This window comes from Vitis riparia, chromosome 5 (genome assembly GCF_004353265.1).
Source record: "Vitis riparia cultivar Riparia Gloire de Montpellier isolate 1030 chromosome 5, EGFV_Vit.rip_1.0, whole genome shotgun sequence".
Classification (NCBI taxonomy): Eukaryota; Viridiplantae; Streptophyta; class Magnoliopsida; order Vitales; family Vitaceae; genus Vitis; species Vitis riparia.
Window position 1 is genome coordinate 15251936 of NC_048435.1, and position 144179 is coordinate 15396114.

General features: G+C 33.2%; 4 protein-coding genes across 4 annotated transcripts; 3 read left to right on the forward strand and 1 right to left on the reverse strand.

Moving 5' to 3' along the window:
* Positions 1-2076: 2076 nt before the first annotated feature.
* Positions 2077-3795, reverse strand: LOC117913836 (chaperone protein dnaJ 20, chloroplastic-like). The gene is made up of 2 exons (XM_034828895.1): positions 3267-3795; positions 2077-2487 (listed from the first exon to the last, which is right to left on the reverse strand). Exons 1-2 carry the CDS (start codon positions 3750-3752, stop codon positions 2323-2325), a joined length of 651 nt encoding a protein of 216 aa, XP_034684786.1. The 5' UTR covers positions 3753-3795; the 3' UTR covers positions 2077-2322.
* Positions 3796-40847: 37052 nt separating this feature from the next.
* On the forward strand, positions 40848-106503 carry LOC117914738 (small subunit processome component 20 homolog). The gene is made up of 31 exons (XM_034830194.1): positions 40848-41039; positions 41442-41564; positions 42960-43117; positions 44038-44082; positions 51078-51156; positions 51253-51326; positions 63130-63236; positions 66000-66182; positions 75726-75929; positions 76053-76269; positions 76361-76435; positions 76559-76908; positions 77221-77413; positions 77607-77853; positions 78196-78535; positions 79334-79514; positions 79639-79779; positions 80634-80895; positions 81034-81495; positions 82053-82516; positions 86442-86578; positions 86667-86848; positions 86988-87383; positions 88140-88265; positions 88657-88722; positions 88813-90632; positions 90707-90986; positions 92549-92782; positions 103190-103717; positions 103941-104073; positions 105752-106503. Exons 1-31 carry the CDS (start codon positions 40971-40973, stop codon positions 106006-106008), a joined length of 8133 nt encoding a protein of 2710 aa, XP_034686085.1. The 5' UTR covers positions 40848-40970; the 3' UTR covers positions 106009-106503.
* Positions 106504-107789: 1286 nt separating this feature from the next.
* LOC117915194 (ER lumen protein-retaining receptor erd-2.2-like) lies at positions 107790-110721 on the forward strand. Its single transcript, XM_034830760.1, has 6 exons — positions 107790-107961; positions 109737-109936; positions 110011-110151; positions 110236-110316; positions 110390-110520; positions 110649-110721. The coding sequence occupies exons 1-6, from the start codon at positions 107790-107792 to the stop codon at positions 110719-110721; spliced, it is 798 nt and encodes a 265-aa protein (XP_034686651.1).
* Positions 110722-135989: 25268 nt separating this feature from the next.
* On the forward strand, positions 135990-137583 carry LOC117915195 (D-galacturonate reductase-like). The gene is made up of 4 exons (XM_034830761.1): positions 135990-136285; positions 136432-136675; positions 137024-137203; positions 137371-137583. Exons 1-4 carry the CDS (start codon positions 135990-135992, stop codon positions 137581-137583), a joined length of 933 nt encoding a protein of 310 aa, XP_034686652.1.
* Positions 137584-144179: the final 6596 nt, after the last annotated feature.

A 144179-nucleotide genomic window follows, 5' to 3' on the forward strand; every position in this document is an offset into this window, starting at 1 on the left:
ACAACACTAACAAATATCACTTTATTTGAGAAGTGGTGGAAAAAGGAACTGTGAATATGCAAAAAAATCCAAACAAAGGACAATATAGTAGATGCCTGAACAAAACCAATTAAAAATGATAAATTTAGTTGGTGTAGATCCTCTTATGTCTTGGCAATAACGTAAGCACCATGTGATAGTGCAAGACATAGAAAAATGACTTTAAGTAGGATAATGTTAAGGTTAAAGTCATGCCACATTAGAATAACACAAAAAATGGGGCTTCCTTGTCCTATAAAGCTCCACCCCCTATATTATTCATTCCTAAAAAGGTTTTCATTCTCTTATAGGCTTTTATGTTCTCCTTCCTAATTAAGAGAGATGTTGTAATCTTGTCTGCATATAATGGATATTTTTCAATCTTGTCTCGTAGAGGTTTTTCTCTTAATTAAGAGGGTTTTCCCCTGTAAGTACTTTTGCCCATTATTTTATTTATTGCTTTTTTTTTAATTCTATTTTCAAATTATCGTTATGGGTACCATTTCATAACAATATTTTCCTCCCATCATTTTCTTTAAAATGTATCAATAGCATAATTCTTTCTTACAAGATCCATATAAAATTATAGGTTAATTTTATTAACCACCCTTAAGGTTTTGGTTAATAAATTTATTTTATTGATTGAAAATTTCATCAAATATCTCTTTTATCATTTTTATTTATTATTTTTACTCACCTCCTTTCTAACTCAAAATAAGAAATATATTTGATGAAATTTCAAATCAATGGGGTTTAAATGTATTTAAGTAAAACTTTGGAAAAGGCAGGCGAAACTAAGGTGGTGTTTGTTTTTTTACTTAATTCGAAATAGAGCCTTAATGCTTAATAGTGTTAAATATTAGGTTGTTTGTTTTTGTAGTATTTTATTTCTATTAAGTATTAAAAAGTAAAAAAAAAAAACAATATGTTATTTTTTCTATTTAGAAAAAACTACATATTTTTGTTTTTTCTATTTAGTAAAAAGTTTATAATAAGTCATGAAAAAGTAGAAAAACAAACAACCTAAATTTTAAAACTAAATTGCTTTCAGCAAAAAGCTAAAAAAAACAAATACCACCTAACTCTAAAATCATTACTGGCTTTGAATAAATTAAGATAATCATAATATGTGATACCTTAAGTAAAATAGGTATACTTATAAAAGTTTCATGGTTATAATTATCTATATTTCAACAAATTTTATTAAGCTATATTATCTTTCACGTTAAAAACTAAATATAAAAACAATTAATATAAATAAATTTAAATATTTTAAATAGAAACGGATAAGAATATACCATAAAAAAATTGTTTAATAAAATATCACGTACAAAATTATAATAAAAATAATTTTATTAGAAATATTATATTAAAATAAAAATTCAACATGCCTAAAATTCATTTTCCAAAATTACCAAGGCGATGAGATTTTTTTTTTTTTTTTTTGTGGGAGTGGGGAAGGGTTGTAAAAGCAAATTGTTTTGCATAAAAGGAAACTTGGAGATATGAAAATGAAACTTAAATGCATTTTGTGGCTCCAAATCATAAAAGACGAAGAGCAAGCAATTAGACAAAAGAGAATCGACTGGAAGCCATAGATGGCGACAGGAGCATGATGTTTGGAGAATGACCAGAGGCCGCCTCCAACTAGAAGATGAGACTATTAAAGCCTTCTCTTTTCCCATCCTTATAAAATCATCCGCCTTTTTCTGTTCCACATTTATTTTCATTTTTAGAATTGATTTTGATGGATACATAAATAGCCCCATGATTTTGGTACTTGGTATCATCATATGGGGCTATAAAAATATCGTACAATTTCTTTAAATTAATTAAAAATAATAATCAAATAATTCTAAAAAAAAATTAAATAATAAAAATAATCAAATTTTAACATTGAAAAATGAAAAAAAAAGAAGAAAAGAAGCAATTCGTCCCTTCTAGATATAAACATTTTTAACATAACATAAATTGCAAAAAGGAAAAAATGTGTGTCCGTCTCCCCTGCTACTTCTAAAGCCCTTCAATGAAATTGCATCAAAGTTTCAAACCCAACCAAAAGGAAGAACACCAAAGGAAAGCCATCTACAATTTGAAGCAGGAGAGGAAGAAACACAAATCTCAAACCTGAAGATCATATGTACAAAGTATCCATTCTGCCTGAACTCAAGAGTTTTTACCCGACACTGGACACATCATTTGATCCTTTTTCTAGACCCACCAGCCTAAAAGCTGTGACAATATATGGAGAGAGAGGGAGAGAGAGAAAGAGAGATGTGTATTTACAAACAAGAAGGAAGCTATTTATAGATCAGCAGATGCCGCTTGGTTCCTCTGCATGCGCATTCGGGCTCCCCATGACATGTTTGCTCCAGCGGCTGCTGCAGCATCTTTGTTCATGCTTCTTCTCTTCAGCTCTGATAGCTGACCCTCCCACCGATTCCTCCACTCTTTTTGTGCCACCATGCCCTGATTGGAGACCAACCAAATCAATTGAATGAGATGGGGATGATCTAAAATAATATCAAATGTATGTACATGATGAGGGGAAACCACAAACATTCAGAAGCAACCAAACAATTTGGCCAACAAACCAGAAGGTTGTTTTCACTGTGAAAAAACCCAGAAGTATACAAAGCCTACTGTTTAATGTTTTCCTTCCTTTTCTTCACCTTACTCAACAGCTAAGCAGAGGATTAGAATCAAAATTTTACGTTCTTCTGTTTTATTTCCCAAAACAAAACCCTAAATTTCCTGGAAGCCCTAAATCAACCAGCCATGAAAAACAAGGAAATTAAGACAAAATCCCCATACCCACATCAATTAGAAATCACCATAACCATAAAGAGCCCAAAAACAAACCCTAAATTGCTCTAAAACCCCAAATCAACGCATGGCGAAAGAAACCAAGAATAAATAAATAAAAATAGCAATAATAACAAAACCCCCATACCCAGATTAAAACCCCCAAGAACAGCACTTGATTAATCCCAATAAGAAAATACAAATAATTTTTCCTGATTAGCGTTTCCCCCGGTGTAGTCTTTTTTCCTACATTTTCTGGGCAACATCGAACCCCTGATTCCCCAAAATCCTAATCCCCGCACACATCAATCCCAAAAACACCAATTCAATAATAAAACCCCCAAATCCCTAAAAACCCAGATGAATTCCTCATCAACAGCAACAAATCAAACAAAAAATTTCTCACCCCCGCATCAAAGAACACCAAATAATTCGAGAAATACCTCATCTCGGTGGTAAGTTTTACGGGCGGAGAAAGCCAAGTGGAGACCCATAGCCAAGTCCCGATCATACAAAGCTCTCCTCTGGGGATCAGAGAGCGTCTCGTAGGCCTCCTGCACCCAAATAAACCTCCTGGTGTACTCCTTGACCCGACCCGGAGGCGAGACGTCCGGATGGTACTTCCGGGCCAAGCTTTTGTACGCCTGCTTGATTTCGAGCAAGGTTCCGGACTCAGGGATGCCCAGAAGCTCATAAAAGCTCATAGCGGCAGCCTCAGGCTCAGTGAGGAATCCATCGTTGATGGTGGCCTTAGTCTTGAGGGAGGCGTACCGAGCTCGGACGGGGGAGACGGTGATGGGGGCGAAAGGCCTGAAGGAGAGGCGAGAACAAGAATCAGGTAGGATAGGGGTGGTGGGAAGGCTGTGGTTTGCGGGGAAAGAGAAGCGAGCTTCGCTTCCAATTCCAGAGATCAATCCATAACAACGCATCTCTCCCTACTTTTTCAAGTGTCGAGTGTGTGGTGTGGTTTGGTAAATGGGAGGTGGAAGCCCTTTTATAGTCATGACTGAGTCATAAAAGAATCCATCGTATTGAAAACCCACTTGCTATTTGTGATGGCCCTATGGGCCATGCCACCGGACTATGAATCCATGTAGGTTTCTTGTGCCCCTTTTCCGTATTTTTTTTATTATTTATAGCATTTATCTTTAACTCCAAAAAAAAAAAAAAAAAAAAAAAACAAAAAAGAAAAAGCGTGTTTTTTTAAAAGGTCTTGGCCACGTCATCTGTGATCCATTGATCACCAATCCCACTTCCTCATTCAATTTTTCTACTTCCTTTTTCCTTTTTTCCCCCTAAATTTCTAGACGATCAAAACTAAGAATCTCGAAGTTCATAAATTTCATCTGTTGACGTGGTACGAGAATGATTAAAAGAAGCTTCTTGCTAGTTAAGACTGCGTTTGAATTCAAATACGTATAGTCGTATACGCAAAAAGTTGGATTTTCTTTTTTTTTTTTTAATATGTACAAAAATAGATGTATATATTCCATGTAATCCGCCATGCTAAAAAAAAGGATAGAAACGTCAAGCTCCAGCTCATCCAAAAAAATTAACATCACCTCCTAGAAAAAGGAAAAAAATATACCCATATAATCATCTTCATGTAAAAAAACGTTATTTCCATTTGTACATCCACCTGTACAACTATATATACATCCACCTGTACGAGTAGATGTATATCCACTTGTACAAGGGAGATTACATCCACCTGTACAACTATATATACATCCACTTGTACGAGCAGATGTATATCCACTTGTACAAGGGAGATTAGACTATTTAAAAAAAAAAAAAAAACTAATTATTTTGGTGCAAAGTAATTCAAATTTAAAAAGTATGGATGAATTTGCACATTTGATAAAAGGGAGAATTGTATTTTAGACCCAAAAATTAATATTTTGTTTATATATTATGCATATTTAAGCTCAAGATTCAAACAAAGTATGAAAATTAAGATATAAAGGATATTGTCTTTCATTAATCCCTAAAATACCACATAGGCACAAGTGATTGTAAATTTTAATTTTTTTATGTTTTTTTTACTTTTCTATTCCCTATTAAGTATTACTCATTTCTAAGCAATAATGTTTTCTTGTTTTTCATTTTTAAAGATATTGAATCTTTTTGCTCTTATTATAAGCAATGATAAAAATTTTGGGATTTTTCATCCAAATATTTTTTTATCTTTTTGTATTTATCTTTTAGTTTAATTTTCATTTTTTATTTTAAATTTATATTACCCTTTCATTTATATTTTTCTCTTATTTTTAATTATTTTTTATATTTTCTACATTAACCGTATTTTAAAAAAATCTAAAAATTGACTATCACTTCACTTTATTATATATATATATCCTTTTAGCTTTCTAATTTTTAATGTTTTTATTTTAAAATTTTTAAAAAGATAAATATATCAAAAAAAATAACTAAGATATGAAGTTCTAATATTATATTAATAATTTTTATTATCTAGATAGATTAATGCAAAGTATTTTGACTCACAATAAGAAAATTGTCAATACAATTTTTTAGTTAAACTTTAGAAATTAAATTTCAAATAAAATATATTATATAAAATTTTATCTAAAAATGATTGAAAGTAGTATTTAATTTTTTTTTTATTGACTTTCAAACTTATCTAATTTTTTACTTGAAAGGTAATAGAATATGTTTACAAAAAAAAAAAATTAGTTTTTCATTTTTTAAATAAATGAGTATAAATATATTAAAATAATTAAAGATAATCTTAGTAAAAAAAATTATAATATGATTATAATTTTAAATATAGATTCATTTTGATAAAATTTCACCAAAAAAAAAATAGTGGAAAGAAAGAACATTGCTAAAATTACAAAAACAAATTATACAATTACAAAATTTTAATGATGAAATTTAAAAATAAAATTCAAAACAATTCTTGAGTGACAGAATTTGAGTGGGGAAAAAAATCTTTGAATGAAAAAAAATGGAAAGTTTTTCAAAATCACTTGAAATCCTTAACAAAAAGTAGTATTATACACCCTTATGCAATTAGTAAATTTATCTTTTACAGTTAGTGTAATACCCTTGTACAATAACTCAAATTTCATACATCATCTCATGAATATTTGACAATAGGTCGGTTAACCATGTTTGCATTGGTTTGGTTTAAAAAAAAAAATGTTGTATAATTTTGTTTTTCAATCATCATAAGTAAGGTACCTATTCAAATGACCATATACAAGTTAAATAAAGTTCATGAAATGAATGTATGCTTAACCAATGTGGGTAAGGAATGTCATTTATCTTCGGTTAGGGGAAATAAACAAACAAATTTTTCAGAATCATTTAAAATCCTTCACAAATAATAGTCTTGTACATCCTTGTACAGTTAGTATATTTGTCATGCACACTTAGTGTAAATACCTTGTACAGTGACTCAAATTCCATATACCCCCTACTCAATGTGTAACCATAGGTAGGTTAACCATGTTTTCATTGGTTTATTTCAAAAAATAGTGGAAGATGGAAAAACAAAATTTTCTCTCAAACATCATTAGTGAGATAAGTATTTGAATTATCATGTGCAAGTTAAATAAAGTGCATAAGATGAGTGTGTAATAGAGGAATGTGTACTTTAAGAGTGTGAAATCCTTAAATGACAAGACAAAAAAAAAAGTTGTCCAAAATTGATTAAAATCTTTCACAAAAGATAGTCTTGTATACCCCTTGTATAGTTAGAACATTTATCTTATACGGTTAGAACATTTGCCTTGTCCAATTGAACATTTACCTTGTACAATTAGTATAACACCCTTGTACAATTATGCAAATTTCATCCATATGTATACATTATGTGCCACATATGATGTGTGAACCATGTTTCCAATGGTTTGAATTAAAAAATGGTATAAAACGTAAAAACAAAATTTTTCTCTAAACATCATTATTAAGATAAGTATTTGAATTGTTATATGCGAGTTAAATAAAGTACATGAAATAAAAGAATTTGTGGTAGGAGAACGTATAATCCTTAGAAGACAAGAAAAAAAAAAAGTTATTCAAAATGTACAGTTTTGTACACCCCTTGTACAATTAGTGTAATAACCCTGTATAATGGTATAAATTTCATATATATGTATAAATTATATCCACGTGAGTATGTAAACTATGTTCCCAATAGTTTGACATTTAAAATAATTAAAACAAAAAAAACGTTATTTTATTTTATTTTCAATGTAAAATGTAATTAAAAATAAGACAAAGAAATTACTTAAAAACTATTATTTCAACCAAGTTTATTTATTTATTTCCTTTTATTTTTGGAAATAAAGAAAAAAGAATTAAAAAAATTATTTAACCATAAGAAATATGAATATAAGATCAGTTAGAAAATACTAAATTTATTTATTTATTTCATTTTATTTTTGGAATTAAAGAAAAAAATAAAAAATTTATTTAACCATAAAAAATATTGATATAAGATATGTTAAAAAATAGAAATAACCTCAAATTTATTTACTTATTTCATTTTATTTATTTAAATTAGAAAGCAATTTATTTTAATAGATTAAAATGTGCACAATTGATTTATTACTTTGTTAATTATGGATATATTAAAATTTTCTATTAGACAAAAAAAAATAAAGAAAATAAAATTAAAAAGAGTAATAAATATATATAATTTAGTTATTTAATTATTTTTCATGTAAAAGATAGTCCCACAAAAAACACATAATTGATCAATTTCTTTGTTTAATTGTAAACATATTGTATTTTTTTATTTTTTTATTAAAATAACTAATGGAAAAAAAAAATAAAAATAGATAATCAATTAATGAAATTTAATTCTTTTTATTATTTTCATATAAAAAATAGTACTAAACAAGGTTTTCAATTTTTATTTTTAAAAATAGTTTTCATTTTTTAATTAAATGTTTTTTCAAAAAGAAAATATAAAAAATATAAATCATATTATCATTTTTTTAGAAAGTATTTTTTAAAATAGTTTTTGAAGATAATTTTTCTTTATAATTTAAAATAGAAAATAATGTTGATTTTCAATTATTTATAAATAAAAAAAATTAAAAACAATGAAAAATCAAAATTGTTAAAATATAATTATTATGGTTGCATGAATAGTGGTGTAATAAAGACAAAAAAAAGCTTATGTGAAAGGTCATTGGGTATTTTATTCCATCACTATTTTATATCCTTAAAAGGTAATATATAAAAATTTGAAGGATATATTGGTCTTTTAACATCTTATATCCATCAATTATGGAAGTTATATGGACTAAACTGGGCCCAAAAACATAATTTTCCCTTGATAAAACCACGTCCCACGTCATCAAATGAATATTTTTTTGAAAAAATAATATTATTTAAGTAAAAAATTCCTTTTATTTTCATTTGAAGGTATTATGTGTATACATACGGAAATCATATTTATATCAAAACCTATTTTAGAAAATACACTTTTTTTTAATCATTTTTTTCTAATAATATATAATATTATAATGAATAAACAACTTATCATATATAATCGTCTTTAAAAATTTGTAGAATATTATAAAAGTTATATTTCCAAATACCTATATATAATTTGTTTTTTTTTTTTTTTTGTCTAAAAAGAAACATGAAATAAGTTTACCAACCCCAAGTTTATCCTGTATGGTGGACCTATGGGTCAATCTAAATAAAATATTTCAAGAATCTTTTGTAGTAAACCAAAGAAAGTCCACCATTTTTTAAACCAAACAAGAAATTTGGCATTACATCTTCTTGAAATTTGAATAAACCATGAATGCTAGTAACTTTGTAAATAAAACATATTATACCAACTGTACGCACAAATTTCGTAAAATTTTATCCTGCAAAAATTAGCAAAAATAAAATAGGAAAAATAACGCGAACAAATGATTTATTAAATTTAAGAATATTGCGGGTACAATCTCAAAAATAATATTCTTTCCAAAAGAATATTTTCCCTCTGATTCGTTTGCCTTGATCGCACTTTGGAAGACGACGATGACGTTTTCTTGATTTCAAAGATCAATCGAGGGCCACAAGAGGCTTATTCCCGAATGATCTTGTTGAATGACAAAGAACGAGTGCATTAGTTCTTTTGCCGCTTACTGAACTTGTAGGAAGATTTAATGAAGCTCTTTCTTTTGTTGTGAAGCCCCTTTTCTCGTACGAAGTTTCTGGAGTTTTTCTCTAATTTCTGAATTTTCTTCCTCCTCCCTCCTTGATGGAAGACATCTCTATTTATAGGTGAAGATAGGGAATTTGAATTTCAAATTCCCCAGTTTTAGTTGCTTAATTCAAGGGATTTAGTTCCTTAATTATAGCAAATTTTCTTTTTTCGGGAGGTTTTACCAACAAGATAATAATAATAATAATAATTTTCTTATTATTATTATTATCCTTTTTATAGTTGGAGATGAGAGAGACTTATCCATAAGATGATTTTTTTTTTTAGAAGACTAAATTAGTGGTAATTTAATCCACTAATTTTTTTTATGTCTACAAATGCCCCCACTTCAAGACACATCACGTACATGCATTGTCATGCGGATGGGATGAGTCTTGAAGTAATAATATATATATATATATATATATTATGCTCTTAACTTTTGCCAAGACTAAAAGAAAGATTTAATCTTGCGAGCATATGTCCTAACTTTTGCCTAAGTTGCCTTTTCAGGTTTTCAACTTAGTAGACTTTTTTTTTTTTTTTTGGTGCGTCATACACATTTTATGCTCATGCAAGCCAAGAGCATCACTTGTCTTGAGTTTGATCGAAGGATGATAAATTCACGTCTTTGGAACAAAGTTTAATTGAGGGTCAAATATGACTTATTCTCAACCAAACTAGTAAAACCTTTCTTAAGCATTTTGGAGGACAAAAGAAGTCATTTGTTTTGATTTTCTTCAGTCTTAAAAGTGGATGAATGACACTTTTGTATTGTGTTTGATATTCTTCCACGAGCTTGTTGAAGAATGTGTCAAGCTTGGACTTGATTTTAATCCAAGAGTGGTAAAAAAAACGTGTTCTTGAAGCAAAATTTAATTGAGGGTCAATGATGACTTGCTCTCAAGTAAACTTATCAACAATTTCCTCAAGTGTTTTGAAGAACCCATCCTTGTCTTCTTTAGCTTTGAAGGTGGATGAATGACACTTTTGTTTGTGTTTGATATTCTTCCACAAGCTTGTTGAAGAATGTTTGGAGTTTGATTTTGACTTTTGAAGCTTCATTTTTGGATTTAGCTTCTAGGTTGCATCGCCCTTTTGAGAACGCGTCATGCTGAAAGAAAAGAACACTTGTATGTAGAGAAGTTAGAGATTTTCGTTTGGAATCTCCGAATTTAACTTCTTTAATACAAAGAGTTTGTTCCTCGGTTTAAGAAGTTTGCCAAGAATGATTTTTTTTAAATACAATTTAAGCTCTTGTAGGATAGGAGCAATATGCAATTTAGGCTCATGCTTTAAGGAGCATCACTAGAATGTCGAGGTTTGAAAACAATTGTGGTAAAATTTGATGTCACACCATTTTCATTGTTGCTAGTGTAGGTGATGTTTGCACAACATGTTGCACAATCGTGGCCTTTGTCTTCAAATCGTTTTGCCCCCTTTATTTTTGTGGCATAAAATGATGGATTCTTATGTATCTCATCATTTTTCTTGGTTTTGCTTGGCTTTGCATTGAAAGCGTTTTCTTCATCTTTACCTAACTCATCTTCTTTCGAAATCTCATGATAAGAGACCATATGAGTTGATGTCACCATCCTTCTATTGAAGAACTCCTGAGGGAAGTATTCTTCTAAGGTGATAGGGGTGATGAGCTTTTGTACCAAGAGATCATCAACTTGTACAATCGCTTGTTTTCTTTTAGGTTTCTTTTCTTCTTTCTTCTTCGCATATCGATGAATATTTTGCATACGTTGTTCCTTCCTAGAAAGATTTGGGTAGGGATGAGATTCTTGCTTCTTGTGAGGTCTTATTCGTGTCACCAATGTCCAACCTTCTTCATTATACGACATTGATTCATTATCAAAATAGAAGTGACGAATGGTGTCTTGACATGACACTTGCGTTTGCTTTGGTTTCGGTGACTCGCATTGGATAGTATCGACGCATGCCTCCAATGTCTTAAGTGGAACATGTAACAAAACAGGATCGATGGACCCAAATGTGACTGTAGCATGATTTGACTCTACTACTTCATCTAGATCCAAATGAATTCTTCCTTGTTTTGAAAGTTTCATTATAAGATCTTTTAAGATGAAACATTTCTCCATCGGGTGACTGACAATTCGATGGTAATGACAATAGTTCAGATCATTAAGATGACCCATTTCTTCTGGACGCTTGCACTCAGGTAGCTTGATAACTTTTTTCTGGAGCAGGTCTTCCAACATGCTAGGCACATCAGAGTCAAGAAAATGATACCTCTTCTCATTTAATTCCTTAAAGGTGAACCGACACATCTCATTTTCTTGGGTTGGTCTAACCTCTTTTACTTCTTTCTTTTTATCTCGCGCAAGAGTCACATTTACCATCATTGACTCCTGGATGGGTTTTATTGAAATCTTATCACTTGCTTTCCCATTATGTCTTTCTCTTTGCTGGTCAATGATAAGGTCATTTTTAGCATCATGTTTGGCGATGCTGAGCTCCATGTCATGTGCTCGAGTAGCTAATTCTTCAAAGGTACGGGGTCGTATCCCTTGGAGAATGTATAGGAGACCCCAATGCATTCCTTGTATGCACATCTCCACCGCTGATACCTCCGATAATCTATCTTTGCAGTCGAGGCTTAAGAAATGCCAACGGTTGATATAGTCTACAACCGGTTCATCTTTCCATTGCTTAGTGTTAGTAAGTTCCATCATACTTACAGTTTGTCGGGTGCTATAGAAACGGTTGAGGAATTCACGTTCCATTTGGTCCCAACTATCAATACACTCTAATGCAAGGTCTATGTACCAATCGAAAGCATTCCCTTGAAGAGAACGGACGAATTGTTTAACTAATAAGTCACCATCTATACTTGCATTGTTACAAGTTTCAACGAAATGGGCAACATGTTGTTTTGGATTGTCTTTTCCGTCAAATGATTGAAATTTTGGAGGTTAATAACCCATAGGCATACGTAGGTTATCAATCCTCTTAGTGTAAGGTTTAGAGTATATGAGTGTACTCTGTGATGGTCCACTGTACTGCACCCTAATGGTGTTAGTTATCATGTCCTGAAGTAGTTGGACAGATAATGACGCCACTGAGGCAGATTCCGTCATTTGTTTTTCACTTTGCATTGTCCTATAGGTATGTGGTGCATCATCAAGAGGAGATGCAACATTCGAAGGGTGGTTAAGTCCGTGACTTGACTCACCCGTATTTTGTACTTGTGTCTCAACCTTGTTTATGAGAGAGGCTATCTGCATATCCTTCTCCTCAACCGTCTTGGTGAGTTTGGCGATGACGCTAGCCATCTCTGCTAATTGTTCCTCTACGGATGTAGTTCCGGTTGCCATTACCGACATGGTCATCGAGAAGGGAGAAGTAAAAGAGTCAGAATGATTGGAGTAGTTTTCCTCCTTTGACATTCTAGTTGGCGATCCAGAGTATGAGTCAGTGTTGGAGTTGGCGTCGGTAATAGAGCAAGAAGATTTATCCCCAAAGTCCCTTAGTGTTGAAGAGAGTTTTCCCCTACTATGAGGACTATGGCTCTTTACCCCTAAAGAGACCAAGGTGATGAGCGGTTGATGCTCATCATGTGTCTTTACCGGTTTTAGCAAACAAGCAGACTCACTTGTTTGTTTTGTTAAGAGTGAAGATGTTGATTTTGCTTTGCTACGAGTCATGGGGCCCGTAGCGGTGTCATGTGTCGATTATGCTATGACGATCTTGTCATTGCCCTTATTGACATGCACAACTTGAGTTCTTTTGGGTGTCATCGACATGGTAAAGATCAATTTACTAACAAAAGAAATGAGAGGCAGAGAGGTCCCACCGGGCGTGCCAGAAATTTATACGCACAAATTTCGTAAAATTTTATCCTGCAAAAAATTAGCAAAAATAAAATAGGAAAAATAACACGAACAAGTGATTTATTAAATTTAAGAATATTGCGGGTACAATCTCAGAAATAATATTCTTTCCAAAAGAATATTTTCCCTCTGATTCTTTTGCCTTGATCGCACTTTGGAAGACGACGATGACGTTTTCTTGATTTCAAAGGTCAATCGAGGGCCACAAGTGGCTTATTCCCGAATGACCTTGTTGAATGACAACGAACGAGTGTATTAGTTCTTTTGTCGCTTACTGAACTTGTAGGGAGATTTGATGAAGCTCTTTCTTTTGTTGTGAAGCCTTTTTTCCCGTACGAAGTTTTTGGAGTTTTTCTTTGATTTCTGAATTTTCTTCCTCCTTCCTCCTTGATGGAAGACATCTCTATTTATAGGTGAAGATAGGGAATTTGAATTTCAAATTCCCCAGTTTTAGTTGCTTAATTCAAGGGATTTAGTCCTTAATTATAGCAAATTTTCTTTTTCAGGAGGTTTTACCAACAATAATAATAATAATAATAATAATTTTCTTCTTATTATTATTATCCTTTTTATAGTTGGAGATGAGAGAGACTTATCCATAAGATGATTTTTTTTTTTTTAGAAGACTAAATTAGTGGTAATTTAATCCACTAATTTTTTTATGTCTACAAATGCCCCCACTTCAATACACATCACGTACATGCATTGTCATGTGGATGGGATGAGTCTTGAAGTAATAATAATAATAATAATAATAATAATAATAATATATATATATATATATATATATATATATATATATATATATTATGCTCTTAACTTTTGCTAAAACTAAAAGAAAGATTTAATCTTGCTAGCATATGTCCTAACTTTTGCCTAAGTCGCATTTTCAGGTTTTCAACTTAGCAAACTTTTTTTTTTCTTTTTTTGTGCGTCGTACGCATTTTATGCTCATGCAAGCCAGGAGCATCACTTGTCTTGAGTTTGATCGAAGGATGATAAATTCACGTCTTTGGAACAAAGTTTAATTGAGGGTCAAAGATGACTTATTCTCAACCAAACTCGTAAAACCTTTCTTAAGCATTTTGGAGGACAAAAGAAGTCATTTGTCTTGATTTTCTTCAGTCTTAAAAGTGGATGAATGACATTTTTGTATTGTGTTTGATATTTTTCCACGAGCTTGTTGAAGAATGTGTCAAGCTTGGACAAGATAATAATAATAATAATAATTTTCTTATTATTATTATTATTATCCTTTTTATAGTTGGAGATGAGAGAGACTTATCCATAAGATGATTTTTTTTTTTAGAAGACTAAATTAGTGGTAATTTAATCCACTAATTTTTTTATGTCTACACCAACCATTCATATAGTCTATGTAGTTGTAACTCATGGGATGGAAAGGTTGACTAAATGCCTTGCAAGTGAAAGGTTTTTTATTCCAATCAGCAATGGTCATGACTTTAAGAATTTGAAATTTGGAAAAGGCAATCCTTTAAGGATTGTTTTTATCAGTATTTTGAATAATTTCAACTGAATCAGCGTCAACTAAGATGAACTCATAAAATTGACAAGTTTTCAAAGGATCATTAGAATTGAAGTTGACTCCTTGAATAAAGACATAAGGAAGAATTCTATGGATTTGTTCATAATTGCACTCTGGCTCACTGAAAACAATTTCTAACGTTTTGAGTTTTTTGACATATTGACTAGTTGAAAAACAAGAATGAGAAGGTAGTGTTGAAATAATGTTAGGGCTGGATTGACTCTGAACAGAAATACTTTTAAAGGTTGATTTAGAAGCTTGAATAAAACTTTTTGAAGGTTTAAGAGGAGGAAAGTTTGGACCCAAGACTTGAAAAAAATTTGATGTTTGTATTGGAAAAGTAGGATGAATATTTGGAACATTTGAAATCATCGCATATGAAATTTTGGTTTTCTTAGATGATGAAGGAAGTTAGGGCCTAATAGGAGTACCCATTAGGATAGAGAAGGATCCTTACCCTGCAAAAACTCCTGAGTAAGGAAGTCAGGAAAGGAATTCAACTCTCCTTTAATAAATTCAATTTCAAAATCAAAATTTGAAAGTAAAGCTTGTCATCTTACAAAAATTTGTTTTGAAATTAAATTTTTAACATTCTTTTGTAAAATGTCTTTTGCACCTTTACAATCAATTTTTAAAAGAATTTTTTTTTTTTTATCAAAACACTTTGAAATTTTGAAATACATAAAACCATTGATAAAACTTCTTTTGATAGTAAAATAGTTTATTTGAGCGCCCAACCAGATCCTTGAATGATATCAAACTATATGCACTTGATTGTTATATTCTTGCTTTAATATGTCTCCATAGCCTAAATTAGATGCATCTAATTCTACAATAAGCAATACATTCGGATGAGGGAAGTTAATGCATGGTAGATGTTGACTATTTTATTTAATTTCTTTGACTAAATTAGTATGATTCTCAGTCCATGCAGGTGCATTTTTCCTAAGTCTTTTATATAAAAGTTCACAAATGATTCTCAAATATTTGAAATAATAAAAAACATAATTTAAACATCCTAGAAATCTTTACAATTGTTTTTTTATATTTTATTTCATCAAGAAATATGTCAGCAAATTCTATTGACCTTTGAATCAGTTTTGTTTTACCTTAATAAATTTCATGTCCTAAAAATCCAATCTATGTTTGAAATAGTTTCATTTTTGGAGCAAAACATGCCATTCCATTTGCTTTTATTACTTTGAAAAACTTTTTTAAATGAACAAAATGTTTTTCTAATAAATCGGAAAATACTAGAACATCATCAATGTATACGATAATGAATTGAAAATGAGGGTTAAAAATGTCATTCATAATATTTTGAAATTCAAAAAGGACATTTTTAAGACCGAAAGGCATGACATTTCATTCATAATGACTAAAATGGACTGTCAAAGCAATTTTGTATCTATCTTCTTCTTTAATTTGAACTTGCCAAAATTCTAACTTCATATCAAATTTTGAATAAACTACAGACTATGAAGTTTTTTGAGTAGATCTTGCTTATTAGGAATAGTGTATCTTATCCATTGTAGTACTTTATTTAAAGGTTTATAATTAATGACTAATCTAGGTGCACCTCTTTCTAGTTCAACAACAATTTGAACATAAAAAGCAACACAACTCTAAGGAGATTTTGAGGGTCTAATTAATTTTTTTTTTTACTAATGAATTAATTTTTTGTTTACAGTATTCTAAAAGTTTTTCATTTATTTGAATAGGTCTAACTTCAGTGAGAATTTTAGACTCATTGAAATTTTGAATATAAGGTAAACTTGTTTCATGTTTCTTTCTAGACCAAAAAGCATTTAGAGGATTATAACAAATTTCGTTTTAAAAAAGATCTTGAATTTCTTTTATTCTCTTTTGAACTTTATCTTCTAGAAGTTGTTCTTCTACTTTCTTATATTGAATTTATTTTGATAGAAAATTTATATGAGCTTGTTTTCTTTGAATTAAATTTATCATTTTATTTATTGAATCACTTTAGACTTGATGTATTTCCTTTTTAGTTAATGGATATATAAAAGGGAAAAATATGGTGTCTCCTAATATTGTAGTTTTGACACCTTCATCACTTACTTGAAATGGGTAAAGCAATGTAATAAAAGGAGTTCTTAAGATTAAAGGTTCGGTCATGTTTTGTACTAGCACAAATTGAATTTGAAAACAATAATTTTCTTGACATATATGAACATTTTGAAGTTTGTATTCTATGTCTAATTTTCCTTTGTTTATAGCTAAAAGTTCTTGTCTTGTTTTTTCATAATATTGAATAGGGGTTAATCTTTCTTGAATACAATTCATATTAGCTTCACAGTCTATTAATGCTATCATTTCTATTTCAAAATCTTCAATTATGACTTTTACATTTGTATACCATATTTGAAAATCTATTTTTGATATTGTATTTATAAATAATTCTTTAGGAGTTTGTTTATCAAGTATTATTATTCCTAGATCTTGATTATCAGATGTTTCGGCAAAATTTTCTTGTTTGTATTGTATTATATTTCTTATTTGTTCATTTTCTTGTTTTGTTTGTTCGTTCTCTTATTTTAATTGATCTATTTGCTTTTTTATTTCTTGTATTTCTTCTTTCAAATCTTCAATAATTATATACTTTTGAATCTTTTTTAATCTATTAAAAATGTCATCAATTGAGTATTATGTAGGTCTGATTTCTTGATTTTTATTTGAATTTTTGGTGAGAATTAATTTTTTTAAGTTTTGTAAATAATTTCTTTGTGTTTCTTCATCATTTAATTTATCTACGACATCAAAAAATACTTACCTACTTTTGAAGATATTACATTTATTGTTTTAATTTTTTGTACTTCATTAATTTCACTTGTTGTTTTATCTATCTTCAATGTTGATGTTTCCTCCACCTCTCCCGGGGCATAAAAAAACAAAATTTGATCAAATTTTGTTTCACTTGACTCTTATCTTGATTCTTCTCGGTTTAAGTTTTGTTGATCTAATAATTTTTTATTATGTGGAGAATTTTCTATTTATTTTATTGAGATTAATGTTGCAATTCTTTTAAGGGGTTTCCTAAATTTGAAAAACCAATGGAAAAAAGAAATTGTCATCCTAACTTGTTGCATATATTTTTCATATTGTTTTCTTAAAGCATTTGTAACTTGACGAGGAAGTTGTTTAAAATAATTTCTTTTAGCATTATTATAAAGAGAAAAATAATCTAATTTAATCCATTCTACGTCATAAACAAAAGGATTTCTTTTAATATATCTTCTTCTAATGATATTTCTGTTTAAAGGAAGTTTATTAGGATGAGAGAAAATAGTTGACTTAGACTCTTCTTCAAAAAGATGAATTTTTTAAACAAAACTTGACATATTTGATAACTTTTTTAGTTGATTTTCAATTTGAACCATTTCTTATCTAATTTTGAATTATTAAATTTTATGTGATTATTATATAATGATGCAGCTAATGAATTTGTAGATTTGTTTAACTTGTATAAAGAACTGACTAAATTGTATGCAGAATTATCTAATGAAGATGCAAAACTATTATGGGCCTAAGAGATCTGGAGTAACTAGCTCTACTTAATCCTTTTATAATATTACTCATTATCATAGAAAATAATCATAATTTTGTCTTTAATCAATTCAAATAATTTCCTAAACAGGGACCACCATAAACGGATCAACACGAGACTTACACTTCTTCTGCCCTTAAACACCGCTATATAGGCTCAACAAGCGGTTCATAGGAAATTTAATTCAAACTAACTCAGAACTAAATTAGTGATTAAAGGCTGTTGCAACTCATAATACCACTTGGTTCTTAAGCAGAACGTGGCTTTGATACCATTTCACACCCAGGACATATAACAGTTCATGCACACAAAAGATTAATTATGTCTATGAACTCCAAGCATAAAAACAAAAATATTTAATGTCTAATTTTGTCTAATTTATTGCAAAAAATTGAACATAAGAACAAAGAAATTGATTCAAAATAAAACTTTTGTATTGAAAATTATACCTTGATTATAGAGTTGAACTTGAGTACAAAGTGGTTGACAATAGGGAGATAAATACAAAGAAATAGATTTTTGAAAGGAAAGGAGATTATAACAGCTAAGAGAAATTTTTAGGAACACTCTTGAAAGCTCTAATCTACGCTTTGTTTGTTATGCCTTGTGATGAAGGTTGCATATCTATTTATAGAAAAAGTGGGTGGATGTGAGTTTTGATGAAATCCATGGATTGAATCTGAAAATAATTCCAGAAGACAACTAGCTTCTTTTTTCCCATCTTCAAACAAAAGCTTTAAATCTCTGCAGCGTTGTTGAAGGTAAAAAGGTCATGTATCCGCACATTTTCCTTTTGAAATCAAAGTTGCCAAATGAAAGACAACTTTTGCTATTTGAACACTATTTGGATACTATTTAACATTATTCACTCCTTGTTGTCAACCACTTTGTACTCAAGTTCAACTTTGTAATCAAGGTATAATGTTCAATACAAAAGTTTTATTTTGAATCAATTTCTTTGTTCTTTTGTTCAATTTTCTGTAATAAATTTAATAGAATTAGACATTAAATATTTCTGTTTTTACGCTTGGAGTTCATAAATATAATTAATCTTTTGTGTGCATAAACTGTTGTATGTCCTCGGTGTGAAATCATACAGATGGTACTATTCAAATAGAATTTAGTCAAACTTCAAAATATTCATTTAATCAATATTTTATTTCTATAAGATCTTCTACTTCAAATACAAGTTTAAATAGTGTCTATTTTACTCCAAAAATTCATATTTCTATATATCAACAACAAGAATTTCTTCTTGTGTCATCCACTCATTCTGACATTTTGATGTTCCTCCTATCTTCCCTCCTAGGGCAAAAGAAAACAAAAATTGAGAAATTTTTTGTTGTTTGTTGAGTTAAATGTTGAAAAGAGTGATTTGTGTAATTTAATTGTTGTTGAACTTGTCTAATATCTTTGTAAATTATGGAACTTTGTTCATCTTTGGTTCTTGGAATTTTGAAGGGTGAAACAGAAATTGAATTATTATCAAAGTTAAATTGATGATTATTTAGGGGTGGTTGAGAACTTAATTCTGAGGTTATTGTTGAAATTCTTTTTTGAACATTTTCTGAGTGTTTAAGTGCTAATTGATGTCCTTCTTCATTTCTTAAAGTTATGAATTGTTTTCTTTGTTTTCTAAGTTTAAAAAACCAATAGAAAAAAGGAATAGTCGTTTTCTTTTGATTCATGTATTTTTTATATTGTTTTCTTAATGCATTTCTAGTTTGAGAAGGAAGTGTTTGAATATAAGCTATTTTATGACTATTGTCAGAGGAAAAATAATCTAATTTTATCGATCCATTCTACATTGGGAGTAAAATGAGTATTTTTATAATTTTTTTTTATGAATAATATTGACTTGATTAGGATAGATGTTAGAATAAGTAGGTAACGTAGGAGGAGATTCTTGTTGTTGATATATAGGAATATGAATTTTTGGAGTAAAATCGACACTATTTAAATTTGTATTTGAAGTAGAAGATCTTGTCGAAATAAAATCTTGGTTAAATGAATATTTTGAAGTTAGACTAAATTCTATTTGAACAGTACCATCTGTATGCTGTAAAATTTTTTAAGGAGTTGTTAAAGGTTTAATTGGTTTTGGATTTGTTAAATCTTTTAATTCCCATTGTCCTCCTTGAGTAATTTCATTCCATTTTAGTTTTTTAGGAACAAAGGTTTTAGTATTATTAGGATTATATTGTAATGATAATGTTTCCTCTTTGACAGATTGACATACAACACTAAGATTTAATTGAATAGTCATGATTTTATAATATATTCTATAAATTATAGCTATAGTTTGGGCTTCTACAAAATTCATATTTTTGGTTGTAATGTTTAAAGTTAAGCTTGAGAGAATACTTGGATCATTTATGTTCATGGAAAATTTTGGAAAATAATTAAAATAAACGGGACCATTTGCAAGGTTTGAATCAATGATGTTGAGAACAGAATTAGTAAATTTTGTTGACCTAGCGTCTCTTTAGCAAACAAACACATCTAAACCTAAGCAAAATAAGGGTTTTATTGCAACTCGAACTAATCCTATATGAATATAATTAAATTTCTTTCTATGATGATTAATAGTGTTTTGACTTAATAATTGAAGACTTTCTAAATTTTAATTAAGAGAAAAAGTTTTTTCTTCAATTTTAATTGGATAATTCTGACTAAATTTGAAATTTCTTTGTTGATATATTGTATTAATTTTCATGTGTGGAATTGACTGATTATGTAATTGATTTTCTATTTGTGTTATATTTATTTCTTGACTATTAAAAATATTTTTAGTAAGTAATGTGTGTGCAGAATTATCAAATGAAGATGCAAAACTATCATTGGACCTAAGAAATATGGAAGAACTAGATCTACTTAATCTCTTTATAATATTACTCATCGTTATAGAAAATAATCACAATCTTATCCTTAATTGATTCAAATAATTTCTTGAACAGGAACCACCACAAGCGGATCAACACGAGACTTACGCTCCTTCTACCCTTAAATACCGCTATCTAGGCTCACCAAGCCGTTCACAGGAAATTCAATTCGAACTAACTCGGAACTAAATTAGTGATTAAAGATTGTTCCAACTCATAATACCACTCAATTCTTAAGTAGAACATGACTCTGATACCATTTCACACCTAGGACATACAACAATTCATGTACACAAAAAATTAATTTTGTCTATGAACTCCAAGCATAAAAATAGAAATATTTAATGTCTAATTATATCTAATTTATTGTAGAAAATTGAACATTAAAACAAAAAAAAAAAATGATTCAAAATAAAACTTTTGTATTGAAAATTATACCTTGATTACAGAGTTGAGCTTAGAGTACAAAGTGATTGACAACAGGGAGATGAATACAAAGGAATAGATTTTTGAAATGAGAGAGAGATTACAAAAGCTAAGAGAAATTTTTGGGAACACTCTTAAAGGCTCTGATCTCCGTTTTGCTCACTCTATCTTGTAATGAAGGATGTCTCTCTATTTATAGAGGAAGTGGACGGACTTGAGTCTTGATGAAATTCGCATGTTTGAAAGTTTTTGAAATCCAATCCATCTTCACCATGTAGAAAATTTTTTTGTTAATTAAAAAAAATGGGGGAGATAAAATTCACGATTGAGTCATGTCAAAAATGAAAAAAAAAAAAAACCTTTATTCATGTAACCATCCACATGTATAAGAGGGATTATATTGATACAATGAGTTTTTCTATATATAATAATAATAATTATTATTATTATTATTATTTTAATAAAAAAAAATTGTTAAGATAACCAAAAATCAAGAATATTTGCCCCTATTAGATGAAGTCGTAAGATTGGGTTATCCATTTATTTTGATATAAGTATAAACCTTAGGATTGGGTGATAGACAAATCCAAAGTTTGTAATTTTTTTTTATCTTTTAAAAAAATTATTAAAAAAATTTATATGAATTTTCTTTTAAAAAAAAAAAAACAATAAAAGACCTTCTAAAATCATCTTTTGAAAAAAAGAAGAAAGATTTTACTTGAGATAAGATAAAGAATAAAAGATGAAACATGAAATACTTATTATGGGAAAATCGTTTTTTGAAGGGATAATTTTTATAGATAAAATCTTTTTTAAAACATATTATTTTGGTAAATAAAATAATTAAAATAAATAAATAAAACAATGTTAAAATGGAGTATTTTTTACAAATATTTCCTAAAGTGTTGGTAAAAGACTCAAATAATTATTTTGGTTCAAGACTTGTTAAAGGAACCAAAAAGCAAGAATGTTTGGACTCACCAAATGTAGTAAGAATGGGTTATCCATTTCTTTGGATGTAAGTATAAACCTTATTTTCGAATTGGATAATGGTTATATCCAATGTTAAAACATAATAATAATAATAATAATAATAATAATAATAATAATGAAGTTATAAATAAAACAAAGACAATTTTTCGAGTCAAGTTCAATTAGAGTTTAAACTTGACACATGTTTATTCTCATTGATTGTGCAATGGTAGCATGTCATCCATAAGGGGTGAAAAGGTGAGTTAAGGTAAAGATATTCGGTAATTTTGAATTCAATTATTAATTTTTATTTGGGAACTCAATATTTGTAGAGTTTCAACTTGGATAAATTATTGTTTTTTAGTTTTAGGATTGAGAAACTCATTTTTAGAGTTAGCCTATAGGACCCTGTAAATGTGTGATTTTACATAGGAATGCATACTTGTAACTTGCAAGTGAGTTGGGTACACCAACTAGGTTGGGGTTATCTTATCTTTTATTATAGATGATTACAAAGAAAATAGTGAGTATGATATCCTTAAATATTATATCCACGAGATATAATAATTCTAAGTTAAAATATGGATATATTGTGACAACCCAAACTTGAAGGTTAAAACAATATAGTCATTTCATATGTGAATCCCGAAGGCTTAACTTGAGAGTAACCCAATAAACTAGATTCATTAGTAACATGCTAATAAAAAGAACTATATGAAGTAGTAATTTAGCTAACCAAAAAAATCTTAATTAGAAATTTGTTTTTCCATATAAAGAAATCCATAACTCAAATTTTGACCAATCTCCCAAAATGAAGTAGTAAAATAAATCATTAATACAAAAAAAATAAAAAGATCCAATTAAGCTAGTCTCATAGATAAAATAACTTTTTAAACCCTTCTACCCATGTAACTCTTTCCCCGATCAAGTATATTTGAAAACATTTAATAAAAAAAGTAAGCTCAAAAGCCCAAGGGAAAAGATCAAGCATATTTATTCTTTAGAAATGAAATAGGAAATGCTTGGAATGTGAGTCCAATCATATGAAATAAACTTATATTACATGTTCTAATTTCATAAAGTCTCAAATCAATTTTTTTTTTTATAAATGTCCATATATGTGCTATATTAAAAGTACAATTGCATTGGTTCCAACATTTTCAATTCATACCAAATTCTTTTCCTATTATAACTATCATTATTCAATTGTCATTATTCTAGGTTGACTTTTCAAATCCTCCTTGACTTTCCTATATAACTCTTTATTCACTTATATATTCACCTATATATAACTTATGCTCTCACTTATATATGGCACCCTTTAAAAATAAAAATTACAAATGTATAGAATATTTCCGTCATATCCAAACTCTCATCCTGAGATTAATTTCTTCTTCTTGAATGTTCATCTATATAACTCTAGGTTTAAGATTTATGAATTATAAATTCACTTAAACACCAATTTATTTATTTACATACTTCTTTATTAATTATTTATTTTTCATTTTTAAATTTTGAAATAACAATTGCTATCAAAGGAGAAGGAAAATAGAACTATTACCTTGAAGTTTTCTCTTAAAAGAGAAAAATATTGCTCCTCTTCACCTTAGATCTGAAATTAGGCTCAAGTAGGTTGGTTTGATCTTATTGTATAATTCAAAATCCTCTTATAATATTTTCTAAATTTTCTTTTCTATATTTATATGAAAATCTAAATAGAAAAAAAAAAAATCAAGATAGTAATAAAAAGTTAAAAATAAATTTATATATCTTTTTTTCAAAAATGAAAAAATGTATGGTATAATATAATTTGATTTTTTTTTTTTTTTGTAACATAAAATTTAAGAAATCACATCTTGTTTAATTGTAATCTATATTTTTCTTAAATTCTTTACTTAATTGTAATTTATATTTAATTGTTGCATATAGTAAATAGTTAATGTATATTATTTTATTTTCATATTCCATTTAAAAATTGTTCAAATTATAAAAATTATCCTAATAATTTTATATATATATATATATATATATATATATATATATATATCACAAATTATATTAAATTTATACTAATGTTTTAATGAAATTACTTTATTATGCGTATAATTAATTTTTATACATTGTTTAAAAATTTTTATTGATATTTTTATGAGTTTTGATTAATTTCAATATATCTTTTTCAAAAATTTCATTGATATTTTTTTGTATTTTTAAGTTGTACAATAAAAATAAATTCAATATACATATTTTTTTTATCATGTTTTACTAAAAACAAATTATTTTTTAATTTATTTGTAATTACAAAATTATTTTCATTTTTAATAAGACTTCAATTAAATTTAATTAATTAATATTACATAAATTGAATTTAAAATATTTTAAAAAATCAAAACAAAATAAATTATAAACAACTTATCCAAACAAGTTTTTTTTAAAAAAAAATTAAAAAATTTTTATACATACAACTAGCCAAATATCCCTATTTTTATAAAACATTAAAAAAACTTTCTTTTTTTTTTTGTTCTTTTAACTTAATTTTTTTTTCTAAAAACAAGTATAAGAAATCACAATCAAAACAAGAAATTTAAAAAAAAAATTAAAGTACTTATTTGACTTGTATTAAAGATGAATATTAAAATTATCTTTATTTTATAGTAATTTTTGTTTCACTAGAATAAAAAAATTGTTTCATAATTTCAAAAGATTATTCATCTTTAACTCATACACAATTGTAGATTTTACTTTTATTTTTTAATAAGACATAACTTGAATTTGATTTCATATTATTATAAATTAAATTTATAAAAATTTTATAAAATAAAAATGAGACATTGTTTTAAAAAATAATACCGATTCTTTCATCCAAACAAGCTGTTTTTTGTTTGAAACTATTTTTTAAAACATCTTACCAATTAGACAAAATTAGGGCATTGACACTTGAATCTGGTCTCTTGTGTGCGTAGGAGGGGTTTTGACCAACAAGACTAGTTTGTCAGTTGATAATACGTCAATGACTAAAGTATATTTTGCTCCTAGACCTATAAAAATACTAAAATAAAATATTAATAAGTAAATTTTAATAATTTATTTTATATATATATATATATATATATATATATATATATATATATATATATATATATATATATATATTATTTTAAAAATTAAATAGATGATAATAATAAAATTAAATATATTTTAAATTCTTAAATTATGTATATTATTATTAGATATCATAAATTATATTAAATTTATATTAATTTCTTTTAATAAAATTACTTTATTATGTGTATTATTATTTTTTATATAATTTTTTTTAGTTTCTACATATATTTTCACTAGTTTTGATTAATTTTAACATATCCTTTTTAATATTTTCATCAATATTTTTCAATATATTTGTATTTTCAAGATATACAATAAAAATAAAAATATTATTATTTTTTATATTTTATATATTTTTATAAATTTTGATTTTTTTATTTATTTATTTTTTTTTACCGATATTTTGATGCTAAATCTATAGATGCAGGATGGACCTAATTTTCCGATTTCCTCCATGCCATCTACACCCGGGTCCCACCTTGGCATTTCTTGGCTTGATCGCTAGCCTAATGCCCACCCTATCCCACTTGTGGAGACAAGCTTCAACCCCTTTTAGGAATGGCAATTTCACGGGTTTTTTGGGTCACTTGCCCCAACCTGCCCCTATTAGAACGAGTATGGGAGCACAAAAATCGAGGATGGGATGGGTTCAGGTTTTTTATTTAAAACCCAAATCGGGTTCGAGGCAGGATCGGGTTTAGTAATAATATGCCTCTCCCCGCCCCGAATATGAAATTACAAGTTTACCCCCCACCTATAAATATTTGCTTCATTTGATCATTTCTGGTCTTGCTCTCTCGTTTTAGGTCTTCCTATCTCGTTTTAGGGTTCTCGTTCCTCTCTATCGCTAGGGTTGTGATGAGAACACAAGCGACGACGGAGACGGAGCTATCTTGAATCACTTGAGACGACCCCATCATACTAGATTGCCTCGACCCCATTCTGTACCAGCTTCTAGTATGAAGAAATGGCTTCCGCAAATCCCTCCCATCCTCATTCTCATCCCTGAAACTCATCCCTAATATGCAATCAGCAGCTCAAGTGTTCGTCAAAATGCTAAAAGATGGTGTGTTTTGGACAATTAGAGTACTCAATACAGAAATCCATCAGAGAATCCATCCGAAAATCCATTCAATAATATCATTTCCTCCATATTTTCTTGATTCATCCTTGTTTATCTCATATTCACAACTACTAGAAGTCTCATCAGTTTACACTACTGCCATTTTCTCCATAGGAATCATTTTAGGTATTTTTTTTTAATGTTGATTTGTTTGGTTTAGGGTGTTTCTTTGTCAGTTTCTAGGCAAAAGATGAGAGATTTGTTGGTGATATTTAGGATTATCCTTCTTATTAGGATCATTGTTATTACAGCTTAATCAAAAAATTTGGAGAGTCCAAACGTACAGCAGATTATAATCTGGTGGCAACAAGGTGTGGTCTTTTTGCTAATTTCTTTTCCTCATTTTCAGCAGATCTCTAACTCATTGTTTTCCCCTCTTTTTGGGCAACACAAAGTGCATACACATACCCGGGTCGAGACTAGTCGGGGATGAGATTTTAACTATAACTTCAAAACGGGGATGGGAGTGCATACCCCGCCCTGCCCTGGGTTTGGGACGAGATGAGAAATAACTATATAGTTTGGGACGGGAATGGGATAGGAGTGACTCGCTCTGTTGCCATTCCTAAACCCCTTTGAATAAACAAACAAATGTCCCACTGACCTTCTATGGGAAATTTGGTCCACTCACCTAAACAACTATTTTTCAACAAATGAAGTAAAATGGGGAGGAAAAGTAGAAATTTGGTTTCATACCTTCCTACATGCTTTCACATTTTAGTTTTGTTGGGAATAATTTTTAATAAATAATATTTTATTTCATTCAACTTACAATTAGGTTATATAATAACCAACATATATTTGTAAAGAAAACTAATTATATTTAAATTATAAATTTAATTAATAATTAAATTAGTACTCCTAATTGACATAAAAATTTTAAATAAATAACAATTGTTAATATTTTTCAAATTTCTAAAATCTTAAATTTTCTATATATTTTTTTTTTTCGAAATTTCGTCCATAGAATAATTTTTTTTCCTCGTTCAATAGTACAAGTATGTGAGATGAATTAATATTAAAAAGAGAGAGAGAGAGAGAGAGAAGGTTTGAGACATACGTTTAGCTATATTGGAGGTGGCATATGGTTCTACTTTTCATGTGTTAATAATAAATCCAATCAAGTGGCATGTTAGTGTGTTCATTCATTGAATCTATTACAAGTAGATGCACATGTTAATGACATCAAGGGTTTGGTAGTGATTTTATAAAATATTTTTAATCTTTCAAATACTTGAATCATAAAAATTTTTAAATATTAAAAATGTTAAAAATTTCTAAAATCACTGTCAAACAGAAATGTAATGATTTTAGAAATCACTTTTAATTTAAAAAGTGTTTTTCTAAAAAATAAAAAATAGTTATTTTAAAAAGTCTAGATAATGTTTTTAAAATTTGAAAAATCATTTTTGCTTTTAAGTCTAACAAGTGTGTTTTTTAAAAAATAGGTGTTTGGTAAATTTAAAAAACACTTTTAAAATCTAAAAAAATCACTTATAGTATTGGAAAATCACTTATAATATTTTTAAGAAAACTAATTTATAAATGATTCTTCCAAAAATATTTTCAAATAAAAACACTTTTACTAAAAAAATAGAAACACCGTTAAACATTTTATTATAGTATTGGAAAATCACTTAAGGTATGTTTGGTAATTATTTTTAAAAGCAGTTTTATGATCTTAAGAACAAAAAATTAGAAAAACACATTTGACAAAAAGAAAGAAAAAGAGAGAGAATGTTTGAAACATACGTTTAGCTATATTGGATGTAGCATATGGTTCTACTTTTCATGTGTTAATAATAAATCCAATCAAGTGGCATGTTAGGGTATTCATTCATTGTATCTATTACAATTAGATGCACATGTTAACAACATCAAGGGTTTGGTAGTGATTTTATAAAATATTTTTAATCTTTCAAATACTTGAATCATAATTTTTTTTAAAATATTAGAAATGTTAAAAACACTTTCTAAAATCACGGTAAAACAGAAATGTAATGATTTTAGAAATCACTTTTAATTTAAAAAGTGTTTTTCTAAAAAATAAAAAATAGTTATTTTAAAAAGTCTAGATAATGTTTTTAAAATTTGAAAAATCATTTTTGCTTTTAAGTCTAACAAGTGTGTTTTTTAAAAAATAGGTGTTTGGTAAATTTAAAAAACACTTTTAAAATCTAAAAAAATCACTTATAGTATTGGAAAATCACTTATAATATTTTTAAGAAAAATAATTTATAAATGATTCTCCTAAAAATACTTTCAAATAAAAACACTTTTACTTAAAAAAATAGAAACACCGTTAAATGTTTTATTATAGTATTGGAAAATCACTTAAGGTATGTTTGGTAATTATTTTTAAAAGCAGTTTTATGATCTTAAGAACAAAAAATTAGAAAAACACATTTGACAAAAAGAAAGAAAAAGAGAGAGAAGGTTTGAAACATACGTTTAGCTATATTGGAGGTAGCATATGGTTCTACTTTTCATGTGTTAATAATAAATCCAATCAAGTGGCATGTTAGGGTATTCATTCATTGTATCTATTACAAGTAGATGCACATGTTAACAACATCAAGGGTTTGGTAGTGATTTTATAAAATATTTTTAATCTTTCAAATACTTGAATCATAAAATTTTTTAAATATTAGAAATATTAAAAATACTTTCTAGAATCACTATCAAACAGAAATGTAATGAATTTAGAAATCATTTTTAAAAATTGAAAAATCATTTTTGCTTTTAAGTCTAACAAGTGTGTTTTTAAAAAATAGGTGTTTGGTAAATTTAGAAAACACTTTTAAAATCTAAAAAATCACTTATAGTATAGGAAAATCACTTATATATTTTTAAGAAAAATAATTTATAAATGATTCTCCTAAAAATACTTTCAAATAAAAACACTTTTACTAAAAAAATAGAAACATCGTCAAACATTTTATTATAGTATTGGAAAATCACTCAAGGTATGTTTGGTAATTATTTTTAAAAATAGTTTTATATTCACCAGAACAAAAAAATTAGAAAAACACATTTGACAAAAAGAAAGAAAAAGAGAGAGAAGGTTTGAAACATACGTTTAGCTATATTGGAGGTAGCATATGGTTCTACTTTTCATGTGTTAATAATAAATCCAATCAAGTGGCATGTTAGGTTATTCATTCATTGTATCTATTACAAGTAGATGCACATGTTAACGACATCAAGGTTTTTATAGTAATTTTATAAAATATTTTTAATCTTCAAATACTTGAATGATAAAAAATTTTAAATATTAGAAATATTAAAAACACTTTCTAAAATCACTGTCAAACATAAATGTAATGATTTTAGAAATCATTTTTAATTAAAAAGTGTTTTTCTATATAAAAAAAATAGTTATTCTAAAAAGTTTAGATAATGTTTTTAAAATTTGAAAAATCATTTTTGCTTTTAAGTCTGACAAATGTGTTTTTAAAAAATAGGTGTTTGGTAAATTTAGAAAATACTTTTAAAATCTAAAAAATCACTTATAGTATTGAAAAATCATTTATAATATTTTTAAGAAAAATAATTTATAAATGTTTCTCCTAAAAATAGTTTCAAATATAAATACTTTTATTAAAAAATAGAAACATCGTCAAACATTTTATTATAGTATTGTAAAATTACTTAAGGTATGTTTGGTAATTGTTTTTAAAAACAATTTTATGTTCTCCAAAATAAAAAATTAGGAAAACACATTTGACAACCAAAAACTATTTTTTAATTTTACAAAACATCTTTTAATTACTTTCACTTGTTTTCTAAGAGTTGTTTTAGAAAATAATTGTACATAATGATTAAAAATAAAACATTAGATATAAAAATTATTTTTAAAACATATAAAAAAATATTAAAAATAGATTAAAAACATTTTTAGTTTCCATATAGACTTTTGTTTTTCAAAACTTTGTAAAATAATTTTCAAAAACTATTTTTTAAAATTGTTTTCGAAAACAGTTACCAAACAAATTCTTGTAGTGTTTTATGAAAAAACACTTGATAGGTGATTTTTTTAAAAACACTTAAAGTGTGTTTGACAATTATTTTAGATAGTGTTTTTGACATTTCTAATACTTGAATGATAAAAATTTTCAAATATAAAAAATATTTCTTAAAATTACTACCAAACATACTCTTACATTAAAAATATTTCGAACAGAAACAATGCGAAACACCCTTATAATAATGTTGAAATTAACAATTTTCCTTATAAAGAATCACAAAGCATGTACATACGTATACAACTCTTTGCCTATTAAGTTAATAATCCTTTGTTCTAAGTTGTGATATACATTGAATTTGGGTGTTTGCCTACCCTTGGTCGGTTGGCCTTGAGGCTCGTTAGAAGCCAAAAGTGAGTTCAACTCCAATTTTGTCTTTGATTGGCTTTAAGGATTGTGGCTCCGTGCCTTCCCACATAAAGCCACCAACTGAATTAATTTTATATGATCAGATGCTGACCTTTAATGTGACATTTTAGCTTTGTTTGGTTGGAGATGGCTCCGACATTATCAAAAGTACGCATTCCACCATCTTCATATATATGTCTACATTCTATAATTTCATATTTTGCTTTTGTTTGGGACTGTGCGCCACCCCTTTCCCATTGGGATGATTTTCATCTACCTATTCTATGTTATGTTATCAATTTCACTTGTTCGTACGAGGCTAGCCAGTTAGACCGTGCTTTTTAAAAGTGTTCCAACTCAAAAAATATTTAAAAGTGTTTTTAACGTAAAAATAAGTCTTTGACAATATTTTAAAAAACACTTTTAAAATTTTAAAGAACCACTTGAGATTTTTTTTTTTTAAAAAAAAAAACACTTCAAAAACTTTCATATATTTCTAAAATATCATTTTTTTATTATCCTTTATTTTTCTTTCACTCTCTATTTCCTGCTTACTATCTTCTTCTTCTTTCACTTTCCTTTCATAAAAATAATTTTTTTTCATTTTTAATAATATAAATTTTTATATATTTTATTTGTAATAAAAGCTTTTTATTTATAATAATATATATTTTTTTATAATAAATGTATTTTTTTTAGTAATTTATTATTATTAATAACGTTTTTGTACTTTTATGCAAAATATTAACAAAAACAATATCAAAATGATTTTTCCAGATTTTCATAAAAACTTTTTTCACAGAAGTATTGTAGAATAAAACACTTTCGATTCACTAAAAATAGTGCCAAACGGATTCTAAAACACGCTATGTTGATATTATATTTAATGCATATTGATACCTTTTTATTATATCTCATCATTATCTATAATAATAATAATACTTGCATGATTTCTTTTAGTTTTTAAATAATAATAATTAATTATTATTATTATTATTTAAAAAATGATGAATATCAACTTAGATACGAGAACATTCCTTACACGAAGAGAACAACAATAATTAATCAAAATGAGTTGAATAGTTCGGGTATAATAGATTACTCTATAACTTTCTGGGTATGAAATAATGACATTGATATGAACAAACAAAAAATTTATTATATCAGCCAAAAAAAAAAAAATTACTTAAATATGGGTGGTTTTGATCTTAGCATAGTAATTACAAGCGTATTTTCCTGAAAATTTCATTGGTTGCACTAAGCTAGATATAAGTATTTAGGCTCGGGTTGATGATTTTTTAATATTATTTTCTGATATTTTGTAGAACAAAAGTTTGTTTAAAAATCTAAAATGTTTTTAACTCATTTTTAATATTTTTAAAAATATTTTTTACATCTAATGTTTTATTTTTAATCACTCTACATGTTTTTATAATTTTTTTTAAAACAATCCTAAAAAAATAAATGAAAATGACTAAAAGATATTATCTGAAAACACCATATTTTATATTTTTAAGAACAAAAAAATAAAGAACAAATTTTAATTATCAAACTCACTTTCTTGATTTTTAATTCTAGAAAACAAAAAACTATTATTGAAAATAGTTACCAAATAAGCCATTAAATCCCAACTCTCTAATTCTCCGATTACATTAGATAGCAAGACCTAACAATGTCACCTTTAATTGATGTATATTCTAAATGTTGTAACATTATTGGATTAGTTAATGTGTCAGCACCCATACTAGAGAAACTTCTCTCTCGTAATGGTTAATTAGACTCTTCTAATTAAATAATATAGAGAGGAAAATAAATAGATTTAAAGTTAATAAATTATTTTAATATATTAATTTAAAATTTTTAATTTTTTATAATAATTAAATAAATTTAAAATATATAAATTTTTTAATAATTTTAATTATATTTGAGATTCTGGTATATTTTTCATGTTTCTTATTATTATTATTATTTTCTTAATACTTTCTAAAAATCAAACATAACCTTAAAAATAGAACCCTTCTTAATTTTAGAGATGAAATAGGATAAGAAGAAGACTTACGGAGAATTCATGGATTACATAGCTTACTCATCTTGATGAAAATGAACACGGGCCAATTATATTAGGTTTGAAAAGATAGAGGGTTTATTGTTCTTTTGAGTATTTATACTAAATAAAACTTAATTATTTCTCAATTTTTAGGATTGAAAATGATTTGAATTACCCCGATTGTCTTGTATGTTCCCCTTGACAAAGGATAAATTTAGCAAGTTAATTTTATTTACCTATTTTAAGGTTTTGATTAAATATATTTAGATGATGTTTATTTTTTAGCTAAATAGAAAAAGCCAAAATACTAACATAATTAAATGAAAGCGTTATAACAGATTACCATTGAGTTGTAGGTGATAATTACTTCACTCCCAAACTAAAATAGTGTTAATACGAAATTGTGATTGACTTTTGGAATCGAGAAACCATCATCAACAAATAAAATTATAAGCTTTATCAACTAAGAATAAAACATTTGTTAACAAACTTAATTAAGTTTCAACTTACAAATTTCAAAAACGAAAGTTAAGGGTTTGTTTGGTAATTATTTTTTAAAAACAGTTTTTGAAAATTGTTTTATGATAGTTTATAAAACAAAAGTTTATTTACAAACTTAAAATATTTTTAATATTTTTAAATATATTTTAAAAATAATTTATATCTAGTATTTTATTTTTAATCATTATATATATTTATATAATTATTTTTAAAATTAACTTTAAAAAAAATAAGTTAAAATAACATAAAACAACTAAAAAAATATTTTTAAAAACATCTTATTTTTTGTTTAAAGAATAAAAAATAGAAAATAATTTTTAGTTGTTAAATGTATTTTTTTTATTTTTTATTTATTTTAAAGAATAAATAATTGTTCTTAAAAACATTTTTCAAATACAACTTAATTTAATGAAATTTGGTTCGTGTACCAAAGAATTATTTTTTAATAAATGAAGTAAAATAGTGAGAAGAAGAATTAACATGTAAATGTAAAGGCGAAGGAGATACGTGTGGGGCATTCAAACCAAAAATAAAATTAAAAGAATTCTGCGTATATTGGAATAATAGGAAGATTGAATTTCACATTTGCTTTTTACTTAACCCAAAAGATTAAAAAAAAAAAAAAGAAAAAGAAAAAAGACATGGCTGTTGACTTACTATTTCACCAAACTCCTCCACACAAAGTAAATAATTTTAATATATATATATAAATATATAATAAATAATTTTAAAAACTTTGTTTATTTACCTATTTTTAAAATGAATTACAATTGTTTTTTTATAATTTATTTTCAATAAAATAGTTTTAAAATATTATTATTCATTTTTCAATGTACATGTATTTATAATTTACACACTTATCATATCATGTTAGAATTGATTTTTTTTTTAAATTCTTATTTCATTGTTAAATTTAATTAATTTATATTTAAAAATAAGATAATATTATTTCTTTTTACACACATGGATGCAAATAGACACCAACCCAACAGTCCCAAACAAAAGTAAAATGTGGGATTATAAAAATATAATATGATTTTAGGGTGATGCATACTGATAATGCCCCTAAAATGTCACATTAAGCCCAAAATCACCAACCAATAAAGACAAAAATTGAAGGAGTTAAAAGCCACTTTAGGCCTTTAGCAAGTCCCAAGGCTTAGGCAAATACCCAAAAGCAATGTGTCATAAATTAGAAAAAGGGATTATTGATTTGATTGGGAAAGAGTTGTATATGGTTTGCGATTCTTTATATAGGAAGGGATATGTCTATTTATCTATCTCTTGACTCGAAATGGGAGTAGATTCCAATTTCAGCATCACAATATGTCATGAATATTCATGTGTTTGCAATAGTGATAATAGATGCATACTTATCATATTGAAAATAGTACCATATGCTGCGTAGGATATAGGGTATGTTTTCACACCTCTTCTTTTTTCTTTTTCTAGAAATAATGAACCTTTTCTTTTCTTTTTTCTTTTTTTGCTTTTTCTAGAAGTAATGAACCAATATAATCCTCACTCTTCTTCTTCTTCTTTTATAAAAAAATTCTAACTTTTTATAAAAAAAAAAAAAAGTTTCTTATATTGTCAATTTTTTAGCTTTTGTTTGATTCTGGAAAAATCCTAAGTTATTTTTATCTTTTATAAAAAAAATTCTTATATTGTCAATCTTTATTTGATTCTTGAAAACTCCTGAGTTATCTTTTTCTTTTATAAAAAATTTCTTATATCGTCAAGCTTTTAGGTTATGTCTGATTCTTGGAAAATTTTAAGTTTTATTTTTCTTTTATAAAAAATTTGTGATTTTTTTATATATAAAATAAAAATCGTATATTATCAATCTTTTAGGTTATGTTTGATTCTTGGAAACTTTGAGAGAAAATGTGAGGGAAAGAAAATAAAAAATGAAAAAAAAAAGGTTCAAAGTCAAAGAAAAAGTGAATTATTTTTATATGTTTCTTCAAACTTAGTTCATTTATTTTCCTTCATCAAATAAAAGTCAAATAATTTTAAAATACATAAATTTCTATATAATTTTAATTACATTTGATTTCCTTTCGTAATTTTCATAATGAAATCAAATACGAGAAATCTAGATAGAAACAAATTAGAAGACCGTCAAATTTCATCTCAAATGATTACTCCACATTTCCTAGATAGAAATTTAGATAAAAATTGTCCAATTTTCCAATTTTCAGACCTGTGGAAGTAGGGAAACATAAACTTAAATTTTCAAATGACCCAATTTAACAAACAAAATTGCACAATTAGATCTTTCAAACAAGGCGTCAACATCAAACTCAAACACAAAGTTTGTCAATGTGATAGAAGAAATCACTCTTGAAAATGTAGATCAAATTCAAGCCATATTTGAGGAACAAGACCCTCAAATAAATAGGATTGCCCATAAATTCAAACAACAAACCAAAACTAGGAATTATTATCCTAGACCCACACCTCCTGATCTTCAATATGAAGAAAGAAGTCAAATAGTCCAATCAAAGTATGATGGAGATGACATCTATGAATGGAACATAGATGGAGTTAGTGATCACCAAGTCTTGAATATTCTTCAAGAAATGATCATGACCTCCACAGCCTACAAATCTAGGGGAAACCCGACCACTTGATCTGTACACACCTGATAACAGGTTTTACAGGCCAACTCAAAGGATGGTGGGATAATGCTCTCAATGAAGAAGAGAGAAGATTCATTCAAAATAGCCTAGATGAATCAAGGAACTAGAACTCAGTTCACACCTTGATCTATGCTATTACCAAACACTTCTTAGGAGATCCAATTTCCTTCCAATCCCGTAGTTCTGAGATTCTTCAAAATCTACGATGTAGAAAATTGAGTGATTACAGATGGTATAAGGAAGTATACTTTGCCAAAGTGTACTCAAGAATTGATTGTAATCAACCCTATTGGAAAGAACGTTTTCTAAATGGGTTACCCACAATCTTTAGTTAAAGGGTTCAATTAAGAATCAAAGAGATGTGCAATGGTATCATCCCTTATGATTCTTTGACTTATGGATAGCTAGCAAACTTTGTTAGCCAAGAAGCATTAAACCTTTGTTCATTGATCAAAGTTAATGCTACCATAAAAAAAGACTTCAGAACTACAAAGAAAGAGTTAGGATCATTCTGTGCCCAATATGGGTATCATAATCCTCTCCCTCCTTCAACCAAACAAGAAAAATACTATAGATCTAAGAAGAAAATATCAAATAAAAAAATATTCAAACTTCAAAGAAGAACCTTACTATAGGAAATCCAAACATAAGAAACATTCAAATGAAAACTCTTCCTCTAAAAAGAAAGATAAAAAATATATTAAGTGTTTCAAATGTGGCAAAAAAAGGGCACATAGCTCCCAATTGCAAAGTCAAAGAAACCATTGTTGATCTAGATATAGGAAAATGCCTCAAAAAGCAAATGATAAATATTATCAAAATAGAGTTTGATTCTTTTAGCTAGTCCTCAATAGGATCGTCTAGTGACAACCAACTTCTTCTGATTGAAGAAAGCTCTTCAAATGAGTTAGATAGTTCTTCCTCCTAGACATCTTGTGACTGTGTAGAAAACTGTCTATGTCATATCAAACAGGTTAATACCATAACTAGTGATCAAAACTTTCTCATAGAAATCATAGAGAAAATTCCCGATGAAAATCTTCAAAAAGAATATTTTAAAAAATGGTTAGATATTCAAAAACAAAATAGTGAAAGACGTCTAGAAAACACAAAAATAACTACAACTTAAAAACTGTGTTAGATAAGTTTTCTAGTAAACCTAAACCTATAGGAATACAAGACCTTCAAAATGAGATAAGTCAAATAAAATTTCAAATAAAAGAAATTTTAGATCAAAATCAAAATTTAGAACCGATTTTCCTTCTTATGAGGAGTTTATTAAGCATCTCAAACTTTTAAAGAAAAAAACTTCAAAAACCCTATCCTAGTTTTCTGGCTCTGGTTCTGATGATGATACTGCATCCTCTGCTTTCTTAAGGGATGTCGATGAAGACATGTGTTATGGACTCCCATACACACCCTTGGGTTGATACATCCAAGACTCCTTCAAATTCCATCTTCAAAGCTCTTCAAAAGCATCAGATTGGGTTACCTGTCAAAGGATCTCTACATGACACCGCATATGATCAAATTGCTCATGATATGGGCTACTCACATCCCAGTCTTTCAAAGGATCGTCGCCTTCTCAAAGAACTCAAAGCGCGTGGTATGCACTTGCTTCAAACTTCAAATTGCCTGCGATCTCTCAACTTTTTTTCTTCACGGGTGGGATAACATAAGTGAGTGATTGTGACATGTTGCTAAACAACAACAATCCACAATTCAAACCGCTCTTCAAAACAATGGATCATTTCGATGGGCTGAAATACCGCCCTTCAACTTCAAAAACAGGTGCACATGAAGACAAAGGACTTTCGGTGTATTAGAAAAGTTTTCAAATCCGCGGATTTCAAAGGTCTTCAAATCCATTTCCAAAGAGTCTATAAAAGGACTCCATTTCTCATTGTACGACATCACAATTTTTTAGAGAGAATTCTAGTGAGAGAAAAGAAAGATTTCCCTTTGAGAGATAGCCTTGTATTGAGAAAACTCAAAGCTCTCAAAGTTTTGTTTAAAGCTCACTTCAAATATTGTAAGTTTTATTTCCTTCAAAGTTCTTGTAAGTTTTATATTTTGAATGAAATTTTAGATTTTAGATTCAAATTGTGCATTAGTTTTTACTATGCATATCAAAAGAACCTCTTTGAAAGTCTATGTATTTTCTAAAAACTCTGTCAAAGTTATCTGGATTTTAAGCGAGACTATTGTGATTCCTCCAAATTCAACTGGGAGATTTCTTCAAAGTTCTTATTGATTTTCAGATTGAAGTGTTCTTCTTTTTGTACTAGACATGTGCAATTACTTATCAATTTAGCATCATTTGGAATAATTTGGTTTTGAAAATTCTAATATTAATCGATTTGACTGTTAAATTTGAAATTATTTTTAAAAATTACTAGATTCATTAATTAATTGAGGAAGTTAAAAAAGTGTTCGGATTGGAATTAGCTAAAGACATGCCTAGTGCACAAGCCCCAACCATTTTAAAGCCTAAAAAAAAACCTTGATGCAACATTAGCAACTACTAAGATAAGTAACATTTTCCAATTTTATTTTTGAAAGATAAAATAAAGTTTGAACAAAACAAATAATGGTTTACATTCTTTTTGAAAAATTTTCAAATAGGCAAAAAGTTTTCAATATGATTTTAGTAAGCCAAAAAATGTATTTTGGCCTAAAAAAAAAGACTAGGTTTTTAGCTTTATAAAATTGAAAAGTATCATAAAAACTATTTTGTGAAATGAGCTTTTAAGTGGTAAGCCTTGTATCATAAGCCTGGTATCATTTATAACTATTACGAGAGAGGAGGTCGTATTAGTGTTAACCGTCTTTTAAGAAAATCCTCTCATGTTGTATCTAATTATAAATTAGGTTGGATTTCAAAAAATAGGAATGCGAACCTTCTAGGACCTAAAAATATATGATTATCAAAGGTTATTGAAATATGTTTTGTTAGAATCCAACAAAGAAGAAAGGAAGATTTGTCTACCTCGGAGACAATGCAAAAAAAGAGATCATTGGTATTTAGTAATATTATTTTGCCAAATATAAATCATATTTGAGAAAGATATTTTAAACATCATTTTTTGATCTATCATTTGAATGTAAGTGCTTCATATTTTTTAGATCAAAATAATTTTTTTTAAGAAAAACTTAATTTAAATCAATAATGGAGTATCTCATAGATTTTTTTTTATTTGAATAAATCCTCTTTGTTGAGAGATTATCAAAGTGATGATGAGTTATGGATTGAAGAACAATGTGTTAGGTTTTCTTTATTTATGCATAATAATAATAACCTTAATTCCTACGGAATAATCAAAACCCTAATTTTTACAAGGATTTTAGAACAATATGATTTTCACAACTCTATTATTAAGAGAGAAAAACAAAAACATACCTTTAATCCCTAGGGAATTTTTGAAGAGACCAAATAATAAGCATAATAGAAACTGTGTTTCTCCCCCTTAATGCCTTCACCCTTAGGTTTTCTCTTATACGGATTATTGATGGGATAGAATGCTTATTTATAGGGTAGAGAGAGGACCAGTTTTCCTTATAGAATCACAAGTACACTTTCCATAAAAGTGTCTTTAATTTAGGAAATTAGCTTATTGCAAACTGACCAATAGAATTTTAGCTTTATTATTTATTAAACTATAATTAATTTGATATTTAAATAAATATCACATAATAATTTACACATGGACCATAGAAAATTCTTATAGAATGTGGATGAAGCTTAATTTAATAACAAGGAAAAAATGGAGGAGAATGCAAAATGAGATAAAAAATGAAAAAAAAAAAAATCTACATCAAAGAGACGAAGAAAACAAAGAATCTTTTGAAAGAATGAAGATTACACCACTCATCATCAAAGGATCTAATTGGTAAATGGAGGTAATTTTCCCTCTTAACGTTCCAAATTGGTTTTGCTATCTTAATCCTATTAACTTTAATTTTTTCATAGAGCAAAATTAATAATTTCTTTTTATTATGGTAATGCAAAAAAGAAAAAAAAGAAAAAAGAAAAATAATTTTAATAAAATTAGTACAATTGGTAACTCAAGGTTTTGTCAAAGTAGACAACATAATTTTAGGTGTAAAATCCTAATTTTAAAATAAAGAAATAAATAAAATAAATCAAAAGGAGTAGGAACTTAAACCCCAAGTATTAATAATAAGCTTTTTTTTTTTTTTTTTTTCACTTTTTTGTTTATAACACAAAGACTAATATCGAAAAACGAAAGATTAAAGGTTTGAGAGCTTAGAGTTTCAAGATCAAATTTTCTATGTTAGTTTTGAACTCTTTTAGTATTTTAAATTTGTTAAACAGTTTTGAACAATTTAAATATTCTATTTGAAAAATCTCAATCTAGAATATGGTATGATTTATTTAATTTTAAATAAAAATGAAAAATATATGAATATAGGGGTCTTTATTGATGGATATAAATCAAATGAGTAGATGTAAATAATAAAAATGAAAAATAGATCCTAATGTGAAAAAAATAGAAAATACAAAAAATAAGTGGATATGTGTAGAGGCCGATGTTGAAGGGAAAAAAAGAAGAAAACGAGAAGGAAAGGAGGAAGGGAGTGTGATGGCTACTTGTGAATAAAAAAAAAAAAGAAGAAAGAAATTCCCTAAAAAAGAAAGCAAATGGGCTGGCAATATGGGCTTGCAGACCCTAGGCCCAGAAGTTGGGATTCGGATCCTCTTTCCAAAATCCAAACCCAACTTCGGGTGTTTTTGACCCATCATCCTGCTAAAAAATTATGAGTTAGAAGTTAGAAGAGCCGCAGGGGTCCTTGGTTGAGCTGCCGCCAAGTTCTCTGAAGGGGGAACCTCCGAGAAGAAAACGAGCATTCGAAAGGAAGAGGAGTGTGAGGAGAAAGAAAACACAACTCAGTCTCTCTAATGGCAACGTCGTTCCACGCTCAGGCAGTCAAGTCCCTTAACAAATCCTCCGGTCGCAAGCGTTTTGTAGTAAGTTTTCTCACCTAAACCCTAAACCCTAAACCCTAATCTCTTTGCCCCTTGTTTGCTTTCCCAGAAAATAAACTGAGCCCTAAGGAAAACGAAAGAAAGTAAATTCCAATATGTTCTCTTTTTTCTGAAGCAGCCAAATGCTGCTCTCTGCTGCCTCCTGTCCAAGGCTTGAATTTTCCGTTGCTTGCTTCAATCCTAATAATGAAAAATTAGAGGATTATAATTTTATGACCTTTTTTTTTTGCCCCTTTTTGAGTTTCCTTCAGTTTCTTAAAATCCAAAGTAGCATATCCGTTCGTCTTCTGTTTCAGAAACTTCATATACATTTTTGTTTCTCCAATTATTTATTTTCCTATTTTTGTTTGGTGATAACTGGTTAAAATTGGTTTTTGTGTATAGTTCAAGAACTTTTCTCAGCGGCTAGAGGAAATTGAAATCGATGTCTTTAGGAGCCTTGATCCTCTCAAGACCGAGCCATCTGAGGGATCATCCTTTTTCCGTGACTGCCTTGTACAATGGAGGGTATGCCGTATTTTATTTATTTCAGTCTTTCTTTCATTACTTATAAATTGTTGTGGTGATAGTTGGAATTGTTTGTTTATCTATATATAAATGGAGAAAATGTTAGCTAAAAGCTATGGGCTATGTTTGGTTCCAGGAAATTTTGAGGGATAATGCAAATGAAAGAAAATATAGAGGAAAAGTAAAAGGAATGAAAAAAGTGAAGGAAAATAAAAATCAAATTTAAATAATTTTAAAATGAATAAGTTTTTAATTAATTTTAATTATATTTGATTTTCTTTCGCATTGTCCATAATAAGACCAAACATGGGAAAATCATTTTCGTTAACCTTTTTTTTCCTTCCTTGGTAATTTTGTGGAACCAATCATAGCAATAAGGTTGAGGTGATTAAAAACATAGGCCCAAAGAAATCTTGGTTCCAATAAGAAGAAGCATGATGGCATGTGGCTTTGAGTTTGATGTGATTCATTCACTCATTCAAAGAGCTATTTACAATCATAAGCATTTCTGGTAATACCAGGATAGAATTGTGCTGTGAAAAAGGAATCATGTATGTGAGCCAAAGTAATTGAGAGTGAAGGCTTTGTGGAGTTAAGCTTATTTGATTTGAGTTTGAGTAGTTGGTACAGACAACGTCCAAAAAGTGTGAAGGAGTCTAAATCTTTTAGTTAAGAGCTCAAAGCCTCAAACAATCAACCAACTGTGCAAACAGGCATTAACATGAGCTTAGTTTTTTCTTTTTCTTTTAATATTAATTTTTTAAAAATATTCTGTGTTTTTTATTTTATTTTTATATATATATTTTTAATTTTATGCTTTGGGCTTAAAAAATAGAAATAACTTGTTCGATTTGCAGCTTGGGCTTTTAGGCATTTCATGGAAATGAATCGAGGGGTTTTAGCTCTCATGGAAATTGAATATGTCGACTGAATTTGAAATAGTAATTGAAACGTCTTTGGTTTGGTTGTTTTTTTTTTGTTTTTTTTAACCAATGGGAAAAAAAGCACGCCCTGTGGAAGTTAATAGAAGTTGGAAAAGCAGCATCATTTGTATTGTATTAATAAATATTAGATATGGAAGGTTATGTCATGTAACTGCGTTTTGTCAGCAAGAAATATGGAATATAACAAACTTCTTTGAAACTAGGCTGTCTTGGATTTTTACAATGGGCATTTTAGGACTTTCATGAAGGGCCTAGAATATTCTATTTTATTTGACTTTAATGGGAATCCCTGCAAGTTACACAGATTTGCCTGTCATAATTCTGTTTTAGAATGGATCAATTAAATTTCTCCAAGACTTTTATTTGGTTAAATATCTTAATCTATGTTTTATTTCCCTTCTCCTTCCTTTTATATTGTTCTTGATGATTTATTTGTATCATCACAACCCAGGAATTAAATACTGCAGAGGATTTTATTTCATTCTATGAGGAAATGATGCCCTTGGTACAAACACTACCCCAGGTGCTATTGCACAAGGAATTGATAATCTCAAAGGTTCTTGCTAGATTAGAAATGACAGCAAGATTATCACTTGAGCCTATGCTCAGGTATGTTTCCATTTTATAAAATTATTTATACTACACAGTAAAATGTTTGACATGGAGTGAAAACACTCTCTGAATCATATGTTATTGTTATTTATTTCCTTTTTTGTCTTCTTTCTGCTGTGATAGAGTTTTTTTCGCTATCCTGATATTTTAGATTCTAGAAATATTCGTAGGTCATGCTTTATTTTGTACACTAGTTTCTTTTAATATATCAATTGCATTACAATAACTATCTTATATATATTGTCAGTCATGTGAATTGTTTGAGGCAGGGCCAGGTAAGTTGATTGGTTTGTGGTTAGAATTTCCTGTCATAGTTTTTATACCTACTTCTGGAAGGTTAGTCTTTCCTTTGTTAGATTATTCTTTATCATTGGTCCATTGCTTTAACATCTTTCACTTTTGGAGCAAATGATTGTTTGATGTGGTTTTGAAACTTTGATTTTTCAAGGTCTTGGTTTCAAGGTTCTTTGAACTAATTTTTTGTTTTGTTCTTGGCCAAGGTAGTCTGACAATTTTAAGTAACCTGCTTCTTTTGAGTGATGTGTGTACTGGATTAGCCTTTAGAGCTTATTTTTGTAACTTCTTTAGAATGGGTGTTGTATCAATTTAAAGCATCAATGTGATGTTCATATGTGGTTCAATTAATGTGGTACTATAGAATTGGAAATTATTTTATCAAGTAGTTCATGTGTTGGAGAAAATTCTGTCATTCTTAAAAAGATGCATGCATATGTGTGTGTGTGTGTAACACATGTTTGTCTTGTTAATTGACATTTTTTTTTTGTTCTTTTTAAAGCCTAATGCAACTGTGCATATAGTTTTGACTAAAATATAAATCTGAGTTAATGTCTTTGTAACTTATTTCTTTTAAACACCATGTTTTGTAAGGGTGAAAAATGATCATTTTGTATCTTCAGGTTGATTGGAGCTTTATCAAGAGATCTCTTGGAGGACTTCTTCCCGTGAGTATCTTCTTCCTCTAGATCGAATTTATCATGTAGCTATGGGCATTAAGTTTCATCTCTTGCTCATCTCTATATTAACTGGTATCTAGTGTATTTTTTTTTCTTTCCATTGACAGTAAATATGTTAGGTCCAGTGAGTTTCCAGTCTAGGCTTCTTTGCATATTTTTGCAGGAATTAGTGACATGTAAACATAACCATCTATTTGGATGGTGCATTTTTACTCTAAAATAGAGGATGATTTCACAGATCATTGGTGCTCCTAAAGGAAGCTTTCATCCAGACATCCAGATTTTAGACCATCTATTGAGCTAGCAATAAACCAAAATTGACGTTAATTAGGTGATGGTAGTAATCTAAATAAGATAACATAAAAATGGTCTGGATAAGAGTGTACCTTAGATAGTTTGTGATGGCAACTAGGGAAGTTCCATTGTAGATTTTGTGGAGATTGGTGAGAAGCATGCGTCATTTCGGTTCAAATATCTGAAGTAGTAAAGCCTCGGGTATGTATATGATGTTCCCTGATTATTGCACTTCAATGATTTGATGTTTTTAAAAAATGAAATTAGATTAAAAAAATGGAAAAACTCCTTGAAAGGAAGATCAATGATTCATATAAATCACTTAATGGGAAATATCTCAGACAATTTGAACTAGTGTCTAATAATCCTTTACAGGAAATTGTTATTTCATGGGCATAAGTATTGTGTATGCCTTTACCAAATTATAGATATAGGCTTTGAGACTTGGATTGCTCCTCTTGGACTCCTCACTTAACAAATCATGTTGCAGATCGCTTAGCCAAGCCAAGAGTCGGCTCATTGGTGTCTTTTGTAGTGAACCCTTCACTACCCCCTCCAAAGTTGTGGAGTGTCTCTGTGCATTTTTGTCATGTTGAAAAGCTGTATAGCTTGTTTTGCTTTTGTGTTGGAGCATGTTTCTTTTTCCCCCTTTTTTTATTGATTAGATCTTACAAGTTTTGGGAGGATTTCTTGGTTTTTATTATACCTGTAATTCATATCCATGATTTTTTTTTTTCTAATATAGAAAAAGGTAGCTATCATACCTTTTTCTGAAAAATCAATGTCCTATTTCACTGTCCAATTTCGTTGTCAAATGAATTATATCTGATCCTTGTAGAGTAGTTGAGGAGAGAGGTGCCATAGTTGGTGACATTTCAGGGAGCACGGGGAACATGTGAATCCCTTTAGTGATATTGTGGGAAGGGGCACAATGCATATTTTTTTAAGAAAATATTATCATTGTCTAAAGCCACCTATAAAAGGATCCCATGAAAAGATCTGCTCTCTCAGCTGGTTTAGGTCAGGGGGAGGAACAGAGGGCCTCTCCACATGATCTTGGAACAAGCCCTTGATCCAGAATTGACCTAAATTCTTTTGGAGCAACTGTCAAATCAAAGTCATTTTGCACTTGAATGGTTGTTGTCATTTTCTTGTGTAATAGGGCCTTCTGGAATTGTAAAGATCAAAAAGAGAAACAGTAAAACAAAATAATATGTACTGGGACATTAGCCAACTCTCTTGTGAAAGAGGTCTGTTAGAGAATATAAACAATAACTGTCCCAAAAGCAATGCTTTAAAAGGCTATTAATGCGAGGCTGTATGAATTAGCCTTGAAGCTATAGCTTTTGTTGGGCTAATTGAGGCTTACACCGCACCTTGTTGAGGCTTACAGCTTTGAGGCTATAGCTTCAAGGTTATTGAGGTTTAAGCCTCAAATATCCACAGGGTTTTTGACCTTTAAGGGTTTTTGACCTTTATGGGCTTTTGATTTATACTTTATAAGAGGCTTAAGTCTCAATATTCAACGAGTTTTAATGGGTTCTATGACAATCTATGTTTTTGTGTGCTTTTGATACAAATTTCATGTGTTTTGTATTGGGTCTCGACTTACTTGAACTTTTTATGAATAGTTTTAGTTGACTTCCAATTAATCTTTTAAATGGAAAGGAAAAAGAGTGATTGAAAAGGAAAAATAGAGGAATTGCTGATTGTCTTAGTGACTGATTTGATATATAATCATTATCTTATTATTGATAGATAAGAAAAAGCACCACTACAATTGACGGATCAAGAAGAAGAATGGGTGGCTATTAATACTAATAGGGAGGATAATATTGCCATTGGATATGATTATATTCCTTGGAGGATCCTACAAGTGATAGTGATAGTAATGTTGAAAATTATGTCATAAAACCATGAGAGAGAGCTAAATTTTAAAAGAGAAAAAAGGACCATATTAGAATCTATTAAAAATGACAAATAATTAATTTTATCATTACAAAATTTATGCCTTTTTAATTATTCAATTTTCTTGTGACTTTATGAGTATTTTTATGTTTTTTTTTTGATAATTTATTATTATTTATTCATTTAAGTTGAGGCTTATGCCTCTTTTTGCCTCAAAGCTTAGGCTTTGCCTCATTTGGGCAAAATGCCTCAAGATCGTCTTTAGTCTTTTAAAACATTGCCTAAAAGTGCTTCTATTAAAGAAGTCCTGGACAGCAAAATCCTTGAATTTCTTTTAATCCAAAGGAGCCACATTATTATAAAGATTCTGGTAAAAAAAAATCATTATGAAGATTGCATAGGTTCCAGTGTCGTCAAAAGCAAAAGGTGATATCAAGGTGATAAAACTCCTTTTAGCATAAGGCGAAAGGAATAAAAAAAGGCAATAGTTTGATTATCAATTATAATAAGCAATAAAAAATATACATATATTTACCTATTCGATACTTAACCAATATAAGTGTTGTCTTCAACAATCAATACTATTTATTTTTCATCCTTCATGATATCTTATTAAATTAACAAAATAGTAATAATTATTCAAAGTGTTAAATATTATACCCCACATCATAAGAAACATCATATTGTTTAGAAAAATTCATGTTGTCTAAATACATATTCTAATTTTCTAGACATTTAAAAATCAGAATAAAAAACAAAATAAAATAATAAACATTCTAGAGAAGCTTTAAGTTTCATCTTTGAAATTAAATCTGTCATCACTTCCATCAAAACTAGATTGATAGCCCTCCATCTCATTATCTCTTTGATTGATAATATAATATTTCATCTTATACTTTGTTTAATCCAATATTAGATTGAGTGAAATTATAATCTAAGTATGTTTAATTTGAACACATGGGTCAAAGGCGATCGCCTCTATGCCTTACACCTTATCCCAAGGTGATCGCCTAGGTGTTGCCTCTTTGAAGCTGCCTTCCCTGAGGTTTTAAGAGGCGATTTTCATCTACCCCACCTAGCCTGATGGCCTAGGTGACATAGGTGGTCGCCTTTAATAACACTAATAGGTTCATAGGACTCCACCCCTCTCTTATCTACCAAGAACTTTGATAGAAAGAAATGCAATTCTTGGGGCACTACCTGACATGTCGCCACTCCTACACTAATCAAAACTGGAGATAAGACATGACCTATTAACAGATGAAAGAATGGTCAATTGAACATTACTTTTACACGTGATGCTTCTTTAGGAAAAATGCCTAACTAAGCAGAATGTTGGTGAAAGTCAATTTGTTGTATGTCATCGACTTAAAAGTTGATGGACCTGCCATCAATAAATTGTTTCTAGTAGGCAAGAATAATTTATTGATATCTCTAGATGAGGTACAATGATGAGGGGACCTTTGAAGAGAAGAGAAAACAAGAGGAAAGATAAAATGCCTGTTACATGATAAGATTGTGAGCAAATGTAGAAGCAGAAATTCCGTTTAAGCATAAGGTTCCCTGTTAGTTGCTTGTCTGCTTCTAGATTTGCTAATCTTGGTCTCCATCATTCTCTCTTGAGTTTTGGATTTTCCTTGAGTAGATGGGCAAGCTCCATGGTTCACTTATCTAGTAGAAGCTCAAGCAGCAATTGAAGAAAACCCTTCTACAAAGATGTTGCTAAAACTAAATTTTAGCACTGTTTCAAGGCTTTTACTGGTGTTCACTGCTCATATCTCAGCCCCAAAGGCCTAATTATACTAGCTAGCTTAGAAAAAGTCCGAGCACAACTTTATTTATTTATTTTTTAATAGGCACAACTTTATTATGATTTTTGAAGGAGCCCTTGGATTGCTAAGAGAACATCAAGTAGGTTTAAATTGGACGCCACCTAGTGTAGAAGGAGATCACTAGAAGATGGTAATTCTCCTTCTGTGGCACGATGAAGCTGTAGTTTCCATTCCATGGATATCATGCTGAATAGCATGTCCATGAATTCTTTCCTTACATGAGGTCGTAGAGAAGTCAAGAATTGAGTCAAGTTCCATGGCCCAGTGATTGGGTTCTATCACTTGTTGACTATTCTTCTATTCCTCTCAAATCAAATCACCTACAATGTACCTAACAAAAAACACTGCCAGTAAAACTCTTTCCTTGGGTACCATGCCTAGCTTGTAAGATTTGTTTCTATGTATGTGGGAGAGTTAAGGTGTGCACTGAGTGGGAACATTACCATATTGGGTTACTTTAACTTGGATCCTTGCCAGGAAACCTGGATAGGAAAGGATTAGTGGAGTGTAATATTTGGGGATCATGGGGGGCATAGGGGTTGGAGACTTGGAGCCTTCTCTAAGCTTGACGGCTAGGGGCTAGCTATAGAGTCGGGGATTCTAGTCTTGTTAGAAAGCTCTGATTCAAGAAAATTCTCTAGATTTCAACTTATTTTTGGAAGGGTACTTGCCACATTTATATCCTAGGTCTCATAGAAGAAGAAGCAAGGACCTTGGCAATTGGATGTTTAGCAACATAAGACCATTGATCTACCTAGTGTTTTGAGGGCCCTTCCACTTGGATCTCTTGATTAGATAACCAGGCAATGGATAAGTTGGGAAAGCATGTTGTCTCATAGCTAGAGGTTTTTTGGACATTCCTTACCTCTTCAGTTGTGTACTTGGCTCTGTGGTGGGCTTTGTGGTTACTTTGTTGCTGGTTTGTTTAACTTCCTTGTTTTTATTTTGTTTTATTTAATTTTTTGGTTCTTTTATTTTTGATAATTTCAAACACAAATTCATTAGTACCGAGTAAGAAGTACATGCGAAGGATAAGAAACCTTTCCCAAATATACAAACTTTAATGTCAAGATCTGATGTATAATGTCTCCTATATATCACTCACAATTAAACAAAAGAAGTGAGGTTCTGTTCTCCTAAGAAGTTAATGCATCTACAAAAGGAGACCAAAGCTTTGCTTCAAGATATGTTATTTTAAACCTCTAATACACATCAAGTTCCAATTCCAACTATGCTGAATAACACTAAGAGGTGTGTCCTTGAAATCTTAAGTTGTTGAAACCTAAAAGAAGGAATAGAAGCAAATTATATCCTACTTTGTTGTTTTAAACCTCTAATACACATCAAGTTCCAATTGTGCTGCATAACACTAAGAGGAGTGTCCCTGAAATCTTAAGTTGTTGAGGCTAAAAGGAGGAGATATCCTATGTTGATTCTATACTTTTCCACTTATCCCAAAAAAATCCTTGCATTTCTCTCCTGCCATTCTATCCAAATCAAAGCGGGGTGAGTAATTTTCCAAAGAGTTTTCCCTCTTTCTATACCCCCAAATGGTCATCATATTACTTATGCTCCTAAGAGGAACTCAATATAGTCTAATTAGGCTGAATAATCTATGTCAAGGCACTATAGTTGTCGGGCAATTTAAAAAGAGATGATCAATCATCTAATCACTCATTATACAGATAGTGCAACTGTTAGAACTAAGGGCTTTGTGGAGTCTTTTGATCTATAGCAAGTCATTGGTGTTGACCTTCTTATTGACCACTAGCCTAGTGAAAGCCTTGACCTTAGATGGGGCTTTAGATTGTCATCTGAATTTTGCTGGAAGAAATGAACAAGAGCTAGTAGATTGGACAAGGTTAAATGGAAGGATTTTACTAAAAATATGCCTGAAGAAGATGAAGACCAACCTCTCTTATCTAGGATAAATAGAATCAAGTGCACACAAGAGAGGGAGCAGACATTAGTCTTTCCAAATCCTTTTATGTCCACATCAATGAGATTACAAAAAAAGATAAGGTTCCAAGAAAAAGGAAAGGAGGTTTCAAGAACAGTTGAGATAAAGGAGTTTCTACTTGTTACAACTCTGAAAAAATTCGAAAATTAAGAATAGATAGGTTGATCCCCCCACCACAGGTCTTCCCGAAGCGAATGCTTACCTCATCCCTTGCCGCAAAACAGGTACGGCCTAAGAAATCTTTCTTGAGGGATATTTCATCTTCCACCCAATATTAGAGGAAATGGTTGGGCCATGAAGATGAATTATCTTTCTTTTTTATGGCTCCTTTTTTTATACTAGAAGGATTATTCATCTTCTTGTACTTTTTTTCTACAAATAAATTTGACCCAATATTAGAGGAAAATTGAAGAGATCCATTGGAATTTGAAAAAATTTTCTGAGGATAAATTTGACACAATGTCAAAGGAAAATTGAAGAGATCCATTGGAAGTTGGAAAATTCTAACTGGGATAGAAAATTGAAATTGTCTGTTTGGCCTGAAGATTTTTGGAAATCTGGGTTTCATGAAATACCAATTTTTGGCCATTGGCTTGAAAAATTCAGTAAGAAATTCTTAAATTCAAAAATATGAACTGACATATTTTGATAACTGGGAGTCTTTTTTGGATGAGGTGAAGCCTTAGAATTACTCTTGACTCTTCTTTATCATTTATTCTATTGATATATTTTTTTTTATCTGTATCTATAAGAAACCACACTTGGTTAGGGATGCAAAGTATCCTGTCTTTCTGCCCTTGGCTATTGTGGAAGATTTTTTGCTTTTGGATACTGTGTTGGCTGCCATGTTTTCTTTTTTTTACCACCTTCCAATCACTCTTTTTAAAATTTTTACCATTTTTATTGTATTTTATCCTTGTGTTGCTTTTTGCTTGTAGACATATCATTATTTGCATCTCTAACTCTGTCGTTTTCTTGAATCTATGCAGCTTTTTGCAGAGAGTTGTTGGTTCTTTGGTCTCTCTCCTCAAAAGTGGTGCCGACAGGGAACCAGAAATTATTGAACAGGTCCAAATTATGGTTTCTATGAATTTCTTTGCTATTCCTTTTTTCTGTTTTCTATCTGGCTGAAAACTGATGTTAACTCTTGCCTTTGTTTTGCAGATTTTTACATCATGGTCTTATATTATGATGTATTTACAAAAGTATCTGATAAGAGACATTGTTCATGTTCTGAAGTAAGTAAATTTGATATTAGTTTTTTTTTTTCTCTTTTCTTTCTTTCTTCTGGTAGGAACAAAAATTCAATAGAAGGAAGAAAAAACAGACGAAGGATGAGGAACTTCAAAAGAAACCAACAAGGAAACTAGTTGACAGTAGATTAATGCCTACTGCAAGCACCCAACTTCAGGGGAATTTAAAAAAATCCCCTATGAAAACTTCTGGGAACCTAGCACCCTTCTTGCAGGCCATTAACTGCATTGTAAAAAAAAAAAAAAAAGCCTCATGAAGATATGTGATTTTATTTAGAGATAACAGTTTGCATGGCATATGTATAGGTATTTCAGTATTTTGTGGAATTCCTAATGGTCATATAGACTTTTAGTATTCATATAAAGAGGTAAGCTTTCAAAAACCATACTTTTAAGTCACCTGGAATCATGATGAATCAAGTCCTCTCAAGAGATGGACAAAATAGTAGGAGAAGAGAGTGCACACAAAAAATAGATGTTAGTTTTCCTGCTGATGGTATACCTATTGTTCCTAAGGAAATGGTAGCTTTGCTAGGCAAATGGTTATGGAGATTCTTTGTTAAGCATGAGAGCTTGTGGAGGAAGATCATTTGTGGAAAGTTCGGGGAGTTGGAGGGGGGTTGGACTACTAGGGTGTGGAGGGATTCTTTTGGGATGAGCCTTTGGAAGGACATTACAAAAGGGTGGGAAGAGTTTAATGCTAGAACTTCTATCTATATGGGAAATGGTAGCCGTACAAGTTTTTGGTGGGACATTTGGGCGGGGGACTCCAAGCTGAAAGATGTTTACCCTACTATTTTAGGATAGTATCCCATAAAAATGCTACAGTTGCAGAATCTTGGAAAAGAGAAGGGGATGGAGGGTGTTGGGAGGTTCATTTTAGAAGACCTTTCCAAGATTGGGAGGTAGAGGAGGTGACCCGCTTTTTGGGTTTTCTTGACCTGTTAAAAGTGCAAGAAGGTGAGGGCACTTTATGTTGGAAAGAAGATAGGAGGGGAATTTTCAGTATCAAGTCTTATTATTGTTCTCTAAATGGGGAGAACAATGTTGTTTTTCCTAGTAAGGAGGTTTGGGGATCCCATGCTCCTCTTAGAACTTGCTTTTTTACTTGGGAAGCTGTTTGGGGGAAGATCTTAACTGTAGATACTTTAATGAAGAGGGGATGACTAATGGTCAATAGATGTAATCTTTGTAAAGAGAGTGAAAAATCAGCTGATCACATTTTGATTCATTGCACCAAGACAAGAGAGCTATGAATCTTTTTATTAGCCCTCTTTGGAGTGGCTTGGGTATTTCCAGATTCAGTGAGAAGTCTCCTCCTTTAATGGAAAGTTAAGGGGTTTCAAAAGAAGAATAGAGTAGTTTGACGCTTGACTCCCATTTGCTTATTTTGGTGTGTTTGGAAAGAGCGTAATCGAAGGACCTTCAAAGATGAAGAACTCTCTGACCAATGTTTGAACGATCTCTTCATTTAGACTCTTTTTGAGTGGGCTAGGGACTCTTTGGAGTTGGATTTCCCTTCTATGTTGATTTTCCTAGATAATATTTTTTGTGGTTAGCTTTGCTTTGTTTTGTTTGTTAGTGTGGTCCTTCTTTGTTTAAGGTGTGTTTTGGCTTGTTTCTGTGTATACAACTTGTATAGTAGTTAGGGCACCCCCCCTCCTTTTTTGGTGCTTTTTAATTCATGTTCTTGTTGTCTACCAAAAAAAAAAAAAAAAAAAAAATCTATTGTTCCTAAGAGGACAGTATGTTTGATTTTGAGATCTCACCTTGTGGCGAAGGTGGACTGACTCTATCCTATCATGATTGAGACTTGCTGTGATTGTTGATGGTTATCAACATCTTGGTGTTTCTCTGCTGCCAATACCTCCCTTGGTGTCGAGAATTGAGGACCCTTCTTTTTAATTTTTTTTCCAATATGCAAATGTTGAGAATTAAAGACCTTGAGTGAACTAGATTCTGGGGATGCAAATCAACTACCTCTTTTGAGCAGAAATGAATGTGGGTTTGATGCCAATGGACACCTCCACTTCCCTATAAGCGGTCTTAAGCTATGATACCCGAATCCTTCAATTTCACCCAATGTACCCCATGTTGATATAACATGTCATGGGTATGGGCATGGGATCCTTGTTGGACTGGGACACTTTTATTTTACTTTGGGTGTGGCTGTTTGATTTTTTTGTTGATATCATTTTATTCTATCAGCTTTCTTAGTAGTAATTACATTAGAGAAAAAGTAGAGTTAGCTAAAGAGTGAATTCTTGTAAGAATATTTAATGATAAGAGGAAAAAAGATAAGAGCTTTTAGAAAAGGATATCTTTGTTTCCAATTTACTTTTAATGGATTTAAGGAGAAAGCTGTGATGGGAGAGAGTGAGTGAGAGAGCGATTGTGAAGAGAGAGAAAATAGATCGGAGAAGCGGAGGAGACTGAAGGGGCGTAGATTCGGAGTGGAATCGAAGGTGTTTGAGATTGAAGTAGAGGAGAGAAATTGAAGACCTCAAGCTATTATAGTGGAGAGAAAGAGGGGAATCTCTTCTTGGGTCCGGTTGGGACCGGTGAGCCTAGGGATTTTCCTGGAAAGCTTGAACCAGTGCATTAAAGAAGAGAAAGCTGGAAAATGGGAAAGGGGTTGGAAGGAAAATGGGAGATCTTACTCCCTGGTGCGAGATGAGAATAGGGCGGGGTGTTTCCTCAGGTTAGGTGTTATGGACCTGGAGATGAAGAGGTATAGTATATTCATCCTGAAAGGTAGAGGAGAAAAGGAGGGGGGGGGGGGGGGGGGGGGGGGGCTGGTTCTCTATGGTGGAGATGTTACGGAAAATGGGAGTAGTCACTGGAAGGAAGGAAAGCAAGCAGGAACAGTTCGCCTCGGTGAAACCTATTATGGAAAGGTCTTATGCGGAAGTGGTGAAGATGCGAGGAGCAGAGGCAAAAATTTAGTCAGGGTGGAGGTAAGAGAGGAGGAAATTAGCAGAAATTTGAGTAAATTGGAACATTGCCTCGTTGGATGTTGGAACCCTAGCTCAGCAAGAGGAGAAGATTTGGAAAAATTGGGGATTTTAATGGCAAAAGCTTGGGGGCTGAAAGGTAAACTAGTGTTGGCAAGGATGGAAAAAGGCAAGGTGCTGTTGGAATTTGAATCTTTGGTTGAGGCTAAGCGAGTTCTCAGTTCTGGGAAGAGATCGCTTGGAGGGATTCAATTGCGCTTGGAAAGTTGGAGCCCTAAGACTGGGTGTTTGGATGAAGGTGAGAAAAGAAGTGAGGTTTAGGTGAAAATTGTAGGGTTACCAATCTCCTTATGGGACCCGATCATTTTGAGAAGGGTGGGGGAGGAGTGTTGTGGCTTCTTAGCACTTGACCCCTAGACGAAGAAATTGGAGGAGCTACAATGGGCCCGCATTTTGGTGAAGACGAACGGCGAAGAACTACCTAATGTGCTGGAGATCTGGATCGAAGAGGTCTGTTACTTCCTTTTTCTTTGGTGGGAGATCAGGCCGTCAATGAGAAAGGCCTCGTTTGACAGTCGAGGGAAGGCTTGCTGCTCAAGAGGCGAGGTTGGGGGTGATGCTATTGCACGCGTTGGCCCGCGCGTGGTGGAAGAGGAGGAAGACGCGAGGCTCGAGGTTCTGCAACAGTCAGCAGAAGGGACGGGTAGGCAGGTGAGTGGACCAGGGCATAAAGAGGACCTAAGTCGGAGCCAAGTTGGGTCGGGGGCCCGACCCTTAAATGGTCTTAATTTGGTGAGCGGGCTTTCCATATCAGGCCTAGCTGTGGTTCCAAAAGACTTTAAGTTGGCTGGTGGGCTCTCTTTGTTAGGCCCACTAGCGGACTTAAAATCAAAAGGACCTGCAATGGTTGAAGCTGGCCTGTCGTCTTCAAAGGATGAGTGGTGGGCTAGCGAAGAGGAGAATACTTTGTCTCTTGGGTTAGATGTATTGGAAGGGGATTTAAGCCTAGGCCCTTCTCAGATCCACCTAGAGGACAAAGCCCAATCTGATAAGGCCCATCCTTCGGCCTGGTCTGGCCTTAGAAACTGGAGCAATTCAGAATCAAAGTTTCTTAAACTTTGGGAGACGGAAGTTATGAGGAAGCAGCAAGTAGAAGATCAACAAACAACGATAGATCTTGCCTTAGTTGAAGAGGCTATGAGGTATGGGAATGTTTTGGTTTCTTGGGGAAAAAGGGATTTTGAGTCCTCTCCTTCTCTTTCTTTTTCTTTTGGTCAGACTCCGATGGGGGAGTATTACGACCATTTTGGGGCATTAAGGGAGGTAGTTCAGGGAGAGAGTCCGTTGTGTATGATTACTGTAGATGGAATTACAAAGGATGCAACCACTGCCTGTTGGGGTCTGATGGAGATGAATATTGGCAGCAATAAGGAAAGAGGAATGGAGTTGTGCTCAGCCCAATCCGAGTGACAAGAAGTTAGGGGTTGGGAGGAGAATAGATGGGAGGAAAGCAGTCTGACAAGATTTAGTCACTTTCTGGGTTTCTCGACAGAGGGGTTGGAAAAGGATATTCTAGATTTTCTGGTCAAAATTAGAAAAAGAAGGGAGAGAATTCATAGTAAAGGTTTATTGGAGAAATCAAAATTTGAAAGGGAGTTAAAGAGACTAGAGTGCTTAATTAACTATGAGGGAGAGAAGAAGCAGAGAGCCCCCTTGCAGGGCAGAGAGTGTCAACTTTCAGAAGTCCTATGAAGCTCAAATTGTTGAGTTGGAATGTGTGTGGAGCAAACGACAGCTCCAAAAGGAAAATAATGAAGGCCATTATAAGAAAACAGAAGGTGGATTTATTTTGTATTCAAGAGACGAAAATTCAAACAACGATCGAGGGTGTGGTGAGGAGTTTGGGAACTGGGAGATTTTTAGATTGGAGGGTTTTGGATGCTTTTGGCTCAGCGGGAGGAATTTTGATATGTTGGGACAAAAGGACATTGAAAATTCTTGATTTGGAGGTGGGCCAATTTTCAATCTCTTGTAGATTCAGGAAAGTGGAAGATGGGTTTGTCTGGGTGTTCACGGGAGTTTATGGTTCGTTCACTAGAGAGGATAGGGAATGCTTGTGGGAAGAGCTAGGGGTGATTAGAGGAATTTGGGAAGAACCCTGGTGTCTAGGGGGTGATTTCAATATCATTTTATTTCAAAGGGAAAGGAGTAGGCAAGGGAGGTTAACAACAACGATGAGAAGATTTGCTTAGATAATTGATGAATTAGGGTTAGTTGATTTACCTTTGCAAGGGGTTTGTTCACTTGGAACGGGGGTCAAAATAATCAGTCTTGGGCTAGATTGGACAGATTTCTTGTGACTCAAAATTGGCTTGATCAATTTAGTGGAGTCCTTCAGAGCAGGCTGCCTAGGCCTACTTCAGATCACTTCCCTATTTTGCTAGAGGGCGGTGGCTTAAGAAGAGGACCCTCCCTTTTTAGATTTGAAAATATGTGGCTTAAAGTAGAAGGCTTCAAGGATCTCCTACGGAGCTGGTGGTAGGGGACTGTTGTAAGAGGTAGGGCTAGTTTTAGGTTGGCTGCAAAGTTGAAGGAGCTTAAACAAAAAATTAAATCTTGGAATAAGGATGTTTTTGGGAGGCTAGAATGCAATAAAATTCAGCTCTTCAACAAGTGGAGTTTTGGGACCTGGTGGAAAGCGAGAGAAACCTGTTAGAGGAGGAAACATAATTAAAAGGAAGCAAAGGAAAATTATAAAAAGTGGGTTATTTATAAGAAGTACATTGGAGAAAGCTTTCTAGGGAATTATGGTTAAGGGAAGGGGACAAGAACATAGGTTTTTTTCCACCGAATGACAAATGCCCACCGTAAAAATAATTCCTTCGATAAAATTAAGATAAATGGGGTGTGGTTGACAAAGGAGCAAGATGTGAGGGAAGGGATAGCTAATGCTTATCATCAGATGCTGTCAGAAAATGCAGAATGGAAAGCTGATATTGGGGGGCTGCAGTTAGATCACCTGAGTCTTCAAGAAGCTGAGAATTCTGAGCTTCCTTTCTCTGAGGAAGAAGTCCGCTCTGCTTTGATGGAAATGAATGGCGATAATCTCCAAGCCCGGATGGCTTCACATTGGCTTTTTGGCAAGACTGTTGGGACTTTGTGAAGGAGGAGGTCATGGAAATGTTTAAGGATTTTCATGAACAAAGCTCTTTTCTCAAGAGCCTTAATACCACTTTTCTGGTGCTACTCCCAAAGAAAGGAGGGGCTGAGGACCTTGGGGATTTTAGATCCATAAGCTTGTTAGGGGGGTTGTATAAATTATTGGCTAAGGTGTTGGCTAATAGGCTTAAGAAAGTGATAGGAAAAGTGGTTTCCTTAGATAAGAATGCTTTTGTGATGGGTAGACAGATTTTGGATGCCTCTGTAATAGCAAACGAGATGATTGGCTCTTGGCAAAAAAGAAAAGAAAAAGGGCTAATGTGTAAACTGGATATAGAAAAAACTTATGACAACATCAACTGACAGTTTTTAATGAAGGTTATGCAAAATATGGGGTTTGGGTTAAAGTGGATGGGATGGATGTGGAGATGCATCTCTACAGCTAAATTTTCTGTCTTGGTAAATGGGGTACCGACTGGTTTCTTTTTGAGTACTAAGGGGCTGCGACAAGGAGACCCGCTATCTCCTTAACTGTTTGTTATGGGAATGGAAGTGCTGCGTGTTCTCATAAGAAGGGCTGTTCAAGGGGGCTTTCTTTCAGGGTGCAGAATCCGGGGAAGAAGAGGGACGGAAATGAATATTTCTCATCTGTTCTTTGCTGATGATACAATTATTTTTTGTGAGGCAAAGAAAGAGCATTTAACTCACTTGAGTTGGACTTTGTTTTGGTTTGAAGCTGCGTCAGGTTTAAGAATCAATTTGGCCAAAAGTGAAATCATTCCACTTGGTGAGGTGGAAGAGGTTGATGTTTTGGTAGTGGAGTTAGGGTGCAGGGTGGGGTCTTTGCCCTCATCTTACTTGGGACTGCCTTTAGGGGCTCCTAACAAGTCTCTCTCTGCGTGGGATGGGGTGAAAGAGAGAGTGCGGAGGAGACTAGTGCTTTGGAAACGACAATATATTTCTAAAGGCGGGAGAATTACTCTCATAAAGAGTACGATGGCTAGTATGCCCATATATTAGATGTCTCTTTTTCGAATGCCCAAGGTAGGAGCAAGAAGATTAGAAAAATTACAAAGAGATTTCCTTTGGGGAGGGGGAAATTTGAAGAGGAAAGCCCACTTAGTTAATTGGAGGTGGTATGTGCGGATAAGGAGAAGGGTGGGCTAGGCTTAAGGAAGCTAGCTCTTTTGAATAAGGCATTGCTTGGCAAATGGATATGGAGATTTGCATGTGACAAGGAAAACCTTTGGAAGAAGGTGATTTCGGTGAAGTATGGGCAAGAGGGCCTTGGTTGGAGGACAAATGAGGCTAATAGGACGCTTGGAGTGGGGGTTTGGAAGGAGATTTTGAAGGAAACAAATTGGTGTTGGGTAAATATAATGTTCATAGTTGGTAATGGTACTAAAATTAGATTTTGGATTGATCATTGGTGTGGCCTTGCAGCGCTGTCCCAAAGTTTTCCCCAGTTATTTGCTTTGGCTGTCCATAGGAATGCTATGGTGGAGGAAGTTTGGGACCAGAATTTTGGTCAAGGAGGATGAAATCTAAGATTCTTTAGAGCTTTTAATGATTGGGAGTTGGATTTGGTAGGAAATTTGCTTATTGTCTTGAGGGGATATAAGCTAACTTTGGAGGATGATTTAGTTTCTTGGAAGGGTGGAAGAAATGGGCAGTTTGGTGTTAAGGAAGCGTACAGATTGCTGATTACACCCAATGACATCTCCTTTCCGAAGAATTTCATTTGGGTAGATAGGGTCCCAACCAAAGTTGCTTTTTTTGTTTGGAAGGCTACGTGGGGGAAGGTACTTACCCTAGATAGACTCCAAAAAAGAGGATGACAACTCCCTAATCGTTGCTTTTTGTGTGGTTGTGAAGAAGAAACTGTAAATCATATACTTATACATTGTATAGTGGTCAGAGTTCTTTGGGACATTGTCCTTGTCTTGTTTGGCTTTCAGTGGGTCTTCCCATAAACAGTAAAAGAGGTGTTAATTAGCCGGAGGGGCCCTTTTGTGGGAAAAAAAAGGAAAAAGATTTGGAAATTCATTCCGTTGTGCATTTTTTGGATGGTTTGGAAGGAAAGAAATAGGTTAGCTTTTAGGGGGGGTTCTTTAGCAGTACAGAAACTCAAAAATTCTTTTGTATGTAATTTGTGGAGTTGGGCTAGATTGTTTATTAGAGATAAAAAAAAAAAAAGAAATTTACTTTTAATGGATTTTTCTTTTATTATGCCATATCCTAATACCCATGCTCATTTAGATGCTTTTTTAGCTGAGTCTTGACATGCTAAAATTTGAGTTGTGAAGGATTATACACCTAGACACATACCTAGATCTGACATTTATACCTAAAAATCTTAAGGCAAATTGGAAGAGTACCTTTTAGAAAATCCAAACCTGATGGAAATTGGAGATTGCAAAAGAAACTTTGTTCAGGACTTTTCCAACTTGTCTGGGATTTCCATTTAAATGGTTGTCTTGGGCTTTTAGCTCTCTTAGATGGCTTAATATAGATTTTTTCTAATGACAATGACGAGTTTGATTGTTAAGAGAGATATATCATTGTTATTGCTTAGGTAATCCTAGTCAGATGGGTTAGAGATCACTTTAGTACATTGTTGAGAGCTTTCTCTAAGAAAGTGAGTGTGGGTTGGCTATTGAGGCAAATATTTTGGTATTGCTGGAGGGTTTGCTACAGGCAAAAGCTTTAGGGCTCTCCACCCTAACTATAGAGGGAAACCTTGCTACTGTTATATTGATGGTCATTAATGAGGAAAGAGGTTTTTGGAAGTTTGACAATTGGATGCGCAAAATCTTAGATATTGTCAGTGAGCTAGGTTGCTCTCTCTCTTAGGTTCCCTGTTTAGCCAACCAAATCACAAACTAGTTATTTAGAAAAGGAGCTATGCATTTGGCCTCCTTTGTTATATACTTTCTTCTTCCTTGAGTGTGCTATATTTCTCTTCTTTGTATTTCTTTCTCTTAGTTGGGCTTGACACTTGGTTACTGTATAACTTTTTGTACATCCTTGAAGGATTTCTAATTCTTCTTTCACTTATCCTTTTAAGATAAATGAAGATGGTAGTTTCTATTCTTTTTTTTTTAAATATATATATATATATATATATATATATTTTTTTTTTTTAGTGGATTTGGTAATTGCATGGTGGATTTGCTAGTAGGATGGGTGTTAGATTCCTTGAGGCTTTTGCAGGATTGCTTCTTGCAGGAGTGTCAAATAAACTGATTGCTTTCTATATGGTTGGGCATTTTTTTTTTCTTTGCAAGAAGGTTCTCTCATTCATATACTTCGTTAGTTTATTGCATAATTTTATTTCTTCTAACAAATAGGGACAACTCCTAAAAATACTAATTTTTAATAAGAAAACAAGAATACAATTAGCTTATTATGACAAGGAAGTTGGAACCAATTACTCAAGAGTACACATTCACTTGAGTACTATATTTTGAATAAATGTTCCTTGTGTGAAAAAAGAAGGTGCACTTGTGATTCAAGAAAATCATCTTGGATGTTCTGATAGAGACAAGTGGCAATCACCTTAAAAGTTTATCAAAGGCACAAAGGAATGGGCTTTGAGGCCCAAACTTTAATTTGGCATTCTCTGGATGATAATGGGCTTAGTTGGGATCTAACCCTCCAGGGTAGCCTAGTTGGTCAAGGCAAACACTGGGAAATGTGGTCCCAGTAAGTGGCACATGGTCTTAGATTCGAATCTTGTCACTGATGATACCCTGAATTTACCTGATGTTGGTTGTTGCGGGGCGGTCAACATCCCGAGGTTTGGGTCCCCATGGATAGTCCTAAGGGCTTGGCCATGGAAGGTTCCTCAGTTATCAAAAAAAGAAAAAAGGAAAAAAAAAAGGCTTAGTTGGGATCTAATATAATTCAATATGGGTTCAGCCTAGAAAGTACATTCCAGAAATGAAATTATGGGCCTAGTCAGTGGCCGTAAGTTCTACTTTCAGTCATTAATTTTGTCATTTTCCACGATTCTTTGATGTGGTCTAGTAGTCAGTCCAAGTTTTTGTTATTTTCAAGTTGCATTACCACTATGTGACTCGTTCCAAGAAGTTTTAAGTCCCCAGAGAAGTTCTATATAGTAGTGATCTATCTTTTGAAAAGAATCAATGAATGAATGAGTGATAAAATTTCCAGCAGCCACTATTTTCTTTGTGTGATACAAAGAGTACTGGGGTGTGAAGCCTAAAGGTTTCTAGGAGTGATTCCTAGAGTTCTTTCAACTACACCACCACTCCTTGCATTTTACTTTTCTGTCTTGCATCGTGTTCATTAATCAGGTCTCAAGAGAATGATATACAAAATACAAGGCAGGGAGAAGTTCCCTTTCGTTACTACTTTAAATCAAATTATGTTGCTTGTGATAATAATTCAATCCTCTTAGGCTACAATTGCAAACCAAAATTTCTATGCTTCGTATATTGCAAGATGTATGATAAATTTTTTAACAATTTCAACTAATCCTAAAATTTGTTAGTACCTATAAATCTTTGCAGTTAAGAAAGACAATTATTGAGATTACTTTTAATCTATTTTGATAATTAGAAAATTTTAGACATATACTCATCTTCCTCTTAAAGAAGAACTGTTTCTTAATCTTTCTTCTTGCTGATTCCCTCTTTGGACAACTCTACATAGTTAACTAACATTAGCATTAACATGAGATCTTTCTTCTTAGCCTTATCTAATCAATCAACCCTAGTGTTTTGATCAGGTTCTGTAATTTAGGGAAGGATTTCACATCCTTCTCTTGTATTCTCATATTTTTAATGAATATGATTTTATTTCTGATAAAAAAAACAATTTACTTTTGCATGTTTTTTAATTTGACTTGGTCAAAATCTTAAATCTAAAGGCTCTCTTGTTGCAAAGGAAAACATTTCATGGATAAAACTAACCTTTTAGAGGGTTTAGCTTGCAAGATAACTATTCTGTTGGTAAAACTTTCCATGATATGTCCAGTTATTTATCATTTTAGGAAGAAGTTTTGAAAGACGTTATCCATTGTTTTTATCCAACATGAAGATTAGCAGGGACCGACCATGTTTTTATTGTGTGCGATAGTTATAATATTCCCATTCTTCTAATTGTACCTTCTTGTTATCAATATATTCCTTTGTCGTTTCCTATCAAAAAAAAAAAAAAAAAAAAAATAATATTCCCATTCTTATAGGACAGATGGATCATGAGCACAATTGGTTCCCTTCTGCTGATGAAACTTAAATTGTGTTTTCTCCAGTTGGAATTGGATGTTAATATCTTACAGTTGTAATACATGATAAGCACAAACAGTTCTGCTGAGCAAAGGTTTATGTTGTTGAGTGTTTCTTTGAGGTTATGCTATAAAAAATGTTTATTTTATGTTGTGGATATCTGCATACCAAAGGGCCCTTCATTCTATCATCTTATGCGTGGTGCACAACCATGAAAATAACATAGTCCAACTTGAACACTCAGGAAAGAAATTTCGGTGGAGTCACAATTTGGGATAATGGCCTGAAATGGAGTAAATCTAAAGGACAGATCTGAGCTGATTCATTATTCCTTGAGAATATTTACAAAAGAACAAGTGCAAGTGAATGCTTGTATGTGAGTTGTTTATCTTTAATTTACTGATGTTCAATCTATTTTTGTAGGGTTACAGTGAAATTAAGATATTACCCCAAGGACTATGTTCAAGAATTTATGGCAGAGGCAGTATCATTCTTACTGAGGAATGCACCAGTTGAACAGCTGATAAAAGGTATTACCATTTTTTCATAGGCAGGAGTGGAGATTATCAGTTAAAAAAAGAAGAAAGAAAACACACACACACACACACACACGAACGCACACACACACGCACACACACACACACACACGCACACACACACACACACACACACACAAGGGCATCTTCCAAGTCCGCATGAAGAATAAAATAGAAAACACTACTCCCCTCCATCATAGTTTTTACACACGCGCGCGCGCGCGCCACACTACTCCCCTCCATCATAGTTTTTACACACACACGCGCGCGCGCACACACACACACAAGGGCATCTTCCAAGTCCGCATGCAAATCTCCAGCTCCATTTCCTGAGGAGGGACTTATTCAGAGAGACAACTTTTTGATCCCTAGCCTCCCATCCTATTATCCAAGCGAACTAATGACCCATCTCAATAAATACAATGATGAGATAAAGAAGAAAATTGTTAGTTATTTATTTATTTTTTTCCAAATTTTTAAAAAATATATATTTTTTTAAGGTAAACTTATAAATGGAAGGAAAAAAAACTTTGAATTAAAGTTTAATTTTTTATTTGTCAATTGAATTGAAAAAACTTTTTAATTAAGAATGCATGAAATATGGAAAACCAAATTGGTAAATTGAGAAACATAATTTTTTTTTAAAATATTCTACAATTTATTATAAAAATACTAGTTATTGTTATATAAATTTAGCTTTTTACTTCCTAATGAATGAAAATATATAATTTACATTAATAAATATTTTGTGAGATAAGAATTGGTTTGACATCTTATCAAACCATAGATTTGGGAATTTGTAATTGTTTTTTTTTTTGATAAGTAAAGAGAAGTATATTAAAATGAAAGAGGAAACACCAAACTAGTGTCCTCTAGGTATACAAAGAGTATACAAAAGCAGCCCCTCGACTCAAAACCAAGGAAGCGAGCCGGAACCCCTACCTATAACAAAAGCCTAGCCACTCAATAAAGCTAACCAGAGACCGCGGGCTCAAAACTATAAACATCCTCACCCATGACCACAGATTACATACAAAAGAATGTTTCAACCTTTGGATTGACAACACCTCATTCCCAAAAGCCAACGAATTTCTTTCCTTCCAAACTGTCCAAAATATACATAAGGGGGCCATTTGCCACGCCTTTTTACGGATTTTCCCCACAAAAGCTCCATGCCACCCCAGGAGAGTTTCCTTAACTGTACCAGAGAGAACCCACTCCACCCCAAAGAGAGAAAAAAGAAGATTCCACAATGTCCTCGTCATAACACAATGGAGTAAAAGATGATCTACTGTTTCTTCTTCAGCAAGACAAAGGAAACACCTATTTGCCAAAGAAAAACCCCTCCTCTGAAGTTGGTCTAGAGTTAAGATTTTGCCCCAGGATGCTTCCCACGAGAAAAAGGCTACCTTTGGCGGCACACTTGCTCTCCAAATACCAACATACGGGAACATAGCTGAACCACCAGGCTCCAAAATAGAGTAGAGCGACTTGACTGAAAAGACACCACTTTTAGATGCTGTCCAAACCATCTTATCCTCGTTCTCCCTTTGCACCCTAAAAGCTTGGGAATTTGTAATTGTTGAAGAGGATCTTGACCCTTACTCTCACATTGCCTTTGGATGTAAATATATAATTTATTGAACTATAAAAAGAAACAAATGGTTCCTAAAGGATGGGCATATCCTTCAAGGCAAAGTGAAGACAGGAACTACAAACAAAAGTTTTCATGCAACCCAAAAATATGTGTTGGAAACATCAGACTTGCTAGAGAGGAACCAATGACCTACATAAGCTCTTAAAGTTGGGAAGTCGCTAATAAAAATGTCTAGCAATTGAGCTCATCCATTGGTGAATTGACATGCAAAGTGAAGAAATGGTGTTAGTTTTATAGATAACATAGCTGTGCATATTATATTTGTTGGTTTTGTCTTCCAATAATGAATTCTTAGGACAAAAATTTTGAACAAATATGGCATCTCTTGTTTTCACTGTTTGGTGTGTCATGGGTGCTTCCCTCATTGGTAATAGAGACTCTTTTAAGTTGGCATGGGTCTTTCATAAGTAGAAAGGGGAAAAGGTGTGTTGGGCCACTTTTCTATGCCTTTTCTAGACAGTTTGGAAGGAAAGGAACAATAGGGCATCCGATAACAAAGAGTATTCTGTGCAAGGGATTAAACATTATTTTCTTTGTAATCTTTGGGTGTGGTCCAAATTGTTTATAGCTCTTGTCCCTTCTATTATAAATTTTGTGGATTGGATGAGTTCTTCTTGAGGGGGTGCCCTTTTCTGTTGTCCCTCTTTGTTTTTTGATGGCACTTTTAGGCATCCATTGTAGACTCCCTATGTACTTTGAGGTGCTTTTTTGGTGTTACTCTTTATAATATTCGCTTTCTTTATCCATCAGAAAAAAAAGAGCAAAAACTATATATGTCATATGATATCTCCTTTTCGGTTTACAAGGGGTGGAGCTGTTACCGCATGTGTGTGTATTGTGTTGTTTGCTGTTTATTTTTTCCTTTTATGGTACCTTTCCTTATCACCTATCTCTCTGTTTTTTATGTGCTCAGCTTGCATAAATATATACTTTTTATATTGTTGTACTTGTCATTAGTTTGTATTTACTTCTAATTATAGAGGGGTGGTGGAACAAGATTCTTCTAGCTGCTACCAAATAGCTGTTAGAAGGCTCTGTGGAGTTGTACTTGAGCCTCTGTCTGTGGACTGATAACATTATTGATCACTGGAATGGGACAGGTGTTAGAAAGATCATGTTGGAAGCTGTCAAAAAGCCATTACTTATGAGAAAATCAGGTGTCTGTGCTTTGTTTTATTATGCTATGAGAGGAACTTCATCCAGGTTTCATTCAAGAGCAGAGAAAGTATTGCGGTTATTGATGGACAGTTCCATTGTTGGAATTGGTGATGAGTTCACACAAGGCAAGCAATCTCTCAAAAGGCTTATATATTTTATTTTTTTATTATTATTTTTTAACAGTGAGGGATCATTTAGGTGCTATGCTGCACAATTATAACAATTTTAAATGTGTTTCACAATTTGAAAAGTTTAAAATGTATTAGTTTGACAATTTAAGGCTTGTAGTCTGGGTTTGTGGGTTTCGAAGCTCAAGAAGCCTAAACAGTGAATGCATTAGGGTTAAGTTTCACACTTCGTATTTTAAATAAAAATTCAATTTGAAAATGGGAAACATTTTGAAGGATGTTTCTAATGCAATGAATAAAATGATGTATGTTAGTTGTACACCTTAAACTTCAAAACCACAAAAACAATAATTAGTTGTTATATTGAGAAAAATATTGCTCTTGATAGAGTAAGGGCTAGAAAATAGCAGATTTGCCTCAGCTTAAAGTGGTGAGGAGTGATAAAAAGCGAGGATGCTGGTTAACTTTCATTATATAATGAACATAGAAACCACTTTCTATGTGTTCAAGTTGTATTGGAATTTTTATTATCAAATGCTAAACTTAGTCACATTTGGTGTGGCTATTTTATTATCTAAAAACTCTTAATGGTTGCTAAAGAGCATTATTGTGTGTTCAGTTAAGACACCCAAACACTTTACGAAAGAAAACTTTTAAGGCCTAAAAGCACTTTGAATAAAGCTGTGGATGTATTGTATCTGTGGAAGAGCTTACAGAAAAAGGTCTCAGAATTTAGTTTAATTTAACTTTTTTGTTATTAAATTTACCCATTCTTTACCCTAGTCTTTTCAAAGAACTACTTTACTTGAACTTATAGTTATACTGAACACGATTTTAGGATCAGGACTTAATATTGAGGAGATTATAAGCTTTATCACTGCCCATTAGAAAGGCAGATGGTTGAGAAATCGATGATTGACAGTTAAAAGCGATCTCCAATATATAAGACTGGTCCGAGATGAGTACATAGACCTTTTCAAGAGGATAGGATTAGAGAAACATCTTCCAAATGGATAGAGATAGAGCCTTGGACCCTGGTGGGTTGACAATGACATTTTACCAAAACTATCATATCATCTTAAAGGAGCAAAAAACCAAGGTTCCAATAGGGTAACACCCAAAGGGGGGTGCATGGATGTATTTCAAAGATTTTAGTATAAGATTTTAGATTTTTGATAGGAAACGACAAGGAAATATATTGAAAGAATTAAGAAGTACAAAAGAAGGATGAAGAATTCTCCCACAAAAGCAGACAGAATTCTCCCACAAAAGCAAACTAAACAGTTTGTAGTTCCAATGGGGTGGTCTAGCTAAGACAGTTTGTTTGTTGTTGTTACCTTTTAGCTTGTTGTTTAGTATAAGAGTTGAGATTTTTAATCCAATTAAATCTTTAAGAATTATTTAATCCTTTTTAACTCAATTAAAAACTGTAAGAAATTAGGAATGATTAATGGCAAACTTATGATAAAAAAAATAAATTAATGGTAAACTAACACACACATGAGACAAAAGGTTTTTTATGTGGAAAACTCTCACACTACTTGTGAAGATAAAAAACCACGGGGTCTAAGACCTCAGATAAAAATTCCACTATACGAAATTGTAATACACAATTTTACCTTGCATACGCTACCAAAGAATTGCTTTCCAACACCTATATCATGATTTACGTCCGTGACACAGCACTTCGAGTGCTCCAATGAATTTGCCTCAGCCTTTGAGGGGATGTAAGTCTCTTCAACAACCTAGAGTTCATTGAAAGAACCTTTGAGAGCCTTTGGAAATGGTAAGGTAAGTTAGGGTTTTTCTTGAATAAAAACATCTTATCCTAAAACACATTTAGGTAGGGTATATATAGGTCCAAAAACCAATGAGGTTCGGAAACAAAATTTTCTTAAAAAAATAAAATCTCAACTTTCCAAAAATTAATTAAGACATTTGAACTCAATTTTAAAACTTTTGATCCAACCCTACCTTGTCAAAAAAACTAACTTGCCTTTACTCAAACCTTTTCAGACTTACCTGAGACGGTCCAGTTGATTAGATGACAACCTTGAATCTTCAATGGAGAATAAGTCACCGTCTAAAAAGATCCTATTTCAGAATGAAAAGGAAGAAAATTATCAACGACAAAAACAAAACATAATGCCCTAACAAGGAGAATTTAGTTTGTGTTTTTAGGGAATTTTACAATAGTAGAATAATCAAATAGGGTACAAACTCAATTTCCATTGCACTTGTCCAAAAGAATTCTATTAATCTTAAGGTTAAAGATTTTAGGCCTATAGGTTTGGTTTATAGCCTTTGTAAGATAAGTGTGAAGGTTCTTTATAGACACCTTCATGAGACATTCTTCATGATATACTGATGATAAATGAAGTAATTGATAGGAGATGAGAATTAAGGGAGGAAAGAGAAGAGAGTAGGGGTTTCAAAATTAGCAATTGTCCATTATTAATAAGGTTCTTCTAGGAAAATGGTGTTGGATATTTGTGATTGAGAGGGAGTTCTTTTGGAAACGGGTAATTTTAGGAAAATATTGAAGGCAAAGGGGGGTTGCTGCTCTAAATGAGTGAGGGAAGGGTTCTAGGTGGGTGTGTAGAAGACAATTAGAAGTGGGTGGAAGACCTTTAATGGTAAAATCGACTTCAAGATGGGCTATAAGAGGAGGGTGGAATTTTGGAAGGATAGATGGTGCAGTGACGTATCCTTAAAGGTAGCTTTTTAGGATAGCCATTGTCAAAGATGCATGAGTAGCTGAGATGTGGAAGCATGATGGGAAGGGGATTTGTTGGAACCATAGGTTGGCAAGATATATTCATGATTTAGAGTTGGAGTGGATGAAGACCTTTTTTAGGAGGTTGTAAGTGCAGGCTATTAGTAGGGATATAGAGGTGGTTTGGCTGAACACGAAGAGTGACATTTTCTATATTAAGTCTCTCTATTCTTCTTTATCATGCAAAAGATGGATATGTTCCTTTATAGTCTTGTTTGAAATTCTTGGGTACCATCGAGGGTTACTTTTTTCGCATGGGAAGTTATGTGGGGTAGGATACTAAAATTAGATCAACTCAAAAGGAGATGATGAAGCATATTGAACAAATTCTATCTATGCAAAGGAGAAAGAACAATTGGTGGAGAAAGTGGATCCGAAGATCTCTTCATTTATTAAGTTTATAGTGTTTATTAATGTGAGTGCAAAGATTAGTTAGACACCTTTTATGTTACACGGGCTTGGGTGCAAATTCTAGGTGTTATATGTCTAGGTGTCAAATTCTTTGCATCCCAAAATCTTAGGACACATGGACTCAACTAAAAAGGATCTCAATTGTTGGTGCGGGTAATTGATTATGACATTAATTATCATATGTTTTTTTATTTTAATTGAATGTTTAAACATTATTGGAAATTTTCTACTTATCTTTAGATTTTTAATATATTAATTCTAGTACTTATTTTTTACTATATTAATTATTATATTTATCTTTAAATTTTGTGTGTTATTAATTATCATATATTTTTTTATTTTAACTATTAAACATTATTGAATTTTTTTTAAATTGTAAATGTGAAACATATTTATGATAATTTTTTTATTTTAATAGGATTGTGAGAGAAACTTTAAGAAACTAAATGGGAACATATTTATTATTTATCATAAATGTTGAGAACTTTAAGGAAAATATATAGTGGATTAAATATATAGTTGTTTTTGATTGAACCTTTATTAGGTGAAAATTTCCAAAATTTATGTTTTAATTATTTACATTGAAGCTAATTTATTTTTAAATTTTATAGGAATTAAGTTTTATTATCTTAACATTGCTATAGTACAACTTAACCATAATTTTTGTGTAAATATATTTCTTAAATCTTGTTATTTGAAGTTGATAAAATTAAATTGAATTTAATGTATTTTTTCAAAAGAACATAGATAATTATTATGATTTAAAAAAATTAGAAATAGATAAAAGTCAAATAACTTATATTGATGTTATTTAAAAAGAAAAAAAATTAAGAAATTAAAAAAAATAAAATAAAGAAAAGGATAAAGTTGTATTCATTGCAATCCAAGTGTGTTAGACATGGATCTCACACCCGCACCCATGTCATATCGTGTGGGCACGAGTATTTTGGTTGAAATGAAGTATACATGTATCACATGACACCTTAAAAGGACTTTGCAAGGTTAACCCTTATTGTAAAGAGAGTTGATTGATCATATTTTTTTACATTGTCCAATAACTTTAGGGCTGTGACACAATCTATTCAGATAAGAAAAGATGGATTGAGCTCAACCTATGAGTAAATGCGACATGGTGATCACTTTGTTTAGGGAGCTCTAAGCTCTAATAGAGCCCTTTAGCAAACTGCTTCACATTGCTTTGGGCTGTGTGACAAGAGAGACATGCTCGGATCTTTGAGGATAGGTGGAGGATGCCAGAGATGTGGGATCTACTTCACTTCTATTCCTCTTTTTGGGCCTCTTGTATTGATGCTTTTAATCACATTTCTTTCAATGCCATCCAATATGTAGATCAAAAGGGTTTGGTCAACAATGAGAGGAGCTTAGTCTAGTTTTGAGAAGATGATGTCTATGTACAACAATTTTATGTGGTCTAACCTATTTTGTATAGTTTGGAGTTCAATTATATTTTGAAAAGTTTTTGCATTTGTGGGAAGGATTGCTCATCCTTCTCATAAACGTTTTATTCATAATTAATACATCTTTGTTTTTTAGGGAAAAAAAAAGACTTTTCAAGGTAGTTGTTTATTACCCTTTTTCTTTTGGTTGTCATAGATAAGGCTAGAATGTGACCTTTTTTTTCCCCCTTTTCAACAAAGGAACAATGTTTACTTATCAAAAAAAAAAAAAAGGAACAATGTTTAGATAACCTTAAGACTTTTTCAAGCTTTTCAGGGTTGTGCTTGGCTCTAAGATCAACATTGAAAAACTGTAGCTGCTACTGGTATCAATCGCTTAAACTGCATAGACAGATTAGTTGCCTTTATGGGATGTAGACAGGGTTGTGACTTCTTGTTTAACTAGGTCTGCCCCTTGAAGGGAACCCTGGGGCGTCTCACTTCTGGGTTCTAGTGGTGAAGGTCTCCCAATGTCTAGATGGTTAGGAGAAAGCCTCTCTGTCACTTGGATGCAGGATCACTGTAATTCAAATGTGTCTGGCATATGTCTTAACCGTATGTGTGTTTAAAATTCCCATTAGAGTCTTGTATCAAGAAATTCAAAGAGTTCTTTTAGTTGGAGTTAGGGGTTGGTTGGAGAAGCCACCTTGTTTGATGGGACCACATTAGCAGGGCCACGTCCACGGGAAATTATAGGTTGAGGTGGATTTCTTTGAGGAATATTAGTTCTCGCTGGGTAATGCTTGTGGTAATTCCTTAGAGAGTAAACTCTTTATGGAATAAGGTGATTAAGAATATGTGCAATTTGCATGATAATGGGTGGGTGCTACCATCTTTGTTAGGAACTCACTTTGATGCCCTTGGAAAGTTACAACCCAATCTTATCTTGACCTTATTTCTTGTTGGTGATGGTTCCTCTGTTCTTCTTTAGGGGGATCTGTAGTGGGGAGATCAGCCTTAATCTGGCTTCCCTTGTCTTTATTGCCTTCCTAGGATGAAAGGTCTCCTTCTTGTGAAAATCTACTCCTTTCTGTGTGACTCTCCATCTTGGAATGTTGATCTTTTGTGGAAGTCATTTAAATAAAGAAATTGAAGATCTGTAAGCCCTTTTGTTGTTTTTGCCCAGTGTTCCTTTCCACAGGCCATCTGGATGAGAAAGGTGTTTGACCTTGGTTTCCAATGCCATTCTCTCTTAAATATTTCTTCCTAGTCCTTTCTGAATTGACTCTCCTTCTTTTGCTCAAGGCAAGTTCTTCTGGACATCTAGAACTCCTGAAGATCTGGACACTTTCTTGGTCGATGACTAATAAAGAGGAACATACTAATAATATGCTATAACTTAGGAGACCCCAAAAAAGGATATTATCCCAAATTGGTATGTTCTATTTCTCTCCTCAATTGTCCTTTTGCTTTGGAGGTGTGGCATAACATCTTTCCTCCCAAATGGGTAGTTGACTACGAATGATGGACGTATGTATTAATCTGGTTACTGTTTTTGGGGTTTAACTGTAAGTTACAGTGCTAAATGTTCACAGGTAGTTTTGGAAATTGATTTTACAGGATTATATTGACTGTAAAGCTTATATTCCATGGATATTTTTTTTTTTTTGATAAGTAAACGCACAGAGAAAAAAATATTAGAATAAAGGGTGCCTTAAGGCTGACCCAAAGCATATGGGGGTATACAAGAGGCGTCAAAAAGCAAGAACAAAAAGAAGAGGGGATACAAAAAATCACCAGCCCTCAACTAGAACCCAACTAATCAAAAAAGCTGATTAAAGGAAGAGGTCCTTCATCTACAATCGACTTAGTCCAAACCCAAAAATTATATACAAAAGAACTTTTCATTCTATGAATCGAAAGCTCCTTATTTTCAAAAGCAATTCTATTTCTTTCCTTCCAAATCGCCCAAAAAAGACATAAAGGGGCTGCTATCCACACCTTAGTATGCTTCTTGCCCATATTGATACCATGCCAAACAAGAAGGGCATCTCTAACCGAATAAGGAAGGACCCACATTACGCCAAAAAGAGCAAACAATAACTCCGATAAAACTCTTGCCTTGGTGCAATGAATTAGAATATGATCAATAGACTCTTCTTCTGCACAACAAAGGAAACATCTATTAGCTAAAATCCACCCCCTCTTTTTAAGATGATCCAAAGTTAACACATTACTCCAAGAGGCTTCCCAAGCAAAAAAACCCACTTTAGTAGGAACACAAGGGCTCCAAATGATGCTATTAGGAAACTGAACAACACTTTTGGAATCTAGAGCACTATAAAGAGATTTGATAGAGAAAATCCTGTCCTTAGTCTCTTTCCACAACACTATATCTTCCAAATTAGGATTAAGTCTCCTTCCTTGTATTGTCACAAGTAACCTCTTTGCCTCCTCCACCTCCCAATCATTGAAAGGCCTAGAGAACCTAGGGCTCCAAACCCCTTCCTCTCTTGATGAGTCCCACAACTTTACTAACCAAGCCTCTTTTGAAGCCGTTAAGGCATACAAAGAGGGGAAAGATTCACAAAGAGCAAAGTTCCCACGCCATTTATCTTTCCAAAATTTCACTCTTCTGCCATCCCCCACAGAAAATACAACTTTGTTTTGCAAAAGAGACCCTTCCTTCCTGATTTCCTTCCAAAATCCTGCACCAAACCCCTTCCTCACCGCCCTAGTACACCACCCCCTTTCTTCCTTCCCAAACTTCCTACTAATAACATGCTTCCAAAGAGTCTCCCTTTCATTCGCAAAACGCCAATTCCACTTACATAAGAAGGCCCTATTAAGAGTAGAAAGACGTCTAACTCTCAAACCGCCCTTCCTTTTTTCCTAACAGACGGTATCCCACTTTACAAGATGAGACTTCCTCTCCAAAGCTCCCCTTCCTCACAAAAAATCCCTTTGAATTTGTTCTAATCTTAATCTAACCACTCTTGGAATACACAATAAAGACATCAAATAGATGGGCATACTAGACAAAGTACTGCGAATCAGAGTGATTCTCCCTCCTTTAAAGATACATTGCCTCTTCTACATGGCAAGCCTTTTCCGAAATATCTCCTCCACCCCATCCCAAGTAGCCACGAACTTGTGTTGTGCACCCAAAGGAAGCCCTAAGTAAGAAGTTGGAAGCCTCCTCACTTTACAACCAAACTCGAGAGCTGAAGCCTCCAGATTCTCTACTCTCCCTACCGACAAAATTTCACTCTTATCCAAATTGATTCTCATACTTGAGATGACTTCAAACTACATCAACAACCAGCTTAAATAAGCCATTTGATCTTGGGAAGCCTCACAAAAGACCAACGCATCGTCAGTGAACAACAAATGAGAGACCAAAACCCCATCTCCACTTCTTCCCTTTATCCTGTAGCCTGATAGATTACCCCCCTTTCACTACTCTAAAGATGAGCCTACTAAGAGCCTCCATCTCGATCACAAATAAGTAAGGAGAAAGGGGATCTTCCTGATGCAGTCCCCTTGAACTGTTGAAGAATTCCGTCGAAGTGCTATTTATCAAAACAAAAAACATTGTAGTGGAAATGCACCTGGAAATCCAACCAGTCTACTTCTCCCCAAAACCCATTCTTTGCATCACTAAAAACAAAAAATTCTAGTTTAAGTGATTATACGCCTTCTCTATATCCAACTTGCACAACACCCCACTCTCATTCCGTTTCAGCAAAGAATCTATTGCCTCGTTGGCAATTAGAGTAGTGTCAAGAATTTGTGTTCCCTCAATGAAAGCGTTTTGAGCTGAAGACACCACCTTGCCCACTACCTTCTTAAGCTTATTAGCTAACACTTTTGCCAACAGTTTGTACAAGCCTCCCACCAAACTAATCGGTTTGAAATCTCTAAGGTCCTCCACGCCCACTTTTTTTGGGATTAAAACCAAAAAAGTAGAATTCAAACTCCTTACAAATCTTCCCTGCTCATGGAACTCTTTAAAGAAACTCATAACCTCATCTTTCACAAAATCCTAGCAGAACTGCCAGAAACCTAGAGAGAAACCATCTGGACCGAGAACCTTATCCCCATTCAAATATGAGAGAGCGGAAAAAACCTATCCACTATAAAAACCTCCTCCAATCTAGCAGCTTCCTTAACATCAATTCTATAAAAATCCAATCCATATAGAGATGGGCGCCAATCACTAGGATCTACCAGAAGGTTCTGGAGAGCACTAACCATGCCCCCCTTAATTTCCTGCTCTTTTGTTAACCAAATTCCATTCAATTTGATCTTAGACATACAATTTCTTCTTCTATGGGAATTAGCCATCCTATGGAAGAAGCCCGTATTTTTGTCACCTTCCCTCAACCGCACTTTTCTTGATTTTTGTCTCCAAGAAATCTCCTCCATAAGAGCCCATTTCTTAAAATCCTCTTTTGCTTCCTTTCTAGCTTCCAACTCCTCCATCAATAAAGAATGCAACTTCTCCTTAGAGTCCTAGAAAGCCACTATGTCTAGAGCCAAACTCTTATTCACTCCCACCTTCCCAAAAACATCCTTGTTCCGAGTCTTTAAAATGGCCTTCAAAGCCTTTAATTTCTCTGCAAGGATAAAGCTAAAGGATCTGCTGAAACTGAAACCTTGCCACCACCCTTTAAAATGGCCTTCATGGCCTTCATATTCCATGGAGAATAATTCTAGTTTAATGGTTAATCTGCCTTTATCAGGTGATTAGTTTTGGGGGATTCCTGAATTGTCATGATCATATTCTTATTTGGCCTGTCTAAGGTTCTCCAAGTCCTTATTTACTCTTTTGTTGGTTCTTAGTAGTACGGGTAGATATGTTCATGTTATATGTGGACCTTCATATGTCTGCTTATGATTTTGGGACTTAATTGAATTCTCTTTCTCTTTTCTTTTCCTCTGCCTCTCTCACAGGTTCAGACAGTGTTGCTGAAGTCATAATTACTGTCTTTCAAAGATTATGTGAGGAGCTGGAGTCCAAGGAACTGAATTTGTTATGGGATTGCTTCTATGAGGATATAACTGAATGTGTAACTAATGGATGCTCCATGCATCTGGCACGTCTGTTGTTTGTGCTTGTTTCTACTCTTCAAATTGATAATGGTCTTAAGATATCTGGTAACTTATTAAATTGTTTCATAAGCGTGCTTTTTTTTTTTTTTTTTTGGGTTGGATTATTGTTTCAGCTATGTTTGTGCTTCTCTTGTTGCTAAGGACATGACCTGTTAAATTTTTGTGCAGATTACCAACCAATGCTTGAACTTGTGAGGTTGCTTGTGCGAACGTTTATCATACCTTCTAATATTGTGGTGGCAGAGGACCATTTGTCTGAAATTGTTGATAAGGTTCTGCAGTTAATGCTTTGCATTCTTGATGGACTTCATATTTCTAATGATATGTCAACTATCTCTAGCCTTTCGTCGCAATGGGCACCTGCATTTGAATTAAGGAACCCAAGGTATCACCTTTGCTGAAATTGTTTTGGTTTTATTTTGTTTTCAAGCAACTATCCAATTTCTTATTTTAACATACTCTGTCTTGGATTTCAGTTTGCTAAATTTTATTAAATCACTGCTTTCCAAGGACCCTTACATGGTATATACCTTCAGAATTAATATTTTAAGGTAATACTGTCATTATTATTTCTTGTTTTTTGTGGTTTGTTGCCTGTCCACATATTGTTAATTTTTGGTTTTTTTGATCAGGAATGACTTCATATTGTTAACATTTTGTCCTTGTATTTTCAGTGCAATGAATTCTTTAATAGAAACTTCGCCAGAAGAAGTTATATTTCTGATGCTGATGTTCAATGAGAGATTGCAAGTGGATATGCAAAGCTCTAGTTTCTTAGTTGGGGCATCAGAAGAGGGAGTTTCAAGGATCTGCAGTTTCTTGCAGGAGGCCCTATTGTATTGGACTGGGGTGATAAATGATATAGTGCATAAGGATCTATCATCTGTTCCATCTTGTGAGGTGAAATTACCTATGCTGTGGGGAATCATTGGTTGCTGTTCTCATATGTTAGGTATCCAAGCAGACCCTTCCTTGTTAATGGGTTTGGTAGATGCTCTTGATCAACTTCTGATGATTGAAGCAGGTATGTTATCTTCATGGACAATATACTGTTTATCATGGCTTTGCCTGGAACCTGTGCATTTTGTTGGTTCATCATGAGAATTAGTTCAGATTGCGGACTTCTGACTCTGATCATAGATTTGAATCTCTTGATTCATACAAGCATGGAAGTCCTTATTCTGACTCCAATCATTTTTTTTCAGCCATATGAATGAATTTGATAGTACCAATTGGTTATAACAAGCTAATTGAGTGGTATCTTCTTTAGAGGGATTGCATAGCTTCTGGATTTATTTGTGATCACTCACAAGTGATTAACATGAAATTGCTTCAGACAATGTTGCAGGTTTTCCTAAAAGCACTTGGCAAAGCTTAATGGGTGCGGCTTTAGGTTCTTTTCATAAATTAGGTTCTTTTAAAAAATCTGGAGTTGAAGAAACAAACAAATTTTTGCATCTTGCCAAACGATACAGATCATCTTCCCAAGTATTATTTTCTGTGGCTGAGTTGTTGGATTCCATGCATGGGTAAGTTGATTTATCTCAATATTGATATAGTTTAAAACCTTTTTTTGTTTACTTAATTATGTCTATTGTAGTGCTTCTTAAATTTTGGGCTGTGGTTTAAAATATTCAGTGGCTTTTTTTTTTCCTTTTAAAAAGGCCTTTATGACCTTTTCTTTGTGCTTTTGATCACCTTTTCTCATCATATTAATGGCAGGTCTACAATCCAAGAAAACAATGGTCATATGAAATTTCATCCAGAGCTCAAAGCAGAGAAGGCTGTGGATGCATTTGACATGTTTTCTGAGAATTTGAGCCACCCAGACAAGAGTATTCGTGTTTCAACTCTGAGAATATTGTGTCACTATGAACCTCTGAATGGTGAATCAAATATTCAGCCTGTTGAGAAGAAAATGCAAACTGAAGTTTCTCCTACTTCTTATGCGGAAATACAGCGCAATAATGTGTGTAGTTCTATTCCCATTTCTGCTATTATTATTTTGGAATATTTGGGCCACAAGTCAAAATATTTCTTACTTTGTAAAAATAACCTTCATATTTTATACGCTGTAAATATGTCCTCAAACAGGCAAAAATACAGCTTATGTTATTTTACACCAAGTGTTTTGATGTGAAATGGGTATAAACAAGTTTGGTGAAGGGTATTGTGAACAAAAGATTTTTCTTCTTGTTTTAAAAAGGTGAGGGTTATTTTTCCAAAATGGGGATTATTTTGGCCCTTTTAGTCAAATATCCCTATTATTTTCTGGGTTCTTATTAGTTCATGACTTTGTTCCAAATTTCAGGTTCTTCACATCCTCTTTTCCATTGAAGATACTCCTCTTTCAATTTCTACCAGCAGGAAAGTTATTCTATCCATCTCTAAAATACAGATGGACCTCTCTGCTGCTAGGATTTGTGAAGCTTATATACCAGTTCTTTTGAACGGGATTATTGGCATTTTCCACAACCGATTTAGTTATTTATGGGATCCAGCAATTGAGTGCCTCTCAGTGCTGATTAGCAAACATGTTGGACTTGTATGGGACAGACTTGTTTCTTATCTTGAGCAATGCCAATCTGTATTTTTAACAACTCATGATCTATCAGAAGGGATTAACATTGAAGTCTGCGGCAAGACAAGTGGTATGTGCTAACTTGATGTTTTCTATTTGCAGGGCTTTTCACTTTTCATGTGTGTTTAACCTTAGAGGGATGCTTGTCTTGATGCTTTTTGTGTTTTATGGTGCATGGTTGTGGATTTGTGTTGGGCAAAGGAGGGCACATGTCCCCCTAAACCTCTAGGCCACTAAAGATTTAGGGAGCAAAAGGTCCCTCTCATTATTGGACAATGGACTTGAGCCCTTGTACTGCATCTCTCAATCTGGAAAAGATTCAAAATTTACCACTGTGGTACAGATAATCACATTGTTGATGTTCTGATGATAATCTTAGCCTGAAAGGTTCTAATCAGAAAATGACCATATTCCCATGCTGGAAATATCTCTAACAAAAGCTTACTTCTTCCCAATAAAGAGCTGCACTTGTACCACTTTTCCGATTTCTCTCAGTATTTTGTTTTTTGTTTTTAAACCTTTTTTAGTATTATTTGTGATTGTATTTTGGTATTCTTATATTAAAATTTTGTTAAAATTTCTTATTAAAATTTATTGGTGAAATTATAATTTCCCAAAATTTTTCATAGGTCTTTGGGGTATAAAAAAAATATTGGAATTACTATGATTTGATTTGAATTTCATAGCCCCCTGATAAACTTTCTGGCTCTGTCACCGATGGTGCATGTTCTTAGGTTCATTTTGTGTTTTCTTTTCTTTTCTTTTTTTGTTTTTAAATTAAAATAAGCAACTAGTGCATTATTGATCCTTATTGGTATTTCTATTGATCCATTGGGAGTCTAATATTTAGTCTGGATTTGATTTTCAGAACTTGTTGAACGTTTCAATTTGTTTGTGAATCCTGCATCAGATAGCACACCATGTGCAACAGTATTATCCTTGTTGCTCCGGTGCTTACAAAAGATTCCAGTTGTCGTAGAATCTCGTTCCCGAAAAATTATACCTTCATTTTTGAAATTTTTGGGCTATGCTAATGATGATATCATGAGGTAATCAATTTCTGTGCTTGTTCCTTTAATTGGATATTTGTCTTTTTTCCATTTAATCTTGTGCAGAAGTCCTTTCAAAGTCTCTCTTTTAAAACTGTAAATATCATTTCTTTTTTGATTGCAGTGTGGGATCGTTCCATACACATGCTTGTAAAGGCAAAGAATGGAAGGGAGTCCTTAAAGAATGGTTGAACTTATTGAGAGTGATGCGGAACCCCAAGTCTTTTTATCGAAGTCAATTTCTTAAAGATGTTCTTCAAAATAGGTTGGCATTATTATTGTTATTATTATTATTACTACTACTATTATTTTATCATAAACAAGCATTTTATTACAATAGTTTAAGTAAATATAAAGAAGGATGAGAAATCCTTCCCCAAATGACAACCACTACATGATTCTGATAAAAAGTGAGAAACAACTATCTACTCTATATATTGTTGGAAATGCATATCTAAAGATCTTTACAGGTACAAGCTCAAAAGCTTTGGGTGGGGGGTTTAGAAAATCCCCTACAAAAGAAATCAACTGAATGGCTCCCTGTTTTGCTAACATATCTACCATATGGTTAGCTGCCCAAGGAATCCAGCAAGATGAACACCCCAACACTAGGGTAATATAAAAAAATTTAGCATAGCCATCCATCAAACCTCTGTGATCGTCTCTCCTTAGGACTACTGCAAAATCCCTGTCTACTAGAAGGTTGGATAAACCCTCAGCTTTAGCTAGTTTTAGGCCTTCTAACAACACTATTATCTCCACCTTGATGGTTGTAACCACATTATTAGAGAATGCTCTCATTAATGTTCCATAATGATCTGTAAGTGTTCCTCCAATTCCCAATTGTCCTGGATTACCCGAAGAACATCCATCAAAATTCAACTTGATGCTGCCAATAGATAAGGCATCCATGTAGGGAGTATCTCTTCAAACAACCTAGTAGATCTGCTTACTGGGTTCCAGTTTAGCAGTGATAGGTTGGCATTATTTTAGATGTTACATTTTTTGTAATTCTTCCACTACTTTTCCTTTGTATTCAAGTGTTTCAGTTAAAAGATTGAACTTCAACATAGCAATTTCTCTGAAACTGCTTCAATTTCATTTGGGTGTTTTTACCAGGCTTCTCGATGAAAATGATGCTGAAATACAAATGCAAGTTCTTGATTGCCTGTTATTTTGGAAAGATAATTTCTTACTACCATATGATCAGCATCTGAAAAACCTGATCAGTTCAAAAAATTTGAGAGAGGAACTCACAACATGGAGTTTATCCAGAGAATCTAATCTTGTTGAAGAGCAGCACAGAACTTGTCTTGTGCCTGTAGTTATTCGATTATTGGTACCAAAAGTCAGAAAATTGAAAACTCTCGCCTCCCGCAAGGTATACTTTATTTGAATTAAATTTTTTCTGAGGGTAAAACATTTATATTAGTATTGTGGGGTTTTCCACTTTCTGTTTTTGGTTATAACATCCTAAATAGGCTAAATTAGTCTTCATGATTTATCCTGTTTTTGTCAGCACACGAGTGTACATCACCGAAAAGCAGTTCTGGCTTTTATAGCTCAACTTGATGTCAATGAGCTGGCTCTTTTTTTTGCGATGCTACTAAAGCCATTGCTGTCTATTTCAAAGGGAAGTGATACTACTGCTGACTGGTTTTGGAGTTCACATGAAAATTACATGAATGACTTTCAAGCATTCAATGTCCTAAAGTTTTTCACTGTGGATAACATAAATTCCCTTTCTTGGAAGAAGAGATACGGTTTTTTGCATGTTATTGAAGATGTTCTTGAAGTTTTTGATGAATTCCATGTTATACCTTTTCTCGATCTGTTAATGGGTTGTGTTGTACGAGTGTTGGGGAGCTGCACATCAAGTCTTGAAAGTGCAAAGAGCAGTGGATATTCTCTGGTGGAAAATTATTCTAATGTCAACCTCAATGTACCTGAGAAAGATGGTGTAGTGGCAAATCCGATCATGGTAACATTTTTATCATGCTGAAAATGATGAACAGATATAGTAAAGAATTCTACTATCAAAGTTGATTATTACTGCCTTATCTAACCAATAATTTTGTTACTGGCCTCCTTTAATGCCAAAAGGAAGAGAACTAAGCTATTTCTTACAATTATTTGTTAGGCCAGTTGAAATCATCGAACCCGTCAGTCATGTTTAAAGAATTGTGCTTTTTTCTTTCCAGAGCAAGTCTGGTTCATTACCACCTTCCTTTTACAATGTGTTTTCTTGGGTTTATTGGCATGTGCAGTGATTTGTTTTTTTTTTTGAATAAAAGTATTATTAAACTGGAAGTAAATAAATATTTGTACATATTTTGTTAAAGTTATAAATCATTTTCCATCTGTAGCTCTGAATAGCAGTTGAAAGTGAGGGAGCTTTCTAACCATAAATATCCTCTGAACCTTGGTTTAGGTGGTAAAAGGGTGGATGAGGTTGGGTTGGTATAGGGTTTGAATCTCTTGATGTTCCTGTTTGTCTAGCAAAATGGCTTTCTGACCACAACTCTGGATTTTCTGCAGACTAGCACTGCTGTGAAGCAGTTGAAGGATTTGAGGGCTTTGTCCTTGAAGATCATTTCTCTCGTCCTTAATAAGTATGAGGATCATGATTTTGGTTATGAGTTCTGGGACCTATTCTTTACATCAGTGAAGCCTTTGGTTGATGGTTTCAAGCAGGAGGGTTCTAGTAGCGAGAAACCAAGTTCACTGTTCTCTTGCTTTGTTGCTATGAGTAGAAGCCACAATCTTGTATCATTATTGTACAGGGAAAAGAATCTTGTTGCTGATATATTTTCAATTTTAACTGTTACAACAGCATCTGAAGCTATTATATCTTGTGTTCTTAAGTTTATTGAGAACCTGTTGAACCTTGATAGCGAATTGGATGACGAAGACGTCACTATCAAAAAGGTTCTACTTCCGAACATTGAGACTCTTATCTGCAGTTTGCATTGTCTTTTCCAAAGTTGTAATGCAACAAAAAGGTAAGAATTGTGCCCTTTGAATAATTTGGTTACATATTGGTGTCTACATTGTACTTTTTGTTTATTTATTTATTTTGTCAAATGTTGTGAAATATCAATTTTAATACATATTGATGATTGGATCTGCTAATGTTATACTCCTATTCTGAGATAGGAGTAGGGTCTCTATGCAGCTTATTAATGGAATCATAGATTTAGTGTATGCATCTGATCTTCACTTCATGATATGTAGGAAAAGTTATTAATTCTATATACATTTAATTTCTTACATCTTATGATATGTGCACATGATTTAGGTTGGATTTTTTTATTAAAAGGAACATGGACTGCATTTTAAGCAATTTGTTGTGTGCAATAAGTAAAGAGGAGAAATCTGTTACTGATAAATATTCCACATTATCATTGTGGAAAGTGCAAATAAGATGGAAAAAGAAAAATGCTAAATTAAGCTTGGGTTGTATAGTTCCAGAATGAATACGATCATCTAGCCAATATCTGACGTTAATTTCAGCCATGGTAGGTAGATGTTTTAGTTATCCCACAAAATGAACATATCTCCAGGACCAATAACTGATATTTCCCCCTCAATCTGCTCGTCAGCCACCCAAAGACCACCAACTTCCCTCAGGCCTTTCAAAGTTGGAGGAATCTTTCTCTATGAAAAATCTTCACCCATCAGTTTGCAAAAGCTAGAACACTAAACTTCCTATAACTATCCTTTCTAGATTGCCCAAATAGCAGCTATTGAATTTAAGCTTCAAAAGACAAAGGGCAGCTTTATAACACAACAGACCTAGGAACCTAAGGGAGAGAGATTGGATGTTAAAATGAAAAGAATCCTGTTTCATATGGAGCTCCTTATCCTCTTTTCTGTAGATAGGTTTCTTTTTGTTCTGTGGTGCATGAAGGTGAGTTCCAAATGCTTCATGCCATCTTCTTCCTTTCTTTCCTCTCCACCTTCCCCCTTATTACACACATGAGGGCATGAATGAAAGAACATCAGGGTTTGCAAGGAAAGACCAAAACACAGAAAGGTAAATATAAAGAGGCATAAATAGGAGGTGGACTTGCCCTTGAGGCCTAGCTCAGGTGGTAAAGGGATGGGGAAGGTTTGTGGGAGGTTCCAGGTGCAAGTCCCAATGGGGACAAAAATTTAACTATCAAAAAGAAAAAAAAAAAAAAGAAAAAGAAATAGATAGGAGGTGGACTTTTAGGCCTTTAGGCCAACTCCAACTTATGAATGAAATCTGAAAAGGACAAGCGCCCCTCTCCTATGGAATCCCTAGACTACAAAAATAAAAATTGAAGACAAGCTTTTCCCATCAAAAAATTGATAGCTCCATCCGCTAAAAGATTCTCTGATTCCACTTCTTCCAGATGCACTGAAAACCAGCACAAAGGCACACTTCACTGATCTTTCATGCTCCTTTTCCCCACAAAACACACTTCCCAATTGGCTAAGAAATGCAGCCCAGGATGAGGCAATGCACATGACATACCAAAGAAAGAGGGTGAAGTCCAAGGAGAGCTAGCCACCTCATAATGAAGGGGAATATGATTGGTCAACTCCTGACCAGGCATGCATATACAACTCCAATTCACTAGAATCCGGACCCTCTCAACTAATCTATTCTAGGAATCTTTACTCATACGCTACTAAGTCAAAAAGATAGCTTTCGGTGAAAGTCTTCCTGCCTTGTAATTTCATTTACTCCTTTCAGATTCTCTTTGACTGCAGAAATTGAGCCTTGGTAAATAAGGGAGCTCTAAAGCATATTGGTCTAATGTAGCTTTGGCAATTTCCATCCCAGCTCAGGTGGCCCTTAGGCCTCACTGCACCTGTGTGAAACCTAAGTTAACTTAGTTCCTTTGAAATGTCCCATGGACAGCAGGAAGGAGAATATATTTGTGGGGGAGGGGGTGGGGGGTTGGAGGCACTTTATTATTTCAACACTATACATGAGATAATTTGGTGACTCCCAACTACTAAGATATGATTTAGCACTTTAGCATTCCTACAAGACTCAAGTTCCTTATCATGTGGTCACCTCCATACCTTTTTCATAGCCAAGCTACGACTCTCCTCCTCAGGGGACAATGAAGACCATGAAACGGGTTGTACAACCAATGCCCTGGGTAGGTGATTTTTTCTGTCATAGGAAGAATTGGATCCATGCAAATGAAGCTGAATATTTAAAAAAAAAAAAAAAAAATCAGAAACCCAATAGATCTTTTCTGTTAATTGAAAAGAACAAGGACAAGACATCCTTCCACAATGTACAAGTTTAGATCAAGACAAGGGAATGGAATCTTTTACAAGTTAGATGGTATTACTACCCACTTTATGGTGATCCTATTTCTTTGGTCATTCTGCTGTAGGGCAAACCTAAGATGCAGAAGCATTAATATTAGAAAAATAGTACTATGTGAAAGTGTCTAGAGTGCAAGAAACAAGGTTAGTTATTGTTGCATGTGCAAATCAAGTGAATTTTTAACCATTTTCCTTTTCATTCTTGATTAATTGGGATTTGTGGGGGGGCTTTTTCCCCATCTTTTTTGTGCACTTTTAGATTACTTTGATTCTTTTTGAGATTGATGAGAGAGTGCTTGCAAACTGGAATGAAAAGTTCCTTAGAAGGCATATGAAAATGTAGCGTGCAGACCCCATTATGCCTGGGTTGTTGCTGTTGGAAACATAAAAGGAGAATATTGGATGGAATTGATGTTTCTGAAAGGATATATGCTTGGGAGGCATTCATTCTTGGAATTCTGCCAATAATATGGGTTGTCTGAGGTGCTAGGGTATAGGGGTTGTGCAGTAAGATGAATATTAGCAGCTCTTGGTGCTATGTATTCTTCAGTAGAAAAGAAAGATCTCTTTGAAGATCTTGAATGTGAACCTTCTGGGAGGGAGGCTTAGGGTGTGTGATCCACAAATGGACAGGTACCATTAGTAGATTAAGTTTTCCTAGAGATAGATGATTCATCTGATAATTTTAGTCATTCTATCGGTCAACAATTGATGGGTACCATAAGTAGATTAAGTTTACCTAGAGAGAGATGATTCATCGGATAATTTTAGTCATTCTATCGGTGACAGCTTTGGGATGATGGAAAAGACTTTTGATTGGTCAGGCTCACCAAATCTGAATGAACTTGATTTTCATTCCCTTAACCACTTAAATGTCATGGTCCTGAGCTTATTATTTTATATTGATATGGACAGATTGTACTTGGAAAGTGTAGAATGATGTATATAAATTGTGATTGGGTAATGGTTGAATTGTCTTCAGGTGGATGTGACTGTTTAACTTCCTTTTGGGATTTAGTTTAGATGAAATAGTCTTGGCTTAGCTTTATTATTATTTTTTTGTTTAATATAAAGCCGTGTAAGCTTTCATTTTCTCTCTTATTAGAAATAAGCCGTCTTCTCCTTTCTAACAGAAAAACTCTTTTCCTATGGTTTGATTTTTATAATGAAGAAAACAAAATTCCTCTTGTTTCAACATGTATGTCTTGTTTTGAAAGAGTAACATTCTTTTTCTGTTGAATTACTTGTAAGGTTAATAAAAAGAATATGGAATTGTAATCATGTATCCTTTTCTTGCAGTCTGACTTTAACTTTTATGATTAGGAAATAGATTCACTGTTTTAGGAGTCATAAAGCAAATTTTTTGTACCTTGGATTTTTTTAGCAAATTTTCAGTAGTATTCTTTCTTTGGATTTTTCATACCTTAGGTCGACTACTCTTAAGTGTCAATATCCATTGTTTTGTGGCTCACTTCAAAAAGGTTTTTAGTAAGTCCTTACAAGTGCTGAAACAATTTAGTTTTCTATTCTCAGTGATATATCTTGTGCATACGGAATTATGATCTTGTGGTTGAATGAACTCTCTTTGTGGCTAACCTTTCTTGATGGTAATAGGAAATTGGTCAAATATCCTGGAGAAACAGAGCTTAGAATTTTCAAATTGTTGTCAAAATATATAAAGGATCCATTGCAAGCAAGGAAATTCATTGATAACTTGCTCCCCTTTTTAGGAAAGAAAGCTCAGAATTCTGGTAAGACAATGGCTCATCAATTTCTATCTTGGTACTTGTTGTATAAGCATTTGTTATGTCCATGAAAACCTGTTTTTTTTTCTTACAGATGCATGTGTGGAAGCTTTGCAAGTTATTCGAGATATTATACCAGTTTCAGGGAGTGAAACTTCTCCAAAAATTTTGAATGCTGTTTCTCCTCTTCTAATTTCTGCTGGACTGGATATGCGTTTGGCTATTTGTGATCTTCTTGGTGTTCTTGCTGAAACCAACCCTTCGGTACTCTCTGTGGTAATAATTTTTGTTTTTGTTTCTTTAATTATTTTATTATACTTTTAATTCTTCATTTCTGTATTCCACTGGTATGCATTTCTTTGATTTTTAAATTCAGCAATTGTAGCTGTCTTCATAGTCCTTCTTGTTAATGCAGGCAAAACTCATAAGTGAATTGAATGCGACCTCTGTTATGGAAATGGGTGGCCTGGATTATGACACCATAGTTCATGCTTATGAAAAGATGAGCATGGAGTTCTTTTATACTATCCCAGAGAATCAGGCACTGGTCATTTTGTCGCATTGTGTATATGATATGTCATCCAATGAACTGATCTTAAGGCACAGTGCATATAGGTTACTGGTTTCTTTTGTTGAATTCTCCATCCAAATTCTTAGACTTGAAGTGAAGAGTGACCATGAAATGCCTGAAGCAATGGTAACATCCATAGCTGATGGTTGTTGGACTGAAGCATGCATTCAGCGCATGATAAACAAATTCCTTTTGAAGCATATGGCAGATGCAATGGGCAAGGAAACTTCTGTTCAGAAGGTATATTGTTTCTTTTGCCTGTGATTAGTACTTATTAATTTGAATTACAAAAGAGAAATAGGGTCACTATTCGCCTACTACTAATAAGGGCGGAGAGTGGATTCTAGATTATATCTTTCGCTGTGTTTTTGTGTGCATGAATTTACTCCTGAACAATATATTAGAATGCAGTCTATTTATTTATCAATCGAATGGGAATGTCCATATATTAGTTCAATACAGCTATTGTTTTTTTCATTTTTTTCCCCTTTTTTTTTATGTGTGTGTGTGTGTGGGTGGGTGTGTGGGGGGTGTGTGGGTTGGTGTTGTGAAAGAATAGGAATATTCATGTTGCTGATACAGAGAGAGGTTGCATAAAATTGTGTCTTAATAATATTTTAGTTCAATACAACTTTCTTTTTTCTTGGAGTAGTAGTGTCCATATAGCTGATGCAGATAAAGAAATTGCAGCCTGCCACAAGTTGTTCGGTATAAGACTTTTTTTGAGTTGAGTTGAAAATTGATATAAAGAGTATTACTAAGTACTGAAAGTTTATTGGAATTTTAACTATTATTCTTTCATGAGTTTCAAATTTTATGGTGGATCTGGCTTCTTGGTAACTTTTTAACCAGCTTTTTCAAAGATAGATCATCCTTCTTGTATTTATCAATTGATTGATGAATGAAGATGGTTTGTTTCTGATAGTAAAAAAGCGTAAAATTTTATGACTAATTAATATTGGCATGGTTTTAAAAAATGGCTGGGTGTGTCCTCAGGAATGGATTGATTTACTAAGAGAAATGGTGTTGAAGCTTCCAGAGGTGCCAAACCTTCACTCCTTCAAGATTTTGTGCAGTGATGACCCAGAAGTAGATTTTTTCAATAATATTATTCACTTACAGGTGAGTTTCTCTTATCATTTCCTCGTGGGGCTCCATATGTTAATGTGTATATCGTTCCCTGGGTAAACATTCAATTCATAGTGTTAGGATGCAACATTGTGGACTTCAATATTTAAATATTTTCTTTTTACAAATAGTTACACATCATTTCATCTGAAGTATTTTTCCTCGCTGTAAAAATCCCTCCTGAGTGGTGTCTGATGTTTTTCTCCATGACAAGATGCAAGTTGACTGCTGTAGTTTCCCTGTCATATTTTTGCTATCATCCTGCCATATTCATGTAACAAAAAAAATTTCCATGATATGTTTCTTTGAGATGGATGGAACCTAAAGAATAATTACGAGAAGGTGCTCTTTGTTTCCTCTCATGTGTTGACATTCCTTCTTGCAGAAGCATAGGAGATCAAGGGCATTATCACGCTTCAGGAATGCCATCAATGCAGAGGGTCTTCCAGAGGTATTATTTCTTTTGCCGTTCCCTTATTGTTCTACTTTTCATAGTGCTTACAACTTATGGGAATCTTGCTATGTTGGTATTACTTTCCAGGTCATCACCAATAAAGTTTTTGTCCCGCTTTTCTTAAATATGTTGTTTAATGTACAAGACGGGAAGGGTGAACATATCAGAAGTGCATGCTTGGAGACCCTTGCTTCTATTTGTGGTCACTTGGAATGGAAATCGTATTATGCATTATTAATGAGGTGCTTTCGGGAGATGACTGTTAAACCGGACAAACAAAAGGTGTTATTGCGTCTAATTTGTTCTATTCTGGACCAATTTCATTTTTTGGAAACTTGTTCAAGTCAAGAAGCTAAAGATTCCATGGATCATGTTTCAAGTACCTGCACCGCTGAAGCTAGTTCTTCAACTGTGTTTCACAGTTGCACCAGTTCTGTTACAATCACTGAGATACAGACATGCCTTCATGATACTGTGTTCCCTAGGATACAGAAATTGCTGAATTCTGATTCAGATAAGGTTAATGTAAATATCAGCCTTGCTGCACTTAAATTGCTAAAGTTGCTTCCAGGGGATATCATGGAATCACAGCTTTCAAGTATTATCCATCGCATTTCAAACTTCCTAAGGAATCGCTTAGAAAGTGTTCGTGATGATGCTAGGTCTGCTTTGGCTGCATGTTTGAAGGAGCTTGGGCTGGAATACTTGCAGTTCATTGTCAGTGTCTTGCGAGCTACCTTGAAGCGAGGATATGAGCTGCATGTATTGGGATATACTCTCCATTTCATTTTGTCAAAGTGTCTTCCTATAAGTGGAAAGTTGGATTACTGCTTGGAAGATCTCCTTTCTATAGTAAAGAATGATATTCTTGGAGATGTTGCTGAGGAAAAAGAGGTTGAAAAGATAGCTTCAAAAATGAAAGAGACAAGAAAGCGCAAATCTTTTGAGACCTTGAAATTGATTGCTCAAAGCATCATGTTCAAAAGCCATGCCTTGAAGCTGCTTTCACCTGTTATAGCTCATCTGCAGAACCATCTGACACCAAAAGTGAAGTTGAACTTGGAAACTATGTTAAATCACATAGCTGCTGGTATTGAATGCAATCCATCTGTAGACCAGACTGATCTATTCATCTTTGTATATGGCCTTGTTGAAGATGGGATTTCTAAAGAAAATTGTCGAGGTGAACATTCAGCAGTCATGGAGACAAATGAAAAACGCAAGACTGATGAGCCAAGGAAGAAAGTTTCTCTAGGGAAGGTTGTGGGCTCTGAGTCACACTATGCACATCTGATTACGGTATTTGCCCTTGGGCTGTTGCACAACCGTATCAAGAACATGAAACTGAACAAAAAGGATGGACAACTTTTATCAATGTTGGACCCTTTTGTCAAACAACTGGGAAGCTGCCTTAGTTCTAAGTATGAAGATATATTATCTGCTGCTCTTAGATGCATTGCTTTATTGGTTAGGCTGCCTTTGCCAGCTCTTGAAACCCAAGCTGATGGAATAAAGTCTGCTCTACTGGATATTGCCCAAAGTTCAGTAAATGCAAACAGTCCTCTGATGCAGTCATGTCTAAGTTTGTTAACAGCACTTCTGCGGAGCACTAAAATTACCCTTTCCACTGATCAATTACATCTGTTGATCCAATTTCCACTGTTTGTTGATCTTGAAAGGAATCCTTCTTTTATTGCCCTCTCTCTCTTAAAGGCAATTATTAGCCGCAAGCTGGTTGTGCATGAGATATATGATGTTGTCACTCGAGTTGCAGAATTGATGGTAACAAGTCAAGTGGAGCCAATTCGTAAGAAATGCAGTCAAATTTTATTGCAATTCTTGCTTGATTATCATCTTTCTGAAAAACGCTTGCAACAACATCTGGATTTCTTGCTTGCGAATCTCAGGCAAGTATCTGATGGCACACAAAGTTTATGCTTATTTAGTTTTCTATCTTATAATGATTTCTCTCTTTTTACAGATATGAGCATTCAACCGGAAGAGAAGCTGTGCTTGAAATGATCCATACGATTATAATCAAGTTTCCAAAAAGCATTGTGGATGAGCAGTCCCAGACATTATTTGTCCATTTAGTGGTTTGCTTGACTAATGATCAAGACAATAAAGTCCGCTCCATGATTGGTGCAGCTATAAAGCTTTTGATTGGACGTATAAGCCCACATTCACTTCATCCCATTATTGAGTACAGTCTCTCTTGGTATTTGGGTGAAAAGCAGCAACTATGGAGTGCTGCAGCACAGGTAAAATATTGAAATTGTATTTGTAAGAGTTATATGGTAAGTGTATGAGTTCATGTATAGGATTACAGCTGATTTCATGAACCTATGCGTCAGATAGAAATGGAAAAAGGGGGAAAATATAAAGAAAAATGAAGAGAAGGGGAAAAAAGATACAAATTCTATTTTAAAATTATAATAGTAAATAAAAAAGTTATTAAGAGAAGATGGTATGTCCAACATGAGAAGCATTTGATTTTTTGCTTGGGTTTTACTTGAGGGGAACCTTCCCTCCTCCCCCCTCTTCACCTCCTCAATCATCTTTGCTTTAGTATGAAGGATTTGTCAGCCTTTTTTTTTTATCAATAAGCAAAAGAATTGTATTGCAAAGAGGCTCTAAAATAGCGACCCACAGAAATACAGTATAGAGACACTCACCCCTTTACAATAGAACTTTCTGTTTCCCATAAAAGAGTATCCATGATACACGGAAAAAATTAATTATAAACTATAATAATAAGGGCAAAAGTTATTAAGAGAAGGGAAAAGAAATTATAGTAGTGAGGGATAAAGTTGTTTGAGAGAAGGGAAAGTTGCAGATTTTATTAAGAATTATAATAGAGAGGGGAAAATTATACAGGAACAAAAGTATGTGCATGAGAATGATTGATTGTAAAACATTTGCCACCATCGTGGGATTAAGGTGGATATTTTTTTTCCTTTTATTTTGACCCGGGGTGGAGGGGTGGGGTGATGCATGGGGAGGATAGGGATTGGAGTGTGGAGTGCCTTTTTTTTTTTTTTTTTTCTTTTCCTGTCTCTCTCCCTTTCTGAATATCTTTGCCTTAGTATGAAGGGTTTCTCATCCTTTATTCTAATAACACTCTGTTCCCTATAAAAAGGTACCCATAACACTGGTTATTGGTAATTAAAGAATCAAAAGAAGGAAAAAAAAAAAAAAGATCATTTGAGTTGTCAGATGGAATACTAGGTGTATAGATAACAAATATTTCAAAGAAAAATTATAAGATAAAATTAAAATTGGAAAATTATGGAAAAGAAGGAATGCATTTTTCAAAAGAACACCTGACCAATATGATAAGAGAATGTGGAACTGTATGCTCATCCTAAATTTACCTAATTTGAAATAATGTTCGAATGAGGGGACTTTTTTGTTTTTTGGAATATTGAATTTAATGCTCCAAGTATTTTTATTTATTTATTTATTTTTTGATTTACTTATATTTGATTATTAGTCATCCTTGACATTAAAGGGGAGCATATATGTTACAGTGAAAAGTGAGTTCAAATAGTAGTAATATGGGATGAAAAAACCATGAGTTAATTGTCATTAGAGTTGTAACCTCATTTTCCTTGTATGTATCATGTTAGGATTTGGAACTACACAAAGTTCCAAATCTGTCAATCTGACATATGCTCTGATTCAAAATTTGAAACTATAAGACCTAGGATGTAAGAAAAATGCAGAAAAACGAAGCTCCACACTGGCTGTGCCATTCCAATTTTTTATATAAATATAGTGGTTTCATTTATTTGTTTAATGACCTCTGAATGTTTTCCTTCAGGTCTTGGGGTTCATGATTGAGGTCATGAAGAAAGGATTTCAAAGACATATTAAGAGTGTTTTACCGGTGATGAGAAGCATTTTGCGGTTGGCTGTTAAATGTGGTACTGATAACCAACTAGATCTTTCTAATGATGTTGCAATTCCTCTCTGGAAGGAGGCATATTATTCTTTGGTCATGTTGGAAAAGATGCTACAACAGTTCCATGAATTGTGCTTGCAAAGGGAGCTTGAGGTACAAACAATTCATTCATATCATGGATGCATAAATGTATCTTTTATGTTTTTAGTAATTAATGTAGATTGAAGTTATGTTTAATGTTTCCCTTCTTAGCTGGACCAGTGACCAAATAGTGCCAACATAAGGCCTGGGTGGTTGTAGCTAGAAGGCCCTGGTACCAAAGCACATTGATTGGGTTGAGAACACTAATTAGGCATGTGCACAACTAGAATGGGGTTCAGAATTAACAATGTTTTTTAACTAAGAGAGGTTGTAGGCTAAGAACTGATGGGATTGGTGATTAACTTGATTTTATGTAGGCTACAACTTGGTAGTACAACTCAACCTGAACCCCACCTGATTTTATACTGACTTGGGCAACTTAATTTGCAATTTGGATTGGGCTGGGATAGAAAAATGTCAACTCAAATTAAATTCCCTAACTTGATTTTATGTTCATATAAATTTAAAATTATATATATGTATGTGTATTATTTGAATTTTTTTAATTCTTATTTTCGATTTTTTGATTTATTCTATTAATTATATCATAGGGTTGTTATTAGTAGGGCTGCAACATAGGAGGTTGGGCAGGTCAAAAGGCTAACTGTGCCATATTATTTTATTATTTTATTCTTATTTTGGATTTTTTTTATTAATTCTATTGGTTATAGCATAGGGTTGTTATTAGTGGGGTTGCAACTTGGGCGGGTTGGGTAGGTTCAAAAGGCTAACTGTGCCACACCCACCTATCAATGGGTCTTACCCATGTCAAATCCAACCCTGGATTGGGCTGCAACTTCTCAACCCATGCCAAGCCTCCAACAAAAAAAAAGAAAAAAAAAAGAAAATAGACATAATAGTGTCCTTTTGGATACACTTCCTTTTTTAAAAATAAAAAATAAAAAATAAAAAACTTCATTATGAAAGTGAAGCATCTTGTAAAAAAAAACATAAATTTATCTTATGTCTTTAAAAATCACTTTCAGAAATTTTAAAAAATGAGGTAGTAAAAGGTTCTTTATTCCTCGATTTTTTAGACAATTTTTAGTAAAATGATTACTTTTTCAATGCAAGTCCCTAAGAGTTCTTATATCTTATATAAAAGTTGCTACTGTTTTTTTTTATTTTAAAACATAAAACAGGTAGTGTCCAAGCGGACACTTAGTTTAATATAATTTAAAAATGAGAAAGGTTAGAGCTCTTTCCTTATTTCTTTGTTTTTATTTTTATTTTTATATATTTAAAATAAAATAATATTTTTCATAATTAAAATAATAATAACAATGTGCAGGTTTAGGTTTCGATGAGTTGTTTGTCCCTACAGTGCAGGCCAACCCTACTATTTTTCAATTGATATTTTTCTAACCCAAGTCCAATGCTAACTTGTTTAAACCTTGCTCATGTCAAACCTAGGCACGGGCTGGATTACCAAGTTGCAACCCTAGTTATTAGGTTAATTGAGCAAATGAATGCTATAAATTTATATTTATCATATTGATTTGCAAAGGTTTTAGACTTTTAGTTAAGTAGATGTTATTTATTTATCAAATGTGGATTGATTGGTAAAAGATTTAGTGAGATGTGAAGTTTCTATAAATAGTTATTTGTTTGTAGGTTTATTTTGATTATATTTTGGGCATCCATTCTTATTTCAAGCTTTGAAATTTCGTTGTCAAATCAATATTAAATGTGCATCAAATGTAAGTTAATTGATAGTCAATTTGTTGAATAGACGTAAAATTTAATTACTTGTTTTTAGGCTCACCCCGACTAGACCCCAATCAATTTTATGAGTCCAACTTGATCAACTTGTGCAACCCAAAGATATAACATGAGCCTCACTCAATTAAAACCTGAGTTCATAAAAGAGGCTTGGATTTGGCAACTTCGGTTTTAGACAAATGAGCTTCATGTTTAGATTGAGCTTGGATTGATTGATTGCCAACCTGATCTGACCCACCCGAATTGCACCCTAAATTTTATGCCATCTTATTAGTAGAGTTGTCATTCATTTCCTTAAATCAGTTCCTACTGTTTCTATCAACTGATAAACAAATTGATCAAGAATGCCTATCAAAAAAAAAAAAAAAAAAAAGGAAACGAATTGATTGAGAACAAGACTATTTATTGGCCGTTTATGTTGTAGATTAGTTATCTTGAAAGTTTAGAGCTTTCCTAATCTTCTCATTGAAGGGGATTGATTGGTGTGATATATTGATTAGTCTTGGGAATTATAGTTGTTTAAGGATAAGCCTAAGACCTTGAGCGGGGATGTTAGAATCAGTCAATGCCTCTGACAATGCTTTATCTTTGACTTCTTTTTTTTTCCTGATAGGTTATGCTTGACTATAAAGTTAATGCCCATCCGATATGAAATCAGTTTAGACATATAACCAATCTAAGCTTCTTAGTTTCCTAAAATAAAAAAAATACTCATTGACCAATTATTAATCACTCAAGGAAAAGAAAAATAAACCTAAATAAACTACTTTTCAATTGTTTAAACAAACATAGTTATAAATTTGTAGTTATTCTGAGAGGATATGGACTTGTACAGTTCTGCTGCCCTTGAAAGCGTCTTTCTGCTCAAGGCTGAAGGTTGTGTTTCACTTCAATGGATGTTTCCAATCCACTTTGCTTTTGTAAAACTGAGGCCAACTAAACTTTGTTAAGACTTGAGTCAATTTTCCTTAGTATTATCAATGTTGAAGTTGAAAATTAAAATGAACTAATTTATTAAAAGTTTCATAATTCCCTTCCTACTTTTATTTGCTCTCTCTCTCTCTCTCTAGGGGAAACTATCGAGCTTCTGAAGAATTTTGTTCTCTCGAGGGTTCTTTTCCTTCATGATTGCCTTAGAATGCAAACCCTTTTCTTGCTTTTTGATGTTTTTGTTTTGGTTTTTTATTGAGACTAGTTAGTGATCCTGGAGCCAGTTCTTGGTGACCCCTCTAATTTATCTCCTCTAGGAGTTTTGACAATGACCGAAGCTCATTACAATCTCTAAGAGCCTCTGCCTGGAGCCAGATCCAAATTTGATCAACTTTAGGTCCTTGTGGACCCGCATTTTTCACATGTGTCCCCACTCAATGGTGAGACTCATTTTTATATGGTGAAATATTAGTTTTGGAAAAGTTGGAGTCGCCACTTATTTTACTTTAAAAGGGAAAATAAAACAAGAAAGAAAACCTTAAAGAAGTGACTCCATAGTTTTTTGGAAAAGTGTGTCTTTGAAAAACCCGAATCTAGGTCCGGGGATCAGGTTACCTATTGGGAAGGTACCTCTAAAAGGTAGCACCCCTCTAAGCCCTACAAATGTCTCTACTGACTAAGTTGAGGGAAATGAGGCAATTAATTGGTTGATTATAGATACCTAGGTAGGCTAGGTGATTTCAAAAAATAGTATGCCAAACAAGAAAACCAATCACAAATCATAAAGAAGATTTAGGGTGTACATGGACCGCTTCTTAAGTGTTATCACAAGACATCAATGGTTAGTTTGAAAAATAAAACACACAATATGTTTTTTACCCTAGTCTCTTAATCAAACATGACAAGCTAAACAAACAATAAAAAAGATATGCTGAACAGGTTAACAATCGCATACGAAGCAATACATAACGATCATGTATAAAGCAATACATAATTTATGGAATTAAGATACGAAGGTAAGAAGCGTACTTGAATAGCATAGGTAACTTGTAACATGTTTCCACAAGACATAAGGGGTTAGATAATAAATAATAAAATAAAGAAATCTTAGCATGCTTGTTATCTAATTAGCATAGCAAAAATTATCAAAGCAAACGAAATAATCAATTATCACATACATCTTGTATATAATTCATAAAAAAATATATAGATATGATTACAACAAGTAGCAAAGGTGGTAGCAAAGATGAGCTTTGAAAAGATTTTCTTATGTAGGGGTTCCACCAATTCCCCAATTGATATACACAAATCTAGTTTAGAATTATCCCATTTATTTGGAACTACAAGCTTGGATTCATGTCTTACTCAAAACCATAGTTTTTATTGAAAACTGAGAAAGATGCAAACAAACCGATCAAAACATGGTTGCATGTTATTTAAAAAAAAAATGAGATTTCGATTCTAAGGACTCCAAATAAACTTTTGAAATGCATTTAAATGAGGAACATTTTGAGAAAAGGTTCTTCTTAAAAGGAAAGAAATCATTTACAAACAACAATACTCAAGGATCAAACATAGGCAATCCAAAAGAAAACAAAATCACAAAATAAAATTTTAGACAACCAAGCCGACTAAAGTGGTGAGAATGGAGGTTAATCTTCATTATTTTCTGAGAACCTCTAAAAGTCAAATTTAACGAACAATCAACAAAGGAATAAACTAAATGACTGTAGATAAGATAAAACTAACAAGATATTAATCAAGAATTAACAAGGATCAATCAAGCACATATTGAGATGAGCAATCAAGAACTAACATAAGATCAATTAACCTAATTAATCAAAATTTTAGAAAAACACATGGTCGAAACTAATGATCAAGCAAGAATGAAAATTGATATACTTAAAAGATGAAACTAAAGACATGGAACCAATTAAACTAATCAACTTAAATTCTAAAAGCTCATGAACTAAAAGGGGTGAATCAAAATAGAATAAATAAGTTGGATCAAAAGTTAGTCAAAGCAAAAATTAAAACATGAACTTTATCACATGGAATCCATTATATTAATAAACTAAAATTGTGAAAACATATAAATTAAACAAAATTCCGACTTTTAAAACTAAAACAAAGAATCAAAACTATCAAAGTCAATCTAAGCAGATCTCTAATTTTTTAAACTAAAACAAAGAATCAAAACTCAACAAGATTCTAAAATTTTAATCTAAAACAATGAATCGAAACCAAGGTAAACAAAATTCCAACTTTTTAATCCAAAATAATGAACCAAAATTACACTAAACAAAATCCTAATTTTTTAATCCAAAGTAATGAATCAACACTAAAATATATAAGATTTAACTTACCTTTCCTAACGACATGTGGACTGGCTGTATGTGGAAACTAGGTGGACTGTTTCTTCACTCCTTCAGAATGCTGGATATCACCAGAAAGAGCAACACTCCATTCCCTCTACTCTCTCCTCCACGTGCTGAAAATTTCTTTTAAAAAAAAAACTTCTTCCTCCTCCCAACACCAAGCACTACGTGATTGCCACTTATCTCACACATATGCCATGAATTTTTTTCTCCATTAAGCACGGCAAAGTGGCTGCTGCAATTCTTCTCAAATATGGTTGTTATATCTCTTCATCAAATGTACATATCTGTACTAACATTCAACATGAAAGTGGCGTCAAAGCATGGTGGCATCTCTACGGATCCGAGCACTGGTGACATAAGAAAAAAAAAAAATATCCAAAGTGATGACTGCATCTTCAAAGTTCAAGCACACAATCATCCATGTTTTCTAAGCGTTAAGTGGCTGTCATTCCTCCCTTGAATACCCAAAACCGTGAATCATCCTCTCTCAAAAAGTCCTCTTTTTTCCCATGTAGTGGCCTGCTCTCTAATCTATCTCCTCTCCTATGCAGCCGTCCTCTAAAATTCTTCCTCTCCAATTTCTCAAGTCGTTCTAATCTCAATCTATGATGTGGCGTCTCAATCTCCCTAAAAGTGTATTATTAAAGTCCCAAAATATGGCATGCACATGGTTCAAAAACCAACCCAAATCCCCAGAATCGTGCTTGAATATTCTTTCAAAAACGCTCCACTCAATATCCAAACCGCGGACTGTATCGCCTCCAAATCCTGGCCTCCATCTCTTCTCAAAAGACCCGAACTGAATCTCCTTTTTCTCACGCTGAAAATCTCATCGGCCCAGACCTGTGCGTCCTCCCACAATGCCTCCTGAAAATTTCTATGCATGTCGGTTATCCCACCCGCTGTATCCTTTCCATGGAGTCAAGCTTCTTTCCCAAAACTTTTCTGTGTTTTCCTTTTTGGCCGTAAACCAAAACTAGAGAACTCCAAAGGGAGAATCAACAACATCTATAGAAGCAATCAAGTACCAATGCAAACAAACATATAACCTCTGTCATTCTACACCCAAGCATCCAGACAAAACCCAAAATCCCGCGAAGATCAATATATAACAAGAAGATAACGGGAATGAAGGAAGAGTCTACAGAAAATGTACCTGGAAACGCTCCCCCTGGTAGGAAAATTCCCGCTGGTATATCGTCTCAGATCTCTTACTCTGCTTTGCCGTGCTTCCTTCCTCTCCCTACGAAGACAATCTTAGAATTCCCTTTCTTTTATATCTCTTAGCTTCCAGAAAAACCCCTCTGCTTGTGCTTTTTATAGCAATTGGCAACCGTTCCACCTCAAGAGTCTTCCTCTCTCCGAATTCTGTCTCATCTACCAGAAAAATCCCTTTTAAATTTCAAAAAACCAATCCATGCATATCACGTAAGGAGTCCCATCTTTTCCAAAAACTCCTTCATCCCTATTTTAACTCTCCGGAAGAGTTCATTTCCTTTTCAAAGTCTTGCCAATTTCAAAATTCTTTTTCCTCCGATTGGTAGATTTTCCTATAAAAACATCAAATTATTAAATTAAATAAATGAATAAAATAAATAAATAAATTAGAGAATGATGAAATAATAATAATAAATAAATGAATAAACAACAAGATAATAAACAATTAAATAAAAAATAATAAATAACTAAATAACTAAAAGTGATTGATAACAATGAAAATAAATTAAAATAAATAAATAAGTAAAAATATAATAAATGATTAAATAAAAGTGATTGATAATAATAATAAAAATAAAAATAAATAAATAAATGAGAGAAATGAGTCATGCAACCATACAAGTCACGCTAAGAATGTCTAATGGGCCAAGTGTGCCTAAGTGGGCCTAAGTGAACCTAGACGGACTTAAGGTGTCTAAATGGGCTTAAGGTGGTGCCTAATGGGCTGGGTATACCTATATGGGCCTAGGATGAGACTAGGTGGGTCTAATTAAGTCTAACCTAAAGTGTACCTAAGTGAAGCCTAATCTAAACTTGAAGGGCGGCCAAGATCATAACGTGGAGCCGGATAAACCCCTCAACTCAAGTCTCCAAAGTGGCTCAGAAAAGATAAGCTATATGAGTAGTAATGGGCCATCAAAGAACTACTGTGAAGCACTAGAAGTAAACTTAAAGACATGTGCTAAAGGGATGAAATGGAGGGTCTACAGCCCCCTAACCTAAGCTTATTTTTCTGAACTCAGTAAGGCCCAGTGTCACAAATCTACAAGCCCCACTGTCACAAGTCTACAAGCCCCACTGATACCAGAAAGAACAACTTCATCTTGGACAGAAGCTGGAATTGGATTGATGAGTACCCTTCTTTTGCTGATGCGACCTCACCAGTTCTAAATGTTCCATCAGCTCTAAGTGTACTCCTATTGAAGCCCTCTCAATGGCCCCAAGGCATATGAAAGACATGGAGATCTTGGAATGGGAAAGCATTGAGACCCATGAGGGTTGAATGGAAACTTTATAATTCAGATCTGAACAGCATTAATAAGAAGAGACCAATCTGGTTAAAGCTGTTCAAAACAAAAAAAGAGAAGCAATATAGAGAGAAAACTGAAGAAGAGGGGCTAGTTCTGGCTGTTGGTCCAGGAGGTGGAAGGGGCACATGCAAACAGCAAGATCAAAAATGCTTCTTGGAGGCATAGCATTGGTTGTAGATAATGAGAGTTAGAGAAAGATGTTAGGGTTCATTTTGGTGGGAGAGAATGAGAGTAGATATATTTGTTCAACTTTTTTATAATACAAAAATTAAAATTAAGGTAATAATGATCTAATTTACTCAAACCTTTTGCATGAATTTATTCACCCAAACCCCTTTGGCAAGCGCAAGCCAGATTGAGGTTTAGATTGACTAAAATCAACCTGAGCCTAATCTGACCTGTCAATGAATCTGTCCAACATTTCAAACTAGCTTGAAGGTTGTATTGGGTTGGAACAAGTTGCCGAGGTGACAACTTTCTTTCACCCTAGGTGACAACAATCTAAAATCATTAGATGAACAATCTAGTTTTCAAAGGTCCAACCACCTAAATTCCAAAACTGACCACATACAATCTAACTCTCTTCTCAATGACTAGATCAAATAAAATTAAACAAGAAACTGGAGCTGCTCCCAAGCCTTGGACTGGAAACAAAAACCTCTTCCCTTCACATGATTAGCAATCCTCACCTGTATCATCACTGACTGGAAGGGGAAGAGAGGTGAGCTTACAGCTTAGCATGAACTCGCATTATGATACAATAAATGAATATAGTACTAAATGATGAGTGGTGATAAATTAGGACATGTTTAACAATATTTTTGGAAACAGTTTTCAAAAATTAGTTTTTGAGAACAACTTTTAAAAAATGTTTTCAGTTATTAAACTTCAATTCTGTTTAGGAACTTAAACATGAAAAGTAATTTTCTCAGCCTATTTTCCATGAAGGCACTCTTCATTTATGAACAATGCAAAAGTTCCTAGCCTATTCTTCGTGTGTCTCAAATTTATTTGGAAAAATCACCATGTTTTCATAATGGGTTCCTAAAAAACTATTCTCAGTCCAAAATTTGTCAAACATGGTTTTAAAGTTGGAAAACTGTTTTTTTATGGCTGGAAAGCTGTTTTCTATTCTTTAGAATAGAAAACCATTTTCAAGAAAAGTTTCTAAATAGACCTTTATTTTTTGCAATCATAGCAGAATGAATGAGTTGAGTGTAACAAAAATTCAAGAAAATGTTTTTTAATAAAATATACTTTAGCAATTTTATGAATTGTATTTTTTTTTATGTGTGTGTGTTTTAAAAGGTTATTGAACCTTACCTTGAGACTAGCCTCAAGGCAGGGCTGAGGAAATTAGCCTTGATGCTATAGCCTCAATATAGGGTAATTGAGGCTTACAGCCTTGAGGCTATTAAGGCTTAAGCCTCAAATATTCAGAAGTGTTAATGGTTTTAGGGTTATGGGATTTTTATGTACTTTTTTACAAGAGGTTTTAGCCTCAATATTCAATGGTCTCAACGAATTGTGAGGGGGAGGGGGTGGAGGGTTTGGTATAGATTTATAAGTTTTGTCTTGTGTTCAAGATAAACATTTTACAAAGGAAGGACTTATCTGTCTACCAATTATAACTCTATTGGAGGATCCTACTAGTGATGGTGATGGTAGTGTTGAATATTTGATGAAGCCATGAGAAAGTGTTGGATTTTAGAAGAGAGAAAAATGAACTAAATTATAAACCAGTGATGATGATGTGCAATTAATTTGATTATTATGAATTACATGGTGTTCTTATTATTTTAATGTTCATGCAAGTTTATTAGTATTTTTCTGATTTCTGAGTTTTTTTTTTTTATTTCTCTTTATTATTATTATGATTCTTCTTGATGTTGTTTTTATTACTGTTGTTGCTTAAGTTGAGGCTTACGCCTTATTTTGTCCCAAGGGATATATATATATATATATGTGTGTGTGTGTGTGTGTGTGTGTGTGTGTGTGTATGTATGTATGTGTGATTTGTTAAATGACCACATACATGTCTTATTGATCATTTTTACACACAGTTCTACTATCTGAGGATCGCTCAAGGTTTTATGCTTACTGAGCATTTTTCAGATGCTAGAAAAGGGTACTTAAAGCTTATGATTTTGGATTAAGATCATTGTCAAATTCTTTAACAGTGCTATTGATGCTTTTCAGTCTATGTAACAAATAATTCTAGTTTTCTGCACTAAATTAATTTGGTGTATCTTTGGAATTATTGCATCCGAGAACTTGATATGCATTGTGGATCATGTTCTCATTATTCTTATAGATTGAGACAATTCATTGAATTTATTATGCTTTCTCTTAGTTCTGAAGTTCTTATACGAGCCATTCTCATTAAAATGTTGTTTACTTGTATTATACTCTATTCATGATTGAATTGGATTTAATAAAATAAGTTTTTTCATCCGCAATGGTAACATCTTCATTTAATTTATTAGGATAAGGCGGCGTTAAGTTGCAAACTTTATCACCTGGAGTTATAGCTTCTGTGTTTATTTCATTTTATTTTTTTATTTTTTATTTTTATTTGTATTTTTATTTTTTAAGTTTTCCTACAGCCCATGGACCTTTTTTTGTCTGTTTGCTCTGAAAATGATTCACTAATTCAACTTCTTTCCATGGAAGGTTCTTTCATCTTCAGTTTCCTTTAAATTTTCTTAAATCAGAAACAATCGATTCATTTCATTGCATTAGAATGCTGACAGGATGAATTATCCTTTGGTAAATACAAACTCCGAGAAAAAAGTAGGAATACTTGTGATATCCTTTTGTTCTTTTAATAAATGTTTTTCCTGCACCCTTATTTTCAGGATATATGGGAAGTGATCTGTGATTTTCTGTTGCACCCACACATGTGGTTACGAAACATCTCCAGCCGCCTTGTGGCCTTTTACTTTACTGCAGTAAATGAGGCTAACAGAGAAAAAAATGAAAAGTCAATAGAAACATTTTCTCTTGTGAGACCAAGTAGACTTTTCATGATAGCTGTTTCCCTCTGCTGCCAACTGAAGGCACAACTCGCTGATGATGCAGCCAGCAACCTGATCACACAAAATCTCGTCTTTGCAATTTGTGGTGTGCATTCTTTTGTGGGGCAAAAAGAACATGTGGATCCTCACCAGTTTTGGAGTGCCATTGAACAGCACGAGCAAGAGCATTTTCTTAAAGCTTTTCAGTTGCTTGATTCAAGAAAAGGAAGAAGCATTTTCGAATCTTTTATGTCTAGTCGTATACACAATCTCAATGACCAAGGAAACAATGAGGATCTCCGACATCTGCTTGTCTCTAGTTTGCTTAAAAGAATAGGAAAGATTGCCCATCAAATGGAGGCAATTCAGGTATATTTCTAGAGGATGTAGGATTACAAACTATTTTAATTCACAAATGTTTGTTGAAGATTTCTGTGAAATTTCCGCATCTCAATATCTGTGAAAGTTTCTACTTATTTTGCATTCCTCTTTTGCCATTACTTTGTCAGTACTTGTTTAAATGAAACTTCTCTCGTTCTTCTGTCTTTTTTAAATGTCATATTGTTGATAATATTTCAAGCGTTTCTTGCAGATGAAAATTGTCTTCAATAGCTTTAGAACAATTTCAACAACAATTGGTCAAGAGGAGTGTCAGCATTATGCATTTCAAATGCTGCTACCATTGTACAAAGTTTGTGAAGGATTTGCTGGGAAAGTCATTTCAGGTGAGTTCATATTCCTGTTGTATGCTGTACTATAATTAATTTATCTCAACAAACTTTCTCTTTTAGGAATGAAATAATTATAGAATTGCCTTAGATTGAATCAAACCTTATTGCTTGGTGTTTGCCTGGATACCTTTTATTCTCAAGCAAGTCTGAAAGAAGGATTAGTTGATCCCTGTTTTATGTTTCATCTTTTGCTTTCTGCTCATTTAACTTGTGAAGGATATCAAGTAATTCTAATTCAAATCCTTCTGTTGATTTTATTTTATTTTATTTGAAGTGTGATATTTGATTTTGCACCCTGTTAAATGATATCACCTTAAAAAATTGTCCTTTTTTAGTTAATAATAATAGTATTGGCTAATATAATAATCTGAGAAGTTTGAGTGAATATATATATATATTATAACCGAGGAAGCTTCCATGGCTAAGCCCTTAGGACTCTCTATGCGGACCCAAACCTCGGGGTGCTGATCGTCCCGCAACAACCAACACTGGGTAAATTCAAGGTATCATCAATGGCAAGATTCGAACCCAGGATCATGTGCCACTTATTGGCACCTCATTTCCCAATGTTCGCCTTGACCAACTGGGCTACCCTAATGGGTGAGTTTGAGTGAATATATGTTGGCAAGAGTTCTATAAATATTTTCTTTTTCACAATAAACAAAAGATGAAGCAGATAGAAGTTAAAAAAATAGGGATTTTTGTGTAAAAAATATTGATGCATTTTTTTCCCTTTAATTTTGAAATATATTCTTTATTGGAATTTTTTGAGGGGCAATCTCTTAATAAATTGTGTTTTTGCTAAATTTTAAGGGAGCGAGGGTTGGCATTTTTTATTTTTTTTTCATTTTTTGGACTTTATCTTTGTGCTTGCAAAAGAAAATCTTCTAAGGTGGATTGTTTCCTAATTGTTAGGGCCTGAGGCTTTACTGGCTACGCCAATGCTTCATAGAAAGATGAATATGCTTAAAAATTATAAGATTCTCATTATGAGAATCCTTGCCATTAATCCCCTTAAAACAGTTTTTGACCTTTTGTACAAAGCTTGCTCGCTATTTTGTTTCAGAGGATTGTGAACCAAGCTGTGGTATTTGACTAAGTGAGTTATTTAGAGCCGCCCTATGGTAATCCTAAAGAAGGGAAAGTGGTTTGACAGTTAGAACTAAATTTCCTCCTTCTCATGTAATAATCATTGCCATTCATCAAGTTACACTTATCACTGCATAATCTGATTCTTGAGCTTTTCAATTATGATAAATTCTTTTCCTTTGTGGCAGAGATGAACTTAATAACTTTATAGTTATGGTTGTTTAACTTGTTTCTATGTCCCCCTTGCATTACACTCTTACGTCGTATTGTTGTTTGGACATGCATTATTGATTTATGATGCTATGTGTGGTATCCATCTCTCTGATACAAAAAATAGATGGTTCTTTTTATTTTAAAATTAGTTGTAGTTGCATGACTTGAATCTTATTCCCATCTTAATCTTAATCATGTCTTCTTTTTTTTTGGACTTTCTAGTTTCCACCTTTCATTTTGATTTTATCTTTTGGGGAACATACTTCTAAATCATAAGTATCATTTTACAATGATGGTCTCTCTCATATTTCTCTTCTCTCCCCAATCTGATTTGACCAGTTGCTTTCTTGTGGTTTATCATGTGTTTCAGATGAGGTGAAGCAATTAGCACAGGAAGTTAGTGAAAGTATAAGAGATACCTTAGGAATCCAGAATTTTGTACAAGTTTACAGCCATATCAGGAAGAAGCTGAAGGCAAAGAGAGATAAGAGGAAACAAGAAGAAAAGCTTATGGCTGTGGTCAACCCAATGCGGAATGCAAAGAGGAAGCTGAGGATTGCAGCCAAGCATCGAGCTCACAAGAAAAGGAAAATAATGACAATGAAGATGGGGAGATGGGTTCGTTAAAACTCGGAAAAGAGCCTTTTGATTGTGTCTATAGGTTGCTTGTGCTCAGATGATGCTCTTTTCTGGCTCCTTCCCTGTCTTCTGAGTAGCATATATGATGACCCTTCACAAGTACTCTGCCTGCTGTACAGATGCAATTGGCTACAAAAATCCACAATGGAAGGCATTCACTCATTTTGCCAGTAGAGGGAGCCTACAAAATGGTGTGAGCTGGCTGCAATACCCCCATCAATCTATACCCCCTTTTTTAATTAATTTCTGTAAATATTCAAAAATATGTACTCAAATTCAAGTTTTGAGGAATATTCTGTGTATCAAAATTTTGGTAAGAGTTCACACAGAGGTTAGGGTTGAGGTGCCTCGCTTTGCTTATTTTAATTATTTCAAGTCCAAGGCTTTAATGCTTCTTGTTTTTGAGTCTTCATTTTTCTTTTCCTTATGTTTGTTTACTGTTTACATACACAACAATATATGCCATTAATTTATTTTGTGAAATATAGTTAACAAGTTCTGCAACTTAAATTAAGTTATTAAGCCATTAATGATGGGTTTGATAAATTAATTTTATGATTTAATGGTTTAATTTAAGTTTTTAAGTATGTCAAGCATGTTTTGTAAAATATTATTCTATAAATCAATTTAATAATTTAAAGTGGTTTAATAACTTAATTTAAGTTATTAACTAAACTGAGTATATTTGGTAACATAATTTAATGATAAAAACAATTTTAAGTACTAAGTAAAAACAATTAATTTATTTTAAAATTCATATTTTTCTTTTTCTTTTTTACTCTCATTTATTCTAATTTTATTCACTATATCTTTTGTTACTCTATGATCTTTATTGTTATTTGACATAATTTTACTCTAATTATAATTTATGAGGGTAAAATTGTCAATTTGATGATTTATAATAAATTTTAAATTAATTTTATCAAATAACAATTAAGGAATAAGTTTTAAATCAACAACTTAAGTATAATTTAACTTAATGTCAATTTAAATATTGTAATAATATATAATATTAAAAAAATTTAATATTAAAATTTTTATTCTATTTTTTTTATTATTTTAATAAATTAAATATGAACATAACATAAGATAACTCATCGGATATAAATACCTTAAGAGATTATTTTAATATAAAATCATATTGAAATGTAAATAATATCTTAAAATTGATATAAGATATATATCCTATTTGAGATGCAAACCTTAAAATATATATAAATATATATATATATATATATATATCTTATCCTACTGTATACCCTCTGTTTTTTTATTCTTCTCTCTTATCGTAACACTACAATTACCGCATAGGGCAGGACAGATTGTTCAATTTCCCCTCTTGACTGCATGGGTTATGCATTGCAAATTTGCCATCAAAGGTTCAACTTCCAGCCCCATTAATTTAATCCAATATTATTTATATATTTTTACACTTAAAAATTCTTTTTTATTTTTACTTTTAAAGTCTGAACAGCCGTTTTAAATTAATTTATTTTAATTATAAAATATAATTATTCCAATTCTATTTTAATTTATTTTTATTACTGATCATTATTAGTTTCTGCTTTCATGGAAAGTTAATATTTCCTAGTCTAACGTTAACTTTCCATGAATGCAGATAATTGTTTTCATTCTAAAACGTACACAGTACTGGGAGAGAGAGAGAGAGAGAGAGAGACAGAGACAGAGACAGAGACAGAGAGAGGGAAGAAGGCATGAGAAAGGGAGGCAAGAGTTGGTTGAATTTGAAATGGGTTGAAAGGCAGCCCATGAAGGTAAAAATATTGGTGGGTGTACTGATCCTAGGGTTTTGTTTAGTGGGTTTGAGGCATCTCATGAAATATGACAATGGCTTTCCTTTGTTCATGGCCTCCCAATCCATCCATCTATCTGGGATCATCATCCTCATCTTCAAGCTCATCAAAACCAAGACCTGTTCTGGTAATTCCATTTTTTTTTTCTTCTACTTCTTACTTTGATCTTAATTTCAACTATTTGATTGCTGTCAATTGTGTTAGATGCTTCTTCTTATTATTTCTTTTATTGACTTGTTTCTTATCATTGTTTAAATTATAATTTGAATGAATATTTAAAACTATATTAATCTTTTATTTTGTTACAAATGAAAATAAAATAAGAATGATTGGGAGGCTTACATTTCTCAATGATTGACGACTTTTTAGAGAAAAATAATAGGACCTTTCTTAAAAATACCTTCATTGAGAAAAAAGTTGGAAGTAAAAATAAAACTAATTATACAAATATGTACCATGATTAAAAATAAAACACTAGCTAGACTTAAAAATTATTTTTAAAATATATTTAAAAATATTAAAAACAAGTTAAAAACGTTTTATGTTTTTAAACATACTTTTATTTTACAAAATATCATAAAATAGTTTTCAAAAACAGTTTTTCAAAACTGTTTTAAAAAACAGTTGTCAAACAGATTCTAACCCTTCATCCTTTTTTAGTCACATTTTAACTAGAATACCCTCATTCTTTTTCTTTTTCTATATTTTGTAAAAATAAATCTTTCTTTTAAAACTTATATATAAATATTTAAAATAGTTATGGACATCTATATTATAAATAACCCAAATAAAATCCCACTTAAAACAACTCTTATAAAATAAGTGAAAATAATATAAAACATCTTGTTTTCTATTCTTAAAAATAGAAATCAGAAAACAGTTTTTGGTTGTCAAACGTGTTTTCCTAAAACAAAAATATATTCTTATCAAATAAGCCTTTAAATTCCTAAAATTGAGTTTTCAATAACCCTTTTAATCAAATAACCCTTATTTAAATACATAACTCTCATGTCCCAAAATAAAAATTTAAGTGTCAATTAATTTTTAAAATATTTATACAATATTTTTTTTTGGATAAATATTAATTTAATTTTTTGATCAAAATAAATATGTACTAAGAAAAATTTAAGACACTTTCAAACATAAACTATATCATATATACCAAGTTTATATGACATCTTGTGATGACTTGATGGGAATAATTTATTTATTTTTATCAAAATAAATATATTCTAATAAAAATTTAAGGCACTTTCAAACATAAACAATATCGTATATACCAAGTTTATATGAGATCCCGTGATGATTTGATGAGAGAATAATTTTTTGATCTTTCTTCAAACTTCGTTAGAGTTGAGTTTGAGTGACTAAGTGGGTTAACCTGACACCAACAAATAAATGAGAAAATAGAGGAACAATTTTTAAAGGTTATAAAATTACTCAAAATTGTCACTATTAAACAAACAGTTTTTTTTTTCATCTCTCTAGGAGAACTCTCTTTTCCTAAAAACCAGAAAAAGAAAAAATGTGTTTCTCTTCCCTCCCCAAAAACAAACAAAGAATACAATTCTCTTTTTGAACAAACAGAAGTCTTTTCTTTTGATTTTTTTTCTCCATAAAAGTCCGAAGGTTAAGGTTGTTGTGTTGTGAAAAAAAAAATGTTCTCATATTTGTAATTTCATTTAAAAGTGAGAAAAATGATTAGTGAAACAATCACTTGGGAATCTTGGGTATTTCAGAAGGTGATTAATGAAACAATCTCTAGGGATTTTTGAGCATTTTAGAAGTAACCCATAATCCGTATTGTTTTGAATGAGGAGTGTTTTTGAAATTCACGTATGGAGCAAGTAGATTATGGGATATACATATATAATTCCTAACTCGATCTAGTATTGACTTCAGGGCTTTCCCTAAAAAGTCAAGAGCTGACGGCTATAGTCATGGCAACAAGAACATATTGCAGTTTTGAAGTAGAAGAGCATGCTTTAACACTACTAGGCTCTGCTATATTTCTTTCTACTCTTTGGGTCATTTATATGATCCGCTTCAAGTTGAAGCCTACCTACTCTAAGGAACTCGACAGCATGCCCCTCTATTCTATGGTAATTAAACGCCCACCACCCTCCATCCCCTTGCTTTATTTTCTCTCTCTCCATGCTGCTGTTTGAACTTTCAGGTGGTGCCTCCAGCTATCCTTGCTGTGCTAATCCATCCTCATATCGATCACAGACTCCTCATCAGAATAGTTTGGTCTTTCTCTCTTTACTTGGCCGCCGTCTCTGTGCTTCCTCAGCTTCGTTTAATGCAGAATGCAAAGGTTAATTAATTAAATTTGTTGATTCATCATCCATGAGAAGGTAAATTGATTAATTCTTTTCATCTTTTCTTCATCTCCTTTCAGATGGTGGAACCCTTTACCGCATATTATGTGTTTGCATTGGGCGTGGCAAGATTTCTCAACTGCGGTTCTTGGATCATTCATGTGCGCAGCTTTTCCACCTCTTTTTTCACACTACATAAAATAATATCATATATTTTCAATTAATGTCATGCAGATTTATGAGACTGGGGGACGGTATCTAATGTTCTCCGGCAACTGGACGCAGTTGTGGGTTCTGATGGTTATTCTCTCAGAATTTGTTCATACCTTTATCTTGGCTGATTTTTGTTACTACTATCTCAAAAGGTAACTAATTAGACTTAACTTTTCAAAATACTCATCAATATCAATTTTCAGTCTTCAGTCTTAAGTCTTAAGTAGCAGCAGAATCATGATCAGTGATCACTAATTGGTTGAGACTTTGTGATTTGTAGTGTCATGTATCAGCAGCTGCTTCTGGAGCTCTCTTCATCCTCCCATTCGCTTGGAAGGGGAAAAAACATTTGATGTACCCTATTTTTTTTGGCTATATTCTTTGTTTTTTTTTTTCTTTTTTAAGTCTGAATTTACACACCTGGTGGAATAGGCCATTGGTTATCCAAAATTTTTTCCTTTTTTTTTTCTTTTGAACTTGATAGAGAGATTAAAATGCTTCTTATACATAAATGTTAGAGACAATTTTTGCTGTACGGTAAAGAAAAACTAATAATGTGTGGGTCTAAAGTACTTAAAGCTTGTAAAATTGGCATCAAGTTCTTAACATATTAATGGACTTCATACCTTTCAGTATTGTGAACTATGTAGCTGTTTAGTGGTTTCAAGGGCCAGGATTTGACTATAAGCCTTATATAAGTCCTATCAACCTTTCTCCAACCCTTGTATACTTACATATGTCATTCTGATAGATCACACAACAACCTTGAATCATAATGGAGAATAAGACACAATCTAAAAAAGTCCTACATCAAAATGAATGGAACAAAATTACCAACTTAAATTACATAGCCTAATTATATACCAATAATCTCTCCTTTTTGCAATTTTGTGACAAAATAAAGATTACATAAACCCTCCAATACTCTTAATCAAAGTTTACAAGTCTCTCAATACCTCTTGTCTCTCGTCTAAACCAATTCATTATGTAATGTGCAAAAAACCATCCACCACATCCAAAAGTGAGCAATACTCTAATACTTGAGACCTGTACACACCAACCAACCAAATATCCATGTCAAGCAAAGTGTGGAAAAAATAACTTATAAATTCCATCCAATCATGGTAAAGAGAAATGGATGTGAGTAATGTATGTAATGGATATTCATAAAATTAATAAAACCAACGATGAACCATCTCCCATTTTTTGTCAAAAAAAGAAGAAGGAAATGAATAAGATAAAGCAACAAAAGAACGTAAGAGAGAGAGAGAGAGAGAAAGAGAGACAATGAAGAAAAAAGATATTAAGTACTTGAAAGCTCGATACTTCAAATCAAGTGATAAGAACAATTTGAATGCTCCTTTAAATGTCTGAAACATTCTATTTGACATAAATAACCCAAAAAATCACACCCTTATAGCCCAAAAATGTTTGGAAAAATATTAGAGATCGACAAATACAACCCAAGGCTCTAGCAAACCATAAAAACTTGAGTTGTTAGCATAAACAAAAATAAATCAAGTAATTAGTTATACAATCAAAACACAAGATTTCAAGAATGAATTAGCATTGTCTAGAGAAAGTCATTAATAATGAAATCAACCTTAAAAAAATATTTTAATATGAAACAAAGTATGGTAGAACTAAAATAAACTCAAGGCATTGATTATCAAGGGTATCAACTTATTGAATAATTTACACATTTCAATTTTAAATTTTGAAAGATCACTAAATCATGCCAAAACTCTAATTTATTCAACATTCAATCAATTTGAACATAGTTCGTCAAATTTTTGTTTAACATAGAAAATGTGATCTATTTACAACACATTTTTTTTTTTCTTTCCTTTAGTTAGATATCATCAATTTTCTTTTATTTATTTATTTTTTTAATTGGAGGCATTGTACAACATATATGGAAGACACACTTTCATTTATTGTTGCCTTATTCCACTATGGGGTTGTTTCCAAATTTTGCAAGTGATGACATTAGTTTCTTGAAAAGAATGTTGAATTTATTTTAGCTAAGATGTCAAACATCACTTTGGAAAACAATTTTAAAACTAAGTCAAACATGATAAGTGAATTTAATTTGAATAGACATGGTGTTCGTTACTTCCAAAAGCTCAAAATTTACTCAATCAATTAAATTTAAGAAGATTCTCTATTGCTCAATTTTAAAATTTAAAAGTGGCCCAAACCAATGCTAAGCAAAGGTGCTCAATCATAACATATCTCATCTCATACTCCAACATCCTCTTGCTCAGATAGTAAATAGCTCGCTCCTCCGCTAAGTCATTGAGCTTAACTAACATGCATCCAAGGCCATATCTGAAGCTAACAAGTATAAAAGCAGTGGTCATCCTGGTGTGGGAGGCACTAAAACTAGAGGAGAAAGCAAATACTCCTTAATCCAGTTGAAAGCGTTCTGGCAATCATCATTCCAGATTGTAGGCTAATTCATCCTTAAAAAGCAAAACATAGTGTAAACCCTCCATTTTGTCCTCCTAGCACATTTCATATTATGTGTTCGCTTGGTACTTTACAACAATTCCCTGGTGGCCCATGCCCATTACTGCTCATGTAGCTTATCATTTCTATGCCACCTTAGACACTTTGGTTGAGAGACTCATCTGACCCCATTGTGATTCTAGGCAGCTTTAATTTATACTTAGGTTTTTTCTTTCCTTATTAGACCCATTTAAGTGCATTTAGCCCATTATGCATCACCTTAGGCCCACTTAGGCACCCTAGGCCCATTAAGATGCACTTGGCCCATTAGGCACCACCTTAGACCCACTTAAACACATCTGACCCACCTAGGCACATCTAACCCACTTAGGCACTTTCCTGGGTTTAGTTTCACTTAGATTTGTTTTCTTGTTTTTCTTTATTTATTTATTTTATTGATTGATTTTAGGATTAAGTGAGTTTTGAATTATTTTATCTTATTTCATTATTATTATTATTTGTATTTTATTTATTTATTTTATTTTGTGATTGCATGAAAGGAATTTTTTTTATTTTTGGTGGTTTGAGTTTGACACTTCGATTATTATTATATGTTGCATTAGTTTAACTTCTTTTTTTTTATTAAACATGTCTAATATTTATTTATTTATTTATGTATTATACATTTTATCTATTTATTCATATTTTCTTATTTACTTATTTAATCATTTCTTCAAAATTTAGTGAAACCAATGTTGACTTTTAATCACTTGAATTGTTTCGACTTCAGATATGCACGAGATTGCCTAACTAATTTTTAATTGAATAATTTTGTTCTTTTTATCCTCTTTTATTTTATTTATCTTCAATCTCATAATTTTATTTCCTTTCTTTCTTTCTTTTTATTTTTATTTTGCATGAAGAAACGGGCTGCCATCTATTTGGAAGAAGGATCACCAAAATTTTTGAGAAAGGAAAGTGGCTATGCATTGGAGAATTTAAGGGAAGTAAGGGCTACCATGATTTTGGAGAATTATGATTTATGTGCAGTTTTGAAGTTTACAAACGGTTGGTTTTGAGGCTACAGTTGGTGTCATCATAAGCTCTCATGAGTTGCCTTTACCATATCATATTAAGGCTTCTTTTGGGTTGTTTTGTGACTATTTTTTGGTGCACTCATGGACCGCACATGGGCTGAATCTGGGCGCTTTTGGAGGCTGAATTTTTAATAAGGACATAGTGTGGTTCTATGAGATATTTTTTGGAGGACAGAATCATGCATTCCATATATTGGCAGCCACACTTTCCATACTAGAAAAAGCCATGCACCATTGCGACTGGGAAAGCCACATACTTTTCAAATAAAAAGAAGGCAACTTGTACATGAGAATACACGGACCTTTGAAAGGAAAATTACCAAAGTTGTTTTGGCATAAGAAAGGGAAAAGTTCAGTGTGTATTTGGACGGAATGAAGGCTATGTTCAGGAAGGAGGGTTCTGATCATGCTGGATTGACGCGAATGATTGAGGCTCTGCCCGCGCTGGTAAGTGATCTTTCCATGTTGGTGGAGTCAATGGGAAGGAGTGTAGAGGTGCATAGGAACGGAATGTGGGCTATGTTCAGAGAAGGGAGAATTCTGATCATGCTGGACTGACGTAGGTGATTGAGGCTTTCTCCGGGCTGGTGAGTTAGCTTCCCATGTTGGTGGAGAACGGGAAAAAGAAGAAAAGGAGCAGTAGAGAGGACACGAGATGTCACGACCCAAAATTCCGAGCGACCCAAAATTTGGCCCGTGACCCCAGGTCAAAGGTTTGACCCTAAGGGTTTTTCTTATTCCACGTTGGCAGTCAACTAAAACACTTTGAATTTATTTTTTTTCACATATAAGTCCCACTAGGTTCTCACCAACTAACAATATTTCAAACCTTATTCAAACACATCAAGATTTAATAAACATCATTGCATTCCAAAATAAAATTTCATAAAAATCCCCTTAATCAAATTAAGGTCTTATTACATTATCCATAATTCACTTATTACAAGGTCTCAATACCACAAACACAATAAAAAAATAAAACACATTCCACTAAACCGCTCCAAGGGCATCCTGAAGTCCTCCCTGTCCCACTTGTGGATCCTCAGGAGTAATATCTGCATCTAAAAAGATATAAAAAAGGAAGGGGTGAGCATTTCCACATTACTCAGTAGGGTGTCTAACACCCAAAGGGTTAATGGGGGATTACTATATTTCAATAACCCAAACACAACAGTTTACCAATATAAATCAAGTCACACAATTTAACATATAACATTATACTCAATCTCACAGCATCCAATCATTAAATGAATGCATATGAATGTGTGACACACAGTCATACAATGCATTATCGTTCTCGGGCTTTCACCGAAGGATACACGTCCGCACCCAAATATACTCCCCATTCGGAGTCTTCACGAGGTAAACTTTTGGGTCTTTCACCCTAGGGATCTCTCTCCCTTCTTAATTCACCTCACACGGGCTTTCACTTTTCATCCCTATTTTTTTTTTTTTTCAATTTCATACACATTTCACAAAATTTTTTTTTCATACAACCATGATGCAAGTGAATGCCACAAACTCCAAAATTCCTCAATAATTTCTACAATTCCAATAATTCCAACATTCTCAATAACCCAATAAAATAAAATTTTCACCTTAAAATTCCCGAAAATACACCAACAAATTTTCAGAAATTCACACATCAATATACTTGAATTTATATCACAAATTCAGAATTTTTCAATAATTTTAATAATTCCCAATATTTGAAAATAACTAATTTTCCACAATAAAATTACTGCAAATATTCCAATCAATTTTCAAAAATTCATAAATCACTAGATTTGAATTCTTGCCCTAATTCCAGAATTTTCCTATATTTCTAATAATTTTTAACAACCTAAAACGATTAATTATCAATTGCAAAGAATTCCGAAAATTACAAAAAAAAATCCAGAAAATTCACACAATATCAAAATTATCTACTTAACTCATAATTATCAGATTTATAAATTTTTTTCCAATGAAAAATACATTAAATTTGAGTTTTAGGGTTAGTTTTCCCCTACCACAAATATGAGAAGTTGACCGTTAAAAATGAAATCAGCCACCGTAGACTTGTTTCTCTAGTCGAATAGAGCACTTCCTCCGAATTTGGGCTGAAACGGAGGTCGTTTGGCTGTCCAAATGGCCGGTCAAAGATCCGGTGAGTGACCAAATTTCTGCACAGTGCCCTTCTCTCTCTCTCTCTCTCTCTCTCTCTCTCTCTCTCCGCGTGTTGCCAGTTTCTAATTCTCCCCATTTTCCCTTTTTTTTTCTTTAAAAAAATTTCACCAGCCACTTAAGCCCAAAACCAAAGGCCCAATTCCATTTCATTTCATTTTAACAATCCATACTACCTTTACATGGCCCAAGTTTAATAGCCCATTGAATATTTTCTTTTCTTTTCTTTTGTTTATTCTATTTGTTTTATTTGATTTCCAATTCTTTTTTTTTTTTAACACACAAATTTATTTATTAACACCAATCCAAAACTAATTTTCTCAATTTTATTATTCATCAATTTAATTTAATTTTTTCTTAATTAATTCTAATTAATTTTTAATTAATTCTTTTTTTCTTTTTTTTTCTTTTTTTCATTTTTCGTTTCCGGAAGTTTTCAATTTCTAAAATCTTAAGAAATTTTCTACCCTAAGGTTGACATGGCATAAAATTTCAACTCGTCTAATTGACCAACACAATAAAATGAAATTCACCAATCTGAAATTGACACGTGTTCTCCAAACACTTTTCTTTTTTACTTTTCAACCATCACACAAAATAAAACTTTTCAAACTAAAAATGCTAACGTGTCATAAAATACCCGGTCATTACATCCTACCCCCCTAAAAGAAATTTCGTCCTGAAATTTAAACTAGCTTACCTTTAAATTCGTAGAAGAGTTGCGGATAGTGTCGTCTCATTTCTTCCTCAGGTTCCCAAGTGGCTTCTTCTATCCTATGGTGTTGCCACCACACTTTGAATGCAGGAATCACCTTGTTCTTGAACCTATGCTCTCCAACTTCCAGAATTCGTAAAGGTTCCTCCACATAAAAAGTATCTTCACTAATCTGAACATCTTGCAAGTCCACTACCCAAGTTGGATTTGGAGTACACTTCCTTAGCATCGACACATGGAAAACATCATGCACAAGGGACAGCTGCTGAGGCAAAATTAACTTGTATGCCACTGGGCCAACCCTCTTATCAATCTGAAATGGGCCCACAAACCTAGGGGCTAACTTCCCCTTCTTCCCAAATCGAAATATGTCTCTTCGAGGGGACACTTTTACAAACACCCAATCCCCTTCCTCAAACTCCAAGGGTCTTCTCCTTTTGTCTGCATAACTTTTCTGTCTATCTTGGGCAGTCTTAAGTTTTTCCTTGATGAGTTATATCTTCTCTATAGTCTCTTGGACAATCTCAGGTCCCAACAAACGACTCTCACCCATCTCTATCCAACACAAGGGTGATCTACAAGGTCTCCCATAGAGTGCTTCATAAGGTGTCATGCCAATGCTAGATTGGTAACTATTATTATAAGCAAACTCTACCAAAGGTAAGTAATCTACCCAATTTCCTCCAAAATCCAAAACACAAGCCCTTAACATGTTTTCTAAGATATGGATCACTCTCTCTGATTGACCATCCGTCTGAGGGTGAAAAGCGGTGCTAAAATTCAGTTGGGTGCCCAAAGCCCTTTGTAAACTCTGCCAAAACTGAGAAGTAAACTTAGGGTCCTTGTCAGACACTATAGATACAGGTATCCCATGCAATCTCACAATCTCCTGTATATACAACTTAGCCAAAGAGTTCATGGAATCAGTAGTTTTCATGGCTAGAAAATGAGCTGACTTAGTAAGACAATCCACAATCACCCAAACTCCATTTTTCTTGCTTCTAGTTCTTGGCAACCCTATCACAAAGTCCATCGTGATATTATTCCACTTCCACTCAGGTATAGGTAAAGGTTGCAACAACCCTGTAGGCCTCTGGTGTTCAGCCTTCACTTGCTGACAAATCTGACAGTTGGTTACAAACTGAGCAATATCTCTCTTCATCCCACTCCACCAAAACTGTCTCTTTAAGTCTTGATACATCTTGGTATTCCCAGGGTGGATAGTATACTTCGCCCTATGAGCATCTGCTAGAAGTTCATTTCTCAACTTCACATCTTTTGGCACACACAATCTTCCTTTAAACCTCACACTCCCATCTTCATACATAGACCAATTTTCATCTACCTCTCCTGCTAACATCTGGGCTTTAACCTTTTCTAAAAACTCATCATGAACTTGGGCCTCCACTATTCTTTGGATAACCATTGGTCTCGTCGATATGCTGTACAAGCATGGACCATGTCCTTCCTGACTAAGACATAGCTCAAAGTCCTCAATAACTGCATACATCTCAAACTCTCTTAACCCCAAGCTAGACAACTGGCCATAGCTCTTCCTACTCAAGGCATCTACTACAACATTGGCCTTCCTAGGATGGTAATGAAGGGCAAAATCATAATCTTCCAATGTCTCCATCCATCTCCTCTGCCTAGAGTTCAGATCCTTTTGAGTGAAAATGTATTTCAAACTCTTGTGATCATAGTACACCTCAAACTTCTCTCCATACAAATAGTGTCTCCAAGTCTTTAGGGCAAACACCACTGCTGCAAGCTCCAAATCATGTGCTGGATAATTTCGTTCATGCTGCTTTAATTGTCTTGAGGCATAAGCTACCACCTTGCCTTGCTGCATTAGTACACACCCTAACCCCACTATAGAAGCATCACAATAAATAGTAAACAACTCTCCACTAATAGGAGCAGTTAACACTGGAGCAGTGGTCAATTTCCGCTTCAATTCCTGAAAAGCATTCTCACACTCCTCATTCCATTCAAACTTCACCACTTTTCTAGTCAACCGAGTCATTGGTGCTGCAATCCTAGAGAAGTCTCCCACAAACCTCCTATAATATCCAACCAACCCCAAGAAACTTCTAATCTCGAATACATTAGTAGGCCTTTGCCACTCCTGTATAGCTTCCACCTTGGAATGGTCTACTGCTATTCCTACCTCAGAAACCACATGGCCTAAGAAATTCACTTCAGTAAGCCAAAACTCATTTTTGTCCAACTTCCCATACAACTGATGTCTTCTTAAAATTTTAAGAGTGGTCACCAAATGTTGTTTATGCTCCTCTAAACTCCTGGAGTAAATCAAAATGTCATCCACAAACACAATCATAAAATGATCCAAGTAAGCACGAAATACTCTGTTCATTAAATCCATGAAAGCAGCGAGGGCATTAGTTAACCCAAAAGGCATGACTAAGAACTCATAATGCCCATATCTCGTTCTAAAAGCAGTTTTAGGAACATCTTCTTCCCTAACCCTCAATTGATGATACCCAGTTCTCAAGTCAATCTTACTAGAATACTTTGCACCCTTCAATTGATCAAACAAGTCATCTATCCTTGGAAGAGGATACTTGTTCTTCACAGTAACTCTATTCAACTTCCTATAGTCAATACATAACCTTAGTGTGCCATCCTTCTTCTTCAAAAACAACACTGGGGCTCCCCATGGCGACGTACTTGGACAAATAAAACCCTTACCCAACAATTCATCTAACTGAGTTTTCAATTCCTTCAACTCAAGAGGGGCCATCCTATAAGGGGATACTGAAATATGATCAATTCCTGGGTATACTTCAATAGAGAAATCAAACTCTCTATGCGGTGGTAAACCTGGTAACTCATCTGGGAATACATCCTGAAACTTCCTCACTACTAGAATTTCTGTAATGTCCTTCTGGGCTTTCTCCTTACCACGAAGGCAAGCTAGGGAATTTATTGATCCCTTCCTTAACACATACTGATAACACGGATCAGACTGCGAAAAAGGCAAACTAACACACTTCCCTCCAACAAAGCAAACCTCAAATCCCTCTGGCAGACAAAATATTATCCTGCGGCGATGACAATCAATAACCGCTCTATACACTGTCAACCAATCCATTCCCAAGATAACATCATACCCAGTCATATCCAAAACCCTCAAATCCACATTTAGTGCTCTATCTGCCAAGGTAATAACACACCCCTTGCATATTCTATCAACTCTAAAATTTATACCCATAGGGGAGTCAATAAGTAACAAATTTTCTACCCTTTCTGTTTTCAACCCCAATGCATTAGCACAAGATGCAGAAATGAAAGAATGAGTTGCACCAGTATCAAACAAAACACGCACCCAAGTACTATATACCAAAATCATACCTTCCACCAAAAGGGCATCCTCCTCTGGCTCTGTTGGGGTCAAGGAAAAAACTCTCCCAGCTGTCTACCTTCCCCTACCTCTAGCATTCGACCCCTGAGAAGAACGGGTCTGACTACTCATAGTAACTGTCCTAGTTCCCTGCGCTGCTGGGGGTAATTGTGGCATCTGGTAGTAAGGCAATTGAAACTGAGGGGGCTGGAAAGACACTACTGGTTGTTGCTGAGAACTTCCCTGAGACTAAGGTCGAGCCTGCTGTACACCCCGTAATAGGCAAGCCCTCCATAAGTGGTCTCCCGCTCCACAACCATAACATACTCTATTAGCAGCCACCCTCTGAGCACTCTGCTCACCTCCTGCATAGAATGAGGAATGCCTCTCAAACTGCTGAGTCCTCTGTCTTTGCTGCGGGCCCTAAGATTTCCCTTGGGAACTTTCCCCCATTCTTTGTTTCCCTTTTCTATCCCCCCTTTGCTCCCGAATTTGGTTGGTCTCCTCAATATCCTGCTCCACCAATAAAGCCCTCTTAACCAACTCAAAATAATCCCTTATTGCCAGTGGGACTAATCTGTTCCTAATAGCAGGCCTCAACCCCTGCTGGAACCTCTTAGCCTTTTCTCCTTCCTCACTGATCATCCCCAAAGCAAAACGAGACAACTCTGAGAAACGTGACTCATACTCCAGCACCGACATGGTTCCTTGGATGAGGTGCTCAAACTCCATCCTCTTGGCATGCTTAGCCACCTCCCCAAAATACTTGCCTAGGAAGATTCTCTCAAATTCCTCCCAGGTCATAACCTCAGTGTCATACACCCTTTTCATTGATTCCCACCAGAAATCAGCTTTATCAACAAGCATATATGCTGCCAGACCTACCCTTCTTTCCTCAGGTATGTCCAGTCCCACTAGAATTCTTCTCATCCTCCTCAACCAATGCTCAGCTGCTTCAGTACTGGTCTCTCCATTAAAAGATGGAGGCTGCATCACCATGAACCTCTTCATTGCTTCCATTTGGCTCATTGTTGGCCTTTCAGTGCGGCTCCTCCTATGTGAGTGGCCTGAATCCTCATGGCCCTGGGTACCTCCTGATCTCCTAGAGTCCTGACCTCTCATCGACTGAACAGTCTCTCTCAACTCCCTTCTTACTTCTCGGAGTAGTTCTTCTCTTAGTTCTTCTCTTACTGACTCCAACTCTTCATTTCTCTCAGATCTTCCTCTTCTGGTCCTTCCCGCCATTTCAAATTTAACAATCCCTAATTCAACCACATTACCAAGGTGAGCAAAATAAATTCACATGTCCCCATTTAACAACCTCAACAACTATCAAAACTTTCACTTTCCTAGAATCACAATACATAACTCAACATAATTAACATCATCATGTTCTTATTATCATCTACAAGAACCATCACAAGGCTTTTCAAACATCAAGAATCAACAATTAACTAATTTATTTAATAATAAACTCATTAACTAACACATACAGAAAATCATAACATTACATAACATTACAATACACACAACACCCACAAACATTGACCCCAAGGTATTATTGCAACCTTGGCTCTAATACCACGCTGTCATGACCCAAAATTCCGAGCGACCCAAAATTTGGTTCGTGACCCCAGGTCAAAGGTTTGACCCTAAGGGTTTCTCTTATTCCACGTTGGCAGTCAACTAAAACACTCTGAAATTTTATTTTTTATTTTTTTTTCACATATAAGTCCCACTAGGTTCTCACCAACTAACAATATTTCAAACCTTATTCAAACACATCAAGATTTAATAAACATCATTGCATTCCAAAATAAAATTTCATAAAAATCCCCTTAATCAAATTAAGGTCTTATTACATTATCCATAATTCACTTATTACAAGGTCTCAATACCACAAACACAATAAAAAAATAAAACACATTCCACTAAATCGCTCCAAGGGCATCCTGAAGTCCTCCCTGTCCCACTTGTGGATCCTCAGGAGTGATATCTGCATCTAAAAATATATAAAAAGGAAGGGGTGAGCATTTCCACATTGCTTAGTAGGGTGCCTAACACCCAAAGGGTTAATGGGGGATTACTATATTTCAATAACCCAAACACAACAGTTTACCAATATAAATCAAGTCACACAATTTAACATATAACATTATACTCAATCCCACAGCATCCAATCATTAAATGAATGCATATGAATGTGTGACACACAGTCATACAATGCATTATCGTTCTCGAGCTTTCATCGAAGGATACGCGTCCGCACCCAAATATACTCCCCATTTGGAGTCTTCCCGAGGTAAACTTTTGAGTCTTTCACCCTAGGGATCTCTCTCCCTTCTTAATTCGCCTCACACGGGCTTTCACTTTTCATCCCTATTTTTTTTTTTTCCATTTCATACACTTTTCACAAATTTTTTTTTTTTCATACAACCATGATGCAGGTGAATGCCACAAACTCCAAAATTCCTCAATAATTTCTACAGTTCCAATAATTCCAACATTCTCAATAACCCAATAAAATAAAATTTTCACCTTAAAATTCCCGAAAATACGCCAACAAATTTTCAGAAATTCACACATCAATATACTTGAATTTATATCACAAATTCATAATTTTTCAATAATTTTAATAATTCCCAATATTTGAAAATAACTAATTTTCCACAATAAAATTACCGCAAATATTCCAATCAATTTTCAAAAATTCATAAATCACTAGATTTGAATTCTTGCCCTAATTCCAGAATTTTCCTATATTTCTAATAATTTTTAACAACCTAAAACGATTAATTATCAATTGCAAAGAATTCCAAAAATTACAAAAAAATTCAAGAAAAATCCCAAATCATTCCAAAAAATTCACACAACATCAAAATTATCTACTTAACTCATAATTATCAGATTTATAAATTTTTTTCCAATGAAAAATACATTAAATTTGAGTTTTAGGGTTAGTTTTCCCCTACCACAAATATGAGAAGTTGACCGTTAAAAATGAAATCATCCACCGTAGACTTGTTCCTCTAGTCGAATAGAGCACTTCCTCTGAATTTGGGCTGAAACGGAGGTCGTTTGGCCGTCCAAATGGCCGGTCAAAGATCCAGCGAGTGACCAAATTTCTGCACAGTGCCCTTCTCTCTCTCTCTCCGCATGTTGCCAGTTTCTAATTCTCCCAATTTCTCTTTTTTTTTTTTCTTTAAAAAAATTTCACCAGCCACTTAAGCCCAAAACCAAAGGCCCAATTCCATTTCATTTCATTTTAACAATCCATACTACCTTTACATGTCCCAAGTTTAATAGTCCATTGAATATTTTCTTTTCTTTTCTTTTATTTATTCTATTTGTTTTATTTCATTTCCAATTCATTTTTTTTTTTAACACACAAATTTATTTATTAACACCAATCCAAAACTAATTTTCTCAATTTTATTATTCATCAATTTAATTTAATTTTTTCTTAATTAATTCTAATTAATTTTTAATTAATTCTTTTTTTTTCTTTTTCGTTTTTTGTTTCAGGAAGTTTTCAATTTCTAAAATCTTAAGAAATTTTCTACCCTAAGGCTGACATGGCATAAAATTTCAACTCGTCTAATTGACCGACACAATAAAATGAAATTCACCAATCTGAAATTGACACGTGTTCTCCAAACACTTTTCTTTTTTACTTTTCAACCATCACACAAAATAAGACTTTTCAAACTAAAAATGCTAACGTGTCATAAAATACTCAGTCATTACACAAGGAGCGACAAAAAAATGGGAAGTGGAGGTGCAGCCGCACCATTGAGAAAAAAATTTTAGCACGTGGAGAGGGCTTTGAAAGTTTGGTTTTCTAGGAGAGGGGGCACAATTTGCAGCAGAAAAACAAGAAGTGGAGGTGCAGCCGCACGTTAAAAACGAAAAGGTGCAGCCGCACCATTCTGAAGAAAATGAGAGGTAGTGGGCTGGTGATGAACAGGACACTGGTTTTGGAGGAGATGTGGGTTCCAACTCAGCCACACCATTGAAGCTTCGAGGAAAGCACGACTGCCTCTGATACCACGCACCATTCGGATTGTTTTGGAGCATGCATTGCCGGTTGATTTTTTATTCATCCTATCATCCACACGGCTGCCACTTTGAGAAGCACACAGTTCACGCATCTAGCTGGTTGGGTAAGCTACTCCTTTTATATAGGCTTTCTTTGGAAAATTTGAAGTTTGGTTTCATTTCTATTTGGATTCATTATGTTGAGTTGAGGGGCTTTGATTTTTTTTAACTAGTTTCAGTTTAGATTTGTTTTATCAAGCAATGGCAGCCAAAAGATGGAAGCCATCATTTGAAAGGGAAGGTTTCCAGGTTGAAGCTAATGACGTTAAAGTTGGAAAGAGAACAAGGGTTTAGATCTTAACGTGGGTCATGAAACGTAAGACAGTTCCGTTTAGACAATCAGAAACCAGTAGACACTCTAAACATGTACGGTAGTAACAGGAAGATGACTTTATGGGTTATTGTCTTGGAATATAGGATGTCTTGCATTATCGTGAGTTGATGTTAATCAGTTTTATCAATGTTTTCTTTTTAAGACCTGACCCAATTCTGTTTGACTGAGGTTGATCCAATTTCAACCGGATTTCTTCTAGGAACTCTATATTGTCAATAATTAGGCTTAACGTGATTATATTGTCCGTCATACTTCTAAAAAAGTATAAGAACCTTAAACCCGGGAAATATTTGGTCGGTATACACATCCTAATCACCAACTAACAACCAAAATATGTATTAAGATCATTACGATAAGCTGAAGTGGGATTTTCTTGTCACTGATCCATGGCCACAAAATAAGAACATGCGTTCATCTTTGAAATCAAATGAATTTCAAGAATACTACTGTGATTTGACTTGTTACTGATTCATCTCCACAAAATGGATGGTAATCTCTATGGCTCTTCAAATGACACGTGCTCCCTAATCCCAATTCCCTTTTGGTTGCATATACCTGACTTCTTCTTAGTGGAACCATCATCCTCTCTGCTGTCTAGGATAGGGGGTACTTCATGGGATCCACTAAAACTCCTCTTCAATTCTTTGATAACATCAAAATTCCAACTGCCCATTGTGAGTTTAGTGTTGATTTTATAAATCTGAATTTTATACCTTGTGGGGGACATTTTCCTAACGCAATAGCATAGCCATTTTGGGAGAACAATTCTAGTGGTGCAAAAATTTTCAAAATTTTTTTTTCCTTACTGCCAGTTTTCATTCAACCACTAACCCTTTAGTGTTAAAATTCGTTACAAAAACTTTAGAATATTTTTAAAAATTTTCCAAAGCTTGTATGACTTTCTTCACTCCTTGAACTTGAATTTAAAGTTTTGTTTGAGTTAGAAAACAATTTTAGAACATAAAATATAAATGAGTCTTTAGGGGGGCTCTATTTTCACCCAATTCTGGACACCCGAGATCTTTTTACAAAACTAAAATAACAGACGGCTTTATGAATTTGATTTGATATTTTTTCTTAATTATAGGCTTTTTTTAGGGAGATATGATTTTTCAAAGTCGTACCTACTGCATATGCTAGATTCTTGATATCTGATTAGCTTAAGTGTTTTAAAAAATATTTTTGAGTGCTATCCGATCCTGGATTCATTTTTTATGTGATATAGACACTTTGAAATATGTGTGTGATTTTTTGTATGATTTTATGTGATCATTTATTATTTTTTAAAATTTGTTTATGCATGTCAGTCTTTCTTATTTAATCTGGACTTTGTAGAACCTTTAGGTGTCTTTGTTGCAATATGTCCTTTGAATGAGTGTTTTGGCCTTCAGTATGTTGATCTAGATGTGTAGGAGTTGTTTCCTGAAATTTTTCTTAATTAAATTCCACTCTAAGCCATTTTTAGAAATTGTTCTTTTATGCCCCCTTTTATAATTGCATGCTGATGATCTTGTACATTGCTTGAATTGGTTCAATTTTGGCTTTGGTACTATGTATTAGACACAATGAATATGTTATATAACTCATACTTGTCCTAATCACTCTAGCATTTTTGGAGGAATCTTATAAATTATGCATGCTATCCAGGTACGCTCTGTATCACTTACTTTTCGAAATTTTATGAACATGAATGTTATTGTGAGTCTTATTTATGCTTTATGTGATCCTTGTGTGCTTAGATGTATGCTTGATTTGCTCAGATAAAACACATGTTGTGTGCTATACTTCTAAACTAACCATTGATGTTTTATGATAGCGCTTAAGAAGTAATCTAGGTACGCACCTTAAACCTTCTTTATGATTTGTGATTGGTTTTTCTTGTTTGGCATGTTATTTTTTAAATCACCTAGCCTACCTAGGTATCCATGATCAAATAATTAATTGTCACATTTCCCTCAACTTAGTTAATAGAGACCTCTGTAGGGCTTAGAGGGGTACTACCTTTTAGAGGTACCTTCCCAATAGGTAATCTAATCCCCGAACCTAGACTCGGGTTTTTCAAAGACACGTTTTTTCAAAAACTATGGAGTCACTTCTTTAGGGTTTTCTTTCTTTTTTTTTATTTTCCTTTTTAAAATAAAATAAAATAAGTGGCGACTCCAACTTTTCCAAAACAATTTTTTCACCAATAAAAGCGAGTCTCACCGATTGAGTGGGGACGTACATGAAAAATGCGGGTCCACGACTCATATATGTTTATCAATTTGGCTATGAAACGACTGATATACTATAATCTACCTAAAGAATCCTTGATCCCCCACTCAATCCTCGATGCAGGCATGTCAACTATGGCTCTGATCTTATCTGGATCTACCTCTATACCTCGCTCACTAACAATATGCCCTAACAATTTCCTAGAAGTAACTCCAAAGGTGCACATCTTGGGGTGTCTCAATCTAAACTTCCAGATTCTCTCAAAAAATCTCCTTAAAGTTGTTAGATGATTTGCTTTGTCTCGGGATTTCATAATCATATCATCAATGTACACCTCAACATCCCTATGCATCATATCATGAAACAAGATAGTGGCAGTCCTTTGATAAGTAGCTCCTGTGTTCTTTAATTCAAATGGCATAACTCTATGATAATAAATACCATACTCAGTAATGAAGACAGTCTTCTCCATATCCTCTAGATCCATCAAAATTTGATTATACCCAGAAAACTCATCCATGAAAGACAATATCGAATGACTTGTAATGCTATCAACCAATGTATTAATATGCAGGAGGGGAAAGTCATCTTAAGGACTAGACTTGTTAAGATTCCTGAAATCAACACAAACCTTGAACTTGTCATCCTTTTTGGGAACAAGGGCGACATTAGCCAACCACTCAAGATACTCAACCACTGATATAAAACCAACACCGTGTTGTTTCTTAATCTCCTATATCACTTGCAAGCGCTCCAATGAGGGTGTAATCGCCTTAACTTCTACTTAACTAGTTTGGCATGTGGCAAAATAGATAGGTGATGTTGAACTATGGAGGCATCAAGGTCAGACATGTCCTCATAAGACCATGCAAAGACATCCAAGTATGACTTGAGTAAATGAATGAGTTTATCTCTCTTATCTGTGGATAAGGGTGAACTAATCTTCAACTCTCTAGGTTGATCCTCTATACCAAAATCAACAATCTCAACATCCCCCATAGCAGATGAAACTCTCTCAAATATGGGGTCCAAATCATGGTTAAAAGAACCTCCATTTGAATCATGTTATGTAATCTCATCGTCTATATCAAATATTTGTGATGTGGGTGAATGGGGTGTAGATAAAGAGACATCATCACAAGAGATAGATGAATACTCGAATATACTCAAATTGATAAATGAAGCATTAGAAAAATGTCAAAGAGAAAAACAAATCCCAATAAAATGTCAAATGAAATATGTGGGTCCACAAAGTAGAACGCTCCCTCAATAGGGCTAAAAATGCCCTTAAATAAATTAGTATCAACCATAACATCCTGTGAAAGCTTTGGAATAGGAGCAATTTGGATCTCCTCAGCAACCTCAATGGCGGATACCCCAAATAGATCAAACGGTGAAGTAGGCTTAGACTAAATAACGCTGGTAATTTGACTCATACCCATCATATCCATATCCATCTCATCTCAGTACTCGTCATAGGGAATAACTCTATCAATCACCTCAATAGGCTCCATGGCTACTCCATCATCAGTAATTTCCTTAAGGAAGCATAATGACAATAAACTAGCTTGGTTTAGAGACAAATGTGCAATCACCATAGAAATAGATGTTCTAGGAGTCCCTTCACCCAACTATAATTGATGAAATAGATGTCGAAGCTCAATCTCTCTATCTATACCAACCCTATTGCCAATTTTTTATAAATGAGGCTGAATCTCTAATTCTTTGACAAAGTAGTCGATCAAACTTATCATGTAGGGGTGAACAGGATAATCAAATGGCATGTTAGACAATCAGACCTTACTTTCTCCTTACCCAGTTACGCCATATACTGGTAATCAACCTCGGTAGGAATGTACCTAAGCCTAAATGGTGTATCATAATTGATGGCATCTACAAACTCATTAGGCCCATGCTGACATCGTCCTAATCCCAGGCTAGGTAGAAAAGACATACCTTTCATAATGTTGAGACCATTGTACTCTTTTGTTGGTCAAATGACATAGCTACAAAGTCTTTGTAGAAATCCTCAATCTCAATAGTCTGAATCTCATCAAATGTAAACTTAGTAAAAAATAGATCATCATCACCATGACTGAACTAAAGCACCAACTCGAAAGAGGAAATCATGTCTTTAAGGGACTGCATCATGATGACTTGTCTATCATGTATAAACTTCACCTACTGATAAAGGGAAGAAAGAATAGCTTTGGCTATATGAATCCATGGCCAACCCAACAATAGGTTAAATGTCGTAGGAATCTTTAAAATCTTAAACAGAGTCAGGAATGTGGTCAGACCAATCAACAAATCAATCATCAAAGTGCCCATAATTTCCCTCTTAATGTTGTCATACGTTCTGACTATCTGAGTAGAAGGACCAAAATTTGAAGGTGGAAATCCAAGGGCCAATGTAGTGTCTAGAGGGCAAACGTTCAGGGTCGAGCCATTGTCCACAAGACATATAAGACTTTATGGCTTTAACAACCAATTGAGATGTAAAGAAGGCATGTAATGTCTGAACCCTCATGTGGCAAGTCATTATTTGAAAACATAATGCAAGCGGTTATATCAGTCATCATCATATGGATAAACCCCTTAGGAGTATTAATAGTTTCCCCTTTGATCTTACTGAAAGCTCGTATCAACACATCTCTATGAGTATTGGAAGATACCAATGGACTCTAAATGGATATATGAGCTTAGGTGCTCTGTAATTGTCTCAAAACCTTGTTATCATCTCTCCTAACCTCCTCATGAGAGGCTACACCCTCAAATGACCTAGTCACTATAGGTAGGGGTAGAGCTACTCTCCCACTATGGGTCATAACCTATATCTCTCTATCCTTAGAATATATCATCTAGCCATAAAATAAATGGAACAGATGTACCTTGATGTCCAGTAACCAACGGTGTAAAAGGAATCAACAGAAACAATGTCTCATCTAAAATCAAACCAAATGGTGTAGAAACCTGAGGACCTAATGTAACTCCATCAACCTCATAGCTATCATCCAAAATGATTGGGTCAGGCAATCCGTCATCCTAACTCAACATATGTATATTGTTATCCTCTACAAAGTCTATGTGATGGATATCACTTGGAGGTGGAAGCACTACATGTGTAGAGTAAGCAAGAAGGGGATTAGTGGTTACACTTGGCTACCTAAGTGAACCAAACCTTGGTTTATCAAATCCTAAATAGTATGTCTCATATTGGTACAATGGTTTGTATCATGCCCTAGACCTTGATGATAAGAACAATGCAAGTCTAATATAAAGTGAGATGGCACTGGTTGAGGTATTGGCTTGGGTGCCAATAGAGTCAATAATCCACCCTCCATGAGCTTCTGAAAAGCTCAACTCAAAGGTATACCCAACTATGAAAACTATCGTATTGACCTCGACACCAGAGGAATAGTGATCTATGGAGCTCTAGGTCGAGGGTATAAGGTAGGGGGCCTCTTTGTCACTTAAGCAACACAAATGAGTTATGAGACTAAGTGCAGATATGTAAGAGTCATGGGTCGAGCGGGATTTGGAGGTCTATATTTAGCAGTATAGGCCACGAGCACCTCCTCAGCCATATGACCAGGCTTACTTGTCTCCCATACTAACATTGTCTTGTTACGCCGCACAGGGTGCAGAGAGACCTCCGACTTCATATCTTACCCCAGTACAACCATGCTATGTAGCACAGGTTGTAGTGAGACCTCCAGCTTTATACCCTAGACCTAGGGCTCCACAGGCTTCTGTTCCATCTGCCCTAAGGACACAGAGACAATTTTCACACTTAGGTATGTTGTTGAGCCAGGCTCTTCGGAAGCTCACAAATGTTGGATTATTGATATTTCTTGCTCCCAGGCCATTGTCTCAGCCAGTTCTGCCATAGTTTCGGGTGGATCTATATCGTGCATGTCATCAGAGGCAAGACATGAGACCAATTATTGTACTGCTTTGAGGCGCACCATCCAGGACTTGATAGATCAGGGTTTGGTTCACTTGGGTCAGCCAAGTGTAACCACTAATCCTCTACCAACTCATACTTCACATGCAATCCCTCCGTCGGCCGACAACATACATTTCATGGATTTCACTGAGCCAGTTGATCGCATTCACATGTTGAGTTGGGAAGATTTTGAGCCAGAGCCTATAGTAGTGGATGAGAGCTATGAGGTTGATGGAGTGATCTTAGACCCATAGGCATCCACACCATTTAGACTGGTTCCTAACACACCACTAGTGTAGTTGACTACGATTAGGCCGTTGATTCGCCCATGCTATAGCATTCAGTCTCCGTTTATATTGAGTCGAGATCCTGATGAGATGGTTACTCAAGATGTTTAGTATGTCATCTGTGGGGACAAGGTGGTACGATAGTAGCCTCCCACAGTTGCCTGACCTTTAGAGAGTGATGTCACTCGAGAGGAGACTAGATGATTCGTGCCCAGCTGGTGTATGTCCTGTTGATTGGTGTTCAATCAACTGGTGTACTCTGATTTTCTGTCCCCAGACGGGAGTAATCAACAAAATTTTAAACCTATTTCACCATATACTAGGGTAGCATTAGCTAGCATAGCATAGTGGCTCTAGGATCGTCTACAGGGATGGGTTTTCAAATTACAACTAATATCAGTTTAAAAACTGAATTGGTGTCTTTTCTTTTCAAGGTTAGCTTTAAAAGAAAACATAAATAGGTTTAAAAAGGTTGGTTTTAAGTGAAGCAAAAATAAAGTAATTGAAATTACTTACAAAGAAAAGTGCTTCTTGGAGTTTTAGATCACTAGGCTTAGGTTCCTTATACAAAAGGGAGATTCCGGTCACTTGGATCTTTTCCTCGCATTGGGGATTTAACATATAGTTATTTCCCAAACTAGTGTGGTACAGATGCTTCCCCTTAATGGTTTCAAACACTAAATCCCTGTCACTGAATCATCTTGCAATGGTTCATACCTCTCACCTAGTATTGGCCATTCAGGGTGATCCTTAACCTTGGATTACCCGTCAAAAGCTCACAAGATATAATTAATGGATGTTTCCTGGGAGTCTAAAAGCTTACCAAGTGTTGGCTATTCTAGATAATCCTACCTTTAAACCACCTCCTAGAGGCTCACAAGAGATAAACTAGTGTATCTCAATGGACGGAGACCACTTGCCTTACCAAGTGTTGGCCCAGGTAATTTTAAGGGATTTTAAGTTAACTAAAAAGATAAAAACCATTAACAGGTCACACTTTCTTTTCATTAAAAAACAATAAAACTTCCAATTTTTGTATTCGGAACCTTACCTAGCTTCCTTAACTCCAAGAAACAAAAAACCTAGCCACTCATCCTCTGGGAAAACATCCCCAGAGTTTGATTTGCTAGAAATAAAAATAACAAGAAAACAAAATGAGAAGGTAAGGCAGAGCAAAGCTCTGTGTATTACTTTCTGAAAAACTATACAAAAAAGTTGTCTCTGAGAAAAAAAAACTCCTGAGCTTTCTTAAAAGAAAATTACAATAGATATTATAGAGAGAGGTTATTCACACCTCCTGCTAACTTCCCAACCAAGAAAACTTGTCATTGGTGGGTTACAAGGAGAAAATAGGGATTTACACACAAATATCTGAAGATAAATATCAAACGGAGTCGGTGCGCAAATATCTCAAATTATAGGTGGATTTCGCAAGTTCAAATGCAACTTGCGAAAATTTCGCAAGTTGAAATTATCCATTTCGCAAGTTGCGAAATTGTCCTGCAACTTATCAGTTCTCTGTCCTGTAGCGATTCCTTTCCTCTTCCTATTTCACAAGTTGCGAAAATTTCGCAAGTTGGATTCCACAACTTGCGAAATTGCTGGATGGTTGATTTCTTCTGTGTTTTTCTTCCTTGCATCCCCGTTTGGCTTTGGCAAAGGGTTATGAAGCTCCAAAGCTTAGTTTCTTCATGAATTTGAGCTTCAACTTGGTTTGCCATGAACTATACAAAGATCTCCCTCATTCTTGGATTGCTTTGGTAATTAAAAAGCTATCAAAAACACCAAAACTTAACACAATTTGATTAGAAACGATTGCAAGGGTCCTTAACATGCCAATTGAGTTAAAAGGTAATAACTACTACTCAAAATTGTTTAGAAGAGTTAATTACAAGCTATAAAATAGCACTTTTTGAGTAGTAATCACTCCCCCTAACCGACATATTGCTAGTCCCTTAGCAATGAAGGAGAGAGAAAAAAAATAAACAGTACTATAATTTACAACATCATGTTGATCACTCCAAAAAATTTCAAATGACATGATGATCAAACTCTCACATGGGACATTAAAGATATAAAACTCAAACTTCAACAAGAGTTATCAAATAACTTGCCTAATCACGTGAAAAAATATAATTAAAATTTTATTCAATGTACATGTCATATTATGAGATATATTGATAATATTATTTTTTTAATGATGTATATATTTTAATATTGCTATGTGTTATTATATACAATATATATTACATTATATATGCTTTATATGTAATTATTATTATCATACTACATTTGTTTGTTATTCTTTTTAATTTTTTTGTTATATTTTTTATTTTAAAATGGTGTAATAAAATATTCTAATATGTCTATATAAAAAATTAACAAAAAAAATGTATTGTTTTTTAATATAGAAATATATACATTAATAATAATAATTTATAATTTAATAAATAAACAAAATAACTTTACATGTTTTATTCAAACATGGTTTCACAATCCTGCTCTTTATGCGTTAGATTTCATGTATCTATTTAAAATTTTTTTTTTTTAACATCAAGTTGAGAAAAGGAAAAGAACAAAGTTTGATAATTTGGCAATAGAAGTTATATTTTCTATTACTTTCTTTAGAACTTTATATAAAAATATGGATGAGATGTATATGGAAAAAAATAAACAATAATCCTAGAAAATATCCTAAAATGAATAAAAGCAAATTTTTTTAATATTTGGTTTCCAAATATTATGAAAATCAAATATTTTGGAGCGTGACCCAAGTTTGTGGGTAACATATGGGTTTAATTTTGGATGGCAGATGCAACCAAATATGCATAGTTTTTCCAAATTTGGTGGTGTGGACCATAATTTTCACATAAAATAAGATAAGAAATAAAACCTTAAAAAAATTACTCTTTATTTGGAAAAATGTCTTTGAAAACTAAGTCTATAAATTCGAGGGTCAAGTTACCTATTTGAAAAGTATTATAAGATTATATCATTCTAAACCCTAAATAAATATCTCAATTAATTAAGTTGAGGTAATCATGACAATTGATTTGTAAACCATGTAAACCAAGAACAAAAATAATGCAAAGATGATAATAACAAAAGTCTAGCAAAATACTATTCACACAAGATATGCATATCAAGTGAAATCAAGTATATAAGAAAATGAAAGAAATGTACCTCAATCGTAATCCAAAGCACTTCCATAAAACAATAGGATTAGTTCAACAAGTATAACATAACAAATGTCTTATAATACACATAATATGTATTCCACTCAAATAAAAAATCAAGGAAGTGATGAAGACATAATAAGATGTAATAAAAAATAAGAATATATAAAAATAAAGTATACATGTTCACGGAATTAAGTAAATAAAGGATAGAGGAAACGTATCTTGATAGCATATAAAATGCTTACATGGAACCAAAAGAATTAGCTTAATGAATAGAATAATGAATGCAATAATATGGGCAAAGTCTCATTTTACATACATTTAAATCCAATATAAAAAGTAAAGGAATGAAATAAGATAAAATAATATACAATAATCAAATTAAAATTTTGAGGATATATTCATTCAAATATTAGTTTCGAATAACATGTCAAAAGAGGGATGGAGATGTAAAAGAGAATTCATCTAGTATGTATAATATATCTACAATGTACAACAAAAGTCAAAACAACTTAAAAACATATTTAAGAAAGCTAAATTATCAACAACAAACAAAACTTTCAATAACATGACAAAATAGAGGTAGCCCAAATTATTTAATTAAGTGTCTATCAATACCAAATTAATTCAGAATAAGGACACTATATAGAATAAGAGGCATACAATCATAACAGAGAGACTTGCAAAATAAATCCTAACAAAAATTTGAGAAAATGAATTTCATCATAAAAGAAAAATAGACAACATCTCCTACGTGTCTAGATTATAGCCCAAAAGACCAAATTATTTAATTAGGTCTCGATCAATACTAGATTAGTTTACAATAAAGTTATTGGACAAAATAATCAACATACAACGAGAATAAAGAGACTTGTAAAATAAATCCTAAAAAAAATATCTAGGAAATGACTGCTATTTATATGGAGATTGAAAACAAAAGGACTCTTATTTACACGAAAATTGTGACATCCTATAATTATACAAATTCAAATTTCAACAATTTCATGATTTTGTAGGATTTTGCTCAGTAATTTCAACCCTTGGTTTGCAAACTATTTATCTTTATTATTAGTCAAATTTGAATGACTAACTAACTTGAACAGGATTGAGGGAAAATTTAGGATTAGCATTAGTGAATTAAAAAACTCTAACATAGGTTTAGGTTCATCCATAATACCGAAAATAAATGGAGTACCTAACAAGACATCTTCCCAAACCAAGAAATACAATATCACGTCATTCATTCTAAGGTGACATGCGAATTGTGTCATTGTAGATTCTTTTCATGCTTTTCCCCAAAATCCTCATAAACCTTCATAAGGAAAATGGAGAACATATTAGCAGAAAAATTAAATAATTGTTATAAAATATGATATTTTATTGGATTATGAAATCTTATGGATAATCATTCACTGATGTATATCAACTCCTTGTAAAAGGGAGATACTTCTAATGAAAATTTATTTCATTTAATCAAATAATTAAAGTAAGGGTTTTTTAATTAGCTAAATACTGACAAATTAATCTATAAAAAGAAGTTAATGAATTGAACAATGACAATTATAGTAGAAAGGAAAATTTGAAAAGTTAATTCTTTTGGATTTAAATAGTAAACTTATATGGAACAAATCTTAAGTTTTTTTACCCAATCAGGCTCAAAACACAATTCTCCGTCTGACAGGCCCTTTCATGTATAAGCAACCACTATAAGCAAACTTGATGGTGGGATCTTTTATAGATTTTATAATTTTTAGTTGTAGCTAGGATATGGCTTTAATGGTGCCCAAGGTGTCCATCGGCGCCAATGGCCGAGCCATGCCCGTTATTGGGATGGGTACTGCATCATTGTCGCCGGAGGCCATGCTCGAAGCTATTAGAATTGGCTACCGCCACTTCGACACTGCTTTCGTGTACGGGTCGGAGAAGCCTCTTGGCGAAGCAATTGCCCAAGCCCTGCACCTAGGGCTCATCAAATCCAGGGACGAGCTATTCATCACTTCCAAGCTCTGGTGCACCTCTGCCGAGAAAGACCTTGTCGTGCCCGCCATCAAGAAAAGCCTCGGGTAAAATTTCTCCCAAAACACACACATACAGAAACCTCCAACTTTTGATGCCATATATGCCACTGGAATAGAGTGAAAATCAAGGAATGTTCTAACGGTTTCCTGATCATCATAAAACCTTTTTATCTGTGGGTGGTGTAATGTAGGAATCTTCAACTGGAATACCTTGATCTGTTTCTGATACACTGGCCGCTGAGGCTGAGCAAAGAAATGCGCCAAATACCAGTTCCAAAAGAAGATCTTCTTCCAATTGACATAAAGTCGTTGTGGGAAGGCATGGAAGAGTGCCAGACTATGGGGCTCACCAAAGCCATTGGCGTTAGTAATTTCTCCCGAAAGAAGCTTGAGGAGCTCATTTCCACTGCCAAGATCCCGCCGGCGGTCAATCAGGTGAGTCAGTTTGCCGTTTCAGACGTTACTACGCATTGTTTTTGTCATCAATCTTCAACACGTACACGTCCCCATGATGGCACCGCTTCTTGACTTCGTCAGTCATAGACACGTCATTACACATGCGCGTGATCTCAGCCCCATCATCTCTCTCACTTTTTACAGAGGTCATAATAGAAAAAAGACAATTGATTCAGTGACATAGCAAAACTATTTGGCATGTTATTGACCATCACGTACGCCGGCAATGGAAATCTATTCTTTCTCCCGCCGTAAATTGTTAACAGAGATTAGAGGATTACATGCGAAAAAGGATTTAATAACTAATTAATTTATGTTGGTTAAAAGGTGGAAATGCACCCAATGTGGCAGCAAAAGGAATTGGTTGATTTCTGCAAGACGAAGGGTATTCATGTCACTGCCTACTCTCCTTTAGGTGCAATAAGTACTTCAAAGAGAAACAACCAAACGGTGGCATCTAGCCTCGTGGAAGAGATAGCCAAGGCCCATGGCAAAACTTCTGCTCAGGTTAGTTTCCCTTGTGTTGCTTCAGAAAAGAAAAATTACATGTCCCTGCAATTTCTTCTTCTTTAATATGCTTCAGGCATATACTATAGCTCTGTATAAAGTCAGATTCTATAAATATAAGCAGCCTAACATGGGTATACTGTTCATTTTGGGTTAAAACCATGAAGGTTTGTTTGAGGTGGTTGTATGAGCAAGGGGTGAGCATGCTGCCGCAGAGTGGGAACAAGAAGAGGATGAAGGAGAACCTTATGATCTTTGATTGGGCTTTGAGTGGGGAAGAGCTAAACAAGTTTACCCAGCTTCCTCAGCACAAAATGCTCCGACCTTCCTCTTTTCTGGGCTCCCATGATTTGGTGCTGGAGACTGAAGAAGGCATATAGATGTATGATACATCCAACAAACCTCAAGCCACATGATTTAATAATAGCTAGGGTTTGGACTCTGCTTGCTACATTATATGAACAATTAATTGCATTGCATCTGATGGTTTCATCGTAGTAGTACTTATCAAACCAAAAACCTGAACCATTCAATAAGTCGTTAAATAATGGGATTAAAGACAATGGTATTGACAAATTATTCATTGTTTTTAATTTTATTTATAAAAGTATTTCCATTTAATTTTTATTTAAGAAAAGTGATTTTTACAAATTTATTTTTTAAAAAATTATAAATTTATCTATAAAAAAATTTCAATTCGATTTTATTTACAATCAAATTGGTTTTTATTACTTTTATAGAAGACAAAACTTTTGCCATTTTATTTACAAAAGCTTTAAAATCCAATTCAATTTCATTAGTAAAAATTATTTTTAATAGGAAAATGATTTTTTTACAAAAGACACTTCAATCCTTTTTTTATTTTTTACTTTTAAAAACAATCGTTTTATTCAATTTTATTAAAAAAAAAAGATTTAAAAAAAAATTCCTTTGTTTGGTGTAAGAAAAGATTTTTTAATTTTACTAAAAGAACTTTGAGAATTATTTTCAATTATATGAAAGTGATTCCAAATTTGTTATTTAGAAAAAGATAGTTTCAAAAACATTAAAACAGATTTTTATTCATATTTTTAAAGGAGCGATTTTCATCATTCTTTTTTAAGAACTTTATTTGTTTAAAAAAAGAAACTTGCATTTTTACAATTTTATCTAAAAATAAATAATTGTGATTTACTTTATTATTAAAGAAGAAGATTCTTACAAATTGTTTATAAAAGAAATTTACCTAAAAAATGATTTTTCACAATTTAATGGAAGAAAGAATTTTTCTTAACTTTTATTAAAAAAAAAAAAATCTTACAATTATACTTGGAAAAAAAATTACCTTTTGAAAAAAAATATTTTTATAATTTTATCTAAAATAATGAATTAAAAAGAAGATTTTTATAATTTTATTTTTAAAAAGATTTTGTCTTTTAAAAAAGATCTTTACAAGGAGATTTTGTTTATCTTTTATTAAAGGTATTAAAGGAGATTAATTTTATTTACAAAGGATTAATAAAAAAATTCTTATAATCTTGTGAGAAAAAAATACTTCAATAAAAAAAATTTTGACTTTTGTATCGTTGTAACAAGGTTTGAATTTTATTGTTAAAGAATAATTCCAATTTATGCATAATTCAAATTATCGAAAGAAATTAAATTTTGATTTCTAAAAATTTTAATTCTTGTAAATAAAAAGAAGAAAATGATTTGTTATTTTTTTAAAAATTGATTTCACATTTATTAAAAAAAACCACTTTTTATGGAAGAAGTTTTTGAATTTGTAAAAATAAAAAGACCTTAGTTTATTTGATAAAAATTACTTGAATTTCATTTAAAAAAAAAAAAGGTTTCAATTTATTTATTAAAAAAATATTTTAGTTTTATAAAACTTGATTTCAATTTATTTATTTAAAAAATATATATTTTTGAAGATAACTATCGATTTATTTCAAAGAAAAAAAAAGTTTTCTTTAGGAAAAGGAAAGAAGCTTCAGATTTATTAAAAAGAGATTTTAGTTTATTTAAAAAAATTAAATCTTTATTTAAAGAACTGATTTTTAGATCTAATTTCAATAAAAAGATATTAAAGTTTATTAAAAAAAGTTTTATAAAAAGAAGTATTTATAGTTTTTACTTTTTTTTGGAATGGTTTTTATTCTTTTTAAAGGAATGTTTCACTGATTTTTTTTTTTTTTTAAAAAAAAAAGGCTTTTGGATTTATTTAAAAGAAACGCATTATTAAGGTATTAAAAGAAAGAAATTTCAAAATCTCAAGCTATGTAGGATATATGCAAGCAAATATAAAAAAACAATAAATAAATCATAAAATAAAATAAAAGAGAAAGAACTATTCAATAACTTAACAAATACAATATCTCAAAACCAATGAAACATAAATAATGAAATAATATTCACAAACCTATATTTACAAATTATATTTATAAAATGGAAACCAATATAAAATAATAAATAAATAAATAAAGTACGAAGTCCCAAATGGCTTCAAGGTGAAGCTCATATACGAGCAAACTATCTCCATTTTTGCCATATTTTCAAGAAATTTCCTAGTTTTTTGGGCAATCCATTTTTGCCTTATCGTGGTTGCACAATGGGTTATTCGAAACTAGGCCAATAAAGAGAAGACATTATGCAAATTTAAGCTTTAAAAGAATTTCCACTCCCAAAAGGTCAATCCTTACTCTTCCACAAAAAACTAAGTATTAGTTATTAGTTTCCGAATATAGTATGCTGAACTAATCTCTCCCCCCAACCTAGTTCTTTTTCAAAACTTAGCAAACTGAAAACCTCCAATAGGCTAAGAACGCAACTCATTTATTTCACACATCTTTTTTTTTTTTTCTCGTAGGAGTACAAAGCTTAAAGGTATTCTTTTCTAAATTGTCCATGTAACGGGGGTCCATCGATGACTCCCAACCAATTAAGGTTTAGGGCATCAAGCTTCAAGGATATTTCGACCACTAACTCCTCAGATTTTACCCTGGACTTTTGAGATTGGAATTCAATACCCAAGCACCTACAATATGTTAAACTCCACTTATTCACCCTTGTAACGAGCATTGAGGTCGGCGACTCCCAACCAATGAAGGCTCAGGGCACCAGGTTTTAAAGATTTTCACCATATACCCCTCAGACCTTGCTCGGGTTTCAAGGCAAGTATTCATCAAAGGCTCATTGGTCTTTTCTAAGGTGTCCCAATACTATTCAAATGAGGTCAAAGGTACCAAGTCTAAAATTTCCTAAGTCAAGGGGTGAAATAGTTTTTCATCTTATAATCGGAGCCTAGTGTGCACAGTGTGTGGTAAGCTTAAAGTGGACGAAATAAGGTTGAATTCAATAGAAGTTTCAACAATTCATAAACTTTAATAAGCATAATACAAACTCTAAGTCAAGTAAAAAGACAAAAATTCAATTTCTCCCATTTCATTTTGAGAATTTTTCCTTGATAACCATGAAGAGTATTCAAAATTTTTTTTTTTAATTTAAACAAAAAGTAACAAAATTACCATTTATAACCTAGCATTATAAACAATACTTCCTTCCTCAACTCCCCTCAACCATGCTGAACATTGCCCTCAATGTTTGAAGAGCAATTGAAAATAAAGGGAAGAAGTAGTACCTCCTGAGTGGAATAGGGTATGAATTGTATAGGAGAAACCACATGATTCAAAAAACAATAAAAAATGAGTAGAATAAATAAAATAAAAATATTCCAAGTATACTAAAAAATGATGGATATGTATTACTTTAAGAGAGTATAATATGAAATATGCACAAGTAATACATCCAATCCCAATATATAAAACATCAAAAACATGGGATTAAGAGTTCTACTATAATAAGTAAATACAAAAAGTAGATAGATGATCAGATAGTAGTGGGAGGGTCATGTGGAGACGATGGCTCTGCTGTGGTCTCCTGAGTTCTCTGGATCAGAGTCTCGATCTCTGTTGTAGTAGTCTCCTCATGGGGCATAGTCTGCTTTGCCAGAGTAGCCTCCTAAGATGGAATAGCTTGCTCAGCTGGAGTAGCCTCCTCATATGGAGTTGTAGGCTCTGATGGGCCAGGCGTATCATGCTTAGGTGGTGGCAAAATACCCAAATGCTACTGTATCTACCTAAGGATGGCAATATGCTGGGTCTGCGTGGCGATAAGCTGATCTTGACGTGCACATATGACTGCCATCTGCTGGAAGAGAGCACCTTGAGTAGTGCTCAATGTCTACAATGTATGACATAGGTCTTTAAACTCTGAACTGGATATGGTGATAGAGGACTCAAATGGAGGAGGTGCTGATGTAGCTGGTACAACTGGTGGAGCTTCAGGAGTGGTAGGAAGAGCAGAAGATGTAGCCTCGGGCGTGGGCACTGTAGAAAGTGATGTAAGGGCAGGTGGTATGATCTCTGTAGGTATCTCAGCCTGTTGTGCCTGTGGTGGCTACTCATCCTGAGGTAACTCTGGAGGTGTTGGCATATCTGGGGCTCCTGGAGGTGCAACATAGGCCGTCAAATGATTCCATTTTTCGAGAGTGAATAGCTCTCGGCAAATGCAGCGGCGCTCAAGCTAAGGCTCCGAAGGATAGACCAAATGCTCTAATATCTGACAGAGCAGCCTAGGAAAATTAATGGAATGGCATCTACTCTTTGGAGCTTCTTCTTGTGGACCTTCTCTTCAAAGTAGAGAAGAGAGGTCATAATCAAATAATGAGGGCCAAAGTAAAAACCCTCTGAAATTCTGAATAAAGCCTCCAATATAGCTCCTCTCCTCTGCACCATATGCTGAAGTGGAAATATGTTGGAGCGCAGCATCACATCTAGAAGAAATATCCCAGGTGGAAGCTCCTTCCTAAGAAGAAATGAGTGTGTAAAGGTCCCCCTAGAAAATATACGGACCATGTCTCTTTGAGAAAACTGGGGCCACTCTCTGAAATCTGCTGGACTCACAGGCTCATATGGAATATGCAGGGCCTCTGCAATGTGTCTAGCTCCAATGATACCATGGCGTCCATCTATAGTGAAGTGGATGACAATAGGATCCCGAACACGACGAGTAGTCATAGAATGATAAAAGTCTAGTGCTACTTAAGGATAGAAGAAATCCTTAAGAGTCATCAGATGCTCCAAATGGTATCTCTGTAGTAGGTGGAATGAATCTCTGAACTCCGACTGCTGTTTGAAAGTCTTCATATCAAAGCATAGCTCGAAGTGGAATGGCCTGGCTTGGCAATCCAAATTTCCCTCTATAGGTGGTTGTGTAACCATAGGTCGCTTGATAATCACTTCTGGAGTCATCCCAGTAGGAATCTGAGACTCTATAGTAGGTGGCTGAGGTTGTGGAGGTGCAGATGACTCTCCTGGGCCTGAAACTCTGGCTTTCTTTGTAGGAGGGTGACAAACTGATTTCTTGGGGCGCGAAGTGCTTGCCCTAGGTGTAGTGGGTGGTCTCCTCGTCTCGTACCTACACTGAGGAGGGTTAGATGGCACTCCACCCTCAGAAGGTGGAATAGCAGAGGCCTGTGGGGCCTCAGCTATGGAATTCCGCGTAAGTGAAGCTCTAGGCCTTGGATTACGAGCTAATGGATACGCGGCGTGGGCTCCTCTTGTCTTGGCCATGGCTAAAATGGAGAGGCTTGTGTTCCTCAGGGTGCACGGAGTGGTTCTTCTTCAGACGCACGACCTCTGGGCTTCCAACTCTGGATTTGGGGGGTTTCACAACTTATAGGGTTATTTCGCAACTTGAAAGGGTTGTGTGATAATGAAAATGGAAAAAATCAGAAGTTTAAATAGGAATTTAAATGTCGATTGGCATTCTCGGAAGTTGGTTCACAAGTTGCTCCATTTCGCAAGTTGATTCGCAGGCTGCGAAACTTGAAATTGAACTTGCAAAATGACACACGTGTGCTTGGAGATGCTTTCGCAAGCTACGAAAATTTTCGCAAGTTGAATAGTGGACTTGCGAATTTAAGCTTTGAGGATTTCGCAAGTTATACCCTATTTTCGCAAGTTGGACTATTACTTTGTTTTTCAGGCTTTTTCTCCTTCTTTGATTCTTTAAGGCTTTCCTCCAATTCCTTTGAAGTTCCTCCTAATTTTGATCATCTAAAAAGTCTAAGTTATATCAAAATAAAATAAATTAAAGTTATAATTAAAATTAAAACAAATAATAAAGCTTTTAAATCAACAAAAAACATGGACTTTGGTTAGTCTTCAGAAAGACTAAGTCCATCTACTCCTTTTTGGTTAAGATTGTTGTGGCTCAAGGAGACTGACTTCCTCCTTATCTTGATTGAAAGGCTCTATGAATGGCTTGAGACAGTGGCCATTGACTTTAAAAGTGTCTGTGATGTTGGAATTGAGTAGTTCCACTACTCCATTGGAATGCACTTGGTGAATAATGAAAGGGCCTATCCACCATGATTTTAGCTTTCTTGGAAAGATGTGGAGCCTAAAGTCATAGAGTAAGGCTCTTTGTCCCTTTTGAAATTCTTTGTTGGAGATTAACTGATCATGCCACCTCTTCATCCTCTGTTTTTCAATTTTTGAATTGATGTAGGCATCATTTCTCAATTCCTCCATCTCATTAAGGTCTAAGCACCTCTTTATCCCGGCTCTGTTCAAGTCCATGTTTACTTTCTTAATTGCCCACCAAGCCTTGTATTCAACTTCCACAGGGAGATGTCATGTTTTTCCATAGACTAGGCAATAAGGAGACATGCCAAGAATAGTCTTGTAAGCTGTTCTGTATGCCCATAATGAATCATGGAGGTTAACAGACCAGTCTCTTCTGCTTGTGTTCACCACTTTCATCAATATATTCTTGATTTCCCTGTTTGTTAACTCAACTTGCCCAGAAGTCTGAGAGTAGTAAGGTGTAGCTACCTTGTGCTTCACCCCATACTTGGCTAAGAGAGTTTCAGAAGGCTTGTTGTAAAAATGAGTACCTTCATCACTGATTATGGCCTTGGGCACCCCAA

Bases quoted from the DNA above. Each gene is read 5' to 3' on its own strand.
- LOC117913836 (XM_034828895.1), bottom strand. From the start codon at position 3,752: ATGCGTTGTTATGGATTGATCTCTGGAATTGGAAGCGAAGCTCGCTTC. The intron at 2,488-3,266 runs GTATTTCTCGAA...GTCTCCAATCAG, and splicing joins AAACTTACCACCGAGATGAG to GGCATGGTGGCACAAAAAGA.
- LOC117914738 (XM_034830194.1), top strand. From the start codon at position 40,971: ATGGCAACGTCGTTCCACGCTCAGGCAGTCAAGTCCCTTAACAAATCC. The intron at 79,515-79,638 runs GTAATCAATTTC...TTTTGATTGCAG, and splicing joins GCTAATGATGATATCATGAG to TGTGGGATCGTTCCATACAC. The intron at 90,987-92,548 runs GTAAAATATTGA...GTTTTCCTTCAG, and splicing joins TATGGAGTGCTGCAGCACAG to GTCTTGGGGTTCATGATTGA.
- LOC117915194 (XM_034830760.1), top strand. From the start codon at position 107,790: ATGAAGGTAAAAATATTGGTGGGTGTACTGATCCTAGGGTTTTGTTTA. The intron at 107,962-109,736 runs GTAATTCCATTT...TATTGACTTCAG, and splicing joins CAAAACCAAGACCTGTTCTG to GGCTTTCCCTAAAAAGTCAA. The intron at 110,317-110,389 runs GTGCGCAGCTTT...AATGTCATGCAG, and splicing joins GCGGTTCTTGGATCATTCAT to ATTTATGAGACTGGGGGACG.
- LOC117915195 (XM_034830761.1), top strand. From the start codon at position 135,990: ATGGCTTTAATGGTGCCCAAGGTGTCCATCGGCGCCAATGGCCGAGCC. The intron at 136,286-136,431 runs GTAAAATTTCTC...GGTGTAATGTAG, and splicing joins GCCATCAAGAAAAGCCTCGG to GAATCTTCAACTGGAATACC. The intron at 136,676-137,023 runs GTGAGTCAGTTT...GTTGGTTAAAAG, and splicing joins TCCCGCCGGCGGTCAATCAG to GTGGAAATGCACCCAATGTG.